We start from the raw sequence: 144,179 nt of genomic DNA on the forward strand, positions 1-144,179 counted from the left end.
AAGCTGGGCTGAGTGCTAAGATGTCATTACAGCTGGGCCTTTTGTTTGTTTTTTTCGCCTCCAAAATACAGCTTATATCTGGGTCAAAAGATTGTAACTTCTGAAGGTCTTCTAATGATTTATTGCATGCCCATGGTACAAAGTTTGGAAGCTGAGTTTGAAGTCCTGAACTTTCAGGCTTGTCTTCCATTTGTTTTGTTGACCTTATTGGTTGGGTATCGCACGTTTGCCCTTTGCAGGTTGCATTTACTCCCGTCAAACAATCATTTAAAAAGTCTTCATGAACCATGTCTTGTGCTTTTTTTGTGCACTTCTTACACGGACCACACTTTAGAGGCTCATTCATGTCTTCTAAATTGCAGTCGCAGTCTCTTGGGTTTCTACACCTTGATAAGGCATCGCAGTGACCTTGCTTGTGTCCTGGTCTGTATTCAACAGAAAAGTCATAATGTGACAAGATTTCAATCCATCTTGCAATTTTTCCTCTTGGTTCCTTAAGCTTGAAAAGCCATTTTAATGCTTGATGGTCACTTCTCACAACAAATCTTCGGCCTAACAAGTATTGTCGAAAATATTCAACAAAGTAACGGATTGCAAGAAGTTCCTTTTCAGTTACGCAATAGTTTTTTTCATTCTTGTTAAGTGCTCTGCTTGCATATGCGATAACACGTTCACGGCCATCTTGGTTTTGGTGAAGTACAGCTCCAATGCCAACGTCACTGGCGTCAACGTCCAAGCAGAATTCTCCAACCTGAAGTGGATATCCCATTATATTTGGACTGATCAGAATCTTCTTGAGATCTTCAAAAGACCTTTGGCAGTCATCATGCCACTTAAATGTCACATCTTTCTTCGTGAGCTCTACCATGGGTCTAACAAGTTTGGCAAAATCTTTAACAAATCTACGGTAATATGATCCCATAGCAACAAACTGTCTGACCTCTTTGACATTTGTGGGTACCGGCCACTGAACTATCTTTGCAACATTGATTGGGTTAGGCTTTATTCCTTGTTTCGATACCACATGCCCAAGAAACAAGACTTCTTCCTGTAAGATTTCACACTTTTCGGGCTTCAACTTCAATCCAGCAGCTTCTATTCTCTCTAAAACTTCATACACTCTGCTCATATGCTGGCTAAAATCGTTGCCAAAGACAATCACATCATCAATATAAATAAGACATGTTTCCCATTGTAAACCTTGAAGAGCAAGCTCCATTGTCCTCTGAAAGGTTGAACAAGCATTGTTGAGTCCAAACGGCATTCTCAACATTTCATAATGTCCATATTTACAGACAAATGCACTTTTTGGTATATCTTCTTCTTTGAGTGGGATCTGGAAATATCCACTAGTAAGGTCAAATGTGCTAAAATATTTAGCACCAGCTACAGCATCTAGGCAATCTTGCACTCGCGGCAGGGGAAATCCATCTGGTTTGACAAGGGCATTTACTCTTCTATAATCTATGCATGGTCGGACCTGTCCATTTTTCTTCATAACCAACAAAATAGGGCTTGCCCATGGTGACGTACTTTTTCTTATTACTCCCTTGTCCAGTAATTCTTCTATTGCCTTTTTTTCTGCTTCGGCATACGCCATTGGCACTCTTCTTGGAGCTTGTTTCACTGGTTGTGCATCACCTGTATTGATAAGGTGCTCTGTTAAGTTTGTCAAACCTATGTCAAGGTCATTTTTAGAAAAACTATCTTGAAATCTAATGAGCAGCTTTGCTATGACTTGTTTTTCTTCTTCATTGCAATTTTTAACAGACGTATCGTACAATTTTTGTAAGTGTTCTGGAATTTCTTTATTTTCTAAGGATATTTCTTCTTGCACGTTATTGATAATTTGCTCCGATTTGTGACTGAAAGTAACTCGGCGTACTGAGAAATGATTGTCCTCTTCCTCTGTGTGTTCTTGACCTTTAAGTTTACTTTTTATACTGTCAATTTGTTCGGCTTGGCCTAATACTGAGTCTTGATTAATATCCACACTATATGGGAATGGATTTAAAAGACGTATTTTGCTTGTCGGGTTTCTATTTATATCAACTAATACTGAGGCCATCTTCAATGGATATGTTTCACAAAAGTGTTGTGTAGGTTCTACAATAAAATCTGTTTTTTGAGACACATCATCTAATTCTTTACGCTCAATAAACACATCAATGACCGCTTCGCTGAGAGGTGGAATAATGAAATGGTCAGCTGCTGTTACTTTTCGAACATCGTTTTTCATTCCAATTTGAATACATGGTATATTTTTGCCTTTCAAAACTATGACTCCCTTTGACAAAAGTATATCTGCGGGACCGCCATCATCATTTTGCAGAATGTCTATTCCTAACAAAACATCATCCTCAATTTCAGCAACAATCAATTCTTTGTACATTGAAACTGGCCCTAATTCAATATTAAAAAATGCTTTTCCACATTCTTTTAAAGGAATTCCACTTGCACCTGTCAAACAAGCTGATTTGTTAAGCTGAGGTCTAATTTTAGGGTCCAATTTATTGTAAACTCTGTCTGAAATGATTGTTCTTGTTGCTCCGGTATCAGTTGTTAAAATAACTGGCACATTTTCAATATTTCCTTTGATATAGACACCACTACTAAATGCTCTTTTGCGCCGCACAATTTCTTCGGCTACACTTGCTGAGTCATCATGGCCATTTATGCTTGCCAGGACCTCCCCTCGGCCAATCGGCTTGGTCCTTTCATGTTTAAAGGCTGATTTTGATAGAAGTCTTTTCTTGCAACTTGCCCATTCTGATACCTGGCATTCTTCAATGGACAATCCCTAGCAAAATGATTTTCTTGGTTACAAGAATAACACTTAATTGTCTTGGGTTTTTGCTTAAAACCATGTTCAGTAGTTTGTTGTTGTTGTTGGGCTTGGGTTAACTGATTTAGTTTTTCAAGAACTTGTTGCAATACATCAGTTTCTTTGCTTTTTGCAGCCTCTCCTGAAATATCAGTCTTCATGTCACATGTTTTGGTATTTTCTGAATTAAATTGCTTTTGCTGGCTCTTGTTTGGGACTCTATAGGCATGTTGGCTAGTGTTGTCATTATCTGTTTCAATCACTTCATAATCTATTTCATTTTCTGATCCCGAAGTTCTACGCACAAATTTTCTCTTTCTGTCATCGTGAAATTGATGCCTAGTTCTGGTTTGTATGTAATTTACAACATGGTACACTGCTTCATCAATGTCCTCGGGTTCCTTAATAAACTCAATTTCTGACCGCACTTCTTCATCTCGTAGACCGTCCAGGAATCTTCACACTAAATCTTCTTGCCGTGTTCTGTAGTCTCTCCTTGTATGGGCTTTGTCATACAGACGTTTAAGTTCTGCAGCATACTCCTCAGCTGTTTCACCTACTTTCTGATCTCGTTTGCTAAATTTTACAGCAAAAGTTCTTGGAGTTTCTATGACCCTAAATCTGTTGTTAATTTCACTAACAAGTTCTCTATAGTTGGTTAAAACTTCATGATTCAGTTGAGTGAACACAAATTCACCAGCACTGCCTTGCAATTTTGGTAATAAATTGTCAAGTTTTTCTTCTTCATTCCAATGAAGTCTTTCAGCAATAATTTCAAACCTGTTAATCCATACTTTCCACTCATCTTTGCCAGTAAAAGAAGGGATTTTTATGCTTGAACTGCATTTATGAGGGTTTACACTTCTTGTTTGCCTGTCATAAGACCTGTTCTCCCTTGGGTGCTGGTAGCCAATGTCCCACATTTGTTCACCCTGACCTCTGTCATTACGGAAATGGTTATTGTTTGCTTCCTGTTCCTGGGGGGAAATTTGTACTTGTTTGTTGTTTTTATCACATAAATTTGCTAGAAGTGTTGTAACATTCTGTAAAGCATTTGACATCTGATTTTGCATTGACACCATATTTGTGACTGCATCTTTCATCCAGTCGGTTGTATTGCCATTTGACATTTCTACGTTGGAAACACTTTTGTTTAATCTAGGGGTACTGGACTTAGATGATGATGGTGCTGTTTTATTTTCTTGATATGGTTCTCCAGAATGCTGGTTAGCTGCTGTTCTGAAGAATACTTCATTCTCTTGTTCTGATTCAGAGTCTGACATTTTGCTTTCGAAGACTGGATTCAATCGCTGAATCTATGTAGAAATCAAAGATTCCACTTCGCTGCCACCATAAATTATGTCACGAGCCGAGCGGTAGCTGTGATTTTACTTCAGTTTCTTTAACTTTTCCAAACTTGAAGCTTTTGTTCAAGTTTAACATGGAACTAAAATGGACTCTGATAAACAGTAAACTAAGAATAACATTTTGCCTATTCAGTTGTTTTAAAATTGTCAAAAAAATATACAAACTCAAGATTTATAACCTTTCTAAATTTTATTCATTCATAACGAATAAATAAATAACAACTTTCAATATATTTATTTCTTAACAGACAGATTAATTTTCAGACATTTACATTATAATACAGCAATATACACGTACATGTGTCATGTTAAGTATTTGCACTTTCTATTTTATAATGTCTAAAAAGATGACAAATGCAATTTTTAAGTATTTATAAAATTCAGTCTGAATTTTAATAGCTAAGTCTTATTGAAAAATGTATTTTAAATGCTTATATAAGAAAAATAAAATAGGTCTCACACCTAGGAAAACAAAGTTCAGAGTCCTTGAATGAGAATTTTCAGTGCCTTTTATACTCTCCAAAAGCGCACACATAACGTTGTGCAATAATAACGTAAAAGCGCACATATGAATTGTGCACAAAAATCGCACAAACAACGCGCAGCAAAGCGCGCAAGAGCGCACAATAGAATTTGAGCGTTCTTGACACGGTAAATGTCACTGATATTAAAACGATATTTCTGACAATATTACTATGAAACAGAAGTCAAATACATATCAATTAAATAAATAAATCATATATAAAGACAACTATTACCTTTTTAAACAATTTTTAAGAAGGAATACCAGTATTTAACAAATGATATTGTATGACTAGTCTGTCAAAATACTGTAGTCACTGTAAACTACCCAGAGTGCACTTATGTCAGCATCAGGAAATCAACTTCCTGTTTATGCAAAAATGGCTGCCACATTAACAGACGCTAATAAAATGAGACTTTTAAAAAGGATATTACAAATAATAAAGAAGCGCAAAAGGTAGGCATCGGCTGTTATCAGCTCTAACTTCCACACAGCATCCAATAAAAGCATTAAATAACAGTGACATAGTCATTTAGATGCAAAACATAAACGGTAAAAATGAACTATGTACATGTACATAAACACATGTTTTCATAAACAATCTAGGGCATGACAATACGTTTCACAAAAATTATTGTTTTGTTCGATACAAACTGATGGAAAACTATCAATAAAGTCGAACAGATCACCATTAACCACTGGACACATCTTCAAGTAAGGGTTGATATGGTGACCGTTGTAATGTTCTGAAGCATCATCACTTATTTTTTCAAATTCCATTAGACTGGTTGAAGTTAGTTTCATATTTTTAATGCTAGAGTATGCACTGTCTTTGGTTAATTTATGGATTTTGCTCAAATCGGCAAAAAGTTGTTTTTTAATTAAATTTTTGTTACACTTCGAAATTGCACATTTTTATGTCCCCCACTATAGTAGTGGGGGACATATTGTTTTTGCCCTGTCTGTCTGTTGGTCTGTTTGGCCCTACTTTAACATTTTGCAATAACTTTTGCTATATTGAAGATAGCAACTTCATATTTTGCATGCATGTGTATCTCATGAAGCTGCACATTTTGAGTGGTGAAAGGTCAAGGTCATCCTTCAAGGTCAGAGGTCAAATATATGTGGCCAAAATCGCTCATTTTATGAATACTTTTGCAATATTGAAGATAGCAACTTGATATTTGGCATGCATGTGTATCTCATGGAGCTGCACATTTTGAGTGGTGAAAGGTCAAGGTCAAGGTCATCCTTCAAGGTCAGAGGTGAAATATATGTGGCCCAAATCGCTTATTTTATGAATACTTTTGCAATTTTGAAGATAGCAACTTGATATTTGGCATGCATGTGTATCTCATGGAGCTGCACATTTTGAGTGGTAAAAGGTCAAGGTCAAGGTCATCCTTCACAAGGGCAAGGTCATCCTCCAAGGTCAAACGTCATATAGGGGGACATTGTGTTTCACAAACGCATCTTGTTAGTGTTTGTCGTTATTGTGTTTATCTTTAATGTGTCTCACTAAGCTCTTTTTGTTATTATATTCCCTTTAACAAATATCACACACGAACATTTTTAAGCGTAATACACATAAATTACACTTCCATTTATTTGGTTCACAAGTAACCGTTAAAAAGCACGGTTTCAAATTAAACACGTATAAACAAAGTTCCTCTGTCGCACGTGGATCTCTCTCTCTCTAATGTTGACGTGGTGGAAACATCTCGGCTTCTAAAATTTGCCTATTATTAGTGGCATGAGTTTGTGCGACCCGGACGCGTTGCAACACAACAGAGCAGTCAGTCGGTTTTTACTCTGCTTGAAACGGAGCGTGTTTTTTTGGTGTCATTGGATTTGGCCAGGCTTTTGTAAGGGAGCATTTTATAGTAGAGGCCCGTTTCATCGCAGTTGTATATTTGCGACGTAACGTAACCCTCCTATTCTACTATTTTCTGATAAACAACTTCATCTTTGTTACCTCAATGTTTGCTGTTTTCAGGAAGTATCTTATGGACGAATAAATGACGAATCAGTGGTGCCATTCAGAAGCTGAACATCTTGCAAGAAGGCCAACTTGCTTGATCCATTGTCCACGTATTTTGTAACCATAGCAAGATGTTTTCTACTGCTGACGTCAGTATATTCATCCACCATCAATCAAAACACCTCGCTTTTTTGTACCCGATTGCGAACGTCTTCCTAGAGGGCATTGCAGGAACTGGCCAACTATCCTCAAACTGGTATACTGTGTATTTTTTGCCTTATTTAAAAATGACAGGTTAGTAGCACTGAGCTCCACGCACAGGTCCACTAGCGGTTTGAACAGCGTAGTATGCGGCAGATTGTGCTGTACCAGAAAGAACAACACTTTATGCATCAATAAGAGCCTTGCCTTCTTGGTGTCCATTCCCTGCTGATTGTGTCTATCTGAGAGGATTCATTAAGCTCAGCCAAAAGGCAAGACTGGTGCTGAGCTGATTCTTTGTGACGCTTAATGATGTCCAGTCGTATTGTCATGTACATCCGATCTTCGTCCACACACCATTAATGTTGCAGACAGACCACTTGTCACACAAGGCACAAAACATATTTTCATACTCATGTCAATTGTCCACATATTTTGTAACCATAGCAAGATGTTTTCTACTGCTGACGTCAGTATATTCGTCCACCATCAATCCAAACACCTCGCTTTTTTGTACCCGATTGCGAACGTCTTCCTAGAGGGTATCTGTCTGGCATGGCAGGAACTCACCTTCACAACAAAGCCACGGACAGCCTTCCTTCCACTTTTCTTTGAAGCAAGTAACATGGCCGGAATTCTTGTGCTTGCTAGCATCCGCTTTGTCATTCCTAGCGATGTCGCTAGACTCAGGCATGGTAACCCCCTCATATGCCTCATCCGTAGCTGAGTCCATTCTGTATGAAGGATGTTGGATAAGGCCCAAGTTCAAAAGCATTAAAAATTTAACGTTGCAATCTAGGGACATGATAATTTACATTCGGAACTGCCCATATCTAGCTATGCGGTTTGCTTTCTGAACTTTCGTAACACGCTATTCTACATGTCGCTAAATCACCATTAAAAAAGCAATGTTAATTTAAATATTTAAGGTGAAATGCATTTCACTTTCTGCACGGGCACTTTACTTAGGAATAGTTGTGTCATTCGACTGACGATAGAGAATTTCGACTTTGCATTTATGACCTGTGAGCTGTTTGACAACTGTTCGCCAATTGAAATTAAGCAATCAAGCGGACAAGAGGTGTTTTGATCTCCTGTGTCACCAGCCGGTGACACAGATTGAGATCACTTTGGCATTGATTGGTGTTAAGTAGTCCATCCGCTCGCCGAGTGACAACAGCTCGAACAATAAATGAAATATTCTCACAGCCTGATCAGATGGAGACACTTACTGCGATGTCGTCACCAAAGTCGGATCCACTGCCAAAAAAGGCACCGCGACGTCATTGTCAACGCCAAAACATTTTCTCCACCAGACAAACCCATATTACCACTAACATTACCACTAACACTGGAAGTTGTGTCATCCATGTCGGATCTGCTGTTCATCACAAAGATACAACTGGTATCCTTCAGTATAGTAACGCTGGTATAGCCGAAATTGTTATTTTGGAAATTAATAATTGGAATTGGGTCATTATCGTCGCCAAATTTAGAGTCTTGATTATCAATAAGTTTTTCACACAAATTATTGTTTTGTTCGATACAAACTGATGGGCAACTATCAATTAAGTCGTACAGATCATCATCACCACTGGACACATCTTCAAGACGGGTTTATATGGTGACCGTTGTAATGTTTTGAAGCATGCTTCATCATCACTTATTTTTTCAAATTCCATTAGACTCGTTGATATTAGTTTTATATTGTTAATGATAGCGTTTGCACTGTCTTTGGTTAATTTATGGATTTTGCTCAAATTGGCAATTTTTGTTACAGTTTGAAATTGCACATTTATAGTGTTTGCAGTTATTGTGTTTATCTTTAATGTGTCTCACTAAGCTCTTTTGTAATTATATTCCCTTTTACTAATATCACACACAAACATTTTCAAGCGTAATACACATAAATTACACTTATTTGGTTCAAAAGTTACTGTTAAAAAGCACGGCTTCATAATATTAAACATGTATAAACATAGTTTCACTGTTGCACATGGATCTCTCTCTCTAATCTTTCATCTCTCTCATCTCTCTATCTCGACACATATTATCGCTATTCGCGACAGCAGTAGTAATAGTAGCAGCAACAGTTACTGTAGTAGTAGCAGTAGCATATAAGTATCTGTGTCTTTATTCAGTAATAATAATACATTGAGAAGGAGGATTAGGATAGTACTAACAATAAAAAGATACTAATAATACTTATAATAAAAATAATTATTACTATATTAAAAATAATAATAATATTAAGAATATTAATACTATTAATACTAATATAGATAAAAAAACACTATGAGATCATGTGCATATTTTATAAATCAGATGTTTCTTGCACTTCTATTTTGACTAGTCTCTGATTGACTTGTGCTTGATCTTCCGAGTTGATTGAGAACGCGTTTACACTAATTGATATAGGTTTATTATATATTAATACCTCACTTTTATTCACAATGCTAAACTCCCATAGGCCATCGTGACATAGAAATACTGTCAGACCCAGCGGGAAAAAATTTACTGTCCAAAAAAAACTGTCGCTTGCTACCTTAGCAATCACGTGCCACCAACAGGAAAAAATTTACTGTCCAAAAAATACTGTCGTCGCTACCTTAGCAATCATGTGCAGAATGGTAAAAAAGTATACTGTCCCATTCGCGCATGCCCAGTACGCAGTTTGGCATTTCCGTTGTATTTGGATAATAAAACTATTGATTGCAGCTGAATCTGCTGTACAAGAGATAAATGCCATTATTTAAGCTTTGACAGGAGTCATTAAACATTCAATTTAGTATAAACGACACTTTTACCTAAATGGCAACTTTAATCCAATGCTAATCACAATAAAGTTACAACAATATATACTTCCAGTGTCTGTTCTTAAGGTGTTATGCATGACAAACACACAATCCGAAATACGTTTTGGATTCGTTACATGTTTTAAACAAATAATTTAATGTTTTAAAAATATCACGTCCTTATTGTTGTCCCAAAATGTTTCGTCACCAAAATGACGTCACTCGAGTACGTCATAAATTGCGTGATCAAGTGATGAAAATAAAATAAGGAAAGCTGGTTCGGTAATATATTTTTTTTAGAAATAATTGACGACTAAGAAAATTGATGGGATAAATTGATTATTAGGTCGGTGCCAAATAAAGCAAAGTTCATTTTGCTCGGCCTGAAAATCTGAACCTCTCAACATATTAATGGTTGTTCATTGCTGAAATTAAAGACAATTATTATCCCCCCTTCGAGGAGAGGGGGTATATTGTTTTGCACATGTTGGTCGGTCGGTCGGTCCGTCCGTTCCGGATGATAACTCAAAAACGCTTAGGCCTAGGATCATGAAACTTCATAGGTACATTGATCATGACTGGCAGATGACCCCTATTGATTTTCAGGTCACTGGGTCAAAGGTCAAGGTCACAGTGACTCAAAACAGTAAAATGGTTTCCAGATGATAATTCAAGAATGCTTAGGCCTAGGATCATGAAACTTCAGAGGTACTTTGATCATGACAGGTAGATGACCCCTATTGATTTTCAGGTCACTAGGTCAAAGGTCAAGGTCACAGTGACTCGAAATAGTAAAATGGTTTCCGTATGATAACTCAAGAATTCTTACGCCTAGGATCATGAAACTTGTTATACCTGATCATGACTGGAAGATGACCCCTATTGATTTTCAGGTCACTAGTTCAAAGGTCAAGGTCACAGTGACTCAAAACAGTAAAATGGTTTCTTGATGATAACTCAAGAATGCTTACGCCTAGGATCATGAAACTTCATGGGAACATTGATCATGACTGGCAGATGACCTCTATTGATTTTCAGTCACTAGGTCAAAGGTCAAGGTCACAGAGACTTCAAATAGAAAAATGGTTTCCAGATGATAACTCCAGAATGCTTACGCCTAGGATCATGAAACTTCATAGGTACATTGATCATGACTGGCAGATGACCACTATTAATTTTCAGGTCACTAGGTCGAAGGTCAAGGTCACAGTGACAAAAAACGTATTCACACAATGGCTACCACTACAACAGTTTACTGACATGGGGCATGTTTTACAAACATCCCTTGTTGATCATTAAAATTGTTCATGGTTCATATAAATTGTGCCTGTTTGAATAGTTTGTTTGGTATAATAAAATAAATATTACATGTCTGACAGGGTGACAGTAAATTTGTCAACTTTCTCCTCGGTTGACAATATTTCCTCAAGTTGACAAATTTACTGTCACCCTGTCAGACATGTAATATTTATAGACTATCCGGTGCTTTAGTTTATCTTTTATAACTGGTAAAATAATGTAGTTTTTTTGCTTGTTAATATTGCATTCCTTTATTGCATTATTGAACATATGATTGAAAAGAGCATGTTTAGTTTGTATATGAGTACCTTTAAACTAATACACTTTAAACTGGAATCTGTCCCCAGTGAGTGTTGTTTTCAAAACAATAAAGAAAGGAAACTGAAGATATTTGCTGGATAATGATGTGCCTACAACTATGCAAACATCTTAAAGAAAGTACTGACAATGCAAATGCTTCATGGACAACCCTTCAACATGTAATTGTTCACGGTTTTGCAAAAATGTCATAGATAAAAAAGAATGTATAAAGTGCAGTTGCTTCCTGTGTCTAAAAATTGAAAGTGAGCCTTTTTTCTGGAGAGACTACAATCTCTAAATACTGATTAACTGGAATGTTACAGTATAGTTTTCCCTCATAAATGATTCTAAGGTTTAATTATGTACATATACATGGTTCTGTGCCGTAGCGACACATATATAAATAAACTCGATGGATTGTTCTTTGCTCTTTATTCTGTTGTTAACATTAAGTTTCCAAGTCAATATAATTCTTTGAATTAGTTGTTCATGCAATATTTCAAAGTTCATGTAATTCTCCAAGTAACTAATAACGTTTCCGAGACATGACAAAATCCGTCCAAATCCATCCTGATAGGACCCACCCCTAAGGGGTCCCTGAAGATAAACCTCTAGCGTCTCTCCTATTTTTTAAATCCTTATTGTTCTTTATGTCAAAAGACGCATTGCTTATATACATGTATTGTTACATAAACATGTCAACTTGATGTGCCAAACCAATTTGTTGAAACGCATATACGGGCATATTTATTATCTGGTAATTGCACCGACACGAAAACAAACATCATTCAAACGGACTGAACCCATTTACACGCATGCTTTCTACTGTTAACAAACTAATGAGTCTCCAGCAACACTGACATAGCCACAGGGCTTGCATTACAGCGAACAAGAAATATACATCAAATACATCAATTATGCAACAGTTCTTTGTGGAAATATTTTCACTTATTAATTGTTTTCATATATATGTGACTAAAATTGAAATAATTATGTTTCATAAAGTATTTATACATGTACAGTAGACTCTGCCAATACCGGACTCTCCGAATACCGGAAATCTCCCGATTCGGAACGGTCAGGCCAGTCCCGTATTTTCCCCTTCTATTTCTTTGGTAAAAAATGTTAAATAAACCGAACTCTCTCAAAACCAGAAACCGAACGGAAATCTTGAATTTCTAAATTTTAACATAAAATACATTTAGTACAACGTACGGTCTGAAATTCTCAAGATCCCGGAGGGGTGTCATTTACAATACCTAGTCAGCGCAGCGCGTGTGGTGTCGCACATTTCGCTCGCGCAATTATCGATAATCGGATAAAACATACCATAAAGGTGTCAAGTCGTTATAACCGCGCTATTAAATTTCGATTAAATACTGTATACCAAACTGTGAATGTCTATTATAGACGTACGGTAACACCAAAACGTGATTGACGCGATCGTTTTATTAAGCTTATGATAAACAAATTTATTACAAAACTAATGCATGCCATTGCGGCAATCACTTGCTTGTGATCTTCACGAGTAGTTTAAAAGATCTTAAAGCCATGTTTTAAACGCTTAAATGGTTGTTTGTTTGTTTGTCAGATAAACTGTGAGAAATATGACCGTTAAATATCCATCCGTCTGTAAGCAATTTCATTAATTGCCTTTTCGTCATTTCTAATGCATCTTCAGTATTAATAATCTAAAATCTAAGTCATCTCAAATCTAAAATGTCGCAGCCTCCAGCTAAACACAGACGCGTTGAGCTTACGTTAGAAAAGAAGATTCTTGAGAGAGTGATCTAGGACTTTTTCATGAAATCGTGACATTCGTGCATGTGTAGGTTTTGACAAGACTTGCTTAGATTATGAATGTCTTGAAAATATATTTTCATTTTAAGTTATGTTTGTTTGTGTGCGCGTGTGTGTGTGTATGTTTTGTGAAATGTGTTATGTCTTGAATAAGATATCGTGTGTCCTACAACAATCGTATGTGTGTCGTAATTCGTCAAAATTGTCTATGACGTTTGGCGCTTCCTATTTGTAACAAATAAAACTTAATTAATTCAGAGCTATTGATAGCAAACACGACTTACTCGCCTATATGACAAATGTCACGTACGCATGTACATGTACGTACATGTATGAAGCACCACGCTCACTTTGGGATTAATCAAAACAAGTCGGTATGGGATGTTTTTCGCTTTTAATCTAATAAAAACACATTTTTTTAAGAATACTTAAAACATAAACATAACATGAGTACAGTTATCACAGTCATGGTACATGTAAATGAATATGGTTTGTTGTATTCTTATATGATTTTGTACACAAGGCATACAATGTATATTCCGGCTATATGCCTACTCTTGGTAAACCGGAACTCAATGAAAACCGGACAATCAGGCTGGTCCCCAGACCGTACGGTTTACAGAGAGTCTACTGTATTCCAAATATTATTCTCTCAACTGGTTGCAAGAAATGACAGATTACAAAATCTGTCTGCTTGTCTGTACTTTGTTTGCAATATACCAATGTACTGTTATAACTAAACAGGTAAAAATATCTATTATTTTATCTCATCATTATAAGCTTTGTACATAATCTTTTGTATGCCCCGTAGCATGTAAGTTGTAAACATTTAACACTGTGAACACAGTAGAAACTTCCTGAAACTTCGTCAGAACAATTAACACTGAATTTTGTTTATATGATACCTGAACTGAGTTCTATACTTGGTAATGTTGGGTGAAAGCTTTCCTGGCCTCAGAGCTGCTTCTTGGGTTCCTCAGTGATTAATCTTCAACCTCAGTGTTTCAGCTTAAACATACAAACAAAGAAGGTATGCTATATTACATAGATTTAAATATAAAATCAGTCACTGTTAAGAATTTGTAAAAAATTAAACATTAAGCCAGTTTTTCTGCTCGGCTACTTTTTCTGCATTGATTTCATCAAAGCCAAACGTGAAAACAAGAAATATCTTTAAAACAATATACAGCGTTGATATTGTAATGTTTGCGACCAGTGAAAGGAGATCGAATGAAGCGACCATATTTTAATGAAGGAAGTCAGTGATGATAAGATAATATATTTTCTGTATTAACAAATAATAATGAAGAACAAGAAGAGGTGAAATTGTATGTTTTATTGTCAATAAGTATTGTAATGACTAAGTTTTCATAATTTAACAAGTAATACATTAGTTTCAAAAGGAAAAGAAAACATATTCGCCACTGAAATACTATGAACCTAATGTTGGAATGAAATAACAGATAATGTGTTATAATGTGTAAAGATGTTAGTACAATGTAAACATAAAAGACTCAATATTGCAAGCATCATAGTGACAGGGTTCTCAATAACTTGTGAGCCAACAGGCCAAAATGTGAAACCAACAGGCCTTCTAGGGGGGTCTGGGGGCATGCTCTCCCTGAAAAATTTTAATTGAGCACTTGATTTCCTGCATTTTGGGAAATTTTATGGCAATTTAATGGTCAACCGGGCACTTAAATTTGAGAATTTTTTGTGCATTTTATGAATTTTAACTTTTTAAACTAACAAAAGATAAATGAAACAGGACTATTGCCAAGCAATATATGTCCCCTAACGGCTCCACCATTGTCAGAAATTTCCACCATTGTCAGAATTTGTTATTGTTGTTGTTTTTTTTCCATAGCAACCAGAATTTTTGACGTAGGAACAAAACGAAATGATGTGCATAATGTCCATATTGCCATGTATCCGGGTAATTCTACAAATAGCGTTTCTTTTCGTTCTAGTGCGTGTGAAAAAATAAATATGACAAATTTAATTGCTGTTTTGGTGCTTTATACTCCCACAACATTTATCTAGGCACATCTTGATTGGCCATGAAATATATTGACATTAATGACCTTTAACTTGCCATTCAAAAGACGGACTCGATGTACAATTTTCCACTCCGCAACGTTATAAAAAATGAACCCAATAAGTACTAATTTAACAATTTATTTCAAAACTTCACAAGGAATGTGTTACTTTTTTATGTTCAAAATGACAGATCATAAAAGGTGACAAATTAATAGCCCCAAACCGGACAAAACATGATTTTATACATCAGAAATTGAAAAAGTCACGTAAAAAATGTGAGATAAAGGACTTTTATTTCATTTTGGTTTGATGATTTGCAATGAGTTTCCCAATATAGTTATAATACATGTCTGGTAATACTATATGCAACAAGTTCTGATGCATTTACTTTTTACAAAACATCTATACACTGATATTTCACCATCGTTTCGGTATGGAATTGACGTTCTGGTATGGATTATTGTGTCACGGTATTGAATTTTCCTGCTTGCTCCATCAGAAACACTTGATAAATCATATCAAATTGTAATGTAACACATACTTGCGGATTAAGAACTTAATGTTAAACAATTCAACTGTAAAATGTAACCAAAAGCAACACATTTGCCTTAGTTCACTGGATTAAATGTTCATAGGATCCTTCACATTTTCCCAAATTTCTGTGTCAACCTGGTAGTGGCGCGTGATTTTCTTTGGTGGCGGAATCAGTGTTAGCACATTCGCCATTTCATAGACACACACATCATCCATTCTAGGCCAAAAAAATCTATTGTCGCCAATACTGTGCATCACACTTATTTCCAGACCTGCACCATCAGACTCAACGTTTGTGATCAACCCAGGGTACGGCACATTGTCGTACTGTACAATACAATATTGATGAAGAAGACTGTCATCAACTGAAAGCAGTAAATTTAACAAATACATGTACTAAATGTGGATTTAGCATAAAGATGTTGTGCAAATCAGTTTGCGTGATTATCGCGCTAAATCACCGTTATTTATATTTGGAACTGTAATTATAATTATAATCGTACGATATTGATTTAATCATAAGGCTTCATTTGCTCATTTAATGACACAAATTGCGTATTAAGGGCATATTAACATATAAAAAGTTTTCTTGAGGACAAAATGCCTCGATATATTTATATTAACATTATTCAAGTAAGGACTATAAGCAATACCTGTGATTTCGGAATGGACATTCACAGAGCTAACACTGCTTTCTGATTCTGACTGTACACTTACAGGCGGGGTAATCTGTTTCTCTATAAACAATTAAATGTATATCAAAAACAGTCATGTGAAGAATGGTGTTAAGCTATAGACCGGTCAGCTATAGTGGATATGTGTACTTCTAAGAAAGCTATCTTTTATAATCAAATGGTCTGCAATGTTTGAATATTCATCCACGGAAAAGAAATGAGTGAAAATATGTTCATACATGTATATAATTTAACAATGATTGCCAAACATGTTTATTTTTACAGAAAAATGTGAATATTCTTATGTTTAGACATAATTGAATTAGAATGAACTATTGCGTTCCATATCATTGATTAAACTTGTAAACTATTGATAAGTAGAACAAATGACCATCTTGTGTTGAATTATGTTTTTGACCTAAGATGGTAAACATTACCTCTTCTTGAACATGGATTCTGGATGTCGTCGTCTGTTGAAAGGTGTTTAACCATTGGGGAAAAACAGTTGCATGACATAGGTGCCTTGCAAAAACAACTGTGGTCCCGATAGCTGATCACGTATTTCGAATTAGAAAATACCTGAAAATGAATAATAATGAGGAAATATTATAACTAGTATCATAGAATAACCTAAGTTTGCTTTGGTGTTCTTATGTGTAAGAATATATCACGAAGGCAGAACGCGTATGTATTATTGGCCCAACTACATGTTTAATTTCATTTATTGTATTATAATTTTTGTTCACATTAGGCAATCACCTGTACAGTACACGTTTGTGATATTATTGTTTGAACAGTTACGTAATAAATGCACAGGTGCAGTGAAATAGTCTTATGGATTATATTTCTTTCAACGAAACTATTGAAAACCTGATCTTGCAATTAACAATAATATACCTAATGTATTTTCATTGTTCCTTTAACTGTCTGTAGATAATGGCTAGTAGACAACGAAAACTCCTTGTCGGGTATATAGAACATCTGCACGTTCATTCAACATATAACAGTGTACATAGCTGCTGCGCTCCCGTGATATCTGTTCCATGACTTACAAGTCGGTCTGCTTCACGCTTTACCACGGATCCCACGCCGTCTGGAGCTCCCTTTCCATGACCAGCTTCTGTGTAGCTCCAATTCACTGAGGCAAACCCAAACTCGAAAGGAATTGATGACATCATAAAAAAATTGTCCTTATTTTTGTACTGCGTTGTGGGGCCATCGCTCAAGAAGAATAGATTCCCGATATCTGGATATCTCTCTTTAATATCTCTTAGCACAGGTCTTAAGTGTGCCCAGATTCCAGTTGGACTGTGAGCCAAATTGTCTGATATGGAACAAATGGGTAACGTCTGAGATACCGTGTAAACTACTCCAGTATGTAGGGAAAGTTGTCTCTGAGATGCACCAAAATGTACCAACTGTACTTCAGACGCATACTTACACATAAGGTTTTCCGAAAAGTCAATATGTATGAGGACATCATGTTTTGTCATCTTTTCCTTCAATACACGGATAGCTTTATATTGGTGTTCAATGTTATAAACATGTTGACAACAATTTCGAAGCTCTTTATCAAACTCAGCACACAAGATGTTCAAGGAAAACGTGTCTTTTTTTTTTGACGGTCATTGATGTGAGCTTAGTTTCGCCGTTTGACAGTTTTATTTCTACGCGCTTTGTTTTCCATTCGTAGAAGTTGACCATTTTACTGCCATCAGATTCAGATTGTCTGAGATCTAGCTTTTTGTCTTTACAGTGAGTACATACACGGTACATGCAGTCTTTACTCGATGTCTCACACACAACTTTTTTCATTATTTCAGGAAGGTTTGCTGTTTGCAAGGTATGCTCTTCTTTAAGTCGTCTTGCTTTCATTTGCAAGTTTTCATGCCTGCGACATAAGCTGGTCTCCCTATCCCTTTCAGTAGGTGGTCGTATGTAAAATGGTCTTAGACGGCAAAGCAGAGCATATGACATGCTCCTTTTTTCTTCAACAAGAAATTTCATGTGTAGGTTTTTCATCGTATCGTTCAATAAATGTATTTGTTTCTTAGCTTTTTGGTGTGTTTTCGTAGACTTTTTCCCATCTTTAACCCTGCTATTGTCATCTCTGTTCATGAAATTGGCAACAGATAGTTTCATGTTGGCTACTAGAGAGTTTTTTTGTGTTTTCCTTGTGAATGAGAAATTTTGGTCAGCAAGCTTAATTCTTCTCTGTGTGGTTTCTAAACTGTCCTTGGCGTATTTCTGTTACCTATATTTTTTAAGAAGCTGATTGCTCAGTACTCCTTTAGTGATCAGCTGTTTGGTCTTTTCACTTTTGTTTAATTTGTATTTTTTCTTTATGCCCTCTAAAAGAACATTTTGAAACAGCAGCATCTTTTTAGCCTTTTCAGCACTGTTTGGTCCCTTAAATAAAAGTTTCACTTTTGTTCTAGGTGAGTTGGGGTCGATGTGTTTTTGGTTCGCCCTATACAACCTTTTTCTCAGTTTTTCATTGATTCTTTTCTGAATGTTTAGTTGCTCTTCCAAATTCTGCATCTTTCTGTATGTCCTTGACTTTTCTCGTTTAACTCTTTTTCTTCCAAGTTTCTTTTTCTCTGTCAGATGTGAGCTGCTTGAAGGTGATGGTGGCACGAGAGGCTGTTTTTTCTTCATTTCTCTCCAATACTTGCGACGTCGCCATCTCTCCCTTTCCGATACATCACCGATAAGTTTAACCTGTCCATCTTCCTTTTTCTTACCATACCTTTATCGTTCCAGTTCCAGGTATTCCTGGTACTTTGCTGGGTTTGTTTCATTTTCTCCCGATAGATCCTCGACCTCTCCGCCCCGGAAAGTGGCATCTTTCAAAACTGCCTCTTGAACTTCTCTATAAATGAGCTTTAACAAATCTTTGTGATTAAGAATTGTTTTAGTAAGGTTCTGAACGTCCTTTCTCCAGTCATCCACCTCCTCTGCTGTTGGAATATATGTTGATATGGCGTTGAGCAAGTTTTCTAGGCTTTCAATGTTTTCTTCAAGGATTTTTTGTTCCCTTGCAAGCTCGGTTGGTGTTCTTGGTGATGCTGCAATACAGGAACAATTACTATACAATGGTGTATATATTACACGTTATGCTAGATATAAAAACCCGATATAAAAGTCTCACCTGAAAATGTTTGAAATTGTGGTTATGAAATTGCAAAAAAATAAATTTATCTAACAACATAGAGAGTGATCGAATTTGGTATTCAGTCTAAGTAAAGGCCAATAATTTATAATTTGTCTTAAATTTATTATAAGCCATGTAAATCGTAACAGCATTTGGTCTGGTATGCATGTTAAAATTTATCCACGGACAGACAGAAAGACATATAAAATAAAAACAATGTATCCATATTACATTATTTGTTCAACAAGGGGTATAGCTATCTTTAATTATATGCCTTAAAATAAGTGGACTCTCCCATCCTTCGTAATTGGATCAATTTATTTCCAAACTTAGGGATGTCTAGTATATTTATTTCTATATTAGAATATTTCTTACAGAAATTCCTTTAAGCAAAAGCGCAGACCCTGATGAGACGCCGCATCATGCGGTGTCTCATCTGGGTCTACGCTGTTTGCCAAGGCCTTTTTTCTAGACGCTAGGCATAAATGGATTGAAGATCTTTTTTGTCGAACTAAAAAGGCGATTTTAGCAGACATGCTTATAACAGTAATGGCAGTAAATTGAGTTATGCAGTTATTTGGATCCACATTCCGTTTGATCAGTATATAAAACATCATTACATGTTATAATATTGACGATCATTTATATTAATTATTTCATTGTTAAGTCAAAATGGAATTGATATTTCCGCTCGGTGACGAAAATTTCCGTACCGCGACAGAAAATATCGTCACGGAATTGATCGTCAGGGTATTGAAAATCTACTCTTTGAGTTCATGTTGGCTATGACTACGAAAACATTCCTTTGGCGGTCATTTTCAAATTGAAAGAAAACCATATGAGACAAGTTTACACTTGAAAAGCATGTCGATATAGAAAACGGTTTGATTTCAGTGTGATATATGGAGTGGAAAAGTAGAAAAGGTACGGTTTAAATTTACCTGTTTTGTCGTTATCTTCAGCTGCTGACATCTCTAAGATGGCGGAAAAACCAATTTGCGGGAAGTTACATGACGTCATCATTCATTGCGTCATTAAAAATAATTAGTCTTCATACGCTTTAGTCATTTAATTGATAAAAACGAGTTATGTCACGGAGTGGAATGAAAATCTTTGGACAATTTCTAATTGATAAAAAATCATGGTTTTATTACAGATAAATGTTAAGTGTTATTGAAGTCTTTACTAGAATTAGGTTTGTGTTGAAAACTTAACTTTGAATGAGATTGGACAGTAAATTGCTGCTTTATATATCTTGAAACCATTTACATCGGGGTTTGGAACATTGAGTTTTTCTGGTACACTAGTATTAAAATCACTTAAATCATCTTTAAATACCTACATTTCAGTATAATTAGATGATGCAAAAATATTTTGGTGTTTGTTTAAATACCTATCAATATATTTTATTCATTTCTACTTATGCCTTTTTGTTTTACATTAAGTGAAAGTCATGGGACACAAAAATAACGCTAGTTGTAGAATAACCCATCCATGTTTCAAGTTTCATGAAAAAATATGAAGAACTTTTCAAGTTATTGCAGGATCCAGAAAAGCGTGACAGACAGACTGACTGACAGACGAAGTGCAAACCATAAGTCCCCTCCGGTGAAACCAGTAGGGGACAAAAAGCTTTTTATTACTTTTGTAAAATTTTAACTCATATCTCTGGACATTTACTAATCATCCCAATCACCATTGCTGCCACCAGATGCACAGCACAAGGTTCCAATTGAGACATTTTATTTTGATTTTGGATTGGGAACGGGGCCGAAATTCGACCCTACAGGAATGGGCGGAAAAGGCCTGATCGTCCGTCTACCATGCACATTTTGCGTGACACTTCTAGATTGAAATGTAACTGAATTAAAACAAACTTTCACAACAACAAAAAATTTGCATAAACACAAAAAACGCGAGCAAATAGGAACAAAATATCACCATGTGATGAAAAGAACTTCCGAATATTTGACTGCTTTTTGACAGATTCCAATTTGCGCCTTAATAGCAAAAAGGAGCAAAATTACTGAAAAGACACACAAATTTTGAAAAGTCAATTGCTGATTTTCCGAATCTGAGTGATTTTCAACCAGCCAAAATCTGATTTCAAACGGCCGATTTATTCGTTTGGGGCCTATCATGAATGAAGGTCATCTAAGGTCAAAAGTGACGTTAAACAGCTACGCCAAAAAAAGGCTTTCCATAAAGCCAAATTCTTTCTCATTTCTGGACGAAAACACATACATGCATAAGTTACTTATATTATTTGAGATCGTTAGCAATTTTCCAAGTCTGTGTGCGTTAAGTACGCTAGGAACCGTAACCCGTGACTGCCTGTGTGGATAACTGCAGAAAAAATTAAGCAGACGAAGATTGCTCTAACCACTGCACGTGCCTGTTTATAGTTCCCACTGGTACACCACATAGTGTGTATGTATTCAAAAGAATTTAACAGCTTGTAAGACAACGACAAAAAAAACACATCTCAACCTGTGCTTTAATAAGACACACTCTTTATTAATTTGAATGGGTTGTGGTCATTTCAAACTTGCGATATAAAAAACTATAACATAATTTTGAAAACTGAGTTGCGTCTAAGATTATACAACAGCGAACAAATTTAGTGCCTTCAGCGCTTTGATTTTAAAACCAGTCAAATAAGTTAAGAAAACAAAACAAAATTGTTTTATCTTTTAATTTACATGTACCAAATACACTTCAACACCGTTATTTCGAACACCGATAATCCGAAGTCACCGTTATTTCGAAGTATTTTTCGGGTCCCGATATTGGTTCTTCTTTGTTTAATATAAAATTTCATTGTTAATCCGAACTTCGTTAAACCGTAGAAATCGTTAATTCGAAGTGATTCAGTCGGTCCCAACACTATAATTCGCACCTTATTAACAATCTCTAATCTGAAGTCAAAACTGCAAAATACTGAGCGTAATTTCACACCTTTGTCGTGGCTCGTCAAAAGCCGATAATTACACCTTTGTCGTCTGCGCGAACGCCGGTGTTCAGAGAGACATCGCATATTAGTTAAAAAAATGTTAATTAATTTCCGAAAATGTATTAATATGTATGTATGTCTGATAAATTGTGCTATTCGTTATATTTTATATGTTCTGTAATAAGACAAAAATAAAAACAAGAAAAATAATCGTTTTATTCCTCCGTTTGTTACAAGTGGAAATCTATTGCTATCTGACTAGTAAACGCTTTTCAGTAAGCGTGTAACCAACCATGTGAATTCCACAACGATTCATTTTTTACAGAATCAAAGAAGTCTTCTGTCAAATGTTTATTTCGAATTATCGTTAATCCGAAGTTTTTTTAACGGTCCCGACGACTTCGAAATAACGGTGTTGAAGTGTATTATATCAAACATGCCAATGAAACCGTAAAAAAGTGTTTAATTTCTGTTGGCTAGCCAAGCAGTATCACAAAGCATAAGTTTTCTGAACAATTCTCATAATTTCCGTATTGTTTGTTTTACTATTTATACTCCCATTACTGGTAATGGGAGCAATATAGGAGTCACTTTGTCGGTCTGTCTGTCTGTCTGTCCCGAAATTTCATCCGTTCTTCACCAAACTTGGTCACAAGTTGTATCTAGATGATGTCTAGGTCAAGTTTGAATATGGGTCATGCCAGGTCAAAAACTAGGTCACGGGGTCACAATGTGTTGTAAACTTAAAGTTTTTCTGCACCATAACTATGTCATTTATCGTTAGATTTGAAAATGACTTGGTACATTTGTTCACCATCATGGGACGGTGTGTCGTATGAATAAAGTACGTTGATATCGTCAAGGTCACACTTGTGGTTCAAAGGTCAAATGCTTGTCCGGGCCATTATTTTGTAATTAATTGTGAGATTTTAAAACCTTTTGGCAAATTTGTTCATCATTAGTGGACGGTGTGTCGCGTGAAAGAATAACGTCCATATCTCCAAGGTCAAGGTCACGCTTTGAGTTCAACGATCATAAAATAGCTTGTCAGGGCCATAACTTTGTCATTCATTGTAAGATTTTAACATCATTTGGCACATATGTTCATCATAATTGAACGATATGTTCGTGAAAGAATTACGTTGATATCTCCAAGGTCAAGGTCACACTTAAAGTTCAAAGGTCAAAACTGGCCATAAATGAGCTTGTCCAGGCCATAACAATGTTGTTCATTGTGATATTTAAAAATCATTTGGCACATTTGTTCACCATCAATGGACTTTGTGTCGCGCGAAAGAATTACATCAATATCTCCAAGGTCAAGGTCACACTTTGAGTTCAAAGGTCAAAAATGGCCATAAATGAGCTTGTCCGGGCCATAACTATATTGTTTAATGTGAGATGTTTAAATCATTTGACTCTTTTGTTCACCATCATTGGACGGTGTGTCGCACGAAAGAATTAGGTAGATATCTCCAAGGTCATACTTTTAGTTCAAAGGTCAAAAATGGTAATAAATGATCTTGTCTGGACCATAACTATGTCATTCATTGTGAGATTTTAAAATGACTCTGTACATTAATTTTGTTCACAGTCATTGGAAGGCGTGTCATGGGAAAAAATTCAAGAGTTCAAAGGTCAAAATGGCTGTAAATAATAATGGCATAACAATTCTTAAAAATTGCCATATATTACATTCTCTTGTTTTTTTAAGACATCATGTAAAATAGTCTGCGTCAATGCGGCACGTGGGGGTATATGTCAAGTCTGTGACAAAGCTCTAGTTGTTGTTGTGAACGCTTTTTTATTGATGTCAGAGCTTGTTTCATTGATGTCAGAACTTATTTCATTGATGTTATAGCTTATTTTATTGATTTCATATCTTTTTTTATTGATATCACAGCTTATTTCATTGATGTCATAGCTTATTTCATAGATGTCATAGCTTATTTCATTGATGTTATAGCTTATTTAATTGATGCCATATCTTATTTCATTGATGTCATAGTTTATTGTCCCCTACCGGTGAAACTGGAGGGGACTTATGGTTTGGGCTCTGTGTGTCAGTTTGTCAGTCTGTCAGTCCGTCACACTTTTCTTGATCCTGGGATAACTTGAAAAGTTCTACATATTTTTTCATGAAACTTGCAACATGGACAGATGGCAATTTGGAGATTATGCACATCAATTCATTTTGTTTCTGAGTCAAAATTGTGGTTGCTATGGCAACAAATAAAAAAAAAATACTGACAATTGTGGAATTTCACCGGTAGGGGACCATATTGCTTTGCAATCTCTTGTTTTATTGATGTCATAGCTTATTTCATTGATGTTATAGCTTATTTAATTGATGCCATAGCTTATTTCATTGATGTCATAGCTTATTTTATTGATGTCATAGTTTATTTCATTGATGTTATAGCTTATTTCATTGATGTCAGAGCTTATTTCATTGATGTCATAGCTTATTTTATTGCTGTCATAGCTTATTTTATTGATGTCATAGCTTATTTCATTGATGTCATAGCTTATTTCATTGATGTCATAGCTTATTTCATTGATGTCATAGCTTATTTCATTGATGTCATAGCTTATTTCATTGATGTTATCACTTATTTCATTGATTTCATAGCTTATTTCATTGATGTCATGGCTTGGGTCATTATTGTCATTACTTGTTTGATGGTTTCTTTGTTGTCTGCTATGTGTACAACAAAATGTGTATATATTAAAAATCAACAAAGTCGTATTGATTGTTTGATTGTTTTAGTGATTATAAAGAAATTATATTCTTATTGACATGTAGGTCTGTCAACAACACAAATGAAGAAATATTACATGTGATATGACCAGCTAATTAATTATAGTTTTTGCACAAAACATAAGCAATAACAAAATGCTAAATCACAAACTAACTTATGTTAAATGATAATTTCACAAATAATGTCATATCAATGAATAGTCTGATAATACAATTTTAAAGATTTCAAGAAGGATCATTAATGATCCAAATTGTTATTGACCATTTTAAACCTCAGATGAGTTTTTACAAAAAAACACTCTTTCACAGTCCTAAGTCTAGCACATGTGTGCCTCCGTAGCTCAGTGGATAAGGCGCTTGCATTGAAATCCAGAGGTCCCGGGTTAGATCTCTGGTCGGGGCACATACATGCCAGTCATGCTGACTGACAAATAAAGGCTTAGCTCGACATCAAGACGATTTTCCCCTGATTTCAGGAACTTTTCCAAAATTCCATGACTTTTCCCTGACTGGAAAAAGTGAAAGTCTTTTATCAGGTTTTCCCTGATTTCCAGGTTGGCTTGGAACCTTGATAAAAAGTACCAACATGCCAAATATGTAAGATATGTATGGTTTTAATTAATTATGGACCTCTACCTTTTGATGAGGTTTGAGGTCACTGGGGTCAAGGTCCAGGTCACCGAGGCTAAAAATAGATTGTTCCTTCACAATTTTGTTACAGTTTCACAAAGCGCCTGCAATATTTTACCAATCTCTTACATATTTGGCATGTAGGTACCTTGCATGGACTTCTACCTTTTGATGAGGTTTGATTTCACTGGGTTCAAGGTCAAGGTCCCCAAGGCTAATAATAGATTTTCTCAAGGTCACACTTTGGTCACAGTTTGTTATAGCGCCTTCAATATATGATTGATCTCTTTTATATTTGGGATGTAGGTATCTTGCATGGACCTCTACCTTTTAATGATGTTTGAGGTCACTGGGGTCAAGGTCACTGAGGCTAATAATTTTCTCAAGGTAACACTTTTTTCCACACAATTAAACCATATATCAACAAAGCATCATTGGGGAGCATCCATCATTTTTACTGATATACTGATTTTTTTGTTGTGAGCTGGTAGGTATAAAACCAACACTGTAAAAATGCCATTTCAGACAAATGACTGTACTTAAAGTGGTTAGATATATATGATGCGAGTGAGTGCTTGAAGCTTTATTTAAAAATATGCAAAATAATTTGATTACATTAATCATAACCCATGATATTCGCACCGTCTCTAATTTGCAAGGATAAAGGTGAAGTTGTCGTCAGATCAGCCATGATTATAATTTAATAAAACGCATTGGAGTTTGGATTTGTGGCTTCAAAGTTTTAACATAAAGTTGATTTTTATTTGTGAGCAAAGCTCACAAATAATGCAGACGCAATTTTGCAAATCGGTATGGATCAGTACGGGCTTAGGTATGGCAGGAACCGTAACCCGTGACTGCCTGTGTGGATAACTCCAGTAAACTTAAGCAGACCATAATGCTAAAAGCGTCTGCTTTAATCACCGCATCTACCTGTTCTCACTGGTACAGTACATAGAGTGTATTTAACAACTTGTAGCAAGACAATGTTGGCCAGTCTAGTGTTTATCATTGAAATCTGTACATATTGGCTGCTTTCAGGGAAAACGGGGCTTAAAAGCTGGGTCTCACTTGCTTGATTTTGCAGTGGTAAAATATTAACCAACATTAACTAGTAGGCTGGGTTTATCTGCCAGTGATTTGCTGCTAACATTAGAGTGTTTATAAATAGAAACACTTGTTTTAGCATACAGCATTTGGTATACTGTTGAATCTGTATTTACATGTAAACTTGATTTGAGTCATTGCTAGCTACTGGCTGAGAGAAGTTACAGGGAAATTTGAAGTTCAAGCAGACAACAAAAAACTTTTTCTGTAAGTCATTAACTATATAACTTTCAACCACCAAATTACACATACATATTGTTTGTATACTAAAGTATACATGTTTGCCAAATTTCATTGGAAAATACTAAATACAAACTTAAATATTATGAAAATAATCCTTTTTGTTTTCTGGTGTTTACACACCAGTGTACAACAAAAAGTAGACATTTTGTGAGCCATTTTATACTGCTTCTCTGTTGTTTAATGCATGTCAAATAAGATTAGCCTGTGCACACTGATTAGCTGTATCAATGATTTGAAAAAAAAACAAAAAACATCTCGACCTGTGTTTTAAGACACACTCTTTATAAATTTGAATGGGTTGTGATCATTTCAAACTTGCAATATAAAAAGCTATAACATAATTTTGCAAAATGAGTTGCGTCTAAGATTATACAACAGCGAAAAATTTGCGAAGCTCACAAATAATGTAGACGCAATTTTGCACATCAGTATGATTAAGCTACGATAGGGCCAGTAACCCATGACTGCCTGTGTGGATAACTGCAGTCAAATTTAGCATACAACAAATGCGTTTGCTCTAACCACCTCATCTGTCTGTTCTCATTGGTACACTACATAGTGTGTATTTAACAGCTTGTAAGACAACGTTGGCCGAGTCTAGTGTTTTTCATTGAAATCTGTACTTATTGGCTGCTTTCAAGGAAAACGGGGCTTAATGCATGTCAAATAAGATAAGCCTGTGCACACTGATAAGCTGTATCAATGATTTGAAAAAAAGCACATCTCGACCTGTGTTTTAAGACGCACTCTTTATAAATTTTAATTGGTTGTGGTAATTTCAAACTTGCGATATAAAAAGCTATAGCATAATTTTGAAAACTGAGTTGCGTCTAAGATTATACAGCAGCGAACAAATTCAGTGCCTTCAGCGCTTTGATTTGTTTAGGATTTGGTTGGAGTTGACTCACAAATGATCGTGTAAACTCTAACCGCCCACAACAAGTTAAATAATGTACACACCTGGATTGAACATGCATGAATATTTTAGTGTCACAAGGTATGAATTGCAACAGGTGATTGCGTAATAGAAAAAAGTATATAATAAATCATAACATAATTAAATTATATATAAAATAACATAATTGTACAAAATTATGTAATTTAATATAATGTTATGTTATATTATTAAAAGATGAAAATGTCATGGGCAAGGAAAAAGCTAACATGAAAAGTTAAAGAACGATAACCATTTATATAACCATTTGCAATTATCTCAATTATAATCTCATGTATACAAAATGAAGAGTAAATTATGGTTTGTATGCAGAAGAAAATGACATGTTTATTGAAAAACATTTGTATAACCTTATAATGGGTACACACAATAATTCAAAGGTAACTGAGGATTCCCTCCCAAAACTATTAGAGTTATTGCCTCTAAAAAATATTAAGTGTTGTTACAGCTGGCTATGTAATCCCATCTAACTCTTAAGAAAGCAATCCTTGTGATTTCCCCGCCTGACATGGCAGCCATGAATCCCATCATTCAAGGCAGCTTGTCTGTCATACAAAACTCCCAGTCTTCAGCAACCAAGCAGCACAGATTGATATGAGAATTTCTCATTGTTATGGCAATATGAAAGCATTCAGGCGTTTTTAATTTGGAGGAAATATTGAGCGAAATTTGGTTGTGTCTATTGTAAATGCATTAATTATTTACTGTAGACTGTGTTAATGCTTTAACAGTTAACATCTTTAACATCTGCCTAATCATACACCATGAGTGACAGTTGAGCTTTGTGAAGTACAGAAGGGCGGACTTGTTTACAAGAGAAAACAATTTCCACAGTGCAGAAGTTGTAATAGTGGAAACTGTGGTAGCCTAACTAGTAAAGCTGTCACTCAATTCAGTGTGGCTGCACTTGAAGGATTACAATCTGGGAAGAGGATAGTGATTAGGGTATGTTGTCTTCTTTAATTATGCCATTTTTTTGGTGGTCTTTCTTGGGATTGTATCAGCATAGAAAAAACTGTTATGCGAACCTTAAATAGAGTATTTCAATAAAGGAATGCGTTAACTGATTTTCATGCACTATGCACACAGTTATTGTCAATTCAATGTGATTTAATTCCTCATTATGATCACTTGCACTTTAGGATTTGAATCAACATATTGTTTGGAAAATGTACATCTAGAAAAATGATAAAAATAATAAATTTTGCAGACTGCAAATTCGTTGTGACTTTGAATGTCTGTATTTGATATGATACTCTAAGGCTGAATGATGAACATTTCCAAATATTGAATTGTTAACCCATTAAAGCCTAGTGGACTCTCCCATCCTTCTAAATTGGATCAATTTATTTCCAAAATTGGGGATGTCTAGGATATTTATTTCTATATTTAGAATATTTCTTACAGAAATTCCTTTAAGCAAACAGCGCAGACCCAGATGAGGCGCCGGATTTTGCGGCGTCTCATCTGGGTCTACGCTGTTTGCCAAGGCCTTTTTTCTAGACACTAGGCATAAATGTTTGAAACATGATATGGTTTACATCATGTGAAAATGGGTCATATGCTGCCAGGGTAGCTTCATTACCGGCCTGCACATCTGCACAGTCTGGTCAGGAGCTGCGCAAATGAAACCACAAACACCTTGCATTTTTTATGTCTCCCACTATAGTAGTGGGGGACATCAATTGTTTTTGCCCTGTCTGTTGGTTGCTTGGTCTGTTGGTTGGTTTGCGCCAACTTTAACATTTGCAATAACTTTTGCAATATTGAAGATAGCAACTTGATAAGGTCAAGGTCATCCTTCAAGGTCAAAGCAACTTGATAAGGTCAAGGTCATCCTTCAAGGTCAAAGGTCAAATATATGGGTCAAAATCGCTCATTTAATGTACACTTATGCAATATTTCAATATTCAATATAGCAACTTGATATTTGGCATGCATGTGTATCTCATGGAGCTGCACATTTTGAGTGGTGAAAGGTCAAGGTCATCCTTCAAGGTCAAATATATGGGTCAAAATTGCTCATGTAATGTCACTTCTGCAATATTGAAGCTAGCAATTTTATATTTGACATGCATGTGTATCTCATTGAGCTGCACATTTTGAGTGGTGAAGGGTCAAGGTCATCCTTCAAGGTCAAACTTCATATACAGGGACATAGTGTTTCACAAACACATCTTGTTTTATAGCTAGCATAGACATAGCTCCTGTGGATTCTCTGTTTATACAGCCCTTTAAACAGCTTTGTTTTGGGGCTGTGTCTTTTAGACTATGTTTGAAGAGTGTCTGCCCCTCACACATTTGTTCATAAACAAATAGAGTGTTCGGAGCATGATTTCTTAAAAGAGGTCATGCACAATTTATTAGATTTGACAAGTAATGTGTAGTATGCCACATCCCTGGAGTTGAGCGTTAATGGTCTAAATGTAGATTGATAGATTCTGCAATAATGGAGACAAAGTAAGATTCATATCAGTGATCTTTGATTACACAATTAACATCAAAGTAAAGCTGAGTGAAAAGTAATGCAAAATATGTCACATAGAGGACGCAATAATTACAATAAATTGACTAATGTCTCCAATTTTTAATTTTTATTTTATTTTATTTTATGATGCATGTCTCATCTGGATCTGCGCTGTTTGCTTAAAGGAATTTCTGTAAAAAATATTCTAAATATAGAAATAAATATACTAGACATTCCTAATTTTGGAAATAAATTGATCCAATTTAGAAGGATGGGAGAGTCCACTAGGCATAAACATGTTAAATTAGCCTCCAATTAACAAGGCTGGCAAGAAGACATTCAATGTGCCAAGTCCTGGGAGCCAAGAATACCTTTGCAATATTGTGTGTACCCAGTTTAAGGTTATACAAATGTTTTTCAAGAAAACATGTCATTTTCTTCTGCATATGGCATTATCATCTTTATGTATAAATGCATACATGCCATATTTTTTCAGACCAATTCCGGGACATTGAGTTAAATTGTCCGGGACTTTTGCCGATTTTCCGGGACATGTATAAAATGTAGCGATATTTATAGACATATGCATTTTTGGTACTTTTTTTTGTTTCGCATCGTTAATTGCAAAAGTTCGAAAGCCGATTCGAAATACACTTGATCTATTAACGTCAAATTAAACATTACTACTTCCGATACAAGCCACGTGTTTTCAGTTTAAGCGTTCTAAATATAGATGGTGACGTCGTTGCGTTATTGTTATTAAGACCGGTGTGTAACGCGTAGTTGTTGATACGCCTTTATTCATCTATAACATTTATATAATAAAAAGGATGACGTTTGTATATGCTTATTTTTTTACTCAACTTCTTTGTCGGTTAAACGTGCGAACATAAACTGCTTTTAATTTTTTACTCAGCTATGTTGGACTTCAGATGTGTGAACAACTATCCTTTGCCCTTACGCAGCGGGAAATAATGACGTAGTAGATTAAAGTCAATTAACAACCACATTAAACAATGCCGCCTTTTCGGTTTGACCGCGAACGTGAGACAATCGATATGATAACAATACCCCTGTTAATTGATCGATTTTGACACGTAGCGTAGTCTGCCTATTCGGGTAGGCATTGTCATGGAGACGCTGCAGATATGCACAGATTCAAGGTGCAGTTAAGCCTAAGATAAGGTACATGTATACATGTATATGGATTTTGTAAATTCCGGGACATTTGACAGATTTCCGGGACAGCGGGACAAGTTCTTCATTTCCGGGACTGTCCCGGACAATCCGGGACGTATGGCATGTATGATAAATGCCATTATAAAATCGCAATGTTTAGTTCTGCCAGAAAACCATGTTGCTGGCCAAGAAAGTAAGTAAAAAAATCTTTCGTCACAGTCTCATGGGGCCCCTAAAAGTCGTGAGGTCCATATGCAGTTGCATACTCTGTCTAATGGTAATCCAGGACTGTATATGCTTTAACAAATCTGCATATCTTTGATTTGTTTCAGGTTAAATGCTGCAATTTGTGCTCCATCATAATCAGATTTTAGTAACTGAATCAAATAAAACACATAATTTATAGAGGTTCAGAAAGCCATGTGTGAATGTGAATAATTCTTATGCAATAGTATTGACATTTGAGCTTTTGTGATCACTTTTAATTGGTTGTTCATTGTAAGTAGAACATCATCAACATTTTCCTTGTTAATACTGCAGTAGCCTCATTTATCACCAAATCTTCATGATGAAACTTTATTAAGAACATCTCGTCTTAACTTTATCTCAGCAAAGTAGGAGGTTTAGTGGGGTCAAAATCTAGGTCACAAGGTCAAATAAAAGGGAAAAGCTTGTGATATTTTAGAGACCACACTGATTGCCAAATCTTCTTGAAACTTGGGCAGAACATTAGTTTCAAATTTTTACATTTTACATCTATATGAAACTTGGACAGAACATAATTTGTTCCAGATTGTTACATCTTAATGAAACTGGGACAGAAAATTTGCTCCAGATTGTCACATCTTCATGAAACTTGGGCAGAACATTCGATCCAGATTGTTACATCTTCATGAAACTTGGGCTGAACATTTGCTCCAGATTGTCACTTCTTCATGAAACTTGGACAGAACATTTGCTCCAGATTGTCACATCTTCATGAAACTTGGACAGAACATTTGATCCAGATTGTAACATCTTCATGAAACTTGGGCAGAACATTTGATCCAGATTGTTACATCTTCATGAAACTTGGACAGAAAATTTGTTTCAATGATATATTAGCAAAGCTTAAAACTGGGTCATGTGGGGTCGAAAACAAGCACACTAGGTGAAATGAAAGAAACAAATAACACTCTGGATGATGATGAACATGTATTGCCAAATCTTCATGAAACTGGTCAGAACAATGATACATTGGCTGAGTTTGAAACCTGATCATTTGGATATAAAACTAGCTTACAATTAAAGAAAAGCTGATGCACATTCTAAAGGCCACATGTTTTTCCCTCTATAATTAACACTCCAGAGGTGCGTTTTTATGTGCAATCTGCATGAAATGGGCTCTGAACATTTGTTCAAATTATTTCTCCTACAAGTGAGGCATTGGTTCCTTTCTATTGAAAAATATTGCAGTCATGAGGCAATGCAGCTTTTCTTATGTTGCTGTAATAAAAGCCTTCCAACACAATGAGTCACATTTTTTTTACCAGCCCATCAAAACTTTAAAAATAATCTGTTGTCCTGATTTCTGAGGGATTGCGTTTTTTTTTTAGCTCACCTGATTGCTCAGGTGAGCTTTTGTGACCGGTCTTTGTCTGTCGTATGTCCGTCCGTCCGTCCGTTAACATTTGCTCATAAACACTCTAGAGGCCACATTTCTTATCCCATCTTCATGAAACTGGTCAGAAGCTTTTCCCCAATGAAATCTCGTCCGAGTTCGAAACTGGGTTGTACTGGGTCAAAAACTAGGTCACTAGGTCAAAAGAAAGAAAAACCTTGTCAACACTGTAGAAGTCACATTTCATGCCCAATCTTCATGTAACTTTGTCAAAATGTTTGTCTTAATGATAACTAGGTTGAGTTCAAAAGTGGTTCCGATCCGTTGAAAAACATGGCCGCCAGTGGGCAGGGCAGTTTTCCTTATTTGGCTTTAGAGAAACCTTGTAAACACTCTAGAAGTCACAATTTTTGCCCAATCATCATGAAAGTTGGTCAAAACATTGGTTCAATTGATGTCTCGGACGAGTTGGAAAATGATAGGATCGGTAAAAAAAAACATGGCTGCCAGTGGGCGGGGAATTTTTCTCTATATGTATATAGTGGCAGTTTTCCCTATTTGGCTATAGAGAAACCTTGTTAACACTCTAGAAGTCACAATTTTTGCCCAATCATCATGAAAGTTGGTCGAAACATTGGTTTTATTGATATCTCGGATGAGTTTGAAAATGGTCGGGATCGGTGAAAAAACATGACCGCCAGTGGGCGGGGCATTTTTCTCTATATGTATATAGTGAAAACATGTGAACACAGTAGAAGTCACATTTTTGGCCCAATTTTCATGAAATTTGCTCAGAACATTTGTTTCCTTGATATGAGAGTTGAGTTCAAAAATGGTTCCGGTCAGATGAATAACATGGCTGCTGGTAGGGGGGCAGTTTTCTCATTATAACCCCCCCACCCAACCCCCCCCCCTTCCTTTCGAAGAAGAGGGGGTATATTGTTTCGCTCATGTTGGTCCGTCCGTCCACCAGATGGTTTCCGGATGATTACTCAAAGGTCAAGGTCACGGTGACCCAAAGCAGTAAAATGGTTTCCGGATGATAACTCAAGAACGCTTATGCCTAGGATCATGAAACTTCATAGATACATTGATCATAACTCGTAGATGACCCCTATTGATTTTCAGGTCACTAGGTCAAAGGTCAAGGTCACGATGACCCGAAATAGTTAAATGGTTTTCGATAATAACTGAAGAAGGCTTAGGCCTAGGATCATGAAACTTTATAGGTACATTGATCATGACTTGTAGATGACCCCTATTGATTTTCAGGTCACTAGGTCAAAGGTCAAGGTCACGGTGACCCCAAATAGTAAAATGGTTTCCAGATGATAACTCAAGAACGCTTATGCCTAGGATCAGGAAACTTCATAGGTACATTGATCATGACTCGAAGATGACCCCTATTGATTTTCAGGTCACTAGGTCAAAGGTCAAGGTCACGGTGACCTGAAATAGTAAATTGGTTTCTGGATGATAACTCAAGAAGGCTTATGCCTAGGATCATGAAACTTCATAGGTACAATGATCATGAATCGCAGATGACCCCTATTGATTTTCAGGTCACTAGGTCAAAGGTCAAGGTCACGGTGACCTGAAATAGTAAAATGGTTTCTGGATGATAACTCAAGAACGCTTATGCCTAGGTTCATGAAACTTCATAGGTATATTGATCATGACTGGCAGATGACCCCTTTTGATTATCAGGTCACTAGGTCAATGGTCAAGGTCACAGTGCCAAAAAACGTATTCACACAATGGCTGTCAAGGTCACGGTGACTCAACTTAGAAAAATGGTTTCCGGATGATAACTCAAGAATGCTTATGCCTAGGATCATGAAACTTCATAGGTACATTGATAATGTCTCACAGATGAAATAATGCTGAAACTTGACCAGGATGTTTGTCTGGACAATATCTAGGTCAAGTTTGACATTTGGTAAAGATTGAATGAACCGATTCCTCTCAGGTGAGCGAACTAGGGCCATCTTGGCCCTTTTGTTTCAAATACTTCACTACCATGACTACCTTGGGGTGGCAGCGGAGTGGCTTAGGGCCTTTGGACCTCTTGTTCTGTATTGGTTTCTTTTGCAGCAAGATGGAAAGGATGAATAATTGTTATTTATGTGCTTGTTTATTGTCATACAACCATTATATGTAAAGTGACAGCTTGTAACATGAACATTCATCAGACATACATGGCCTTCATTAGAGCTCGATTAATACACCATCTTTCTTTCGGAATTTTAATTGCCCTTTGCATGTGATGAAAACTTCTCTTTAGCTTTGTGTAAAATCTCTGATCTGTATGAGGCTTCCTGCTTAATAATTAATATCTCTTAAATTAATTTGATAATTGCCAAAATATGTAATGGATCTACTTCTGTAGAAACGTTTGACTTGCATTTTCTGTTACCATGGCATTCTTTCAAGTTACAAACACTTAAAGATATCTTGCACATTATAACCCACTAAATTTAAAGGTTTCATACACTTCGTGCTTTGCATAAGTGGTTTGTTTGTTGTACCGTGGGTAAAGATTAAAATGCAGACATGAAATTTAATATAATGCAAATGTGTTGTAATGAATGTTTTTTATGATAACAGTTGCTATCAAGGATATGAAGTACTTAATGTACCTGACTTAAATACTAACATGTAGAGGTTATCAAGTACTTGAATAAGTGATTATAAAGTCATAATGTAGGCGTTTTTTTACTTAACTTTTTAGACAGATCCACTAGCCGTATTTTTTGCAATTTCCAAAAAAAAGATGTAAACCTTTTTTTATGCCTTTTTTATGCCCCCTGGTAGGAGTTGCATATAGCAGTCAGACTGTACGCACATGCATTATCCCAGTTTTCTCAGAATGCGCCTTGATTGATGACAACCAGCGAAACACATTCAGGGTTGGGTGAATAACTAGTGTTTCTAGATTATTTTTTTGTAAGTCTGTTTGAAACAAAAATTCAATCTAGATGGAACGTGTTGTCCTAGACAAGCCTGTGCAAATTACACAGGCTAATCTAGGCTGATACTTAAAGCATTTACAGTAAGCACTGTTCTCTTATTGAGCAGCTTATATGTTCAGCAGATACCTGAGTTGCAGGTTGTTTTCTCTTAATCTGTCATTGTTGTCCAAATTAGTAAGTACAAACTGACTGTCAATAACTGAATGGATGAGAACTGAGAAATAGTGAACCAGAGAGCCATTCTTCAGTGCAATAATGTGGGTACAAATGAATGTACTTCATATTTATACAAAAGAATTTTATGTGATTTACTATGGCTGTTGGGGACATGAGTTCAATCATTGTGTGACCTGGTCAATAGTTAACAGCTTTGAATGCATCAGTTTAAATATAACCTGCCACATAATAACATGTAAATAGTTGTTATTCACTAGAGAGGAAGTGTTTCCTTAACAACAATATCAGCCCATGTTAAACCAATATAATACACACTGTGGTCAGTTTAATAGTGCAATGTTGTATGTGTTATTGACCTCAGATAATGTGTGTTATATATTCATATATATTACATTGAATTGATAATTCTTAGAAGTTTCATTTAGTATTCTTATCAGAGAATTAAGGCATAATAAAACAGCTGTGAAGTTTATATTGCTATAAAATTAAAATTAAACTGTGTCTTTGGCAAACTGGGCTTAATGCATGTGCATTCCAGATAAGCCTGTGGAGTCCGCACAGGCTAATCCAGGATGACACTTTCTGCCTAGATTTGATTAGAAGAGACTTCCTTTAAACAAAAAAATTCCGCTCAAGCAGAAAGTGTGGTCCCTGATAAGCCTGTGTTGACTGCATAGGCTTATCTGGGACAAGACTTTACAACCATTTCATAAAACCCAGTTTTCCAAGAGACTGGGTCATATAATTTCTTCAGGTGATGTTTTGCCATATTTCAAGGTGTAAGGGCCAGAACGTGATAAGTGCACTTTTCACACTTTTGAGAAAATCAAAAATAAGGTTTTGAGTAATAATATATTATGCCCCCCTTCAAAGAAGACGGGGTATATTGCTTTGCACATGTCGGTCGGTCTGTCGGTCCGTTCACCAGGTGGTTTCCGGATGATAACTCAAGAACGCTTAGGCCTAGGATCATGAAACTTGATAGGTAGATTGATCATGACTCGCAGATGACCCCTATTGATTTTCAGGTCACAAGGTCACGGTGACCCGAAATAGTAAAATGGTTTCCGGATGATAACTCAAGAACGCTTATGCCTAGGATCATGAAACTTGATAGGTACATTGAACATGACTCGCAGATGACCCCTATTGATTTTGAGGTCACTAGGTCAAAGGTCAAGGTCACGGTGACCCGAAATAGTAAAATGGTTTCCGGATGATAACTCAAGAACGCTTGGGCCTAGGATCATGAAACTTCATAGGTACATTGATCATGACTCACAGATGACCCCTATTGATTTTGAGGTCACTAGGTCAAAGGTCAAGGTCACAGTGACCCGAAATAGTAAAATGGTTTCCGGATGATAACTCAAGAACGCTTATGCCTAGGATCATGAAACTTGGTAGGTAGATTGATACTGTCTGGCAGATGACCCCTATTGATTTTCAGGTCACTAGGTCAAAGGTCAAGGTCATGGTGACCTGAAATAGTAAAATGGTTTCCGGATGATAACTCAAGAACGCTTATGCCTAGGATCATGAAACTTCATAGTTAGTTTGATCATGACTTGCAGATGACCCCTATTGATTTTCAGATCACTAGGTCAAAGGTCAAGGTCACGGTGACCCGAAATAGTAAAATGGTGTCCGGATGATAACTCAAGAACCCTTATGCCTAGGATCATGAAACTTCATAGGTACATTGATCATGACTGGAAGATGACCCCTATTGATTTTCAGGTCAAAGGTCAAGGTCACGGTGATCCGAAATAGTAAAATGGTTTCTGGATGATAACTTAAGAATGCTTATGCCTAGGATCATGAAACTTGAAAGGTAGATTGATCATGACTCGCAGATGACCCCTATTGATTTTGAGGTCACTCTGTCAAAGGTCATGGTCACGGTGACCCGAAATAGTAAAATGGTTTCCGGATGATAACTCAAGAAAGCTTATGCCTAGGATCATGAAACTTTATAGGTACATTGATCATGACTGGCAGATGACCCCTATTGATTTTCAGGTCACTAAGTCAAAGGTCAAGGTCACTGTGACCTGAAATAGTAAAATGGTTTACCGATGATAACTCAAGAAAGCTTATGGCTAGGATCATGAAACTTCAAAGGTACATTGATAATGACTGGCAGATGACCCCTTTTGATTTTCAGGTCACTAGGTCAAAGGTCAAGGTCACAGTGACAAGAAACATATTCACACAATGGCTGCCACTTCAACTGACAGCCCATATGCGGGGCATGCATGTTTTACAAACAACCCTTGTTTTGAGGTTATTTTTGTACAAAACAAAATAAGCACTACAATGAAGTAGCCTTTGTAGATTTTTTGTGTACATGGATTTCATGTACAGGACATCTTTATGTTATTAAAATGGAATTCAGTTTATTAATATTTTATTTACATAATCTAAACCATTAACAATCAATTTAATTCCATTATAAATGTCTAAACCCAGTGATGTTTAAGAAATTAGTAAATAACTAGACTATAATTGTTTGAATGATCTCAGATAAGCATTGCATTTAAAAACTATGTTTTCTTGTTTAATAAATCAGTGTGCAAATTACTAACTGATTAATGAACTGCCAAGGTTAAATGTTCTAGCTGACAGTTGATATACCTACTGCCACAACCTTGACTTGAATTGAAGATGGCTGTTGAATAATGAATTGCAAATGTAATCCATTCATACAATCTTTTCATCCGAAAAATGTGAATTTGTAAACACATTAAGGCTGAGATTTGGGTTGCTTTTTTATAAGTCTACATGACTTTTTTTGTTTAAGTTGGCAAGTATTTAAGTATATAAGCCAGTCTAAGGGAAAATGGGGTTTAATCACTGTGCGCACAGTGTGGTACCACATTAGCCTGTGCAGTCTGCACAGGCTAATCAGGGACCACAACTCAATTTGTATTAAATTATTTAAGGGTAAAGATAGTCTGTTCTGTATTTATGTCCTGTCAAGGCGGGAAGTACTGTCCCATATTAGCCTGTGGAGAGAGCAGAGGCTCATTTCGTATGACACTTAACGGAAATGCATTAAACCCGGTTTTGCAAGAGACAGGCTCAAATATAAGGCTTTGAAATAGTTTACTTTTTATGCCCCTGGATCAAATGATTGGGGGTATATTGTTTTTAGCCTGTCTGTCTGTCCCTCTGTCGTTGTATGTCTCTGTCTGTGTGTCTGTCACAAAACTTGAACCTTGGTCATAACTTTTGCAATATTGAAGATAGCAACTTGATATTTGGCATGCATGTGTATTTCATGGAGCTGCACATTTTTAGTGTTGAAAGGTCAAAGTCATCCTTCAAGGTCAAATATATGGCTTGAAAGCGGTGCAGTAGGGGGCATTGTGTTTCACAAACACAGCTCTTCTTTTTACTACTGTAAGGGGAACTGTTATTGAGGAAATGGTTTACTTCACTTTACAGCTTTTGAGGGAAATGGTTTACTCCACTTTACAGCTGTTGAGGGAAATGGTTTACTTCACTTTACAGCTGTTGAGGGAAATGGTTTACTTCACTTTACAGCTGTTGAGGGAAATGGTTAACTTCACTTTAAAGCTGTTGAGGGAAATAGTTTACTTAAATGTGCAGATGTTGAGCGAAATGGTACAGCTGTTGATGGGAAATGGTTTACTTTGCTGTATAGCTATTGAAAAAAATGGTTTACTTCACTGTACAGCTGTTGAAAAAATGGTTTACTTCACCATGCAGCTGTTGACAGAAATGGTTTGCTTCACTGTACAGCTATTGAAAGAAATGTTTTACTTGATTGTACAGCTCTTGATGGGAAATGGTTTAAGGCACTGTATAGCTGTTGATGGTGGCTTTTAGTATGGTTTGCTAAATATTAACTAGTACATGTTTACTTTTGCATCAATAGAGATTCAACAAATCTCTTTTAAAATTTGTTCAGTCACTTCTTTTATTAGTTTTCCTTATGTTTGAAGTTGTTATTTTACCATTTTTATTGTTCAATAGTTGACTCTACCTTTAATGGACATTTTGATACTGGTCTGAAAGCTTTTATTAGTATCATTTATTGGATAGTGTTTGAAGACAAACATGAGGCTAAAAGCTTTCTTGAGAGTAGTTTTCGTCTGATCGAATTTCATTTATGCAAGAGGGCAAGGTTTCAGCAGATGATTTCACATTACTGTGGACATACAATGCATGAATACAGATAGAAATCTAACTATTCAAGCATGGCCCCATACATTATAGAGAAAGAAACCATTTATGGTAATATTAAAGGTGTGTAGATAAGTGTACATTAAATGATCCTTTGTTTTTTAGCTAATTATCCCCTAGTCAATTTCTAGTTTTTTACAGTTTGACTGGGTCACTTTTAGCTCGACTATTATATATGAAATATATATAGTGGAGCTATCCTACTCACCCCGGCGTCGGTGTTTCCGTTTCCATTAGCGTTAGCGTGCAAATGTTAAAGTTTTCGTACTACCCCAATTATTTTCATTGTCCTTTGACATATTGCTTTCATATTTTGCATACTTGTTTACCAACATCACCCCAACCTATAAACAAGAGCAGACAACTCTATCAAGCATTTTGTCATAATTATGGCCCCTTTTCCACTTAGAATATAAAGCAAATGTTAAAGTTTTCGTACTACCCCATTTATTTTGATTGTCCCTTGACATATTGCTTTCATATTTTGCATACTTGTTTACCATCATCACCCCCAACCTATAAACAAGAGCAGACAACTCTTATCAAGCATTTTGTCATAAATATTGCCCCTTTTATACATAGAATATGCATATTATTGATTAATCTATGTTAAAGATTGCGTACTACCCCAAATATGTCCTATATCCTTTGACATATTGCTTTTATATGTTGCATACTTGTTTACCAACATGACCCCAACCTATTAACAAGAGCAGACCACTGTATCAAGCATTTTTACATAATTATAGCCCCTTTACACTAAGATAATTGAACATTTTGCTTAAATTGCCATAACTTCTTTATTTATGATCACATTTTATTATTACTTTTACAAAACTACACTTACCAGAATACCACAATGGATTCCACCCAAACAATACCCCACGCCCCTACCCAGAATCCTTCCCCCCCCCCCCCCCCCAAACTCCCCCCCCCCCAATTTTTTTTATATTTTTTTAGACATCATCTAATAAATTACCACACCCCACATTATACCTCCCTCTCCGGCCCCCCCCCTACCCCCCCCCCCCAAATTTTTTTGTTTCCTTTTTTTATTTTTGAAAGATCATCTAATTAATGACCACACCCCACATATTACCCCCTCTCAAACCCCCCCCCCCCCCCCACAAAAAAAAAAAAAATTTGTTTCCTTTTTTTAGCTCACCTGAGCGATAGCTCGAGGTGAGCTATTGTGATCACTCAGCGTCCGGCGTCCGTCCGTCCGTCTGTCCGTAAACAATTTGTAAACATCTTCTTCTACTAAACCATTGAGCCAATTTCAACTAAATTTCATATGGAGCATCCCTAGGTCATGGGACAAAAGAATTGTTAAAAAAATTTGATCACATAACCAAGATGGCCACCATGACCATATATGGTAAAAACCTTAAAAAATCTTCTTGTCAGAAACCGCTCATCAGATTTTCAAAAAATTTCACAGGGATGACCTTTGAAGGCTCCCCTGAAAAAGTTGTTCAAAGAAATTTGATTCGTCAAAAAACATGGCCGCAGGAGCTCGTTGAACTTTGCATGTTTATTCGATTTTGCCTATTTTGTGAAAACTTTCAAAAATCTTCCACATTTTTTGTCCGATCCTTTCCAAATTTGCACAGTGTCTTTATATCAATGAGGACACAAACCCTACAAAAAATGAGCATTATTGGTCCATGAAGTACAGAATTACCTCCCCTTGAATTGAGAAAATGGTGTTTATGCAATGAAGTCCAAATTTTTCATCCAATTCTTTCCAAACTTTAAGGATTTAGCATGGTTCAAACAAGAGAAACAACTACGGTTTATGCATGTTCTTTTTATTACAGCTTTGCCTCCCTTTAATTCATTTAAAATCTCATTTTACAGCAGAGATTCCAAATCTGACCTGTAAATGAGCCCCATATTTACTGCCAGTGCTAGGTTACCTTTTCCCATTTGATCATTCTTAAGTATTGGTCTTGTAATGCTGCTACTGCTTCTGCTACTGCTACTGCTACTCCTACTACTACTACTACTTCTACTACTACTACTACTACTACTACTACTACTACTTCTACTACTACTACTACTTCTACTACTACTACCACTTCTACTACTACTACTACTACTACTACTACTACTACTACTACTACTACTACTTCTACTACTACTACTAGTACTACTACTACTAGTACTACTACTACCACCACCACCACCACCACCACCACCACCACCACGTCTACTATTACTACTTCTACTACTACTGCCACTACTACTACTACTTTTACCACTACTACTACTACTACTACTACTACTACCACTACTACTACTACTACTACTACTACTACTACTTCTACTACTACCACTACTACTACTACTACTTCTACTACTACTACTACTACTTCTACTACTACTACTACAACTACTATTACTACTACTACTACTACTACTACTACTACTACTGCCACTACTACTACTACTACTACTACTACTACTACTACAACACCACCACCACCACCACCACCATTCACAGTGACAAAAAACGTATTCACACAATGGCTGCTACTACAACTTATAGCCCATATAGGGGGGCATGCATGTTTTACAAACAGCCCTTGTTTCTATGGGATTTTAACCACAACTGTTCATGTTTATCTCCGACACATATTTTTAGGTCACCTGTCATGAAGTGACACGGTGAGCTTATGTGATCGTGTGATGTCCGGCGTCCGTTGTGCGTGCCTGCGTTTGTCCGTGCGTCTGTCCGTCAACAATTTGTTTGTGTAGACAGTGAAGGTCACAGTTTGCATCCAATCTTAATGAAATTTGGTCAAAATGTTTATCTTGATGAAATCCGGTTTGGGATTGTATTTGGGTCATCTGGGGTCAAAAACAAGGTCACTAGGTCAAATAATAGAACAGCCTTCTGTAGACAATAGAGGTCACAGTTTTCATCCAATCTTTATGAAATTTGGTCAGAATGTTTATCTTGATGAAATCTGGGTTGGGATTTTATTTGGGTCATCTGGGGTCAAAAACTAGGTCACTAGGTCAAATAATAGAAAAACCTTGTGTAGACATTAGAGATCACAGTTTTCATCCAACTTTTATGAAATTTGGTCAGAATTCTTAATGAAATCTGGGTGGGATTGTATTTGGGTCATCTGGGGTAAAAATCTAGGTCAAATAAATAGAAAAACCTTGTGTTGACAATAGAGGTCACAGTTTTCATCCAATATTTATGAACTGTGGTCAGAATGTTTATCTTGATGAAATCTGGATTGGGATTGTATTTGGGTCATCAAGAGTCAGAAACTAGGTCACTAGGTCAAATCATAGAAAAACATTGTGTAGACAATAGAGGTCATAGTTTTCATCTGATCTTAATGAGTCAGGTGAGCGATTCAGGGCCATCATGGCCCTCTTGTTATTTTTGAAAGATCGTCCAATAAATTATTGAATATGAACAATTTCCCCATGATGGCTTACGTCATTATGTCAAGCACTCGAATAGTCGAGCGCGCTGTCCTCTGACAGCTCTTGTTCTGAATTTTGTTCAACCATTGGGATTTTGAAAGTGGGTAGCTGGATAGGTGAATATGTCAATCTTGATAGACAAGCTCTACAGCTGAAATGTGTGCACATAGGCATGTACTTTTTCTGAGGATACTATGCTTAGACATGATTTTGTTTATTAATGTAATATAAATTATGCAGCTGATGAATAACATAAAAAAATAGGCTTCACATCAAAGAAGGACACTTATTTTATATTACTTTATTGACATTTGAAAGACAAACTGATACAAAAAAAGTTGTTATTTCTGTGTATAATACAAAGACATCGATAATTCATATAAAAAGGTGGAGGTGGGAATGGTTGTCTTAAGTTGATAAGGATGGTGTTCAATGGATCCAGTGGTTAAAATGCCTGATCTTGTAGGGTGTTCAAAATGTGATGGCACGGGTCACTGCTGCTGGAAAATGATCAAGTAAGGCTCTTGATGCACAAATTGTTTAAAAAATCATCATGACAATTATTATCATTGAAAAAGAAAGCAAATAATACTCATGCTACTTTTTATGCCCCCCTTCGAAGAAGAGGGGGTATATTGCTTTGCTCATGTCGGTCGGTCGGTCCGTCCACCAGTTGGTTGTCAGACGATAACTCAAGAACGCTTGGGCCTAGGATCATGAAACTTCATAGGTACATTGATCATGACTCGCAGATGACCCCTATTGATTTTGAGGTCACTAGGTCAAAGGTCAAGGTCACGGTGACCAGAAATAGTAAAATGGTTTTTGAATGATAACTCAAGAACGCATACGCCTAGGATCATGAAACTTCATGGGTAGATTGATCATGACTTGCAGATGACCCCTATTGATTTTGAGGTCACTAGGTCAAAGGTCAAGGTCACGGTGACCCGAAATAATAAAATGATTTTCGGATGATAACGCAAGAACGCTTTTGCCTAGGATCATGACACTTCATAGGTACATTGATCGTGACCCCCAGATGACCCCTATTGATTTTCAGGTCACTATGTCAAAGGTCAAGGTCACAGTGACAAAAACTGTATTCACACAATGGCTGCCACTACAACGGACAGCCCATATGGGGGGCATGCATGTTTTACAAACAGCCCTTTTTAGTGATTATAATTAAATACCTGGACATTTTACAATACAAAACTTACTTAGATATACAAGAAATGCAATTTGTATATAAGTACATTATATCCATAATTTCTCTTTGAATTAATTGTCAATAATTAATTGTTGTAAAATGCAACTGAAATATTACACAAAATTAATGGACACACAGTTAACCTTGTTGTAAACCTTGCTATAGTATCCCTTTTCCCTTGAGATTGCATGTTTTTTATTTCTAAAAGTTTCTGGCCTACTTGCTGGATATTTTTATTCAGATTTCAATTTGATTAGATGCTTACAAAGGTCAGCCAAGGTGAAAAGCTGGGTTAAACTGCTACCCAGAAAAAGCAATCCTAAATCATAGTACAATGTGCAGTTCTAAAACTGTCCTTTATGATATGACTAAATACATCAGTTAACTAGAAATGGCGCGGCAGAGGCAGACGCGTATCCCCACGCCGCATGTTTGACACAGGGGCGCCCCAGGGTTGGTAATGGGGCCATGCATAGTTGAGATTGACCGTATTGTCATAAGAGATGTTCAGTATAAATTTGAAGTAATTCAATGTACAAATGAAGAAGTAAATGTAAAATAACCAAAAAATGAGTGAAAATCTATACCCTAACTTCTCCTCCTCATCCTGCTCTCCTAACAAATCTAATAATGAATCAACTTCACTGTAGTCAATTATGTACATGTCATCCTAATTGGAATGACTTATGAGATGACTGAACATGCTCTCTTATAGCCAATGTTCTTGCTTCTGTTTTGGAAAAGTTATGTTTTGAGGTTAAAAGGTTGACTAAATAGTAGCGTCTCAGAAATTTTCTATCGCAATCTTGTACACAACAATGAATATGTTGAATTTCCTGTCTGTCTTTGATGTGCCTGTTCAAAGTCCATCTTGCTTTAAATTGTTTCTCACATTTTTCCCACACACTTTGACAGATTTTCAGTAATGAGTCTAAAATTGTAATTGCACAAATTGAAAGTTTCAGCTCTTTTATAGATTCTTGGGGCAATATTCCATGAGTTTCTCATGCTTTTTATGCTTGACTGCAAATTTATATCATTTGGCAGGTTATTTACTTACCTTCCTTTAAAGATTATTACTTCCCTTGGATTTGTTTTTTTGACCTTTGACCTTGAAGGATGACCTTGACCTTAACCTTTAACCACTCAAAATGTGCAGCTCCATGAGATACACATGCATGCCAAATATCAAGTTGCTATCATCAATTTTGCAAAAGTTATGGCCAATGAAACATACCGGGGGGCATAAAAATAAGTGAAAACCTCTGACCTGGCCCGGCCCCAACCCCCATAACTTTTGACCCAGGGGTCAGATCAAAATTCCGTCACTGTCACCGTCGCACATATGCTCATAGCTACCATGTATGTAAGTTTTAAGGTTCTAGTGCTAATAGTGTAGGAGGAGCAGGTGGCCAGGACGGACGGACAGACGCACATCAATACAATATCCCCACTTTTTCTCCGAAAAACGTGGGGATAATAATATTGTGTATGTGAATTAGATAGGACTAGATATGGAAAGCTGGCCAAACCATGAAATACCAACATTTGAGGTTGGTTATTTTATTTAATTACCTGGTTTTTGCACCCTATTTGCACAATATGTTTGGGCATAATACCAAACATGCTGCATAAAAAAATATATGCAGAAATTGATTAGACTGAGGGAAAAGCTTGCAATTCAAATAAGTGTATTCTTTTTATGCCTCGGGTAGGGTGGCATATATCAGTTGAACTGTCCGTCAGTCAGTATGTGTGTATGTCAGTATGTGTGTATGTCAGTCTGTCTGTCCGTCCAAAAAAAAACTTTAACCTTGGCCATAACTTGTGCATGTGCATCTCACGGAACTGCACATTTTGAGTGGTAAAAGGTGAAGGTCAAGGTTATCCTTCAAGGTCAAATGTCAAATATATGGCATCTGTCCGTCCGAAAACTTTAACATTGGCCATAAATTTTTCAATATTGAAGATAGCAACTTGATATTTGGCATGCATGTGCATCTCACGGAGCTGCACATTTTGAGTGGTGAAAGGTGAAGGTCAAGGTCATCCTTCAAGGTCAAATGACTAAGATTGACCTTGTCTGTCCGTACGCCCAAAAACTTTAACATTGGCCATTACTTTTTATGCCCCCCTTCGAAGAAGAGGGGGTATATTGCTTTGCACATGTCGGTCTGTCTGTCGGTTGGTCCACCAGGTGGTTTCCGGATGATAACTCAAGAGGCTTGGGCCTAGGATCATGAAACTTCATAGGTAGATTGATCATGACTCGCAGATGACCCCTATTGGTTTTGAGGTCACTAGGTCAAAGGTCAAGGTCACGGTGACCCGGAATAGTAAAATGGTTTCCGGATGATAACTCAAGAACGCATACGCCTAGGATCATGAAACTTCATAGGTAGATTGATCATGACTCGCAGATGACCCCTATTGATTTTTAGGTCAAAGGTCAAGGTCACGGTGACCCGAAATAGTAAAATGGTTTCCGGATGATAACTCAAGAACGCATACGCCTAGGATCATGAAACTTCATCATTAGATAGATCATGACTCGCAGATGACCCCTATTGATTTTGAGGTCACTAGGTCAAAGGTCAAGGTCATGGTGACCCGAAATAGTAAAATGGTTTCCAGATGATAACTCAAGAACGCATACGCCTAGGATCATGAAACTTCATACGTAGATTGATCATGACTCGCAGATGACCCCTATTGATTTTGAGGTCACTAGGTCAAATGTCAAGGTCACGGTGACCCGAAATAGTGAAATGGTTTCCAGATGATAACTCAAGAACGCATACGCCTAGGATCATGAAACTCCATCATTAGATAGATCATGACTCACAGATGACCCCTATTGATTTTGAGGTCACTAGGTCAAAGGTCAAGGTCACGGTGACCCAAAATAGTAAAATGGTTTTTGGATGATAACTCAAGAACGCATACGCCTAGGATCATGAAACTTCATAGGTAGATTGATCATGACTCGCAGATGACCCCTACAGATTTTGAGGTCACTAGGTCAAAGGTCAAGGTCACGGTGACCCGAAATAGTAAAATGATTTTCGTATGATAACTCAAGAACGCATATTCCTAGGATCATGAAACTTGATATGTAGATTGATCATGACTCGCAGATGACCCCTATTGATTTTGTGGTCATTAGGTCAATGGTCAAGGTCACGGTGACCCGAAATAGTAAAATGGTTTTCAGATGATTACTCAAGAACCCATACGCCTAGGATCATGAAACTTCATGGGTAGATTGATTATGACTCGCAGGTGAGCCCTATTGATTTTGAGGTCACTAGGTCAAAGGTCAAGGTCACGGTGACCCGAAATAGTTTAATGGTTTCCGGATGATAACTCGAGAACACTTACGCCTAGGATCCTGAAACTTCATAGGTTCATTTATCGTGACTTGCAGATGACCCATATTGATTTTCAGGTCACTAGGTCAAAGGTCAAGGTCACGGTGACCCAAAAACAGTAAAATTGTTTCCGGATGATATCTCAAGAAGGCTTTTGCCTAGGATCATGACACTTCATAGGTAAATTGATCATGACTCGCAGATGACCCCTATTGATTTTCAGGTCACTAGTTCACTATTGAAGATAGCAACTTGATATTTAGCATGCATGTGTATCTCATGGAGCTGAACATTTTTAGTGGGAAAGGTGAAGGTCAAGGTCATCCTTCAAGGTCAAATGTCAAATATATGGCGTCTGTCCGTCCGAAAACTTTAACATTGGCCATAACTTTTTTGTTGTTGTCAAAGTTTGTGACACTACAACGACTGCTTATATAAAGTACAAAATACGACAGTCATAGCATGAGAACGGATGGACGAGTGGTATAAGCGATATACTTCCTCCAGGGGTCAGTGGTTCGAGCCCAGTTGAGAGTTACTTTGTTTTCTTTCTTTAATTTTATTCATGTTGTTTACTAGAGCTTTTTAGATCCAATCTTTACATTTATCAATATAAAACATTAAATGACAAACTTCAATACATGCCAAACTCTGTGAAAAGGCCCCTTTAACACGTTCTTTGTATTACATTTTTGGTATGATATTTTACAAGCTTTAATCCCATGGTGGGCTGGGAGCATTATGATCACTGAAATTTATGGTCATTGTTTCTTTTCCAATTAAAAGATTCTCCATAAAGAAGAATGTCTTGTATCTGTCCTGTAGGAATTTGGGTCCTTCTCAATAATGTTGTAGCTACTGAGAGCATTATTTGATTTTGTTGAAAATGCTATTATTTAACTCATGCTAATACTTTGTCTGTAATCCCTTGAGACAGCTTAAGAATCAATTACTAGTAACAAAATTTAAAAGTTGCATTGCAGCTTAATTACACTGGCAAAAGTACTGAACCCTTTACCACTTTGATACCTATTTTCAGGCATTTGTAGTCCCTCAGAAAGTAATATTTAATTTAAGACCTTTGTTACTAAATTCAAGTTTTAAAGGCTTCATTTCCAACCCTTAGATATTTATAAGCAGCAAACAGCATAAAACCTGAACAGACTGCGAGTAACTCACAGGCTGTTCAGGTTTTATGCTGTTTGCACATAGCCATTTTCACTTTGCTTCTGAGAGGGAAAGGGTTTATCTTGTCATTCACTGGCTTTAAAAATGATTTTGTGCTCACAACATTCAACTATATTCAAGAAACCCGAGTGTGATCAAAATTGCTGGAGTAGGAAAAAATTACTAAATCATATAATCAATAATCTACAAATTGTTGCATCTTTAAATAAAAAATAATACATGTAGTGATATTTAATTTTTTAAGTGCTGCATTTACCAACTAGTACCATGCTTACTTACATAACATATCTGCAGTTGTTGACAGTCTATTTTTTATTGAGTGATTCTTTATCGCAACGGCATAAGGATCTGCACAAGAAGCTCTAAAGTCCTATTTAATATCCTGTTATCAATGTTGAAACTGTATGGAAACATAAAACATAAAGAAAAGCAGCTAAATAACAAACTAAAAAGTCTCATGATTTAAAATTTTCATATGTCTTTACAAAAATATATCTATACATAATTGTTTTGCAGTATTTAGTTTCCATGTGCACTTTATAAGCAGAGTGGGTCCATTTTTGTTCAAATAAATAAAGAAGTTAAACAGCTATAGGGATGAAACTACACTGTAACTCCAATATAACGCGCTCCGTAATAACGCTAAATCCAATATAACGCGGACGGTGCTTGGATCCCATTTTTTCTCCAACCTTCCATTTGATTTCTGATTCAAATCCGTATAATGCAACTTCATGTATTTTCAGACAATTCAAAGATGGTGGCAATCACATGTTGATTGCTTTATTCAACCGTCCGTTGAACCGATTATAATCGCCCAGAGGTTTAACAACACCGACAGCTAATTGGTGTAAATCTGTTGTGTAATGTCAATAAAGGTGTGAAAAACTCGCGTGTCAGTGTTTATTACATGTATTTCTCATCAGAGCGGTTCAGTGCGATAATTTCCATAAGTTAAGTGCAAGCGGGATAGTTATACAATTTAAGTAATTCAAACCGATTGAAACATTCTTACTTTGATATGGTTGCAGTTTGACTATATTAAATAAGCGGCTGTGAAATATACTGCCTACTGTAAAAAACAACTTTTTTCTGTCATTTCATTATCATTCTAGTATAATGTCATTTAATCTTTCAGTTCGTGTATAAGAAATTAAATAATGCAGACGATTTATTTACATGCGATCGCAGTGTACCAGTAATTGTTAACAGAGTTTCACTTTCATTTTCGCGCGGTATCAGAAAGTCCCCGGGAAACACGTTTTTTGCATGCGTATGACGAAATAAAACAATTTTTTGTACATGAGTCGTTTTGCATTCAATCTAAATTTTAAGTCGCTCGTCCAATGAAAGCTCTGCCCAATAATGCACTGTACTCTTAACACTTCTGAAAATGGCATATATGCGTACGGTTGTGTTTACGAATTTCTTAAACATATATCGTCATTAATGTTCAAGATTATTATTTTTTAAGTGATGTTGCAATTTTATTGGATTATTGGATATATGTGCACATAAGAAAAGCGGTATGTATACTGTTATCGATACGATTCGGTTTATATGCATGTATTTGCGTCAACACAGCATGGCAATATACATGACCTATATTATAGGCTATTCTATACCTGTTTTTTTAAAAGCGCCCTGCAGTAAATGAGCTCAAGACCTATAACGCGGATCCGTTATAACGCTGTTCCGCGGCTTGGACCCCATTGACCGCGCTATATTGGAGTTACAGTGTATATATCCATAATTCTTAGCTTGTTAACTTGAGCATCTTGATACAGTTGTGCCAAGCATTTGATGAGAACCTTCCAAACATTTAGAGTGCGTTTCACTAAGCTGCGTACGCAAATAAATAACGTAAATATTTGGGTATGCAAATCTTGTTCTCAAAAACGCGTTTCACTAAACAGCGTTAATTAACGCAGTGCGTTAATTATGTCGTAAATTTACGCCAGATATGTACTTCGCGTAAATCAGAAAATTGACGTAACCTCCCGTTGTAAAGAGGCAGAGTAACCTGCGTATTAGGGAAAGCGTACCCTGCCGTCGTTTTAGCATTGTGTGTTGTTTATGTTGTACTGAGATTCTTAATTCTCATTTGAATTTATTTCAGCTAATATGTATATATCTGGTTTCGATTTTGTGAGGGCTATACTGTAGCCTGATGATCACAATGTGATATCGTAATTTTCACACAAATCTATTCCAGATATTTGGTAGTGTATTTAGTATATGAACCATACATTGCTATTCATCATGTTTAATTGTAAATTGAATCTACTCAAGCTTATATGTAGATGTCTGGTTTCAATTATGTGAGGGCTATACTGTAGCCTGATGATCACAGTGTGATATCGTAATTCTCACAAAAATCTATTCCAGACATATGATAGTGTTGTTCTGGGTTATAATTTGTGTGCGTTGTTCAGATTTTATTAACAGGTCCTATGCCCCTTCACGGAGTCATTTTAGCTGGACCTTTATGGGTTATAATTAAACAAGATACAGGTTATATTAGTCTTTCACTGTTTTGTCCCTAATTTCCTACATGTATATTTATCATGATTACCTATTTACCGGGGGTTGTAGTTAGTCGAGATGTGTGTAGAAAGTTTGAGTTTTATTTAGTATGTCATTAGAGAACGAGTGACACGGGCACGCGGTTTATTATCACGCTTTGCAAGGTACAGGTTTTGTCTATATACGTATTTTTGATATTTCGTTATGTTAAGGGAGGTAATTTATTTAAGTAAACGCGAGATTTTTTAGAATGCCTTTTTATATCGCTTATTTTAATGCTTAAATGTGGATATGCAGCTAGTTTTAAATTGAATTCCACCAGGAAAAAAAATTCGGAGATATAAATATTGAGATCTTATTGTAGGAAAATATGTACGAAATACATTCGTCACAATCGGCTCGGGGCGCTAATTTGTCTTTGCTGCATGTTATGAAATTCGTCTTCAATGTATAATTTTTTGTGCCTATTTTGTGTTATTGTAACATATTTTATCAATAATATTACAATTTAACACATGTAAAAAATCGTATAATCTCGCTTTACAGTAGATACTGTTGCAGACAATTACTTTCTTACGCGTCCGCGCGCACCTGACAGGCTAAACAACACTTACACGCTGCGTGAATTTTGCGCACATTTTAGTGAAACGGCGTACGCATTAATTTACGTTCGGCGTGAAACGCACTCTTAGACATTCATGTCCTCTGGACACGTTCAGGGTTGGGTGAATAACTTATGTTTCTAGATTATTTTTTGCGAGTCTGTTTAAAAAAAAAAAAAAAATCTATCTAGATGGAAAGTGTTGTCCTAGACAAGCCTGTGCAAATTGCACTGGCTAATCTAGGCTGATACTTAAAGCATTTACAATAAGCACTGTTCTCTTATTGAGCAGCTTATATGTTCAGCAGATACCTGAGTTGCAGGTTCTATTCTCTAAGTCTGTCACTGTTGTCCAAATTAGTAAGTACAAACTGACTGTCAATAACTGAATGGATGAGATCTGAGAAATAGTGAACCAGAGAGCCATTATTCAGTGCAATAATGTGGGTACAAAATGGATGTACTTGATATTTATACAAAAGAATTTTATGTGATGTACTAGGGCTGTTGGGGACATGAGTTCAATCATTGTGTGACCTGGTCAATAGTTAACAGCTTTGAATGCATCAGTTTAAATATAACCTGCCACATAATAACATGTAAATAGTTGTTATTCACTAGAGAGGAAGTGTTTCCTAAACAACAATATCAGCCCATTTTAAACCAATATAATACACACTGTGGTCAGTTTAATAGTGCAATTTTGTATGTGTTATTGACCTCAGATAATGTGTGTTATATATTCATATATATTACATTGAATTGATAATTCTTAGCAGTTTCATTTAGTATTCTTATCAAAGAATTAAGACATAATAAAACAGCTGTGAAGTTTATATTGCTATAAAATTAAAATTAAACTGTGTCTTTGGCAAACTGGGCTTAATGCATGTGCATTCCAGATAAGCCTGTGGAGTCCGCACAGGCTAATCCAGGATGACACTTTCTGCCTAGATTGGATTAGAAGAGACTTCCTTTAAACAAAAAATTCCACTCAAGGAGAAAGTGTGGTCCCTGATAAGCCTGTGTTGACTGCATAGGCTTATCTGGGACAAGACTTTACACCCATTCATAAAACCCAGTTTTCCAAGAGACTGGGTCATATAATTTCTTCAGGTGATGTTTTGCCAGATTTTGTCTCTATGCAAAACAAATAAGCTCAACTGACTGCACAGGCCAATCTGCGACAACAATTAATGCACATTGATAAAACCACTACAATTAAGTAGCCTTTGTAGATTATTTTTATGCCCTCCTTCCTTAGTGATCGCACTGTCAGTCCGTCCGTCTGTCTGTCTCACTTTGCGTTTAGGTTTCAAGAAATGCTCATAACTTCTATGTTCCTTCAGATATAACATTCATGTTTTATATGCATTTGTATACGGACAAGGCCTTTCCATACGCATACAAATTTTGATCCCCTTGACCTTGAACTTAGGGTCTGCGTTTAGGTTTCGAAAAATGCCTTTAGGTTTTGAAAAATGCTCATAATTTTTATCAAAGCGTTTATTGGGGGCATATGTCATCCTATGGTGACATCTCTTGTTTGTACATGGATTTCATGTACAGGACAGCTTTATATAATTAAAATGGAATTTCATTTATTAATATTATATTTACATAATCCAAACGCATTATAACGATCAATTTAATTCCATAATAAATGTCTAAACCCAGTGTTGTTAAAGAGATTAGTAAATAACTAGACTATAATTGTTTGAATTTTCTCAGATAAGCCTTGCATTTACAAACTATGTATTGTTGTTTAATAAATCATTGTGCAAATAACATACTGATTAATGAACTGCTAAGGCTAAATGTTCTAGCTGACAGTTGATATACCTACTGCAACAGTCCTTCACTTAATGATGGCTGGTGAATAATGAATTACAAATGTAATCCATTTATATCATCTTTTCATCAGAAAAATGTGAATTTGTAAACACATTTAGGCTGAGATTTTGGTGCTCTTTTAATAAGTCTACTTGTGTAAGTTGGCAAGTTGATGAGGTCAAAACTATTTAAGTTCATGGGAGGGATAAAATTCATTAAAACTTCGCTTTGTTTTTTTTTCATTCAATGTGGTACAATATGGTCAAACTATATATCATTTTAAAGCTAAAGATGGATAGAGTAACATAAACACATTTTTGACATTCAATATTTGTGTGCTATATTCACATTTTGATTTAAAACCAATACATTTTTAGTTTTTAGCCGGATTTTTTTCGAAAAAATCTCGGCTTATAGATTGATGTTGTCGGGCGGGCGGGGGGGCGGGCGGGCGGGCGGGCGGCGTGCTCGAAAATGTTAAAGTTCTTATTTCATGGTATAACTTTGGTATGCTTGGACCTAGAGTCTTCAAACTTGACATGAAGGTTGGCCAGGATTAACAGATGACCACTGGTCATTTCAAGGTCATTCATTTGAAGGTCAAGGTCACTGTGACCTTCAATATAAAAAATGTTAAAGTTGTTATAACTTTGGTATGCTTGGACCTAGAGTCTTGAAACTTGACATGAAGGTTGGCCATAACTAGTTAGTAACCACTGGTCATTTCAAGGTCATTCATTTGAAGGTCAAGGTCACTGTGACCTTGAATGTAAAAATGTTAAAGTTCTTATTTCATGGTATAACTTTGGTATGCTTGGACCTAGAGTCTTCAAACTTGACATGAAGGTTGGCCAGGATTAACAGATGACCACTGGTCATTTCAAGGTCATTCATTTGAAGGTGAAGGTCACTGTGACCTTCAATATAAAAATGTTAAAGTTGTTATAACTTTGGTATGCTTGGACCTAGAGTCTTGAAACTTGACATGAAGGTTGGCCAGAACTAGTAAGTAACCACTGGACATTTCAAGGTCATTCATTTGAAGGTCAAGGTCACTGTGACCTTGAATGTAAAAATGTTAAAGTTGTTATAACTTTGGTATGCTTGGACCTAGAGTCTTGAAACTTGACATGAAGGTTGGCCAGAACTAGTAAGTAACCACTGGACATTTCAAGGTCATTCATTTGAAGGTCAAGGTCACTGTGACCTTGAATGTAAAAATGTTAAAGTTCTTATTTCATGTTATAACTTTGGTATGCTTGTACCTAGAGTCTTCAAACTTGAAATAAAGATTGGCCAGTACTAGAAGATGACCACTGGTCATTTCAATGTCATTCATTTGAAGGTCAAGGTCACTGTGACCTTAAATGTTAAAATGTTAAAATTGTTATAACTTTGGTATGCTTGGACATAGAGTCTTCAAACTTGACATGAAGGTTTGCAAGCACACTTAGATGACCACTGGTCATTTCAAGGTCATTCATTCTAAGGTCAAGGTCACTGTGACCTTGAATGTAAAAATGTTAAAGTTCTTAAGTGTAGGTATGTGAAAGCAAAACAATAAATAGTATTATTTCATCTAAGTTTATTTTCTTACATTTGATAATGAAATTGATGGAAACTTCAAACAATATGTTACTAATTTGCTAATAAAAAAATTGAGATCAAACTTTCCTAATTGTCAATTCAAGTTGATATTTGTGACCTTAAATGTTATTGTTGTTCATGTATATGCATGCATTCAAAACATAACACAAGGTTTGCTCATGCCTTGAAAAGTACTTACATTTCATTTTGACCTTTGAACAATATTTCAGTAATTTAAGTATTGCATTGACAAAAACACGAAAGGTACTTTCCTGTCATTTAAATCAAAAATCCGGCTTCAATGCGGTCATCTCCGACCGCGGAACTCTTGTTTTTACTAATTTACAAAATCTCAATCTCAAGTTAGGAAGGATATGCACTACCTTAAGTTGAATAAATACAAAGCTATATACATATACAATGTCAAGTTAGCAAAATTTCACAGAAAATTATTGTCATAAAACAACAAATGAGTTTTTATTCAACTGCCTTTTTTGGATTAATTTCCTAAACAAAGTTCTAAAAATAACTAAAACGTAACTTCTTTTTAAAAATCCAGGTATGGTGGATAATAAGAGTCACAATTCTATTTCAAAGGCTTAACAATTTTGTTATTTACCTCTCAACCAAATTGCAAATTTGAAACCATCTCAAATTGAAATAGATTGCAGACGACATATAAAATTGTAAAGGATTATAAAGAAATTGGCAAACCGATTGATTTTATATTTGGATTCCTTCTACCCATTTTGAAAGCGTGGCCCTCGCTGTGCTCTGTAGAAAAACGTGCAAAACAAATCGGTCAAAACCACGTGCAGTGGTGAGAAAACCGGGTATGTGTATACACATACCTGAGAAAACACATACTTATTTTGACATTTGGTTCGCAACTCGTAAAACAACTATTAACATTAATCAGCAAGAGATCGCACTAAATAACAGAAATGACCACGTAAAGATATCATCACTTACCCTATTGCAAATATTTTTCAGCTGAAAATTGTCCCCCACACGTCTTTTTTAGTTTATTTGTATTGTTTTTCTGGAGCCGAAGTGCATCTCACTGAATATCCATCCAACTTCCGTTGTTTTCACTTTCGTTATTAAAAACTTTGTTTAAAGGAATTATTTCTACTTTTAGATTGTTAAAGCGATGTATTATTATATATTATCAATAGAATAGTATACCGTGATGAATTGAACGGAGTTACGTATCGATCTTTCTGTCAGTCTGTAAGCGTACTATTTTATGCGCAGTAATATAAGTACATGTGATTCGACAACAATTGTAAACATTGGTGAAATGCTTCTTACATAGTTATTTTTTTGAGTGTTTATGAGGTCTGATCGTGCAGTTTGCAAACATTAACGGAAAGATTACAATCCAATGCATTTGTCATCGTCAACCGTTTGGAATGTCAATTAGGCGATGAGTGAGTTTTTAGCATGTTTCTTTCTATTTTATTAATTTAAAAATGGCTGCCCCCATGGTGATGAAATGACATGTGTTCGAGTTTTGATATTTCTAGATATGTAAACTTTTTTTACTATTTAAGCGTAACTTGCCCTTGTCAATGTCGATATTATTCACTAGTGCTATACTTTTCCACCGAAATACGTTGAATAAACATGATTCAGATTTTTGAAAATAGTGTATATTTTAGTGTTAAAATCGCTTTGTATTTTGATTGATTTTGTGGATGGTATGATTTGTTGATGTACACAATTGGTAGCAGTTTGAAGGAAAAACATCCTTTAAAGCATATATGTATACATTTTCAATGTGGCACTCTTCCTTTAGTCAAATTTGAGTTCAATGCTTGGGGTTCCACATTTTTCAAAATGAAGCCTCTACATGAACCTTAACCATATAAGTAAGTCTCAGGTAAAATGGGGTTTCATCACTGTGCTCACTATGTGGTCCCACATTAGCCTGTGCAGTCCACACAGGCTTATCAGGGACCACACCTCCACTTGTATTCAATTATTTTAGTGTAAAGATCGTCTCTTCTGTATTAATGTCCTGTCAAGGTAGGAAGTATTGTCCCAGATTAGCCTGTGGAGAGAGCACAGGCTAATTTCGTATGACACTTAACGGAAATGCATTAAACCTGGTTTTGCAAGAGACAGGCTCAAATATAAGGCTTCGAAATAGTTTACTTTTTATTACTACTGTAAGGGGAACTGTTATTGAGGAAATGTTTTACTTCACTTTACAGCTGTTGAGGGAAATGGTTTACTTTACTCTACAGCTGTTGATTGAAATGATTTACTTCATTCTTGAGCTGTTGATGGGAAATGGTTAACTTCACTGTACAGCTGTTGAAAAAAATGGTTTCACTCTTCAGCTGTTTTAGGGAAATGGTTACTTTAACTGTGCAAATGTTGAGGGAAATGGTACATCTGTTGATGGAAAATGGTTTACTTCACTGTACAGCAGCTATTAAGAGAAATAGTTAACTTCACTTTACAGCTGTTGAGGGAAATTGTTTACTTCACTCTACAGCTGATGATTGAAATGGTTTACTTCATTCTTCAGCTGTTGATGGGAAATGGTTAACTTCACTGTACAGCTGTTGAAAAAATGATTTACTTCACTGTAGAGCTGTTGATGGGAAATGGTTTACTTCACTCTTCAGCTGTTGTGGGAAATGGTTTACTTCACTATACAGCTGTTGAGGGAAATGGTTTACTTCACTCTTCAGCTGTTTTAGGGAAATGATTACTTTAACTGTGCAAATGTTGAGGGAAATAGTACATCTGTTGATGGGAAATGGTTTACTTCACTGTACAGCAGCTATTAAGAGAAATGGTTAACTTACATCACTGTACAGCTGTTGATTGGAAATGGTTTACTTCACTGTTCAGCTGTTGATGGTGGCTTTTGAGTATGGTTTGCAAATAATATGAACTAGAACATGTTTACTTTGGCATGTTGTAATCAATATTCAACAAATCTCTTTTTAAAATGTGTTCAGTTACTTCTTTTGTTTTCCTTATGTTTGAAACTGTTATTTTACTGTTTAAATTGTTCAATAGTTGACTCTACCCTTAAAGGACATTTTGACACTGGTCTAAAAGCTTTTATTAGTATCATAGATTTGATAGTGTTTGAAGACAAACATGAGGCTAAAAGCTTTCTTGAGAGTAGTTTCTGTCTGATCGAATTTCAATAATGCAAGAGGGTAAGGTTTCGGCAGATGATGTCACATTACTGTGGACATACAATGCATGAATACAGATGGAAATCTAACTATTCACGCATGGCCCAATACATTATAGAGAAATGAACCATTTATTAAAAGGTGTGTAGATAAGTGTACTTAAATGATCCTTTGTTTTTTTAGCTTATTATCCCCTAGTCAATTTCTAGTTTTTCACAGTTTGACTGGGTCATTTTTTTTAATCATGTTAATCCATTGAGATTTTGAAGGTGGGAAGCTCACGCCCGGTATACGGATACTTTGATAACAGATGGCACTTCGATACCAGATAACAACAAAAGCCACACGCGAGAGTTTAGTTCTTCAGCTTTTTTGCATTTATGTTCTGTTCATTTGATTTTCAGACACGTAACATTGTTTGGTCGATTAATGGTACAGTACTTCGTATTGCGGAGCAAGAAAGTCGTGAAATTAATACAGTGGATTATAAAAAAGAGATAAAATTTCATCGATAATCGTCATGAATTCAATGATCAGTACGTATTTCAACAGAATAAAAATACTTGGAAATAAATCAAGAACGTGCCAACTAATTGAAATAAAAGATCAATGTGTCCATTAATGTTACAACATGTTAAATTTTAGTTGAATAACGTATTTGAGGACATCCAAATGTTTTAAGAGTCGGATGCCAAATTTTCATGGACACTTCTTTTACCAATCATCTCAAAGACAATGAAACTTCGATTCCAGATAACTCGACACTTTTTACCAGATATAACACACTCTATTTAGTGAATCAGAAATGCAGAATTCGCTGTGGAATACTGCCATAGTAAGCAGGCAAAAAATAAAAATGTATGTACTGACGTAAATTAAAAACGAATTACCAAAACATGTTCTTTGGAATTTGATAATACAAGGAAAAGGGAAGTGTAAAGCTCAATATAAAGGGAGTTTTCCAATCTCTTTTAAATTTTGTGGCTACGCATTAGTATCGTCTTCATGATGCGATTCTAATGAGCACCAATGACAAAGGATTTTATGAGGTGTATTGGCCGCTTTAAGACCCCTTGCTCCCCTTATCTAGAGTCCTGCTATAAGTTCAATTGAACACACTTGTGTTGATCCACATGATCCTTTGAAATTCTCTTAATCTCAATTTACCACTTAAAAACAAGATTATCTTTTATTCGATCGTCACTTGAAATATATTACTTCAGAAATAAGCATTTGAATCTTATTTAAAATTTGCACTTATAATATTAATTATATAAATTAATAGTAATACGATTTTTGAAAACGAACAACGCCCTTGGTTATATTTTACATGTGTATGTAATTGCGTTATGCATAGATTCCCAATGTGTCGGGCTTGACAATCCAAATTGATTCGTATTTCAAAATGTTTGGTAAGAATGGCCATAATATACATAAATGCATTTCAGGTAGAAGATAAAACTCGGTTATCAGAGTGCCCAATTTGTTGAAAGTCTCTGTTATCTGAAGTGCCCTATATCGGAAATCAAAGTATCCACAACCTCATTAATACCATATAATAAAACATGCTCTATCTTCGATTATATTTAATTGAATACTATCAAAATTTCATTATTTGAAGCACGGTGATTACTCTACATGCTGGAATATCAAACAATTTCTTGCAATATTTCTAAGTAGTTTTATTTTGTTGAAATGTTTACTGTTCATCCAGTTTATGTTGTTTTCCGACCTAATTTTCTATTTGGGTGGGAAAAATCTACCATTCTTCCGTGATGTTTTTCTTTGCAGTAGAAAAGGATACACCATTTGTAAACTCAACCATGCGCCTTGTCTAAAAAACTAATCTTTATGCTATAACTTTAAAAAAAACTGATGAACTTACCTCTCGCGTGTGGCTTTTGTTGTTTTCTGGTATCGAAGTGCCATCTGTTATCAAAGTATCCGCATACCCAGCGCGTAGCTGGATAGGTGAGTATGTCAGTCTTGACAGACAAGCTCTACATTAAAATGTGTGCACATAATTTTATCCTAGTGCTTCTTCTGAGGATACCATGCATAGAAATAATTTTGTTTATTAATGCAACATATGCATCTGATGAATAACAGAACAAAGGCAGAATTAACACCAATGATACATCTGTTTGTAAAAAAATTAGGCTTCTCATCTAAGAAGGACGCTGATTTTAAATTACTTTATTGACATTTTAGAGACAAACTGATACAATAAAAAATGAATTTTTTATCCTGTGTATAATACAAGAACATTGAGAATTCATATAAAACAAGTGAAGGTGGGAATGGCTGTCTGAAGTTGATAAGGATGGTGTTCAATTTATCCAGTGGTTAAAAAAGCCTGATCTTGTTGGTGGCTCAAATGTGATGGCACTAGTCACTACTGCTTGAAAATGATCAAGTAGGTCTCTAGACACACTAATTGTTTAAAATGTCATCCTGCCAATTATTATTATGGAAAAATAAAGCAAAAAATACTTATGTTACTTGTTAGTGATTATAATTAAATTTCTGGATGTTATACAATGCAAAACTCGCTTAGTTATACTAGAAATGCAATATGTGTATATGTACATTATATCCATAATATCTCTTTGAATTAATTGTCAATACTTCTTTGTTGTAAAATGCAACTGAAATATTACGCAAAGACAAAAAAATACTGGTAAAGTATTATGTACATTTCTGAAAATTTGCTCAGAACGGTTAATTTCTTTTTGATGTCAAGTGAGAGACCTTTTTGACAATGCGTTGGACATGTTGTTGACAGGCTCTACCTAGGAGTTCCATTAAATATGAGTAAAGATTGTCTGGAGGATGGTTCTGTTAATAGCTGCTGGTTGGATAGTCAATTTCAGAGACTTGTCCCTTGAGTCGACATTAACTTCAATTAAAGAATTGTCTAAGACAGTTATTGTCTTCCCAGTTACATATCCCCTCTAAGTAATCAACCCAGATTTCTCAAAAAAGATTGGCTGGTCACACGCTTTCCCCTATAAAAATCAATAAGGCTTCTTGAAAAGAGGAAATGCGTCTCTTAGCTGTAATTCAATACAATCAGGATACTTACTGACACTGAGTTTGGGGTGTTTGAGGCAAGCTATGGAGATGTCATGCGAAGTTCAGGCAAATAGACAGGGCCGATAAGTTGACAGTATGAGTAGTGTCTGTTGTATGAAACAACATTCAGTGTTTATTCACTTAATTAGATACGATGCATTTTCAGCACTTGACCCAGCCACAGTTGAAATGAATTACTTTTTTGTCAGTGACAGCAGTAACAATTATGAGGCAAATTATTTATTGTTTTATGGTTGAAATATAACAATAAAAAACATAACCAGTGCTTGCTGTAAAAGTGCTATTTTGTTATTTTGGATTAATTTGTCCAGGTAAATGACTACAATTTTTCATGCGGAATTTTATTGGCAGTTTTAGGCTGGTTTAATACACTTTATAACACGACAGCGAGTACTAAAGTTTTCTATACTATTCTGTTCCAAATGAACATATAATTATAAAAGGGTCTTATTTGCTAATGTTTTGTGTGTTTTTTTTGTGTCTGCAGCATTTTAAATGTAAGTCTGCTTTTAAAATAATTTCAAGTTGTCTCATTTTCCTCACAATAATTTAGCTGCATAATTCTTTTCTGAAGCTAAATTGTGTTTGAGTGAAAATGTGAAAATTTTCTTACTTTACTGAGAAAATATTTCTCAGCCTGATCCTAAAAAAATCATATTTAATGCTTTTGATTAGTACTATTTTGTGATTTCTGCATAGTAATTGAGTGACCGAATCATCTCTCCAGTGCCATGTTTGATTCCCTAGTTACAGTCACATTATGGACATTATGGAAAGATAAGCAAATTGAACTATGCTCCTAAAAATTTAAAACTATCACAAATGTATGATTGAAGTGTTCTTAACACCAGTAAAGCATTCACAGATAATAAGCATTTGTGAGCATAAACTGTACTAGCTTTTCATGTTTCATGATATATATTTTCACTTCTGCTGGTTGACGATTTACTTTGATGAATGGTGACAAGACAATTGTATTCCTTCATTTCTAATATGAAATAATTTAATGAAATGACAGTGAAAAACAAAGTGCATATCATATTAATTTAATAATTATTTGCATTGTGACAAATTGGTTATATACTCGTACATAATTGTCAGTGTCTGATGCACATGTATGTTCTATACATGTAGTGTAATATGTATTTGTATATTTCATTTTCATGAAATATGCCTCAAAGGTCATCAAGTAGATCATGCTTAACATTAGTTTTAACTCAAGGTCAAGGTCATAAAAATGAGGATATGAAAAAACAATTCAGGGTCTCTCCATGGAATCTGCAACCAGACGTTTGTCAGGGTTTACACCTGCTGATATGTGCCATGACTTCCATCTTTGCTGTTTCAGGAATTGAACCAGTCTAGCCCTTGTTGAGCTGTTACCGAGTCTACAAGATGGCTGACAGACCAATGTTGGAGGACACCAAGACTCAGATGCCGCAAACCAAATGTGGCAAGGTACATACCATAAAGAAAACTTTCTGTTACCAAAAGAACCATTTAAAAATAAACCATCACAAATTTACTAGGTTTGAAAATCCCATGTATCAAATTCTTCATCGAATTGCTTTCCCAAAGGAGCTAACAACAATTTGTACAAACATTCAAACACTGTAGTTTTTTTTTGCAACAATTGGTTTTGAAAACATATTTGTTATTCTTTAATCCAAATGTTTTTCTCAAATTAAGAACATGGCAAACACTTCAGCTGTTAAAGGAGCCTTTTCACAGATTTTGGCATATTTTGAAGTTTGTTATTAAATGCTTTATAATGATAAATGTAAACATTGGATCTTAAAAGCTCCAGTAAAAAATCTAGAATAAAATTAAAACAAGGGAAAAAAATGTAGCCGGTACCAGGGCTCGAACCAGTGACCCCCGGAGTCCTGGAGTTAGTCTGAAGTAAAAACGTGTTAGCCCTCTCGGCTATTCTGCCAAGTATACACAGAATAAGTATTTTATACCTTATATAAGCAATCTTCGTAGTTTCGTAAATTTAAACAACAACAACAGGACTCTCCAAATTATTCAATCGTTTCGCGATGCAAAGCTTTATAATTTTTAGGTTTTCAAATCGTCAAAAGATACATATAATGTCTATGGACTATGGTAAATGTTCAGTAATACTGTTTCCTCACAAATATCATAACTAAAACAAAAATTTGCGAATCCAGACAACTTTTTTCAATTTTGTCAATTTACCAAACCGTGAAAAGATCCCTTTAAAGCTTAGGACACACATGAAAATGTCTTCTTATACAACAAAAATATGCAGCACAATATCTAAAATTTATGGTAACTGGTCTTTTCTCAACGGGCTCAATTTAATTATGGCGCATTATATCACTGCTAATCATAACATTAATTTTTTTCCTTCTTATTTAACACTACTACAGGGGACTAAAGGTTTGCATTCTGTCTGTCTTTCTGTTTGTCAGAATGCAGGTGCACAATTTATGAACAGACAGCTTTATCCTTAACGCTCCTGTAAACTACTTAAAAGACTGGGTATAAACGTTATGCATTGAGTATTAGAAAACTACAAAACACAGCAATAAAGTATGAACTGTTATAAATTGACAGGTTGTAAAATTACATATGTAGCTCAATAATCATGTACTGCTTCTTTCTGACTCTGTTCTGTTTTACTACATTATTGATGCTGCCATGAAGACATCTAGTGCAGCAGATGTTGTGTGAGTGTACATCTTACTTGACATTTATGTGACAGATGAATTGTGGATGGAAAGTGAAAGTGGCAAGATCCATTGGCCTTTGGGTGGAAGGCAATTTTGCGGGATGAGGGAAATTAGTATATCATATACGAAGTGGGTCAAAAATAGGTATTAAAACAGCCCCAAGGGGGTTGGAAATAAATACAGAACTCAACCTCATGTAAGAAGTGGGTTGGAAATATATACACAACACAGCCTCTTGTAAGAAGTCTGTTGGAAATAAGTAAACAACACGACTACATGTATGAGGTTGGTTGGAATAAGTTAACATCATAGCCTCATGTAAGAAGTCTGTATATGTAAGAATACATTCACAACAGGGCCTCATTTAAGAAGTGGGTCAAAAACATGTGCACCACAGAGTCTCATAGAAGAAGTTGTCAGAAAAATGTGCACAACAGGGTCTCATTAAAGAAGTGGGTCAGAAATAAGTGCACAACAGGGTCTCCTTAAAGAAGTGGGTCAGAAATAAGTGCACAACATGGTCTCATTTAAGAAGTGGGTCAGAAACAAGTGCACAACATGGTCTCAGTTAAGAAGTGGACGAGAAAAAAGTGCACAACATGGTCTCATTCAAGAAGTGCACAACAAGGTTGCATTGAAGTAGTGGGTCATACAAAAGTGCACAACAGAGCCTCATTAAAGAAGTGGGTCAGACATAAGTGCACCACAGGGCCACATTTAAGAAGTGTGTAAAAAGTAAGTGCACAACAGGGTCTTATTTAAGAAGTGGGTCAGAAATACGTGCACAGTAGGGTCTCATTAAAGAAGTGGGTCAGAAATAAGTGCACAGCAGGGTCTCATTTAAGAAGGGGTCACAAGTAAGTGCACAGCAGGGTCTCATTAAAGAAGTGGGCAGAAATAAATGCACCACATGGCTGCATTTAAGAAGTGGGTAAGAAGTAAGTGCACAACAGGGTCTTTTTTAAGAAATGGGCCAGAAATATGTGCACCACAGGGCCTCATTGAAGAAGTGGGTCAGAAATAAGTGCAAAACAGGGTCTCATTTAAGAGGTGGGTCAGAAATAAGTGCACAACAGGGCTGCATTTAAAAATTGTGTCACAAATAAGTGCTTAGCAGGGTCTCATTAAAAAAGTAGGTCAGAAATAAGTGCACAACAGGGTCTCATTTAAGAAGTGGGTCAAAAATAACTGCACAACAGGGTCTCATTAAAGAAGTTGGTCAGAAATAAGTGCACAACAGGGTCTCATTGAAGTAGTTGGTCAGAAAAAAGTGCACAACAGGGTCTCATTAAAGAAGTGGGTCAGAAATAAGTGCACCACAGGGCCTCATTTAAGAAGTGGGTCAGAAATGAGTGCACCACAGGGCCTCATTGAAGAATTGGGTCAGAAACAAGTGCACATCATGGTCTCATTTAAGAAGTGGACCAGAAAAAAAATGCACAACGTGGTCTCCTTCAAGAATAGGGTCAGAAATAAGTGCACAACAGGGTCGCATTGAAGAAGTGGGTCAGACAAAAGTGCACCACAGGGCCACATTTAAGAAGTGTGTAAAAAGTAAGTGCACAACAGGGTTTTATTTAAGAAGTGGGTCAGAAATACTTGCACAGTAGGGTCTCATTAAAGAAGTGGGTCAGAAATAAGTGCACAGCAGGGTCTCATTTAAGAAGGGGGTCACAAGTAAGTGCACAGCAGGGTCTCATTAAAGAAGTGGGCAGAAATAAGTGCACCACAGGGCTGCATTTAAGAAGTGGGTAAGAAGTAAGTGCACAACAGGGTCTTATTTAAGAAATGGGTCAGAAATATGTGCACCACAGGGCCTCATTGAAGAAGTGGGTCAGAAATAAGTGCAAAACAGGGTCTCATTTAAGAGGTGGGTCAGAAATAAGTGCACAACAGTGCTGCATTTAAAAAGTGGGTCACAAGTAAGTGCACAGCAGGGTCTCGTTAAAAAAGTAGGTCAGAAATAAGTGCACAACAGGGTCTCATTTAAGAAGTGGGTCAAAAATAACTGCACAACAGGGTCTCATTAAAGAAGTTGGTCAGAAATAAATGCACAACAGGGTCTCATTGAAGTAGTTGGTCGGAAAAAAGTGCACAACAGGGTCTCATTAAAGAAGTGGGTCAGAAATAAGTGCACCACAGGGCCTCATTTAAGAAGTGGGTCAGAAATGAGTGCACCACAGGGCTTCATTGAATAAGTGGGTCAGAAACAAGTGCACAACATGGTCTCATTTAAGAAGTGGACCAGAAAAAAACTCATTCAAGAATAGGGTCAGAAAAAAGTGCATAACAGGGTAGCATTGAAGTAGTGGGTCATAAAAAAGTGCACAACAGGGTCTCATTAAAGAAGTGGGCCAGACATAAGTGCACCACAGGGCCACATTTAAGAAGTGTGTAAGAAGTAAGTGCACAACAGGGTTTTATTACAGAAGTGGGTCAGAAATACGTGCACATTAGGGTCTCATTAAAGAAGTGGGTCAGAAATAAGTGCACAGCAGGGTCTCATTTAAGAAGGGGGTCACAAGTAAGTGCACAGCAGGGTCTCATGAAAGAAGTGGGTCAGAAATAAGTGCACCACAGAGCTTCATTTAAGAAGTGGGTAAGAATTAAGTGAACAACAGGGTCTTATTTAAGAAATGGGTCTGAAGTATGTGCACCACAGGGCCTCATTGAAGAAGTGGGTCGGAAGTATGTGCAAAACAGGGTCTCATTTAAAAGGTGGGTCAGAAATAAGTGCACAACAGGGTCACATTTAAAAAGTGGGTCAGAAATAAGTGCACAGCAGGGTTTCATTTAAGAAGTGGGTCAGAAATAAGTGCACAGCAGGGTCTCATTGAATAAGTGGGTCAGAAATAAGTGCACTACAGGGTCTCATTGAAGTAGTAGGTTGGAAAAAAGTGCACAACAGGGTCTAATTAAAGAAGTGGGTCAGAAATGAGTGCACCACAGGGCCTCATTTAAGAAGTGGGTCAGAAATGAGTGCACCACAGGGCCTCATTGAAGCAGTGGGTCAGAAATAAGTGCATAACAGGGTCTCATTTAAGAGGTTGGCAGAAATAAGTGCACAACAGCGTCTCATTTAAGAAGTGGGTCAGAAATAAGTGCACAAAATGGTCTCATTGAAGTAGTGGGTCAGAAATAAGTGCACAACAGGGTCTCATTTAAGAAGTGGGTCAAAAATAAGTGCACAACAGGGTCTCATTAAAGAAGTTGGTCAGAAATAAGTGCACAACAGGGTCTCATTGAAGTCGTTGGTCAAAAAAAAGTGCACAACAGGGTCTCATTTAAGAAGTGGGTCAGAAATGAGTGCACCACATGGTCTCATTGAATATGTGGGTCAGAAATAAGTGCACAACAGTGTCTCATTGAAGTAGTGGATCAGAAATAAGTGCACAACAGGGTCTCATTTAAGATGTGGGTCAGAAATAAGTGCACAACGGCGTCTCATTAAAGAAGTGGGTCAGAAATAAGTGCACAACAGCGTCTCATTTAAGAAGTGGGTCAGAAATAAGTGCACAACAGAGTGGTATTGAAGTAGTGGGTCATAAAAAAGTGCACAACAGGGTCTCATTAAAAAAGTGGGTCAGAAATAAGTGCACCACAGGGCTGCATTTAAGAAGTATGTAAGAAGTAAGTGCACAGTAGGGTCTCATTAAAGAAGTGGGTCAGAAATAAGTGCACAAAAGGGTCTCTTTTAAGAAGGGGGTCACAAGTAAGATCACAGCAGGGTCTCATTAAAGAAGTGGGTCAGAAATAAGCACCACAGGGCCTCATTTAAGAAGTGGGTAAGAAATAAGTGCACCACAGGGTCTTATTTAAGAAGTGGGTCAGAAATATGTGCACCACAGGGCCTCATTAAAGAAGTGGGTCAGAAATAAGTGCACAACAGGGTCTCATTAAAGAAGTGGGTCAGAAATAAGTGCACCACAGGGCTGCATTTAAAGAAGCGGGTTAGAAGTAAGTGCACAGCAGGGTCTCATTTAAGAAGCTGGTCACAAGTTAGTTCACAGCAGGGTCTAATTTAAGAAGTGGGTCACAAGTAAGTTCAGAGCAGGGTCTCATTTAAGAAGAAGGTCAGAAGTAAGTTCTCAGCAGGGTCTCATTAAAGAAGTTGGTCAGATGTAAGTTCACAGCAGGGTTTCATTTAAGAAGAAGGTCAGAAGTAAGTTCTCAGCAGGGTCTCATTAAAGAAGTGGGTCAGAAGTAAGTTCTCAGCAGGGTCTCATTAAAGAAGTGGGTCACAAGTAAGTTCACAGCAGGGTCTCATTTAAGAAGAAGGTCAGAAGTAAGTTCTCAGCAGGGTCTCATTCAAGAAGTGGGTCACAAGTAAGTTCACAGCAGGGTCTCATTAAAGAAGTGCGTCACAAGAAATTTCACAGCAGGGTCTCATTAAAGAAGTGGGTCACAAGCAAGTGCCCAACAGGGTCTCATTAAAGAAGTTGGTCAGAAATAAGTTTACAGCAGGGTCTCATTTAAGAAGTGTGTGGGAAATAAGTACGCAACACAGCCTTTGTTACACGTCTTTTTAATTCTTGTACACATAAGTTTTAATAAATGGGTTTTAAAGCATTCTTTTTTGGACAAAGCATGTCTGAATAAGCTTCTAAATTATTTCAACATTTGAGTGTTCTGTTTTTATCGCCTTTATAGCAGTATGTAGCCAGTGGGCCTAAAAAAAGATATTTATTGTTTTTTGTTGTGCTTACTTTTGTTATACTTTATAGGCTGCAAACCATAATTTTCTTGATAAAATATCAAAAGCTTTTAGTTTTAATAAATTAAGCTTATTTTGTTTAGTGTAAATCCTGTCTTGGGGAACTGATAATGGAAATATACTTGAAAGCTAATAAAATTTGCTTTTAATGTTAGTTTTTGAATGCATCTGCCTAAACAGTGTTTGTATTTGAATGGAGGAATGTGGAAATGGTGGATGGTTGGCTTCCCGAGTAACAGCAAGGTGATAAGGTAATTATAGGGGCGTCTGTTTTCAATGCACTGTGATGGCATTTATGTCATGACAGTTAAAATGTTGAGTATATGGAGAAGACATCTTATCTCTTGTTACTGTTTTATTAACAATGAAATATTTAAGTGCAGAACGAATACCCAAAAGGCATTTTGCTTGCTTTTGTATCATTAAGTCAGTCATCAGCATGTTTGTGAAACAAATTGGTGTAGGATGTCAATTACAAGGCCTATATTGTGTTAGAAAAAAATCCACTCTACTGTATACAATCTACATTCAAAAAGAATGAAATGCTTATTTGACTACAGTCATACCATTGCAAAATTATTTATACTTGTTCAGGAATTACAATGTTTTTATGCCCCTGGATCGAATGATCGGGGGTATATTGTTTTTAGCTCACCTGTCACAAAGTGACATGGTGAGCTTTTGTGACCGTGTGATGTCCCGCGTCCGTTGTGCGTGCGTGTGTCTGTCAACAATTAATTTGTGTAGACAATAGAGGTCACAGTTTTCGTATTTGGGTCATCTGGGGTCAAAAACTAGGTCACTAGGTCAAATAATCTAAAAACCTTGTGTAGACAATAGAGGTCACAGTTTTCGTCCAATCTTTATGAAATTTGGTCAGAATGTTTATCTTGATGAAAGCTGGGTTGGGATTGTATTTGGGTCATCTGGGGTCAAAAACTAGGTCACTGGGTCAAATAATAGAAAAACCTTGTGTAGACAATAGAGGTCACAGTTTTCATCAGATCTTAATGAAATATGGTCAGAATGTTTGTCTTGTTAAAATCTGGGTAAGGATTGAATTTGGGTCATCTAAGGTCAAAAACTAGGTCACTAGGTCAAAATAAAAAAACACAACTTTGCTGGATTTCATTACTTTTATAGGGACATTGTAATGTACCCATTACTAAAACCTCAGTTATGGTAGTATATCAGTTATTGTGAGCTACGTCATGCAAATATAGGTCTTATTCTATATGCTTCCTGGGTATATTCAGACCAGCCTGCGCAACAGCGCAGTCTGGGCCCGAATTCACCAAGCAATTCTTAGACTTTAGTCTAAGAATAAAGAAAATTCTTTAAATTAGAATATTCAATAATTTCTTTAATTTTGAGTCAAACGTGGTATTAACCACCTCTATCTACATCATTATTCTCATAGAACATTCAAACACTGAATGCATTTTCTTGGTTCTAAGTCTATTCTTTATACTTAAGTCTAAGAATGGGTTGGTGAATACGGGCCCTGGTCTTGAGCTACCCTGTCCACTTATGAGATTGGAAAACCTGACAAGACTTTAAAGGGGACAGGTTGGCTCCTGACCTGACCAGAAGGCCAAGTCTTTGCAGGTCACAACTCATATTACGTTCCTTTGAAATTATTATTGTTCTCTGTCTAGCAAATGACACATTCATTATAAATGTAAGTGATCTGACACATTTAATTGAACATTAACACAACAAAAGGCAGTCACAAACTTTAGGCTCATTTTAAAATAACATTTTTGTTTGTTAACTACTCTTTATTGTTATTGGAGCTGTTTCCACTTTGATTGCAGCACAGTTGCATTGAAATTCAGCTTGCAACTGGTGTACTGTATTAATAAACAAGTGTCATGCAATGTGCAATAGTTGGTTGTAAAATTCGATTGAAACTGAGCAACTGCACTCATATTGTTGACAAGTTTTTAAAGTGTAAACAAAAAACAAATAAACAAAAACAAATATATATAAGGTTGTTTTTTTTGTTTTTTAAGGAAATAATCATCATGCATACAGTATACACAAGTTAAAAAAGAAATTGTATGTATACTTCCAACAACACTACAATCAAATTAGAAATAAATATCCGAGTAATTGAAATGTTTTCAACAATCAAATTAAAGGTGATGTTAAAGTTTGATTTCATGTAACATTTAATACTATCATTAATGAAAATGAATACAACTTAAGTTAACCATAATATTTAATAATACTACTAATAAAATTTAACATACAAGCTAAATTAGAAGTAGAACACATAATAACTTTTTTTATCATGTTTGTTTTAAGTAATTTAGAATAACTGCTTTTGTTCTTCTTTTTAGCTCACCTGAGCACAACGTGCTCATGATGAGCTTTTTTGATCGCTTTTTGTCCGTCGTGCGCCATCAACATTTGCCTTGTTAACTCTCTAGAGGCCACATTTATTGTCCAATCTTCATGAAATTTGGTCAGAAGATTGGTCTCTTGGATGAGTTTCAAAATGGTTACGTTTTCTTGAAAAACATGGCTGCCAAGGGGCTGGGCATTTTTCCTTATATGACTATATATAGCTATAGTAAAATCTTGTTAACACTCTAGAGGCCACATTTATGGTCTGATCTTCATGAAACTCGGTCAGAAGATTCATCCCAATAATATCTTGGACGAGTTCAAAAATAATGCTGGTTGGTTGAAAAACATGGCCACCTTGGGGGGGGGCATTTTTCCTTTATATGGCTATAGTAAAACTTTGTTAACACTCGAGAGGTCGCATTTATTTTCCGATCATCATGAAACTTTGTTTGAAGATTTGTCCCAATGATATCTTGCATGAGTTTGAAAATGGTTTTGGTTGCTTTAAAAACATGGCCACCAGGGGCAGGCATTTTTCCTTATATGGCTATATATGGCTTTAGTAAAACCTTGTTAACACTCTAGAGGCCACATTTATTGTCCAATCTTCATGAAATTTGTTCAGAAGATTGGTCTCAATGATATCTTGGATGAGTTCAAAAATAATTATGTTTGCTTGAAAAACCTGGCTTCCAAGGGGCGGGGCATTTTTCCTTATATGGCTATAGTAAAATCTTGTTAACACTCTAGAGGCCACATTTACTGTCCGATCTTCATGAAACTTGGTCAGAAGATTCATCGCGATAATATCTTGGAAGAGTTTAAAAATGATGCCGTATGGTTGAAAAACATGGCTGCCAAGGGGCAGGACATTTTTCCTTACATGGCTATAGTAAAACCTTGTTTACACTCTAGAGGCCACATTTATTTTCCGATCTTCATGAAACTTGGTAAGAAGATTTGTCCCAATGATATCTTGTTATCTCAGGTGAGCGACTTTGGGCCTTTCAGGCCCTCTTATTTTATATATAAAATGCATATTTAAGTACATGTACTAATTACTCCATATAAAATTAAGTTTGACTCTTTCAATCTGTTTAAAAGCTTAGATAAAAATTTGTTTACTTGTCCTTAACCGAATTAAACAGATCAAACATCTTGAGATTCCACTCTTACTTTTACCAGATCCCAGACATATGCATGACAGAACATTGGCAACATTTAACTGATTAATAATTATGTTCTTTCTCTGAGATTTTATACTGAATGATTTGAAGTGTGCCCACATGTGAGGATACACTGCTTTGTGATGGGTTCCAATCTGTTCAAGATTTTACCATTACTTTTACTTTAATATGAAACAAATATTTAAACTTTTATTTAAATTATAAACCTCTAAATATCAAGGTATTACATCTAAGACATGTTTGAAACTCTATTTTCAGGTATTGTCATGGTGTAGAGTGAACCTGCTGTTGCTATTGACAATAGTGGGCGTGGTACTGGGGGTGATCCTAGGCTTTCTGGTCCGCATGGCCAAACCCTCGCCCGAGGCCATTGAGCTGATCTCCTTCCCTGGAGAAATCCTCATGCGCGCCCTCAAGATGCTCATTCTCCCCCTCATCATCTCCAGTCTTATCATGGGTAAGTGTTTCCTGTTGATTAATGGGTAAGTATCTCCAGTCTTATAAAGTGTGTCTCCTGTCGATTAATGGGTGAGTGTCTCCAGTCTTATAAAGTGTGTCTCCTGTCGATTAATGGGTGAGTGTCTCCAGTCTTATAAAGTGTGTTTCCTGTCGATTAATGGGTGAGTGTCTCCAGTCTTATAAGTGTGTCTCCTGTCAATTAATGGATGAGTGTCTCCAATCTTATAAAGTGTGCCTCCTGTTGATTAATGGGTAAGTGTCTCCTGTCGATTAATTGGTAATTGTCTCCAGTCTTATAAAGTGTGTCTCCTGTCGATTAATGGGTATGTGTCTCCTGTCGATTAATGGGTAAGTGTCTCCAGTCTTATAAAGTGTGTCACCTGTCAATAAATGGGTGACTGTTTCCAGTCTTATAAAGTGTGTCTACTGTCAATTAATGGATGAGTGTCTCAAGTCTTATTAAGTGTGTCTTCTGTCGCTTAATGGGTAAGTTTCTCCAGTCTTATCAAGTGTGTCTCCTGTCGATTAATGGGTAAGTGTCTCCAGTCTTATAAAGTGTGTCTCCTGTCGATTAATGGTTGTCTCCTGTCGATTAATGGGTAAGTGTTTCCTGTCGATTAATGGGTAAGTGTTTCCTGTCGACTAATGCATAACTGTCTACAGTCGTATAAAGTGTGTCTCCTGTAGATACATGGGTGAGTGTCTCCCATCTTATAAAGTGTGTCTCCTGTCAATTGATGGGTAAGTTTCTCCAGTCTCCGGATAAATGTCTCCAGTGAGAGAGAGAGAGAGGAAAAGACTGAGACAGGGAGGGGAGAGAGAGAGACATTCCTTGTATAGATTTTGTTTAGTGGTATAAACTGTAACAGTTAAATGTTAAATATTAAATGACCTGCTCAGGTAGTAAACTCTGTTTATGTTTAGTTCGATTTAACTTTTGGCTGTTTGTCAATTGTCTTGTCTTGAGAGAGCATATTTTTATGACATTGTTCTTGAAAACAACATAAACTGATGTTAAGAAGAATTAAACTGTGTTCATTTTGTTACTTACACTCTTATTTGATTATTTTATCCTGGGAGGTATTTATGATTTTTATGATCACATTAACATGTGTGTATTTTTCCATTATGATGAATTAAAGTGTTAAATATAGTTATGAGCTTATATCATCTTTTGCTTGCATTTAAAAAATGTAACTAAAACAAGAATTGAACATCTTTTGGATGCTATCATTCATATTTCATTGCTACCTCCAGGTGTGTCATCACTAGATGCGAAGGAAAGTGGTCGAATGGGAGTACGTACGCTGGTGTACTACTTTGCTACCACGTTCGCTGCCATCATTTTAGGCATAATCCTTGTGGTTGCCATTCACCCGGGTAAGAAGGACCTCAAGGATGAGCTTGCAGTGAACGAGGCGGATAGTCGCATCACGGGTGTGGATGGATTCTTGGATCTCATCAGGTAGTCAGGAATACATTCCTCTGTAGTACCGAATGCAGTCCTCAGTAGTAGGAAATACAGTCCGCAGTTGTAGGGAAAACGGTCCTCTCTTGTAGGAAATACAGTCCCCAGCAGTAAGGAATACAGTCGTAGGTATTAGGGAAAACAGTCCTCGGTTGTAGGGAATACAGTGCTTAGTAGTAGAAAATACAGTCCTCAGCAGTAGGGAATACAGTCCATGGCAGAAGTTAATACAGTCCTCAGTAGTAGGGAATTCAGTCCCTAGCAGTAGGGAATACAGCACTCAGAAGTAGGGAATACAGTCCATGGCAGTAGGGAATACAGCACTCAAAAGTAGGTAATACAGTCCATGGCAGTAGGGAATACAGCACTCAGAAGTAGAGAATACAGTCCATGGCAGTAGGGAATACAGTCCTATGTAGTATGGAATACAGTCCTCAGTAGTAGGGAATACAGTCCCAAGCAGTAGGAAATACAGTCTTAGGTGGTAGAGAAAACAGTCCTCAGGAATGCCTTCCCTGGTAGTAGGGAATACAGTCCCTGGCAGTCGGTAATACAGTCCAGGGTAGTACAGTCCTTGGTTGTAGGGAAGACAGTCTTCAGTAGCAGGGAATACACTTTCCAGCAGTAGGGAATACAGACCTCAGTAGTAGGGAATACAGTCCACAGGTGGAGGAAATTATTCCTTAAGTAGTAGGGAATACAATCCCCAGCAGTAGTGAATACTATCCCCAGCAGTAGTAAATACAGTCCTGGGAAGTAGGGAATACAGTCCCTGGTAGTAAGAAATACAGTACCTGGCAGTAGGGAATACAGTCCAGGGTAGTATGGCTTACAGTCCTCAGTAATAGGGAATTAAGTCCTCAGTAGTAGGGAATATAGTCCTCAGTAGTAGGGAATACAGCCCGCAGCAGTAGGGAATACAGTCCCTTTTTAGAAGGGAATATAGTCCCTTGAAGAAGGGTATATAGTCCCTGGCAGTAGGGAATACAGTCCCTGGCAGTAGGGAATACAGTACCTGGTTGTAGGGAATACAGTCCTCAGTTTGATGGAAAGACATTAATTGACATCAAAATATAGCTCACTTAAAGGAAACTACTTGCCACTTACTTACTTGCCCATTCTAAGGCTTAAGATGCCTTATATGCATCAACCCATTATGAGACTTAAGATGCATATGATGTGAAGGTAATATGCGAAACCTGTAATTCACATAGCTTGATGAAAGTTTTTAAAAATGTTGATATTTCTGTGTTAGATGGTCATCAAATTGAACTATGAAGCATTACAACTGTACAGATAAAGGGCATTATAAACCGAATGTACATTTTAATTGACAGTCATTTTCAATTACCGATAGGGGACTCCTTTATTGTGTGCTGTTTTCTCAAAGCTTTGGATTTTTTTACAATATATTTAGAAACAAATAAAATTGCAATACAGACTTATCAGTCTGCCAGTTTTAGAAAGAGCCGCTAGAAAGTCTGGTCGCCATATATCATACTTAGTTCCTAACAAGGAGTGGTGTGTTTTATTGACATAATTACTCAGAAAAAAAGTTGTGTGATTCTGCTGTCATGCTTTCAATGAAAGTCTCCTAGAAAATACCAAGGGATCATAACCACACCATTAAATTTTAAGCAAACTAATTTCTGGAATGTCAATTGGAAATTATGGATTCAATTTGCCTCATGTTCCCAGCTGGATTTGCAAAATTGAGCACATGGTCTGTGTGAGACCCTTCCCCTTCCCCAATATGCAGCCTAATAGTCTGTGAGAACAACCCCGCTATTGTTGTAATTGCTCAATTATAGTGGTCCTAGCTTGCTGATGTTGCTCTTAGTAAAACTGTGTGGAGATATCTTGCCTTACACCAAAACTTTCACTGGATCTCAGATTTTCCATTCAAAGGCTGTAGGGCACCAGTATTCTAACTAGGTTTAGTAAAGCTGCTATTTGAGAAAAAGGCATAATTGCAAATTTGGCGTACATTTGTTATGGGATTATATTCGTATGTGTTAATAAAAAGTATGTCAAATGAAGCACCATCTAATATAAAGATGCTACATCATACACAAATAATTAATATTTTTTGTTGTATGATATAGCATCTTTATATTAAAGTAAGATATTAATTAATAATAATTAATATGTTAGATAAAACACCTCTTAACTTCTTTAAGGTGGAGAACTTTTATAATTCTATATGACACCTTAATACTTCTTTACGAAAGAGCACTTTTATGTTACTGCCAAGATAGAGCTCATACATACTTCTGTTAAGTATTGTTACTTTAAAACTTCTTTAAGTATAGCAATTTTATACTTCAGTACCAGTCCCAAGTTAAAAAGCAATCCCAGCCTTAGGAAGATAGCTATAACCAAACTCACCAGCAGGCCTGCTGATATAGAAAATATGACCTACATGGCAGATATAGAATATATGGCCTACGTGGCAGATATAGAATATATGGCCTATGTGGCACATATAGAATATATGGCCTACTGTGGCAGATATAGAATATATGGCCTACATGGCAGATATAGAATATATGGCCTACATGGCAGATATAGAATATATGGCCTATGTGGCAGATATAGAATACATGGCCTACGTGGCAGATATAGAATATATGGCCTACATGTCAGATATAGAATATATGGCCTACGTGGCAGATATAGAATATATGGCCTATGTGGCACATATAGAATATATGGCCTACGTGGCAGATATAGAACATATGGCCTATGTGGCAGATATAGAATATATGGCCTACGTGGCAGATATAGAATATATGGCCTACGTGGCAGATATAGAATATATGGCCTACGTGGCAATCCCAGCCTATGTTACTATCCTCAGCCTCACAGCAGAACTTTATAGCAATGCTGTCCTACAAATTCAGGCCTACATAGCTATTCAAGCGTACACAGCAATCCCAGAAAACATAACTATTCCCAATCTGATAAGCAGGCCAACAGAAGTTGTCAGACCTTGAATGATGGACTCATTTTATGATTACAACCTATCTGAAATGTGTACTACCTCTAAACAATTAAAAAACAATCATTTTTGTCATTAATTTCTTCACAATGTAAATTTATCAAAGAATGGCATCAAACTAAATAGATAGATGGTTTGTTTGAAATTATAGAGGAATACAAATGTCTAAAGTAAAATAGGCATCAAACTAAACAGATAGATGGTTTGTTTGAAATAATAGAGGAATACAAATGTCTAAAGTAAAATAAGAGGTTCAAGAAAATGTGTCTTGATTTTGACGTGCATTAATTGTACAATGTCTTGTTATTTCAGAAATTTCTTTCCTGATAATCTGGCTCAGGCTTGCTTTGCGCATGTGAAAACCACATATACCAACGTGACAGTGCGGAAGAAAAGAATTGAATTTATCACTATCTCTGACACTGTGGAAAATACGACTTTTCTTCCTTCAAACTCCACAACAATTTCACTCATTAATATAACAACGTCTCCTGAGGGTAAGAAGACAATAGTCGAGTATACAGAACAGGTGGTCCGGAAAGGACTGCAATCAGGAAACGGAATTAATGTGTTAGGTTTGTATACTACTACCATGTCTGTAGGAAGTCTATTATTTTTGTGGATGTATTGACTGTTGCTGTAGGCTAATACAGCAAGACAATAATTGCTAAGAAGACAGATTTTTTCTTCAACATATTAGCCTTGTCATGCAAAAATGAGTCTTATGCCATATGCGGCCAATGTACCTATGCATTTTTGAGTTTTCATTTGGGAGTATCAAATTCTATTTTGTCTAAAGCTTTTCTGTCAGTCTTAAGTGATAAATGTTTTGCACGTTACAAACACTGACAGCAAAACAGAATAAATGTAAGTGAGTATGAATTGGATTGTAGGTACACAAAAAAAAGTTATAAATAAAAAAATCATTGGTGCTTCTTTAGTTTTTACATGTTTATGCTTTTAACTGATAACTCACAATAATTTGATATGATAACTTTGGTTATTGAAGCCCAAATTGAAAAGAATGACAAAAAAAATCCAAAGATATGCAACCAGCATAAGAAAGTCCTCACAACTTGTACAAATGCAGACCAAACAACCAGTTAAATAGCATAAATAGCAAACACAATCCATGAATCTGAAATAGAGATTGTCAGGTCGTTATAAGGTTCAGTTGATCAACAGTCTAAAAATTGAACGAATTCAATAACAGACTGACAGACGAGGAACAGTATTAGGAATGTTATGATGATGACACAGATTTATAGGATCCATGATAGGGAGATGAGTTGTAATGTGAGATGCCAAAGTATAAATATAAGGTCATGTGCAGACATGGTGGACTGCAATGAGTTTGCAGTCGATGAAATTGTGATCAACCTTAAACTTAGGTAAGTCTGGGTTAATCTCTCAATTATCAGTAAGGAAAACAGATTTCACACTATTTCAAAATGTTTCAAAGCACATGAGGAATATGCAGAGACTGTCAAAGTCATGTTAGCTGACAATATTAATAAATTGTTTGTGGAAAGTATGCGCAAGGAAAAATGGTCAGAAATTACCAAAGATGAGGTTCATACAGATACAATCAATTGCAGTGGTTTAGTTGCTGTCAAATTAAACCAAATGATTTAGGGTGCGATATCACTGATGACAAAAACAAAAGCCAAAAATATGCAAAATATCGAGATGTAGGTGATGAAGTCAGTGGTAATACTCATCAAAGTGGTAAACAAACTGGCTTGCATGTAAAAAAAAATAACATACTGCAAAACTTGGCCCAATCTTTGATGAAAGCAATGACTCTGTTGCTCTACTTGGTCATGGTAATCGGTGAAAGCAATGACTCTGTTGCTCTACTTGGTCATGGTAATCGGTGAAAGCAATGACTCTGTTGCTCTACTTGGTCATGGTAATCGTTGAAAGCAATGACTCTGTTGCTCTACTTGGTCATGGTAATCAGTGAAAGCAATGACTCTGTTGCTCTAATTGGTCATGGTAATCGGCGAAAGTTCTTGCTTCATGTATCTCATTTATGACCTCTATCAATTCTATAACTGATGGAAATAAAATGAAACACCATTTTTCCAAAAAAAGTTTCATTTATTTTTTTTATTATCAAGGGAAATAAGTACATTTATCATCCATTTTAGTTTTTATCTTGGGGATCATTTCCCTTTTTTACTTTCAGTTCAATGAGAATTGTTAACCTAGTTTGAAACAAAAGATAAACAAATTGTTTATTTCGGTGTATCAAATTTTGTTTGTCTTAGACGCCGGAGAAAACCAATCAATTATTTACTCAGTTTTATTATTAACCTCTGAACTCATAATTGGTCATCATAGACACAAAGTGACTGGTCATTTGTATTGTGGATTTTTTTTTAAAGAATGGATAAAGCTATGAAACAAGATATATATAATAATATTTTACAGCAAAACATGATATTGACAATTTAATTTGGAGATCACAAATTTTGTCTTGGTGCTGTTTGTTAAGGTAGAGCACCCGTAATGATTTCCCGCGATTTCTTCAAAGATCAAAGAGCCTTTTTACCTGTTTACTTATGGATATCTAATTTAAACAAGTACTAATGTGAAGTTGTCGTGGCCAAGTGGTTAAGGCAATTAACTAGAAATCTTAAAGAATCTTCCTGCGCAGGTTCGAATCCTGCCGACAACACATCCTTTTTGCGACGCATTTTATTTCTTTTCTAACGTAATTTGATTAAGTAAAGCATATTATGTTTATTTTAAATATGCAAAAAAAATTTAATGCACATAAATCTTCAATTTTTAAAATTAAAACAACGTTATGGCTAAATTGGGTGATTTACTGCTGAAAATACGAATCATGCATGTTGCATTTTTATTTCAAAAAGTAAATGGTAAATCTGTCTATTTCTTAGTATTTTTGCTGTATATAGATAAGTGTATTTATAAAAACTAAGTTCAAAATATTACTTAAATGATACTATTTTGAATTTTATGACACTTTGTTTTTAACCAACCCAATTTCTACTTGGCTGAAACCACTTACATTTCATGGCGCTCTTCCATAGATAACAAGTTATAAAAAATAAATGTTTGTAAAAGAATACTTATTTCATCGTGTTTAAACTTTAAATACCTTTACTGCATCTGTACACACCAACTGCATGCCCATATTTTGAAACCTGGATGAATTATGGAACTTTCATATACCCCAGGGGTGCAAATAAACTGGACAAAAGCCAAGTGTGGGGATGGTTTTGAAAAAATCTGTAATTTTTTTTAAAGCATGGAAAGCCTACCTAAATATGTTCATGTAGTTCAGTGAAATGATGCTTATTAAGAAAATAATACATTAGATTATATTTGGAAAGGTGCCCATTACGGATGCACTACCTTAAGTGCTCTTATTCACGACAAGTTTGATTATTTTCTTTTTTTTTATAAAGAATTGTTGCTTATTAAATATCATGAATACATATTTTCATGTTTCTATAACAAGCAATTGGTGAAAATTTCATGATATGAAGGTGATCTCCATTTTTAGCTCATCTATTTTTTGAAAAAAAATTATGAGCTATTGTCATCACCTTGGCGTCGGCGTCGGCGTCCGGTTAAGTTTTGCGTTTAGGTCCACTTCTCTCAGAAAGTATCAATGCTATTGCATTCAAACTTGGTACACTTACTTACTATCATTAGGGGACTGGGCAGGCAAATTGAAAATTTTGGTTAAGTTTTGTGTTTAGGTCCATTTTATTCCTTAAGTATCAAAGCTATTGCTTTCATACTTGCAGCACTTACTAACTATCATAAGGGGACTGTGCAGGCAAAGTTATGTAACTCTGACTGGCATTTTGACAGAATTATGTGCCCTTTTTATACTTAGAAAATTGAAAATTTGGTTAAGTTTTGTGTTTTTGTCCACTGTACCCCTAAAGTATCATAGATATTGCTTTCATACTTGGAACACTTGCAAACTATCATAAGGGGACAGTAAAAGGACAAGTTGCATAACTCCGGTTGTCATTTTTACAGAATAATGGCCCTTTTTTGACTTAGTAACTTTAAATATATGGTTAAATTTTGTGTTTCAATCCACTTTACTTCTAAAGTATCAAGGCTATTGCTTTCAAACTTCAAATACTTTCATGCTATCATGAGGTTACTGTACCTGGCAAGTTGAATTTTACCTTGACTTTCAATAACCTTGACTCTCAAGGTCAAATTATTAAATTTTGCTAAAACTGCCATAACTTCTTTATTTATGATTAGATTTGATTGATACTTTGACAAAACAACTCTTACCTGACCTATCCACAATAGACTCCACTCATACCATCCCCACACCCTCCCCCCCCCCGGACTTTTTTTTTGGAAACGGTTAAAAAACACAAATATTTATTTTTATTATATTATTTTTGAAATACAGTCCAACCATCGCACCCAAGAATCCCCTCCCCCCCACCCCCCCAACCCCCCACCCCCGAATTTTTTATGCCCCCCTTCGAAGAAGAGGGGGTATATTGCTTTGCTCATGTCGGTCGTTCGTTCGGTCTGTCGGTCGGTCCGTCCACCAGGTGGTTGTCAGACGATAACTCAAGAACGCTTGGGCCTAGGATCATGAAACTTCATAGGTACATTGATCATGACTCGCAGATGACTCCTATTGATTTTGAGGTCACTAGGTCAAAGGTCAAGGTCACGGTGACCAGAAATAGTAAAATGGTTTTTGAATGATAACTCAAGAACGCATTAGGATCATGAAACTTCATGGGTAGATTGATCATGACTTACAGATGACCCCTATCGATTTTGAGGTCACTAGGTCAAAGGTCAAGGTCACGGTGACCCGAAATAGTAAAATGGTTTCCGGATGATAACTCAAGAACGCTTATGCCTAGGATCATGAAACTCGATAGGTAGATTGATCATGACTCGCAGATGACCCCTATTGATTTTGAGGTCACTAGGTCAAAGCTCAAGGTCACGGTGACCCGAAATAGTAAAATGGTTTTCGGATGATAACTCAAGAACGCATACGCCTAGGATCATGAAACTTCATAGGTAGATTGATCATGACTTGCAGATGACCCCTATTGATTTTGAGGTCACAAGGTCAAAGGTCAAGGTCACAGTGACCCGAAATAGTAAAATGATTTTCGGATGAGAACTCAAGAACGCTTTTGCGTAGGATCATGACACTTCATAGGTACATTGATAATGACCCGCAGATGACCCCTTTTGATTTTCAGGTCACTAGGTCAAAGGTAAAGGTCACAGTGACAAAAATCGTATTAACACAATGGCTGCCACTTTAACGGACAGCCCATATGGGGGGCATGCATGTTTTACAAACAGCCCTTGTTTTTTTTTTGCATTTTTTTTGCATTTTTTTTTCGCATTTTTTGTAAGATAATGTAATAAATGACCACACCCCCACACTATACACCCCTCTTTACTCCACCCCTCCCTCCTTTGTGATTGAAATTGAGAGTCCCTTCACCTTTAAAAAGAAAAAAGATGAGCGGTCTGCACCCGCAAGGCGGTGCTCTTGTTTAATATTTGTCTGAGCCATTAAAGCTGTTTTGTGTGTTTGATCATAATTTGTACATTCTATGATGTTATCTTTTTTGGAAATTTAACTTATGCTATTTTTTGGAATAAGTTACTTATAAGATTTTTATCTGACTGCTGCTAGTTTAAATGAGTGGATATTTTCTCTTGCAGGTCTCATATGTTTCTGTGTTGGTTTCTCGATCTACCTCAGCAAGATGGGGCCGCGCGGTCAGGTCATGATCCAGTTCTTCGACATCCTCAATGAAATTGTCATGAAGCTTATCATGCTAGTCATGTGGTATGTATTGGATTGCTGTAACATAAGTATGTGCCTCTTATGCCATATTCTGCACAATTTGGTTAGGACCTACACTTTCAGCTAATGAGACAACAAAACTTGGCCTATTTTTATGTAGCACAGCCTAGCGCCTGACCAGACTACGTGATATCAGGATGGTCTGGAGCTACGTTGGCCCCAATTGGTAAAAGACCTTTTTTATGCCCCCGGATCGAATGATTGGGGGTATATTGTTTTTGGCCTGTCTGTCTGTCTGTCTGTCTGTCCCAAAACTTTAACCTTGGTCATAACTTTTTCAATATTGAAGCAATTTGATATTTGGCATGCATGTGTATCTCATGGAGCTGCACATTTTGAGTGGTGAAAGGTCAAGATCATCCTTCAATGTCAAAGGTCAAATATATGGCTTCAAAGCGGTGCAGTTGGGGGCATTGTGTTTCACAAACACAGCTCTTGTTTGGAGCTACGTTGGCCCCAATTGGTAAAAGACCTTTTTTATGCCCCCGGATCGAATGATTGGGGGTATATTGTTTTTGGCCTGTCAGTCTGTCTGTCTGTCTGTCCCAAAACTTTAACCTTGGTCATAACTTTTTCAATATTGAAGCAATTTGATATTTGGCATGCGTGTGTATCTCATGGAGCTGCACATTTTGAGTGGTGAAAGGTCAAGATCATCCTTCAATGTCAAAGGTCAAATATATGGCTTCAAAGCGGTGCAGTTGGGGGCATTGTGTTTCACAAACACAGCTCTTGTTTGGTATTACGCTTAATGTTTATTTAGTGATGTCTGAATTAATGTTTATTTACTTATGTCTGAAGTAAATAAATGATTGTTACAAAATAATAAAAAAAATTGAAAACAAATTTATCATCATATTATGGGATGATCTTGAATGGACAGAAGTTTGTCTCTTTAAAAAGTAACTAAAATAGATTGTTTTCAACAAAAATGGAAACCCAATATTTGTACATGCCTCATTTATGGACCTTGATGTTAAACAGGTATAGCCCTTGTGTAAGTTTATGGTGATTTAATGTTGTCACAGTTATGTTATATTTTGATTGCTGAAATAAAAATATTGATATACATAAAACAGTAGATAATGAATATTAAAGAATGAAGCCTTTTGCAATTTTTACAATAAATGAGTTGCGTTATGGGAAAACTGGGCTTAATGCAAGTGCATATAAAGTCATCCTGAATTAGCCTGTGCAGTTGGCTTATCAGGGACATCATTTCATGCCTGAACTGGATTTTCGCTAAGAAGAGACTTCCTTTTAAAGAAAAATATCATAAAAGCTGAACGTGTCGTCCCTGATTAGCATGTGCGGACTGCACAGGCTTATCTAGGATAACACTTAATGCACATTCATTAAGCCCCATTATACCAGAGATAGGCTCATAAACACCCCTTGCCTGCAGGTACTCCCCGTTTGGTATCATGTTCCTGATCGCTGGTAAGATCATTGAGGTGGATGACATACGCGAGGTCGCAGCCCAGCTTGGTCTCTACATCGTCACGGTGATAGTCGGCCTGGTGATTCACGCTGGAATCGTGCTGCCCCTCATATACCTTGTCATTGTCAGGAAGAACCCCTTCAAACTGTTCCGTGCAGTGTTCCAAGCATGGATTACAGCCCTTGCTACAGCTTCCAGGTTTGAGTCAAAGAAAACTTACATTTTCTTAATTTGTACGCCCATGATGTTGAAATAAAATTCTGAAAACATTTGTAATTAAAATCTGGCTGATAAAATTAAACAAAAAAATCATAGAAAAAAAACCTAGAAACCCCCCACAGAAATTGATAAAATAATAGAATTCAAGCTAAGTGGTCCCTGTGTTAACAATATATACATTGTCGCAGAAATTATATCTGATAAATATGTCAGCAATCCAATACAAAAAATAAAATACTTGAAATGGAAGCAAAAAAATATATATCTAGGTTATATCCTGTAGTTTGTAGCTCTCTTTAGCACAGCTCTCATGGTGTGCTATTTGGTTACCGTGATGTCGGTTGTACTTCTGGTTGTTCGTGCATCAGTGCATTATTATGTCAGTGAATGTTTTATTCAAACAATATCTCTTCCTGAACCACTGGGAAGAATTGATTAAACTTTACAGGAATGTTCCTTGGGTGGCTCTCTAAGAAAATTGTTAAAACAGTTGTGGTTAACTGATCAACTAGGTAATTGGGCCCAACAAGGGGATTTAAAAATCGAAAACTTTTAAAATCTGCTCCTCTGAAAACCTGATTTAGTATTTGGTTTGTAACCTTGAATTGTGTTCCTCAAAGTTTGCTTAAGTCATCTTTCTGAGGTCCAATTGGACCCGCTCTCGGGCTAACTTGTTTTCTTTATATGTACAGTCCACTCTCGTTATCTCGACATCGGATATCTCGATATTCTCGATATGTCGAAGTAAGTTCAATGTCCCAACTTTTTTCCTTCTTTATCTATATAAATAAACATCGCATATCTCGATTTTCGTTATGTCGAATAATTCGATATCTCGATATAACATTTTGTCCAGAGTCCCGATTTTACATGTATTTACTGTGGTTTATCTCGAAGTGCGAATAACTGTTCCAGTGTCGGCAAAAGGTGAGAACAAATTTCTTTGATTCTTCACCGCCCCGCTTCGCCCGGCTGCTCACGATACTGTGCGGTAGGAAATTGATCCGTTAATTGCATCAATGATCACACGTGTGTAATGTCGTTAGCCCTTAACACTTGAGTAAGGCCTGTCACTTTAACTGTCACTTTAACATCAGTTCACTGCAATTAATACACAGCCTGTATGTAGATCTGGGGATGTTGAGTAATAAAGATAATAAAGACAAGACTCAAAATGGCTTTTCATTTTTATTTGATCCTGTACTAATAATCGATTGAACTTAGCATTTCAGACAACAAAGTGTGCATATACAGTTCAGTATTCCGGAACGTGATTTACGCATGTTCAGATGGAAAACCCTCGTCTTGTTTGGACGTCAATTGCATCATAACTTTAAAATATTAACATTACCTGATGTTTACTCGACAGTTTAAAAAAATTATAACCGCATGTGTTCATGCAATTATGTAAAACTTAAAACGTCATTTTAAGCATTTGAATAGCAAAATTAATCGTACCTCGTAAAAACACGTATATATCAGGTAGAGAGTATTATGCCACACGGTGACGGCTTTAATTAGACCACTTAGCAGGTATTTCGGTGTTAAAAACAAGGTAAATTTTCGTCTCATGTTTTCTTTGAAAACGCCTAATCGGATATCTCGAACTCTCGTTATCTCGATATTTTTTCTTGTTCCCGCCGACTTCGAGATAACGAGAGTGGACTGTATATTGTAAAAACAAAAAGATCAAAGGTTTGGTATTTGTTATTTTACATTATATATAGGTCCTTTATCAAGTTTGTTCGAATCGTGCCCCTGCAGTCAAAACTTGCCTCACCCAAGGGGTCATTAGTTTTACATAGACTTATAATGGGGAAACCATTAACAATCTTATCTGAAACTGAAAAGTCATAATTGGTATGTAGCATAATCTAGAGGTATTATAGAAAGTTTGTTCAAATCATGCCCTTAGGATCATATTTGGCACTCTAGTTTACTTAAATTTATTGGTAAAACGTGTTTAAATCTTATTGGATACTGCACAGCTTTCCTATTTGGTATGTAGCATCACCCTTAGGTCCTCTACAAATAATGTTGAGGGGCAAAATATTTTAAAGATCTGTTACTCTTATATCAAAAGCCAATAGCTTTCCTATTTGTTATGGAGCATCATCTGAATTTGATCTACAAAGTTTGCTCCAAATATGTCCCTGGGGTCAAAAGTGGCCTTACCCTGGGTTCAAAGTTTTATATTGATTTGCTTGGTGAAAACCTTTAAAAATCTTCTTGTTCTGTCTCTTAGTTCTGCCACTCTACCCGTGACATACAAGTGTAAGTCATGTCACATCACATTGTCCTCTCTCTCAGTTCTGCCACTCTACCTGTGACATTCAAGTTTAAGTCATGTCACATCACATTGTTCTCTCTCTCAGTTCTGCCACTCTACCTGTGACATTCAAGTGTAAGTCATGTCACATCACATTGTTTTCTCTCTCAGTTCCGCCACTCTACCTGTGACATTCAAGTGTCTGGAGGACAACATGAAGATTGACAAGCGCGTCACTCGCTTTGTGCTGCCAGTTGGAGCCACTATCAATATGGATGGTACAGCTCTGTATGAGGCGGTCGCACCAGTGTTCATAGCTCAGATGAATGGCAGAGAGCTGTCTTTTGGAGAACTGCTCACAGTCAGGTACAGACATTTTGCAATATTTGTGCCTCTTGTGTGTCATGTGGAACAGGTGTTTGTCAAAACAAGTTAGCTTGTGTTAAACTATGTATAGTTCTAGCAATGTTCAGTGTATGTGATAGTCTTACGTAGTGCATTAATTAGTCTGAATGAATTTGCCTGAAGGACACGCATGCCTAGCCTTAAGACCAAGGTCATGCAGATTAAATGTCATATTAGGGCGCAATACAGCAATTCCATACTGCAAATCTGTCATCCATCATGCAATTAAAAATCAATTACACATCTCCATAGCTCAAATGGAAAAAAAGCCATATTGCATGTAAAAAACATCTCAAATGAAAAGGTCAAACTTACCAAGTCAGTTGTCTGATGTGGGCACAGTAAAGCTTGCCTGAATTGATACTTTAACTCATTGAAAATAATTTGTCACAAATGTTTGCCATGTGGAGATTGCATAAAATGAAAGACCAGTAAGCCTGGTCCAAAGGTCAATGTAACACTTAGAGGTCAAAAGTTAATATTTTGCCATAACTGAAGTAGTATGAACTTCATTTTTATCATTCATCAAGCCATGTTAAACAAGTGTAAAGCATGTGGGGATGATATGCAAGCTCTCTAGCTCAAAGGTCAATGTCACACATAAAGGACACATTATATAGCAGGTCCAGATTATAGCTTCATTGTTTATTATGTCCTTTCTACTCTGAGTATTGTTTGTTGGACCCATTATGTCTCCCAGGCTCTCAGGTAAATTATGTGGAGAAGGCATGTCGCAGGTGTGTGTCATAATGCAATTTGTTTTAAGTTCAATGTCTAGAGAACTCTTGAACCTTTAGTTAGCTATATAGGTTATATGAAATTTGTTTTCTTTATGGACCATTAGTTTTTTTTCATAAAATGAAGGACCCTTTTGTTTTCATTATTTCAGTTTGCAGGTTATTATGCTTACTGAACTATTCTGATTCTTTAAATGTTCAAGTACAAATTTCTCGCCATGATCATTTATAATGAAGACATCTAAAATAACTATTTCATTATTGAGTTACACAATTGTTTACATTCTGTTCCATCATTCAGTAGTAAGAAGTCTATGTATGTTCTTGTTTAAAAAATCTTTATCACTTAACAACAGTGTAACCGCAACATGTGCGTCCATTGGAGCAGCAGCCATCCCTAGCGCTGGACTGGTTACCATGCTGATGGTGCTGACGTCTGTCAACTTGCCGGTGGAGGACGTCTCTATCATTCTTGCTGTAGACTGGTTCCTGTAAGTTCAGACCCTTTAAACTCTCTTTTGCTCAGTAGCAAAGTGAAAATGGCTATCTGCAAATAGCATGACACCAGAACAGCCTGCGAGTTATTCATAGTTTTTAGCTCACCTGATTGCTCAGGTTTTTGTCCGTCGTACGTCCGTCCGTCTGTCTGTTAACATTTGTTCGTAAACACTCTAGAGGCCACATTTATTGTCTGATCTTCATGAAACTTGGTCAGAAGCTTTGTCCCAATGAAATCTCGGTCGAGTTCGAAACTGGGTCGTGCCTGGTCAAAAACTAGGTCACTAGGTCAAAAAAAAGAAAAACTTGTAAACTCTGTAGAAATTACATTTCATGCACAATCTTCATGTAACTTTGTCAAAATGTTTGTCTTAATGATATGTTGGTTGAGTTCAAAAGTGGTTCCCGTCCGTTGAAAAACACGGCCTCCAGTGGGCGGGGCAGTTTTCCTTTTTTGGCTATAGAGAAACCTTGTAAACACTATGGAAGTCACAATTTTTGCCCAATCATCATGAAAGTTGGTCAAAACATTGGTTTTATTGATATGTCGGACGAGTTCGAAAATGGTCCAGATCGGTGAAAAAACATGGCTGCCAGTGGGCGGGGCATTTTTCTCTATATGTATACAGTGAAAACATGTGAACATTCTAGAAGTCACATTTTTTGCCCAATTTTCATGAAATTTGGTCAGAACATTTGTTTCCTTGATACGAGAGTTGAGTTGGAAAATGGTTCCGGTCAGTTGAATAACATTGCTGCCGCGGGGGGCAGTTTTCTTATATTTATATAGTAAAAAAATGCTTGTGAACACTCTAGAAGTCACATTTTTTGCCTAATCATCATGAAACTTGGTGAAAAGATTGGTTTTATATATATCTCAGATGAGTTTGCAAATGGTCCTGATGGGTCAATAAACATGGCTGCCAGGGGGGTGGGGCAGTGTTCCTTATGTGACTATATAGAGAGAAACCTTGTGATTGAACATTATGGAAGTCACATATCTTGCCTAATCATCGTGAAACTTAGTCAATACATTGGTTTTATTTATTTCTTGGACAAGTTGGAAAATGGCTCAGATCGGTGAAACACACTTTTTAACTTACCTGATTGCTCAGGTGAGGGTTTTGGATTGGTCTTTGTCGGCTGTCCGTCTGTCCACATTTGGTTTGTAAACACTCTAAGCATTCACGTTTCTCAAGCATTCTTTATCAAAGTTGCTGAAAGATCTCAGTCAAGTTTGATGAAAGGTCACCATTTCAAATCTTACAAAAACAAAAACACTCCCTACGCCAGAGTTTTGGTTCAATAATGATGAAACTTGACCAGGATGTTTGTCTGGTCAATATCTAGGTCAAGTTTGAATGAACCGACTCCTCTCAGGTGAGCGAACTAGGGCCATCTTGGCCCTCTTGTTTCAGGTTTCATGCTGATTGCTGATCATCAGTATCTTAGGATTGGATAAAAATCCTTTAAAGCTAAGTTCTTAAATTTAACTTGATTTTCTAATGGACTTAACAGGTGTCAAAATGCCTATCTGAATGGTTAAGGGTTAATCCCCCACTATGCAGCACAATGAGGTCCATTATAGCTTTAGAAGGCCCTTTGTCCATCTATCGGTCAGTCTTTCCCTGAACACTTTTGTGTCTTGTCCAGGTCTCTTATACCCTTTGTTAGATAATCATGAAATTTGAATAACATGAAATGGTCATTAAGGTGGTGTCCATTATTTTAAGCTCAAGGCCACAGTCATTCTTCAAGGTCAAACGTTTTAATCTATTGTCTAGTCCATATCTCTTATATTTTTTGAAAGATTTTCATGAAACTTGGTTTCAATGAATAATATGGATAATATGTGCTCAAAGCATAAGTCAGTCACACAGGCTAAATGTCACTCTTAAAAGTCAAGTGTTTGAGCGTCTATTTTGGTGTCTGCTCCATATTGTATATGGTTTGAAGGATTTAATGGAACTATGATAATCTATTAGGATCCTAAGACACTACGCAGAACCTTTCAGTCAGTAATGCCAGCTCAAGGTTGATTTGGAAGGTCAATCGTTCAAGCCTTTCTCATATTTACACTGTGTGCAGAATGTATATGACAGTCATGCCACTTCAAGGTCAGGATCACCACTTTTAGGTCAAACAGATCATAGCAGGGAATATGGCTGTAAGATAACTTTGAAAACAAATTTTATGCATTTTTATAATGTATTCATCTTGTTAAAAAATCAACATTGGAAGACTTGGCTTGCACAATTGATTTCACTTGAAGACATGTAGTTGCAATTTTTAATTGAATCTTGAATCGGTCTATTGATGAGCAAATATTTGTTATTTTGTGCATAATCCTGTTCTGTGAAATTAGTTATAGTGAGACTTAACAGATGTAATTCAAGATGTTTTTCTATCACAGTAATTATGTAGAAGCCTTTTGCAAAATAAAGAACTGACATAACAGATGTAATTCAAGATGTTTTCTATCACAGTAATTATGTAGAAGCCTTTTGCAAAATAAAGAACTGACATAACAGATGTAATTCAAGATGTTTTTCTATCACAGTAATTATGTAGAAGCCTTTTGCAAAATGAAGACTGTACTTAGGTATTTTCCTGCTGAATGTTATTCTGATTTCAAAGCTTAAGTTCAGCTGTTTGATTTTTGTTGCAGTGATCGCCTGAGAACCAGTTGCAACGTTTTGGGCGACAGTTATGGCGCAGGGGTCATCGCACATTTGTGTCGTGACGAACTTACACAATTTGACAGGCAACATATGGAGCTGGAGACCAGAGATAGCAAGATTAATGGCGGGGAAACCGTCGGCGACGGGGATGAGGGAAGCGATGATCGTAATGTGTAGTTTTGCCCTCTAACCGGATCCTGGCTCGGTGATGTTGGGCATACTGTGGGCGCCCGTCTGGTTGTGAATATTTGTTTTACCTAGTATGGTGTTTCAAGGAGATTTTTAACCTCAATATTCTTGATATGATTGTATTTTCTTTATGGGCAAACATACTGGGCATGTGCATATTTTTTTAACAAATGGTTGTATTGCAGTTTTTCTGAATTTTATAGAAGTAATTGTTTACTGAAGATGTTAAGCTTTGTTTCTTATGTAACTTCATTCTGTATACGTTTAAAGTATGACAGAGTTAACAATATGACAACAACAGCTTTGGATTTACACACAATACAGAATGTCCATTGAGGTTTTGATAATTAACTGAGTATTAATCTTTGAATCTCTGGGGGATTGACCATTTTTCTTGTGTAAGCATATGTCTTATTTTGTGAAATCTTCTTTTTGTTAATGTTAGATTTAATTATACTTTTAGATGTATCTCAGTATGTGGATTTTTTAAATGCATTTTTATTATTATTTTTTACTGATGACCAGTAAAAAGTTTTCTGGCTACTTTATACAGGGTAATTATACTATTTGGATTTAGAAATTAATGTATTTTTATAATATTTTATTTTATTGTTTACATATAATATTTTAACTCAAATGATGGAGTAATTCTACTGAAAAAAAAGATATGAAGTATGTATCTCACAGCATGAAATCAGTTTAAATGGCTGGAATAGCAGAATATTTGTTTATGTGTTATGTTTTGTAAATATCTGCAAAGTTCTTAATGACACTCTAAAAAACCTTGTCTATAATAAGACGCGCACAAAATAGATGTACATCATACATGTACAAAGTATTCATGCATGTTAAAAGAACATTTAAATAAAATCTTTGTTTTTATTAATATTGTTTAGGTGTATTTTATCTTGACTAGGTATATAAGTTGAGCATTACAAGACTGTGATGTTCAAGGGTGTCATATCACTCTTGTTGATTGTGTGACATCGTGGAAATAACATCACAAAATCAACTGGTGCGATGCAACCAACACCCAAAAACACACACATAACAGTTGAGAATATTCCCTATAAGTTGAATTGATACGTAGCTTTTCATGGTTTCCGTATCCATGTATCCATTTGACTATAGCAACTACCTATTTTAACAATCAAAGCGCATTTTGTTGTTGAATACTTTATAAATATTTAATGTTAAAATTTGTGGTCTTACAAAGTGCAGGGAAATATAATTCTAATTTAAAAAAAATATTGGTAATAGTAAACAAATTTTACAGCTGGACAGAATGAAATTGTATCTTGGTATATATTTTTCTCTAAATAAAGTATAAAAAACTTGTTGGTTACAATTTAGATAAAAGGATGTATTGTGTAAGCGTAAAGTGTGGTCTCAGAGGCAAACCAGTCTGGACACTTGCCACTTTTATGGTATTTTTCATTTAAAAAAAGTCTCCACCTAGCAAAAAATCCATTCTAGATGTAAAGTGTCGTCCATGATTTACCTGTGTGAACTTAACAGTCCAATCTGAAACGATACGTTATGCACAGGCATTAAGGCCTGTTTTCCCAGAGTGCAGCTAATTTATATTTTATGCACATATTTGTTCCCACAGTTGAGGTATTGACCACAAGCTCTCAGGATTGGTTTGTTATTGTTCAACAGAGAGTTGTAGCCACCCAGGTTCATGTCTACAAATTTGAATATTTGCAGTTGCATTATGAATTAGATAATCGTGTGAAGTTGTTCTACACATTTAATTTCTGCATTTATAGCTTGGCTATTCACCATATTATCCTAGCGACATTACTCACCCATTTGTCTGCTTTAGCATCTTCGTAATGCTCTGGTTGAGTTAAACTTGCATCATCTTCATATCAGTGTTTTTACGGCATGTATTAAATTCAAACTTTACACATGTGTTCAAGGTTATTGTTTGAAGTCACTGACTAAGTGTCATATCGGACCTGCAATTAAGCAGAATAATGCCTCTTGTTGTACCAAGAAAATTATTGTTAACCTTTTTGTGCAACCTCTCACATATTTATGCCCCCCTTCGAAGAAGAGGGGGTATATTGCTTTGCTTATGTCGGTCGGTCTGTCCACCAGGTGGTTTCCGGATGATAACTCAAGAACGCTTGGGCCTAGGATCATGAAACTTCATAGGTACATTGATCATGACTCGCAGATGACCCCTATTGATTTTGAGGTCACTAGGTCAAAGGTCAAGGTCATGGTGACCCGAAATAGTAAAATGGTTTTTGGATGATAACTCAAGAACGCATACGCGGCCAACAGGGCGAACTCTGAACAATATAACTGAAGCAACTGGTCTGTTATCCTAAATCTATAATTATCAGTCCAATGAAACATCATCCTTTGAGTAAAATAAAGTGGATCAGTAAAAATATTATCAGAATATGAGATTTTTTGTATATTTGTATAATAAATATTGTGTTAATGTTTAATTTTGTTGATTGATATTAATATAAGCAGGACAGGGGAGGTAATATACTATTATATCTTTCTTATATACAGGAGAAACAAATGCAATAAGTTTAAATTTCATGTTAAATAAATAGAGGTTATTTGTTCATGTCAGTGTGAGATCATTTGTTATTTTTTATGATCACATTATACCCCCCTCTCACTCCCCCCTACCCCCCCCCCCAATTTTTTTTAAACATCTAATAAATTACCACACCCCACATTATACCCCCCACCCCCTACCCCCCACTCCCCCAAAAAGTTATTTTTTTTTAAACATCTTATAAATTACAACACCCCACATTATACCCCCCTGTCACCCCCCCCCCCCCAATTTTTTTTTTTAAAACATCTTAAAATTACCACACACCACATTATACCCCCCTCTCACTCCCCCCACCCCCAAATAAAATTATTTTTTTTAAACATCTAATAACTTACCACACCTCACATTATACCCCCCTCTCACCCCCCCACCCTCCTACCCCCCCTCCACCCCCAACAAAAAAATATAATTTTTTTTAACATCTAATAAATTACCACACCCCACATTAGACCCCCCTCTTACCCACCCCCTACCCCCCCCTACCCCCCACCCCCCCAAAAAAAAATAATATTATTTTTAAACATCTTATAAATTACCACACCCCACATTATACCCCCCTCTCATCCCACCTCCTACCACCCACCCCCCCCACCCCCCCCCCCCAAATAATTTTTTTTTAAACATCTAATAAATTACCACACACCACATTATACCTCCCTCTCACTCCCCCCTACCCCCCCCCACCCCCCCCCTCAGTTTTTTTAAACATCTTATAAATTACCACACCCCACATTATACCCCCCCCCAACCCCCCCCCCCCCAAATTATTTTTTTTTTTAAACATCTAATTTATTACCACACCCCACATTATATCCCCCTCTTACTCCCTCCTTGATCATGACAGGCAGATGACCCCTATTGATTTTCAGGTCACTAGGTCAAAGGTCAAGGTCACAGTGACTCGAAATAGTACAATGGTTTCCGGATGATAACTTACATTAGGTCAAAGGTCAAGGTCACAGTGACAAAAAACGTATTCACACAATGGCTGCCACTACAACTGACAGCCCATATGGGGGGCATGCATGTTTTACAAAAAGCCCTTGTTTTATACATAGATACCACAGATATTGAAATATAACTGTGACTAGATTTTTAAAGGATTACACCCCCTTTTGTAGTTAAAAAAGTCAGGATAAGGTTTGATTACAAGATGGAATTAAGAGTAAAGTCTGCATGAAACAAGTACATATCAATGTAACCACTACAGATATTCAATTGATACTTCACTCATGTCTTTGGGATTATTGTGAAAGGTCAAAGATCAAGGCCCATAACTCTGGTCTGCAATTAAGACTTAAAAAATTCAGGTTAAAGTTTGCTTGCAACATCTCCACATGTCTATATCCATAGCAGATACTAAAATTAAACCAAGACCTTTACTGTGACCAGTCTTTCATCAGGATGCAATTCAGGATTACCAGTAATCTTGCATGCAACAAGTACATATCTTTGTAAATACTACTAGTATATCTAATTTAAATCTTAAGTTTGGATCGGCCAACCATGATGAAACAAAGGATATTGCAAGACTGCATGGAGACCCAGCATTTGGGGCCAATTGGGTCAAGGTCAACATTGCAAAAAATGATAAAAGGTTTCCCTCAAATAATAATAATTATAATGACAATATTTTGAGGAAATTGTTTGTGTAGATAGTTTGCATATCTATTGTGGGATCGCATTTGTACCAGTCAATTCAAGGTCACAGTTACCAGAAATAAAAAATCAACTTCTTTTCAATAACTTTCATTTGGATGGAGGTATTTTATTGTTATTCGTGTGACGGTAGTATTAATGCAGACTTAGCTGGGGATTGAATCTGGGGCCCATCAGGTGAAGGTCATTGTTACCAAATGTAGAAAAAAATCCTTCCACTAAATAACTTTTCTTTGCTTCGAGTTATTGTGCTTAAATTTGGCGTGGAGCTGGTATACATGCAGACTTAGTGTGGGATTGTAATTTGGGCCTTGCAGGTCCAAGCGATGGTCATTTTTTTTAATAGGAAAACAGTTTCTGCTAATAAAATAGAGTTTTGATGATGTGGTTTTAAATTTGTGTGCAATTAGCTTATAGACAGACCTTGCATAGGATTGCATACCATAATTACTCTAAGTTTGTGTGTCCCAGACACTACACTATCAAAGCGGAAGAAAAGTTGAGCAAAACTGTTTTGGTACAGCTCTTGTATGTATTATACAATTTTGTTAAACCACTTTATTAAACTGTAAATAGTACCGCACATTTTTTAATACAATCACATATTCTGTTTTTTTTGTACAGAGATGAATAATATTAACACTTAATTGCACACGTATGAATCAGCATAGTGAAAATCAATTCATTTATAATCATGTTAATAATTTTTAGAGACCTTGTTGTCCCCTTAAAGCTTATTCCAATAAATAATGTGATAGGGGAGAAGGAATGCAAGTTCAAAAATCTGCGCTGCACATTTTATTAAACTTACTTAATGATCGTACAACCAGGGAAGTTTAATTCATTTGCATTCCTCCCCTACATCCCGTTTTTTTTTCTGGAATATCGCTAATGTAAAAAGGTATAATGAGAGATTTCAATAATTTAAAAAATATATATAAACATTTGAGCCTTTGAGCCATGAAGGTTTTGTAGGTTTTAATGCTGGCAAGTTAACTTTATTCTGACAAAGTCTGTTAAAAAAGGATAAATGCAGCATTTGTCCACTTAACAATTTTGGTGTTGTTTTTTACTTAAAAAAAATAAAACAAATGTTACATTGAAAGTTTTGTAAAATATTTAGTAGTTGAGATTTTGATATGTTAATGTTTTACCAATTATAGTTGTGTTCAAAGTGTCAAACCCTTTAAATGTTATTCCCATTCCAGTGTGTGTGTTTTGTTTAAACAGTTTAGGACGAACTAGGTAGATGGGACTTCGTAGTTTACATTTGTAGTGATTGTTAAGAAGTGTACAACACCCATAGACTGTGCAAGAATTATACAATGAAAACACAGTGCAAACTGTGCATACTGTACAGTATTTGTAAAGTTGTGTATTATAGGCATATTTATAACCATGGTAATCACTTTTATTATTTTATGTAATCTGTTATTTACACATTCATTTGAGTAAATAAAGTTGGTATTCCTACTTACTATTACTTCTTCTTCCTGAAACCAAATTAGTGTGACCACAACTGATGTATCTGTAGATAAAATAAAGTTTGTTTAAATATTGCGTTATAAAGCGAAAGTAACACACACAAAACCTCAGGGTAATTTAATGCTAATTTATCTCTATTTACACAAATAAATATCTACTTTGATAGAAATGTTTATGCATCTCAATAGGGTAGTCTTGACCATATTGTCATGTCATTTCGCTCCAATGATTTCTTTGGATGTTATGCCCTTTGGTCAATAGCATGTTCTAATAAACTTCTAACTAAGCGATTCTCCATTATTTTAAGCTTTAATGTATATCCTCATAATAAGAATTGCTTAGTAACTAAGCAGAATCAAAAACAAACATTTTGATAATAACCACTTAATCAAAATCACCTGAATGAAAGCTATCATCCCAGTTTGTTAAAAGATAGAAAGACTCAGAATATTATAAATTGATTATTTCAGTAAATTTCATATTTAATTCATCTTAATATAACAAGGTCATGCTTGCTTTAATACGTGGGGCATATACCGGGATGACATATAGACTATTGCACAGATCTAATATGGCGTTGCTGATTTGGGATCTAATTGGGTTGCTTGATAGTGGCCCAAATGGGATTGCTATTTGTCATACATTTTAGATTGTCCCTTGACGGCCCATATTTGTCTTCTTGCGGAGACACAAATGTTTGTTCATATTGGCTTATTCTGTGTCATACAAAGGGGCAATTCTGTTGAGGACCTATGTCAGTTTTCTTATTGGGACCTAAACAAAGCTTTTGGTCGAAAAAAAATTATTGGCTTCAGTTGACTCATTTGGGCCTTAAAGAGGCCCTCCAACAGATTTTGCCTGTGTGAAGAGAAAATTCCACACCAATTAAATCGCTCATTACATAAAACGATTGCTTTGAACCTGAACAAGTTTATGCGTACACAAAAAGATCGGCTTCTAGCCTATCTAATAGATAAATTTGCATTTTTCAAAAAGAGATGGAGCAAATGACGAGGAGGTGGCGCTCAGATTAGGAAGTGGCGCCAAATCACATTTATAGCTATTTTAAAGTAAAATATTTTATGTTATGGTTTCTATAATGTTTATAGGACTTAAATTATTTTTTGTTTAGTTGACAACATCAGCACATTTTAAGTAGCGTGCGTGTTTAATTAGAAAAAGTAGTTTTCTAATAATGTCTTCATGAATTTAAACGTTCGTCTTTGTAAGATAAGAACAGTTTACATGTATTATACAAACTTATCTACTACGTCGGCAAGAAGCCAATATGTTTGTGCATGGAGCATGTTCTGTATGGTGTACGCAATCGTTTGATGCCGTTAGTGATTGAATTGGGTGGACATTTTCTCGTCGCACAAGAAAAACTAATCGAAATGCTTTTAAAAACTCCACAATGCCATCATTTATGAAGGTACTCACGTTTTTAATGGGTTGAGTTGTATTTTCTGTACATGTTTTGATGAATTAATCTTCGCTGAATCGCAATAGATTGCCCTTTTTTTTAAAAATGCGCACTATGTTGAAAAAAAAACATATAAACCTAACCACCCTGTAAAATTATCCATTAAATTTCAAAACATCCGGGCATGCGCGCCACCTCGAAAGTTGCATCGGCTCATGATCACATAACCCCAAACCGGAACTCCTGTTTGCAGGGTTGCAGTCAGTTTGATACTTAGCACACATTGTTCAGTGCATGCTGCATAGGATTTGTTAAATACATTGCAAATGGAATGTTTTGGTATCAATTTGAAAATATATTTGTTAGCAATAAGAAAAAAAGCCATTTTGTGCTCTACTTTTTTTGTTGATGGTTCCCGGCTTTGAAAGTAGGTCATTTGAGCCCAAAATGGTCGCCTGCACAGCTGTCAAAACCGATGTGCCTATTCTAAGGTGAATATTTTGAGTTACAGCGTATAGAATTTGATGACATCCATATTTTTAAAGATTATGCATTTAACTTTCCAATTATGTATGATGATATAGTGGGTCATTGCTTGATCATGGTAAAAATTGATATCGAACTTGAACTATTTTATATACAATATAGAAGGAAATTAATTGCGCATGCGTAACCTCATTTATTAATGCATCTCATCAAAAAATCGGTGGCGCGCGTGATTAACGGCCGTGATGCTGAGTGGGGCCAAACTCGGTGTGATATAGGGCTTATCCGGGTGTTTAAGCTAACATAAACATGATCTCGGGCCTAAATGTGATGGTTTCCTGGGGGCCTATATGGGCAAACTTGATAAATCCGAGTGGGTTTGTTTGATTGATTGGTATTACATGGCCCTGATATGGACAGACAAATATTATGGTGCCCATATGCTTTATTTACTCAGCCAATTTCAGGCCCGTTAAGGCTTTCTTTCTGGTCAGGACTTTTATGGATGCCGCCAACCTGGCTTTTGGGGATGCCGCCAACCTGGATTCCTAGCATTGACTTGCACTGGACCTACTCCAGTCCTTTGCGTAATTTATTTAATAAAACCTTGATAAACCCTGTAATACTTTTGTTTTAAATCCCTAGTACTTACTGTATACAGTACACTTCAACACCGTTATTTCGAAGTCGTCGGGACCGTTAAAAAAACTTCGGATTAACGATAATTCGAAATAAACATTTGACAGACGACTTCTGAAGATTCTGTAATAATAAAACGTTGTGGAACTCGCATGGTTCAGTTAAACGCTACTATTAATAGTTGTTTACTTAAAAAAAGTAAACTAGTCAGATTGCAATAGATTTCTACTTGTAACAAACGAAGGAATAAAACGATTCTTGTTCTTCTTTTTATGTTTTCTCTAAGTAAAGAACATGTTAAATATAATGAATATGCGCTAATTATCTGAACATATAAAATATAACGAATAGCACAAATTATCAGACCATATAAAATATAACGAATACCACAAATTGTCATACATGTAAATACAGATAAATACATTTTTTGGAAATGAATTAACGGATTAAAGAACCGTAACAAACGGTAAAAGAAAGTAACAAACGGGGGAATATAACGATTCTTTTTCTTGTTTCTATTTTTCTCTATTTACAGAACATATAAAATAAAACGAATTATCAGACATACATACATATGAATACATTTTCGGAAATGAATTAACCTTTTTTTTAATAATACGCAATGTCTCTCTGAACACCGGCGTTCGCGCAGACGACAAAGGTGTAATTATCGGCTTTTGACGCGCCACGACAAAGGTGTGAAATTACGCTCAGTATTTTGCAGTTTTGACTTCGGATTAAAGATTGATAATTAGGTGCGAATTATAGTGTTGGGGCCGACAGAATCACTTCGAATTAACGATTTCTTCGGTATAACCAAGTTCGGATTAACAATGAAATTTTACGTTAAACAAAGAAGAACCAAAATCGGGACCGGAAAAATACTTCGAAATAACGGTGACTTCGGATTATCGGTGTTCGAAATAACGGTGTTGAAGTGTATATAATAACGATGTTGGTTCCGTTACACCCGCCAAGGTTACCTGATTTCCGGATAATTACTTATTTAATTTAATACAAGGTCGGGTAAATAAAAAAAAACCTGCTTCTCTTGAGTGAGTACATGTATTTACTGAGTATAGGGCTTTTCAGCATTATTTGCACGTACGTGAAACAGGCAAAGAAGATTTTTAACACGTACAATTCGGCAGTCCGGTAAGTACAGGTTGTTACATGCGCTTCTCACCAAGGCGACCCGCGTTCAATTCTCGGTCCCGGAAGCATGTTAGTTTGTCTTGTGGTCACCATACCGGACAGGGAAATTGCAGCTATTATTCAAAACGTTGTCCCAACTTTCGTGAGTTTGTTAAGTTTATTAGATAGGGGTGCAGGCACACACTACGGGTATACTGCTATAAATATGAGGTCATATACATCGACGGTAGATTACGTCTAATTATTAGGACTAACACCGGGCCCCATGCCGGGCCCTCACATACTGCAACGGAAGGACGTCATAATATTCGAACTACCGTAATTACTCTATATTTTCGGACACCCCTTTTTTTAGCAAAATTAAATATTTTCGGACACACGAGTTTTCGTCCATAATTAATGTTTCTAAGTTTTCGGACAGTATATGTAACAGCGCTATTTACCAAAATTCGGTCCTGTTTTAGATATCTAATGACACTTCGTTTACGGGGTTTTACAACCATATTAACATCATAAAACATGGCAGGTGCATGCCTTGGGGCAACGGACCATTACATTTGCGTTATTGGGTAAATAACCTTGCAAAGGGGTATTAAACAATGGTTTCGCCCCAGGTTTTTTTTTTGGCCCGATTTTATATACCCGAAATTCGGCTATGTTCCCAATCCCAAAAAGTATACTTTTTCCCAAAATGTGGCTAAAATTCCCAATTTCCAAAACAAAATATTTTTTTTTTAAAAGAATTCTAATGCGTAGTTTGAATGATTATAAAGAGTTATATCAAATTTAGTATTTCCTTATTCAGTGGACTTTTCGTGTGGAAAAAAATCCCAATTCCAAAGCCATGGGCTATCTTCCCAAAAAGTGGAGAAAAAAACCTGGCGCCCGATAGCATAAGCGTTATGACAATTACCAGGGGTAGTGCCAATTAACAGTTCAATTATCTAACGCAATGGTACTACCCCTTCTAAGTAAAATAACTGTGACAGGTTCATACTAGCGAGTATCGGTACATCACATGCTCATCTTTGAACTTGGTCCAAGTACAACCTTGTAGCAACTTTCTGTCAAATAAATTAAGCATTTAAAATTATATAAAATGCAATGCAAACATATATTACTGTAATTTATACTATACGGCATGGTATTTTACAAGCGCGTGCTATTAACGGTAGTCGTTGATACAATTGACGCCATTTTCGGACACTTCAATTTTCGACTCTAAGTTTTCGGACACCTATATTTTGTGAATATTTTTCGTATCTAAGTGTTCGGACACGAAAAAAAATAATTTTAAGTGTCCGAAAACATAGAGTAATTATGGTACATGTAAACGTCCCAATACATGTACTAATCGGCGTTTGTTATGTGATTGATAACTCACAAGACAGACGCGCGACATGTAATGATTTATTTGATGTTTAATTATGTATTGCTTTATAAGGTTTCCATTTGAAAATCTTGCCGGTAGTCAACGAATCAATTCTACATTCTTCATCAGATAATTATTGAACTTGAAATGAAATATAGTTGTATTGGATATTTTGTTCACGTATATAAAACAAGTCACCGGTAAGTGCATTGGATACCTGATGGCTGATCACGGTATATTTACCGCACTGTACACTTCTCCACGTACATGTAAATGTTTACAAATCTATAAATAGGTAATGTACATGCTCATATCTACATGTTAACTACATTGCAGATTTATAGTTGTTTTGTATTTGAACGTTAATCTTTTAAAAAGAGACTTAAAGAAAGATTTCGGTGAGTATAAATATTGTCGAATGTGTGTATTTAGTTGGTGTCTTAATAAATGTCGTTGTAATTGAGGCGTGCATAATATTTAATTGTAGATTAGATTAAGTGTACAGCGTAGCAGTAAGTGCAGTTAGTGGGTTAAGAAGGTAAATAGTGTTCGTTCGTAGAATCAATCAATTTGATAGTGCCATAACATCATTACAGTGACAAGGTACGTACTAAACCGTGATTTATACTACCCACCAAAGCAAGAGCATCAAAGGCAGATTGTATTAAATGACGTAATTGAAATTTAACTTGTCCCTTACAGCGGCGTAGCCTGTGTACGATTGTCTAGGCGTGTGCCCACCCAGCACCCCAGGATATACTTTCGATGCAAACGAAAAAAAAGTACAAATTATGCAGTTTAGGCAGAGTTTATGATAAGGGAACGTTAAAATTAAACACATTTCGTATATGACATTTGTCTTGAGGTGATATTTTGGCAATATATTAAAGCACAGGTGGTTAGCGTGTTGCTATGATACTAATTAGTGAAAACATCATTATGAATGATAAATAATCATATTATAACGAAAAATTAACTTTTCTGAAAAAAAAATAATTTCACTTTCAAATATATATATATAACAAGGTAATATAATTAATGATCATTGTCAACTGGGTCACGCGAGTTGTGTACCGTGTTATTTCTTAAAAGTTGACCCAGCATTTGTAAAAATAGTGCAAGACATATACATTTCCAGAAAGGAAATTCATTTCTGCGTTGAATAAGACCAAGATCGTGAAAATCGCTGCACAATTGATGAAGATATGGCTGTTCAAAGCGATGCACCCCGTTTTGGGGTGATTTTGAGTTGCATACCTTGTTATATATATATTTGATAGTGATTTTTTTCATAAAATTTAATTTTTCGTTATAATATGATTATTTATCATTCAAAATGCTGTTTTCACTAATTAATATCATAGCCACACAATAACCACCAGGGATCTTTTCACGGTTTGGTAAATTGACAAAATTGAAAAAAGTTGTTTCAGATTCGTAAATTTGCGGTTTAGTTATGATATTTGTGAGGAAACAGTATTGCTGAACTTTTGCCATGGTCTACTATAGCCATTATATGCATCTTTTGACGATTAAAAAACCTAAAAAATATAAAGCGTTACAACGCGAAATGATTGAATAATTTGGAGAGTTCTGTTGTTGTCGTTTAAATTTGTGAAACTACGAAAATTGATTATATAAGGTGTAAAATACGCAGATTATGTATGCTTGGCAGGATAGCTCAGTTGGCAAATGCGTTTTTACTTCAGGATTCCGGCGGTCACTGGTTCGAGTCCTGCTTTTGGCTACTTTTTTTTTTCCTTTTTTAAATTTTATTCTTGATTTTTTACTGGAGCTTTTAAAATTTAATGTTTACATTTATCAATATAAAGCATTTAATGACAAACTTCAAAACATGCCAAAATCTGTGAAAAGGCCCCTTTAAGATTTTAATGCGTTCATCAAAATTTCTCAGTTTATATGAAAGCAATATATAAATGTTATGGTTTTAGTTTGCACAAAAATGTGTAAACCTTAAAGTACATACTGGTCGTGTACGTAATTCCGGCCTGTACGTAAAAAATCGGCCACCTGTGTTTAATCATTTTCATGATCTAAACACATGTTTTGATTATTTTTAGACCAATCAACTTGAAAACCAACCCTAATCTCAATATTTTGCAAATTAAAGAAGCGTATCACTGTAAACATTTGCATTATAAAGTCTCAAACATAACACAAGATATTTCTCTCATGGGAAAAGTGACGTCATTATCCATTGCAAAAATTATATTCATATAAGAAACAAATATATTTGATAAATTTATTATTATTTCTATCTGATAAACTTTAATTAAGGTATTTTTAATTAATTGTATAAAAACATACATTTAAAACAATAAAATCAGGACCTAAATATAAACTTTTAATATATGAATTACCTCCCTTAATTTGAATATTAATAGTTTACATGTTGTAAAATTAAATATAAGCGTTTACTAAAAATCGACACTAAAGTCAACTTTTTAAACAAAATGTTTTTACTTTCTTAGCTATGTTAGTAAAAATTGATTAAAACTATTGAAAATAAATATTTTTTATGAATTTGGAGTTCTCCATTAACCGTGCAGGCCTGTTAATATTTATTAAAATAGGTAGGGGGAGTAACTGGTATAATAATGTCGCATATTTTTTCGGCGTAAGCTGAATTAAGCCAGCTTTTCACCTCTCCTGACCTTTGTAAGTGTCCAATAAAATTCAAATAAAATTTCCCGCGGCTAGGTACGAATGAATACACTTCATTTATTCCATTGGCTGATTTGAGTATTCCACCAGAACATTGGAAACATATCCGCGTCTTTGTAACACTGTTTTACTGCATGAAACAATTTTATTTCTAATGAAAAGGCTTAATAGATAGAACAGTTTTACACTCAATTCTCGACATAAATACAGTTTGTGCGTACACCTTTTATTTTCAGAGAATTACCAGCGCAACGCGTTTATATTAAAAGGCTATGTTCTCATATTTAGTACTTACTTCCATATTCTTGTCAACATGTTAACATGTAAAAGTATAAAGAGCAGTGGAAGCGAGGCCTAACTTTAATACATTGCATTTCAACCCGGGTCAATTCGCGGCCAGTGTATGAATGCCAGAGTTTATATACAGGTCATCTCCGGAGTTCGCGGCCAGTAAAATAATAGTTATATAATAAATACGCTATCCGTGAACTAGGTGACCTGGAATTTTCTTTAGACCAGAAATATGTAGATTCTTAATGTGTTTTCAACAAAACAATGATAAATATTATTTTTGATTAATTTAACAATTATTTATTCCACCATATTGACCAATGTATTAAGCATGAGCGCGATGATTATCGATACTGTTAATAATCGAATCAAACCACTAAAACAGGTTTGTTCGAAGAACGCGCCTATAAATACGGATACTTCTCGTGTGGCCGGTTGACTCGTATGTTTTAATTTCACTTCCATTCTTCTTTTGGTTTTCTGTTTTGTATCTATAGGTTTATGACCAGCAATATGTAAAAATGTAAAATAAGCCGCGAAAACTCCGCGTAACATCCCGTACTGCGTGTGATGCAGCTAAGAACTGCACAGAAAAAAGACATTCGCTATCCTTGATCTCATTCATTGAACTATCAACGCCGTATATCTTTTTTAAAGATATTTCTTGTTAAGTTTCAAGTCAAAAATTGTGTTTGTGTAAACCTTTATTAATACTCTTAAAATGAGGACATTCGTCTAGAGATATTGCTTTGTAATTGTACCTGCAGATTAAACTGAAAAGTGGCCGATTTTTTAGGTACAATTGCCCTACGAAAATTGATAGTTTATATGTCATTAATTTCTGTTCATAAAAGTAACATACACTGATCTAATTATATTGAAATTTTCATGCTAGGTGAGTTTTGAACCCAGGATTATATATGTGAAGTTTAGTTTCAACCAGTTGGCTTAAACAAAAGATTTTGTTAAAACAGTTCCAAAAGTGGCTGGAATTACGTACACGACCAGTATCCATTGTAATTATTCAATTATTGACTGAAAGAAAATGAACAATTCACTGTAAAAGCGGAAGAGAAGTCGCGTTCGCAGTCTCGTTATATTTTTTCATATCGGTTTCACCAATATAATTTTTTATGAAGTATGTATCTAATTCCGAAGAGAATATATTTGGTATACATTAAGTTTGAGGGAAATACCTTCAAAATCCTTTTTTAACGCAAAGTAAAAGCATCTACGATTGATAAGGTTTGTATACAAACAACGTGCATGCTTTAGATTCTGGTGTGGCACCGTATGACGTCTTTAAGTTACGAATCAAAAGTGTTCATCTCGATCAATTATTCCATCATAATACATACCTTACTATATATAGTAACAAATTTGTACAGTTGTTCATGCCATTATCACCATTGCGGGGTCATTATAAATATTCGGCCCTAGGGCCGATTATTTATATTCGGCCCTCAGAATGTGTGCGCGTGACGTTCAACTGGAAAAAAATGGCGTCCACATCCAGTCTTAGCCATAAAAAAGTAAAACATCTAGGTTATTGTTCTACTCACCGAAGTTGTGTAATAACCATGTTTATTTTCGTAAAGTTTAATTTGCTTTCATGACGAGTTAAAATTTTGAACACATTTCTTCATCGCAATCCATCTCTTCCATTTTAAAGCACTGGATGTAAGCAAGCAATTCTTTGTGGATAGACATTCTTTGATCGACTGACAAAGGAACGACTTATTCATCAAAGAAATGTGGATAGACATTCTTTGATCGACTGACAAAGGAACGACTTATTCATCAAAGAAATTACCCTTTTAATTCAACATCGAATTAATTCGAACAGTTAAAAAACAATTCACTTACACTTTTCTTAAATTTAATCTATCAACTATTCAACAAAACATCGCTTTATTCGACATTTTAACGAAATCGAAAATGCAGTCTCACCAGTTTCAATCCAGTTTTATATCCCAACACTGTTATTCACATTCATAATATTATAATAATCCATCGTAAACACACACACACTAATCTTTCAATGCTTAAAAAATATTTAACTGTTAAATAAAAACACTCCAAGTCCGATTTGTTGTTGTCCTTAAATCCAAAGCGTCTAGCTAGTTTCGTAATTTAAAGTACGTCACATGAGATACGTCATAAATTTCGTAATCAATTCAAAGAAAATATAAGTACGGAAAGCTGGTTCTTCATAAATTTTAGTGAAGGACCAAAAAAGTATGATTTTATTACTCAAAACCTTGGCCCATCTATAATTTAGTATAAAAGTAAGATATATATTATAGACGTTAATACACGGCTGAGCCGGGCCGGGCAGTGATAATCGGCCCCAGGTCGCAAACGGCCCTCGGGCTAAAGCCCTCGGGCCGTTATGCTCCCTGCGGGCCGTTTATCACTGCCCGGCCCGGCTCAGCCGTGTATTATCCTCTAAATAAATTACAATGAAATTACGATTTTCGGAATATCGGGCCTGGAATATCGACCGTTCAAAATACCAGGTTTTCCAGAATCGGCCTTTCGGCCCTTCGGGAGATCAGGTAGGCACCGTTCGTGAAGGAAAATGAATATAAAGGAATAACATTTTTAGCTCATCTATTTTTTTTTTTAAAAAGAGCTATTGTCATCACCTTGGCGTCGGCGTTGGCGTCGGCGTTGGCGTCGGCGTCCGGTTAAGTTTTGCGTTTAGGCCCACTTTTCTCAGAAAGTATCAATGCTATTGCATTCAAACTTGGTACACTTACTTACTATCATGAGGGGACTGGGCAGGCAAAGTTAGATAACTCTGGCGTGCATTTTGACAGAATTATGTGCCCTTTTTATACTTAGAAAGTTGAAAATTTTGATTAAGTTTTGTGTTTAGGTCCATTTTATTCCTTAAGTATCAAAGCTATTGCTTTCATACTTGCAACACTTACTAACTATCATAAGGGGACTGTGCAGGCAAAGTTATGTAACTCTGGCTGGCATTTTGACAGAATTATGTGCCCTTTTTATACTTAGAAAATTGAAATATTTGGTTAAGTTTTGTGTTTAGGTCCACTTTATTCCTACAGTATCAAAGCTATTGCTTTCATACTTGCAACACTTATTAACTATAATAAGGGGACTGTGCAGGCAAAGTTATGTAACTCTGACTGGCATTTGGGCGGAATTATGGGCCCTTTATACTTAGAAAATTGAACATTTGGTTAAGTTTTGTGTTTTGGTCCACTTTACCCCTAAAGTATCATAGATATTGCTTTCATACTTGGACAACTACCATAAGGGGACAGTAAAAGGACAAGTTGCATAACTCTGGTTGTCATTTTTACGGAATTATGGCCCTTTTTTGACTTAGTAACTTTGAATATATGGTTAAATTTTGTGTTTCGATCCACTTTACTTCTAAAATATCAAGGCTATTGCTTTCAAACTTCAAATACTTTCATGCTATCATGAGGTTACTGTACCTGGCAAGTTGAATTTTACCTTGACCTTTGAATGACCTTGACTCTCAAGGTAAAATTATTAAATTTAGCTAAAATTGCCATAAATTCTTTATTTATGATTAGATTTGATTGATACTTTGACAAAACTACTCTTACCTGACATACCACAATAGACTCCACCCAAACCATCCCCCGTGCCCTCCCCCCTCCCCCCTTCTACCCCCCTAATTTTTTTTAAGATCATCTCACAAATGACCACCACACCCTCACACTATACCCCACCCATCCCCCCCCCCCAATTTTTTTTTAAACGGTTAAAAAAAAAACAAATATTTATTTTTATTATTTTATTTTTGAAATACCGTCCAACCATCGCACCCGAGAATTCCCCCCCCCCCCCAATTTTTTTTTTTGCATTTTTTCCGCATTTATGGAAGATAATGTAATAAATGTCCACACTCCCACACTATACACCCCTCTTCACTCCACCTCTCCCTCCTTTGTGATTTAAATTGAGAGTCCCTTCACCTTTAAAAAGAAAATAGATGAGCGGTCTGCACCCGCAAGGCGGTGCTCTTGTTTAATTTCTGATCGAAATACTGTAGATACTCTTGATATTTTTACTTAGTTTAAAAGGCATAGAATCTTCAACCGCTTGATCCGGTGACGTAAAACCCAGTGACACCTCATCAACATGGAGTTGTTCACGGCGGTGGAGGCGTTCACACAAGTGATGACATACGTCATGATCGTGGCTGGCGTGTAAGTTATTACGCCATTGAATTAACGATATTTTGGGTATATGAATTGCATTATTTCGTGCGTTTTCCCAACTATATCAACTGTTTCATATTTACTTACAACTTGATCATGATATAAGGATTCCTCTATCGGCATCAACTTGAAGCTCAGTATATACTTATGTTTTCCTTAAATTTTGAGCGAAATTCAGCGGGGCTTATAGCAAATATATGTTTAATATACATACGACCAACTCTTAATAATGTATGTTGCTTAAATTTTGACCTAAATTCAGCGGGGCTTATGGCAAATATATTTTTAATATACATGCGACCATCTTTTAATAATCTATGTAGCTTAAATATTTTTGCAGCATGATTCAGACTTTTACAATACTTTTAACGTCGATTGTCGGTATCGGTAATGCATCAAACTGAATGGCATTTAACAAACTGTATACGTATTTTTTTCTTCAATTAAAGAACTATTTCAGCTATTGTCTAGCTCACCTGAGCACAAAGTGCTAATGATGAGCTTTTGTGATCCCCCTTTTTTCCGATGTGCGTTGTTCGTCGTCCAAATTCCCCTTGTGAAAAATCTGATTGCCACATTTATTGCACACTTATCAGTATTGTTTTTTACCATTTTGGGAATGGGGCCGGCCGGGTCCCTTTGGATTGGGATAATTTGCGGCGTTTTGACTAAAATTGGGAAATTAGTGTTGATGCTGTCTTGCTATAAAATGCTTCAAAATTGAGTTTACAAGTGATCAGTATTATTTTTAGTTTTACTAAGGTTGAACTTATATGGATGGGGGTTGAACAAAATATTGAGATCTAAAAAATAATATTTTTTTGGAAACCTTTCATTGGGAATTTTTAGCTCCCACTTGGGAAAAAAATATGTATTTTTTTCGATTGGGAATGGGGGCGATTTCAGGATCCGATTTCGAATGAAAAAACAACAACACTGCTGATCGTGAAATTTTGTCAAAACATTTAGGAAATTATATATTGGCCGAGTTTAAGACTGGGTCATGTGTGGGTAAAAACCTTGGTCACTAGGTAAAATTAAAGCAAAAAGCTTGAGAACAATTATAACTAACATGTTTGCCCTATTGCCACGAAACTTGCTGAGAAAATATGTTTTTGTGGTTTTTTGGCTAAGTTCTAAAATGGTTCCGGAAACATCATAGTTCAGTTACTTCGAGTCTCTAGATCTTATATGAGCGATTTGGGGTCTTTGGTTCTCAGTTTAACGTTTTTAAATCAACGGTAAGTTAATTTGGAATCCATTATAAACGTGTGTTCACTTATTGTGGTCGTTGCCACGCGCGAGCTGTATCTTTGTACATATATCTATGACTGGTGTTTTAGCCCTCCGTGTTTGGAGATGATCAAGTCACGTGTCACGGAAGGAGTGCCGTACCCGTTCTTCCTGGCAGGACTCGTCAAGTAAGTCCTGGTCAATGTCACATCAACTAGAGTTGCATTAAAAAATTATGTTTGCAACGCTTTTATGGAATTTGTATTTTGTTGATATAAAAATCGAACAATAAATGGGCAAGTAAATTAGCAATGAACCGTTATTTATTTTGTTGGATGTTATTTGATGTTTGATTAGCAAACAGCAGTGGTTAAATTTTACGGAACAGTTAATTGTTCAGTGTTAGCTAACTTTTAATTCAAAAGCAGTAGCAAACTTATATACTCGTATTAAACACTAGATCATGTTCTGAAACGCATTATTGTTTCGTACACAGCTCGCTGTTGAGTATTGGATACGGAGTGATGGTGGACAACTCGACGTTGATACAGATTAACGCGGTAGCCGGCTTTTTCAACGTGTTTTACGTCGGTTCTTACGTCTTCATATCACCTAAAAAGGTAAAGATCGTCAGATCGTTAATTATTATCGCATTTTTTTTTCAAGGAAGGTCAATCGTGTAACTCGTGCAAGGAATGTATTTCATGGTCGAAGATTTTTCGGCGTAGCTACTTAACGTCACTTTTGACCTTAGATCTATGACCTTCATTCATGATAGGTCCCCAATGAATAAATCCGAATTGTGCATTGGCTAATAATACAAAAATCACCGTAAACATTGAATGCTGAAATATGAATATATTGTAAATTACAATAAAGTAAAAACTGTCATGATACAAAATATCCTCTAAACATTACATCGAAACGTTTCTCCTTAGTTTACGAAGCAGTATAGCATTAATCACATTCTCTACAAAAACATCACATGTCTCTACAATTACAAGAAGCTATTGTTTACATGCCGTAGCGGTCACACTAAACACTACATGAAATTCATATCACTATAATGCTTGCAATATTGAGTCTTTTATTTTTACATTCTGCTAACATCTTTACACATTATAACACAATATCTTGTATTTCATTCCAACAAAATGTTCATAGTATTTCAGTGGCAAATATGTTTTCTTTTCCTATTAAAACTAATTTATTACTCGTTTAATTATGAAAACCTAGTCACTACTATACGTATTGACAATAAAACATACAATTTCACCTCTTCTTGTTCTTCATTTCTGATTTGTTAATACAGTAAAATATATTATCTTATTATCACTCACTACCTTCATTAAAATACATAGTCGCTCCATTCCATCTCCTTTCACTGGTCGCAAACATAACAACATCAACGCTGTATATCTTTTCAAAGATATTTCTTGTTATATTATTATCTGACGTAGAAAGACATTACATCCATTTTGCAAGTACCGGTTATATGAAGGCACGAGAAGCTTTCGAAATGTGGTTTTATACTACTACTTTTACAACTATGTATCATTTTAACGCATCACTTTACACTATAAACACAGTTTTCTTGATTGGCATTGATTTTACTCTACCAACTAAGTCATACAAATGGTTTTCTTCATTTGCGCTGATATTACTCTACCAACTTAGTCGTAAACAAGGGCTGTTTGCAAAACATCCATGCCCCCCATATGGGCTGTCATTTGTAGTGGCAGCCATTATGTGAATACGTTTTTTGTCACTGTGACCTTGACCTTTGACCTAGTGACCTGAAAATCAATAGGGGTCATCTGCCAGTCATGATCAATGTACCTATGAAGTTTCATGATCCTAGGCCTAATTATTCTTGAGTTATCACCAGGAAACCATTTTACTGTTTTGCGTCACTGTGACCTTGTCCTTTGACCTAGTGACCTGAAAATTAATAGGGGTCATCTGCCAGTCATGATCAATGTACCTATCAAGTTTCATGATCCTAGGCGCAAGCATTCTTGAGTTATCATCCGGAAACCATTTTACTATTTCGAGTCACTGTGACCTTGACCTTTGACCTAGTGACCTGAAAATCAACAGGGGTTATCTGCCAGTCATGATCAATGTACCTATGAAATTTCATGATCCTAGGCGTAAGCATTCTTGAGTTATCATCCGATACCATTTTACTGTTTTGAGTCACTGTGACCTTGACCTTTGACCTAGTGACCTGAAAATCAATAGGGGTCATCTGCCAGTCATGATCAATGTACCTATGAAGTTTCATGATCCTAGGCCTTAGCGTTCTTGAGTTATCATCTGGTGGACGGATCTACGGACGGACCGACCGACCGACATGTGCAAAACAATATACCCCCTCTTCTTCGAATGGGGGCATAAACAGTCAAGCAGGTATTAACTTTGGCAATTACCTACATCAGAGCGCCCCTCTCCAGCAGCTGTTGTTGTCTGTGTTGCTGGTGCTGGCCGTGCAGGTGTATGCGAGCCGCCTGGTACCGGAAGTGCAGCGCCAGGACCACGTAGGATTCATACTGCTGGTCGTCTCCACTGTTATGCTGCTCACACCATGGCTACAAGTGGTAGGGACACTGACATCTTCAAGAAGTTCGTTAATATGTAATTCACCATACTACAAAGGGTCTGTCTTTTTTCACGATTTTCCGTACATATTTTGTTGTTGCAGTATGTTTGTAGTTAGGCGTTAAATTAGCAATTTGCATATTTTTCAAAAATGCTTGTGTAACAAAGCGCAACAAACAATGCTGAAGCTTATACTGAATAGCGTCTTCCGACTTACAGAAGTACTGCGTGTCCCAGCAGTCCGGTGCGAGTCTGTCCCTGGTGATGTTGGGTGCAGGCATCGTGTGCTGTACGGCATGGTTTGCATACGGATACCTCCTACACGACGTCTACATATACGTAAGTGACGTCAGACCAATTCATATACTGTGAAACCATTATTAATCGTCAGGCATTAATTTTCATAAATTTCGTCAGTCGACCGATCGGCGATTTTAAGATCCTAACGAACAATCATGCTCTATGTTTGAACAAAAACAAACACTAAGTTGAACAATATTTTAAAACTTTACCGTAGACATGAGGCATCAAATTCCAACATAATCCATGCACACATTCACTGCTGGTTCGTAATCAAGATTAATCCGGTTTTGACACAAAGGGATGTAGATTACACAAGGTACTTAACTGACACGTTACACTACTTTAAAACGCGTGTGCAGTACAGCTGTATCGAATGCGTTGACTTCGTTTATGTAGAATGGTAATGAATTAGCGCTAATTGTTTATAACTTTATTACCCATTAGGTGCATTGTGTTTTTCAGGGGTGTTGCATATTAGCCATCACGCAGCGAATGCCGATAAAAGACAATAAACCAAATGAAAAGATGACGATGTGTGATCAACATGCGTATTTATCACAAATTAATAAAGAATATTTTAATTGCTGTTTGTTGTTTGATTGTTTGCGTTTAACCACACTTATTACTATTTTATATGTATCAATTTATTTATTTTCAAATTATCGACATTATTGATTTATATACAGGTAGTTTACTTTTTATGAACAAACACACACATAGAGTTTATAATTTTAATGTTGATATCAGAATAAAAAAAGCTTTTTATTTGGGAAAAAAAAAACACTTAACAAACTGGAACCTCTTTCGTATAACACAAACAGTTTTAAAACGGTATTGACAGCATTTTAATAAAAATCATACCAACTAGAACACATACCCATACGATTGTTATCAGTATGGCAATTATAATAATAGAATAAGACTAATTGGTAAGTGGCTTCGCTGTTACAAACACTCGTTAACGGTTATTCGATCCCACTTGTCCGCTAATCATAACAATGAACGTGTGAATGGCATACATTAAGAGGGTCCATTACTGTCCCTAGATAACAAAAGACTAGTTAATTGGCATGTGACAAACAGGCCCCACCTCCTGCAGTGATTCTCAAGTGTGTTCCCGCATTCGTACCACGAATTTTCGCAACTGCGATTGATCGCGAAAACGTATTACACACAAATCGGATATTGACTGACGCATTTTTTTTAAATTCAAAATCAGAAATCGGCGAATTTAAGTGCTGACGAAATCGTCATTTTTATAAAAATGACGAAATTTTGTGCTGTCGAAAATTAATGGTTTCACAGTACATGACGTCAGATGTTTACATATACCTAAGTGACGACTTATACATAAACATAGGTGACGTCAGGCTTCTTCAAACATGTAAGTGATGTCAGGCTTCTCCATACATGTAAGTGATGTCAAACTTCTACATACATGTAAGTGACGTCAGACTTCTACATATACGTAAGTGATGTCAGACTTCTACATATATGTAAGTGACGTCAGACTTCTACATATATGTAAGTGACGTCAGACTTCTACATATACGTAAGTGATGTCAGACTTCTACATACATGTAAGTGACGTCAGACTTCTTCATATATGTAAGTGATGTCAGACTTCTACATACATGTAAGTGATGTCAAACTTCTACATATATGTAAGTGATGTCAGACTTCTACATACATGTAAGTGACGTCAGACTTCTACATACATGTAAGTGACGTCAGACTTCTACATACATGTAAGTGATGTCAGGCTTCTTCATATATGTAAGTGATATTAAACTTCTACATACATGTAAGTGACGTCAGACTTCTACATATACGTAAGTGATGTCAGACTTCTACATATATGTAAGTGACGTCAGACTTCTACATATATGTAAGTGACGTCAGACTTCTACATACATGTAAGTGACGTCAGACTTCTACATACATGTAAGTGATGTCAGACTTCTACATACATGTAAGTGACGTCAGACTTCTACATACATGTAAGTGATGTCAGACTTCTACATACATGTAAGTGATGTCAGACTTCTACATACATGTAAGTGACGTCAGACTTCTACATATATGTAAGTGATGTCAGACTTCTACATATATGTAAGTGACGTCAGACTTCTACATATACGTAAGTGATGTCAGACTTCTACATACATGTAAGTGACGTCAGACTTCTACATAAACGTAGGCGAAGTAAAACTACAACACATGTAGGTGACAAAACACTTCTTATATAAATATTTAATTTACCAGAGACTTCTTCATCTGCATAAGGGTGTGACTTCATAGTTTTACAAATACATAGTGAATTAAAACTTTCATATGTATGCAATTGACGTCTACATTTATGTGAATAAAGTCAAATTCTACATATATGTAAGTGAAGTCACACTTAGTCATACACGTAAGTGACGTCGGACTTCTACATAAATGTAAGTCAAGTCACATATACCTAAGTGTCGTAAGACTAATGTTTACATATGTGACAACAGACATCTACACATATGTAACTGGCTACTGACGTTAGACGTCTGAGTATATGTGAGTGTAGTAAGACTTTCAGACCATCAAAGCTTGCTAGATACACACTATGTTTAAGATACTAGCATGCTGATATTGCCAAAGTTATCGTGGAAAAAAGTATTTTACATTAATATAAATGATTAAATTCCCTTCCCTAGCCTAGAGAAGAATATTGACAAACTTGTGTTTGTCTGTTAGATTTTTCATTAATTGTAACGCTTAGTTTTATGCCAATTTTAATTAAGATTATCAGGCTTTATTAAACCATTTTAACTTCAAATTAATATTGAAGAAAATATGCTACATGACAAAAGTACAGTCACTCTTAGGTATGCGTAAATGTTTATATGAAAATTGGAAAACAAGTGCGTCGAGAACTTACATATTGCGTTGGGAAAGGTGGACTCTTTGGTTAGTGATGGGAGGAGCTCAAAACATACCACAGCTTTGCTCTGTAGGAGTTTAATACAAACTGTAAGTATGAACCCTGCTGTGAGTTTTTATCATTCCATCTGTTACTGTTTCAGAGTCCCAATCTACTAGGGTTGTCCTCCTATGTAGGCCAGATATGGGTGCTAGCGGTGTACGGACGGGCGAAACCAAGGGACAAACAAGAATAATATGATGCAATTGGTAGCCAAAGATTGTCCTTATACAGGAGGCCAGTGTTTTGGTTTATAGATATAGATGTTATACATGTTACAAATTTCTGAGATTCCGTGATTATCTGAAATAACTGACAATATAAGTATCCTTTTTTTCAGTATTCTATGTATTGCACTGCATTAGCTTGATCATTAGCACATTAAATATATTAACATTTAGGTTCATACAAACTTCATGATACCAGTTTTGGCTGTATAACTTGATTAAACTCTGCATTTACTGCTAGATATAGGACTATATTTAAGATATGACAGATGTATTTTGCATTGAACTAGTTTATATGAATATTCTAGTAATATTTAATTTAAATTCCCTATCATAGCATAGAGAAGAAAACTATGATACTTACGTTTGTCTATCTTAATTTGTTCATTGAGTGTAACCAACTTTTATTATGATGATGTGTCAACAACATCAACAGTGTTGTTTGCTTTGATGTCAATATTACAATAAGGTACTAGGCATGTGAAATAATGGTCCCAAAGGTACATATCTTGCTCAAAAGTTTTCCTTATTTCTGTATTTTTCACATAATGTCCGTCACATATCACTCATTATGTTACGAGTGGAATGTAGTGAGATATTTGTGGACACATATCTAGTCTTAAATTGTGATAAAATAATTGAAAATAACTTTTATATTTTAAATCATGATTCATTTTTTAACCATTGTGTTTTATGTTAAGATTGAACAATTATTATATTATGACAAATAATATGAACTGTAATCACTTTCATAGTGCCTTTGTTTAATGCAAGTAATTTGTTACTCATGAGAAATTGTTTTAGTTTTTATCAAAGCAAATGTGATTTAGTTTGTATTATATTTTATGCTAGTATTATCCAAATGAAAATATTCTTTTTATAAAACTAAAATAGAGATAAATATCATTATTGTTTGTTTATATTTCATCAACAATTATAAGTCATGCTCTAATTTGAGATGGTGCTCAATTATTAATAAATTTAAAGAAATTAAAATGCAGTACATGTGTTTTACATGATGCCCTTTTGCAGGTGATCAGTTCACCTGATCATTAGTTTCTGGATGTGTTTTGCTCACATGGTCACAAGGTACTTTAGGTAGTTTGATCAAGGTGCTGAATGTGGTTTGATCACTAGGTGCTGAATGTTGTTTGATCACACGGTGCTGAGGGTGGTTAGATCACACAGTGCTGAAGGTGGTTTGATCACAAGGTGTTGAAGGTGGTTTGATCACAAGGCGTTGAAGGTGGTTTGATCACAAGGTGTTGAAGGTGGTTTGATCACAATGTATTGAAGGTGGTTTGATAACAAGGTGATGAAGGTGGTAAGATCACAAGGTGCTGAAGGTGGTTTGATCACTAGGTGCTGAATGTTGTTTGATCACAAGGTACTGAGGGTGGTTAGATCACATGGTGCTGAAGATGGTTTGATCACAAGGTGCTGAAGGTGGTTTGATCACAAGGTGTTGAAGGTGGTTTGATCACAATGTATTGAAGGTGGTTTGATAACAAGGTGATGAAGGTGGTAAGATCACAAGGTGCTGAAGGTGGTAAGATCAAAAGATGCTGAAGGTGGTTAGATCACAAGGTGCAGAAGGTGGTTAGATCACAAGGTATTGAATGTGGTTTGATCACAAGGTGCTGAATGTGGTTAGATCACAAGTTGCTGAATGTGGTTTGATTACAAGGTGCTGAATGTGGTTTGATCACAAGTTGCTGAATGTGGTTAGATCACAAGGTGTTGAATGTGGTTTGGTCACAAGGTGCAGAAGGTGGTTACATCACAAGATGCTGAAGGTGGTTAGATCACAAGGTGCTGAATGTGGTTTGATTACAAGGTGCTGAATGTGGTTTGATTACAAGGTGCTGAAGGTGGTTTGATCACAAGGTGATGAATGTGGTTTGATCACAAGGTGATGAATGTGGTTAGATCACAAGGTACTGAGGGTGGTTAGATCACAAGGTGCTGAAGGTGGTTTGATCACAAGGTGTTGAAGGTGGTTTGATCACAAGGTGTTTTAGGTAGTTTGATCACAAGGTGTTGAAGGTGGTTTGATCACAATGTATTGAAGGTGGTTTGATAACAAGGTGATGAAGGTGGTAAGATCACAAGGTGCTGAAGGTGGTTTGATCACAAGGTGTTGATGGTGGTTAGATCAAAAGGTGCTGAAGGCGGTTAGATCACAAGGTACTGAGGATGGTTAGATCACAAGATGCTGAAAGTGGTTAGATCACAATGTGTTGAAGATGGTTTGATCACAAGATGCTGAAGGTGGTTAGATCACAAGGTGCTGAAGGTCGTTTGATCACAAGATGCTGAAGGTGGTTAGATCATAAGGTGCTGAAGGTGGTTTGATCACAAGGTGCTGAAGGGGGTTAGATCACAATGTGTTAAAGGTGGTTTGATCACAAGATGCTGAAGATGGTGAGATCACAATATGCTGAAGGTGGTTTGATCACAAGGTGTTGAAGGTGGTTTGATCACAAGATGCTGAAGGTGGTTAGATCACAAGGTGCTGAAGGTGGTTTGATCACAAGATGCTGAAGGTGGTTAGATCACAAGATGCTGAATGTGGTTAGATCACAAGGTGCTGAAGGTGGTTTGATCACAAGATGCTGAAGGTGGTTTGATCACAAGGTGCTGAAGGTGGTTTGATCACAAGATGCTGAAGGTGGTTTGATCACAAGGTGTTGAAGGTGGTTTGATCACAAGATGCTGAAGGTGGTTAGATCACAAGGTGCTGAAGGTGAGGTGGTTAGATCACAAGGGGCTAAAGGTGGTTAGATCACAAGATGCTGAAGGTGGTTTGATCACAAGGCGTTGAAGGTGGTTTGATCACAAACTGCTGAAGATGAGTTTTGTGATAACCTTTTGTACTTTATCCATGGTCAAAATTTTCCATTCTAACACTGAAATCATTTGTCATTTTGACATCTCAGCCTTATTTTAAACTAGGTCATATAGAGTCAAAAACTCAGTGGAGGTTAAGAAATAGCTTGTGAACACTCTGGGGGTCACATTAATTGCCCAATATTCATGAAACATGGTCAGAATGTTCTGGAAATGATGTTTTAGCAAAGTTTGAAAGTGGACTATATAGGTAAAATACATAGCCATAACCTTAGTTTCATGTCAATATTATTTGCATTTTTTATTTAAATATCTTATACTAATATAGTGGCCTGAGGTTCTAATGGCCATATGTTTATACAATATTCATCATAATTTTGAATATTTAAGAAATAGAAAACCTCACTGAGGGCCCTATGGCAGAATAGTGACCCGCCAGGCAGCCCCAAATAGTATATGGACCGAAGCTGAAGGCTGAGGTCCGTATACTATTTGGGGCTGCCTGGCTGGTCACTATTCTGCCATAGGGCCCTCAGTGAGGTTTTCTATTTCTTATATTATACCAAACATAATAAAAATTAATAACACAAGATAAATTCCATAAATATTTATCAGTTACTATTAAGTGCGCGAGTTGTCTCCCTGCGAAAGTTGGACACGGAAAAATTTGGTTCTTTATACAAAATTCATTTTTATTGTAAAGCATTTTACATATTGAGAAACATCTTGTATAAAGGCAACTGCTTATATCACAGAAAACATGTTGCAAAACATTGATCCCAAATATAGCATTTAATTTTTGTATTTTTTAAGATGATATTAATAATAAAAACACACACTCGTGACCTGCCAAAACGAATCCTTACAATTAAGAATATTTACGGCATTATTGTTGTGCGCGAGTTGTCTCCCTGCAAAAGTAGGACTCGGAAAAATTCGCTTCTATACACAACATTCATTTTTATTGTAAATAATTTCACATATTGAGATACATTTTATATAGAAATAAATGCTTTTATTACACACAACATGTTTCTTAACATTGATCATAAATTTAGCATTTAATTTCTGTATTTTTCAAAATGTGATTAATAATACAAGACACACGCTTGTGACCTGCCAAACGAATCGTTTACCCTAACTATATAAAGCAGAAATCTCTTCGTTGTAAAACTTGCACAAATGTTCCAAATAAACATTCTAGCGGTCAGTATTACATGGGCGCGCATCTTTACAGGGCACTATTCAAAATAGCGCCCGCTGACTATGCACGCGCATCTTTACAGGGCACTATTCAAATGACGGACCTGTGAAGTTTATATACGCAAAGAAGAAACAAATTTATGTGAGGTATAATATTAACAATTAAGATGTGTCCAATTCTTAAAAACAATCCAACAACTGTTGACCACTTCTACATACAGGTACCATATTAATAATTTAATGTTGATTCTAAATGAATAAAAACATCAACAGTTTTAATCAGTATTATTTATATATATGTATCTTAGTATAGACACATCAATAAGAAGTTTTACTGTACATGTTTTTTTGTTAATATGTTCAAAAGACTGACATGCAGTCAAAAAGTATTTTTGTCACTGTCACTATAAAATGCACTTTAAAATATCTTTAAAATGATCACAGTAGAATAGGGTCAAGCTCCCATGACCTTGGTAGACCTGTCCTTGACCCCTACATCGCATGGTCTATTGCACTGGCCCAAACCTTCCTTGAAGCCCCTTCTCTATTTCCTCCAATACTGTAACAGAGAACAAACAGTCATGCTATCAGTGATGATTTGATTATTACAACCATTGAGACGCCTTTGAAGACATCTACATCTACGTTTATCCTGTTTTATTTCACTATTAAGTAAGTAGCAAACAAGAAACCGTCGGAGACAGGTGATGCTCCCCAAAGGTTTTTTTTGTCACAATATTGCACTATATATTCAGATAAAAGGAAACGTCTTGAGGGCACAGTAGTTGGGGGCACAATAATTTTTTTATAAAAAATTTCAAATGGCCATAACTCAGTGAAAAATCATCCGACCAGAACCCGCTGATAATATGCACATCTCCTCTTGGTAGTGAAGCTTCCCATAAAGTTTCATTGAATTCCGGTCATTAGTTGCTGAGAAATAGCCCGGACAAAAATTGTGTACGGACGGATGGACACACACACGCACAGACAGACGAGGCGGCGACTATATGCTTCCCCCAAAATAAATTTTGGGGGAGCATAAAAATATTCTTCCCCTATGAAAAACATTCCTCTGGTAATTATGGCCATTTCGAATTCTTTATTGATTAACAGTGTGGCCAAAAGAAGGCATTTTTATATTACTTTTTTTTATTGACAAGTGACTTTAGTGATTAATACACCTTCAATGTACAAAATAAAACAACTTTTTGTTTGTTTAGCATGATTGTTTGCTGTTTTAACGATATTTCAGTCATTTTGTGACTCACACTTTTCCTGTGATATCAGGGTTACCACTACTAATTGAACATACTCATGCCAATAACAGACAACTGCCCTACTTGAATCAGAGGTATGGGGAGAATTGCTGCAGAAAGGATTTCATGACCGATCTCAACAAGTGTAATTGGCCCCACCATGGATTGAACCAAAAAATCCTTATAATTTTGGTCTAACACCATTCCAACTAAGCTAGCTGGCTTGTCTGCTTTTTGCTATTTTTCTTGACTGAAAACAGACTATTAGCAAAGTAAGCAGAGTAAAAGCGCATGCCCTCTGACCTGAGCAAACTTGTGGAACTGCTCCACAACTGCAGGCATGATGGCCGACACACTCTCATCTATAAGAGACTGTAGGAAGGACACAGCCTCCTCGTCCGTCAGGTGTAGCACAAACTTGTCCTGTACCTAAGGACACACAGAACTTGTTACCAATTTATTACAGAGCAGATAAACATGTATTCATGATTAAATTACTCATGTAACAATGAATTCCATGTCAATTCCAAGACATTGTTATGACACAGATAAGTTTTTCTATGACCCTGTGATGTCCATACATTCTTAACTCACTAGCACAAATACTTGTTTTTCATTCTTTGCAAGCAATAATAACAGGACAGGTTAAAGTAAATTGTTATATATATCTTTGATACCCTAGAACTGATTTCCAGCCTGCATGACATAAAAGACTTCATGGGCGTTTTAAAATACAATTAAATCCAAATTTAAGACTTCACTTTGTTGATTTTTATTACACTTTATAACAACCAAATGTGTTGAATTGATATCCCGCAGAGAATAAAAAATATCGTATCATGATATAGCCTTAAAAAGCTTCAAAAGTTACATCATACCATAACAACAAAGAGAAAAAACTCTTCTTTAAGAAAGAGTTGTGTTATGGTTCTTGTGCAAAGCACTTCTCCTCATGGATATTTAGACACCTATGTGGCAATCTTATATAATACCTGAGATATATGGCTTGAAAAGTAACATCATACAAAAACAACAAAGGGCAATAACTATTTTTTAAGAAAGTGTAGGACTATGTTTTATTTGCATGTCACTTCTCCTTTATGATATCAATACACCCATTTTGAGAGACTAATACAGTTTCTGAGATAAAGCCATGAAAAGTTTGTGAAAGATAGACAACGCCCAAACTATATCCCATGCCTTCTGCAGGGGAATAAAATAGTTGATGATTTATCAATGACTGAATCAAAACTATTTAGAATAAATTATTTTCCAGACAGCACATTTTCAAGATGTGTACACACCCTGTGTAGAAACATGATATACACAGTGAATTGTGAGCACATTTATTTTTAGTTGACCCCATTGTTATGGGCTCCGATTACAATACCGTATCTCCTTACTAGCAGCTAATGCTATACAGGTTAAAAAATTGTTTATGACCCAAAATTATTACAAGACTATTTGGGCGAAAATATTTTGAGTAAAAAAAGTTTAAGTATGTGCTGCTGAGTGTTGCAATATTTTAAGTATACAATCATACTAAATTAAAAACATTCCATAACGATTTTTCTAATATCTTATAACCAGTTATACAATTTTTCTGAAACTGTGTAGATATAGGTAACTTGAGATTTAGAGCAACAATTACATAACAACATATTATTTGAAATTCAATTTGTTGGCAATCAATTTTATTTCAAGCTAACAGATCTCATTCAAGCAGCATGGCTCCAGCCATTGCAAATAAAGTAACTGGCATGGTGCGAAGGATGTGATTGCACCATGCTACCTTTTTGACTGTCTTGTCCGGTTCCAGGGCAATGTCAGGAATGTTGGCATCCACCATCAGAGAGAACAGGTTCAGGATCAAGTTGGCAGACCTATCAAAACATCAACAAGATACATTTAACATTCATCAGTAATAAATCTTAAATGATCCCCATGTCGGACTTCTCATTACGCTAAATACACTGATACAAAGTACAATAAGGTAGTCCACATTTTGTACCATTAAATCTCTAATAAATTGAATCTTTGAAAGATCTAAAGTTTGTACCATAACAGTGGATCACTAGCTGAACATGCCTGTGTTTTTGTGTTGTTGTTTTTTCATGAAATTAAATTCTTTTTATCGATGGTACCTTAAGCTTTTTACATAAAGTTTGCTTGACTAAGGAGAATTTCGGTTTGCTTGCTTGAGGTTTACAGTGAAAAATAGCTTACAACTCTAGGGTTACATTGACTGTTACATCTATATTGGTCAAATTACTGAACATACAGATATAATTATATTGTTAAATAAAAGTAGCTTTTAATATTAAAATATGTTTGAAAACCTTTTTGATTGCCCAGTGCCAAACAGTGTTCACATTTTGATTCTGTTGTCTTGTCTTTAAAATAAAGCATTAATGTCCCAGTCTGCCTATATTGCCTAGGAACACAGTCAACTGGAACTGGGCTGTGTTTTAGAACACTTTCTGGCAAAATTGTAAGACCACTCATCACTAGGCCCATCAAACATTCATATGTAAAAACCACAGGTGGAAGTAACGTACCCTGGATAGTATTTTTTTGTTATTTATTTTTTAAGAGCCCAATATATTCAAATAAATACATAAAATCATGTTTAGTGAGAAAAAAATTGACAAAGAACCGTGAAAAAAAATCCCCACCCTCTGATATTGGAATCATAACAAGGTCATTAACTAGAATTTATCATAGACCTGTCTTCGCGGGCCGCAAAAATGTCAAAAGTAGCTTTAATCAAAAGCATCCATTGATCCTCCTATGGGCAATTGGACAACCTTTAAAAAAAAGTTCACTTTAAAAAAATCTGTCCAGCCGTTAACTCACAGTCGGTCGAAAACCGAGCAATATTTCGAGTCCGTTTGTCAAGCCGAATAAATCTTCTACAGACTTTCAAACAATATTTTTGAGTTTTTGCCCCTTAATCGATAGCTCGCGTCCTATTCCTTTAAAACAACGAGGCGTGTCAAATAATGCATGCACATGCAACCACTTACCCCTAAAAACTTATTCCAATACAATCAGAATGATAAGTTTTTTTCATTTATCTACATTTATTAAAACATCATTGTTGTTGTTGATTGGATATTTATGTGCCTGGCTCTGTCAGTGTTATTCACTGCTAAGCCGGGTTCAAGAGCGATGGCTACTTTCGTTTTCAAGTAAATCAAATTTAGAGTTATAACAGTTGTTGCAAAGAAAATATAACATTTTGGAATAAGTTTTTAGGGGTAAGTGGTTGCATATGCATGCATTATTTGACACGCTTCGTTGTTTCAAAGGAATAGGACGCGAGCTATCAATTAAGGGGCAAACACTCAAAAATATTGTTTGAAAGTCTGTAGAAGATTTATTCGGGTTGACAAACGGACTCGAAATATTGCTCGGTTTTCGACCGACTGTGAGTTAACGGCTGGACAGATATTTTTGAAGTTAACTTTTTTTGAAAGGTTGTCCAATGGCCCATAGGAGGATCAAGGGATGCTATGGATTAAAGCTATTTTTGACATTTTTGCGGCCCGCGAAAACAGGTCTATAATAAAGTCTAGTTAATGACCTTGTTATGATTCCAATATCAGAGGGTGGGGTTTTTTTTTCATGGCTCTTTGTCAATTTTTTTCTCATTAAACATGATGTTATATATTTATTTGAATATATTGGGCTCCTAAAAAATATATATATGAAAAATACTATCCTGGGTACGTTACTTCCACCTGTGGTAAAAACATGAAGAATATTTACAAACTTTCAAATACATGTACATGTATGATGAGAAAGAGAAATCATCTTAAAGTAAAAGGATCACAGCTGCAGTGTACATACCTCCTTTGAGCTAGGAAGGTCGTGAAGCACTCTACATACTTCCTGAGAGCTAGGGAGGTCGTGTAGCACTCTACATACTTCCTGAGAGCTAGGGAGGTCGTGTAGCACTCTACATACTTCCTGAGAGCTAGGGAGGTCGTGTAGCACTCTACATACTTCCTGAGAGCTAGGGAGGTCGTGTAGCACTCTACATACTTCCTGAGAGCTAGGGAGGTCGTGTAGCACTCTACATACTTCCTGAGAGCTAGGGAGGTCGTGTAGCACTCTACATACTTCCTGAGAGCTAGGAAGGCAGTGAAGCAGTCTACATACTTCCTGAGAGCTAGGAAGGTCGTGAAGCACTCTACATACTTCCTGAGAGCTTCAAAGGCAGTGCAGCAGTCTACATACCCCCTGAGAGCTAGGAAGGCAGTGTAGCAGTCTACATTACTCCTGATGACTAGGAAGACAGTGTAGCAGTCTACATACCTCCTGAGAGCTAGGAAGGTTGTGAAGCAGTCGACAATTCCTGAGAGCAAGGAAGGCAGTGAAGCAGTCTACATACCTCCTGAGAGCAAGGAAGGCAGTGTAGCAGTCTACATACCTCCTGAGAGCTAGGAAGGCAGCGTAGCAGTCTACATACCTCCTGAGAGCTATGAAGGTTGTGAAGCAGTCTACATAATTCCTGAGAGCAAGGAAGGCAGTAAAGCAGTCTACATACCTCCTGAGAGCTAAAAAGGCAGTGAAGCAGTCTACATACGTCCTGACAGCTATGAAGGCTGTGAAGCAGTCTACGTACCTCTTGAGAGCATTGAAGGCTGTGAAGCAATCTACATACCTCCTGAGAGCTAGGAAGGCTGTGAAGCAGTCTACATACCTCCTGAGACCTAGGCAGGCTGTGAAGCAGTCTACATACGTCCGGAAAGCCATGAAGGTTGTGAAGCAGTCTAAATACTTCCTGAGAGCTAGGAAGGTCGTAAAGCACTCTACATACCTCCTGAGAGCTAGGAAGGCAGTGAAGCAGTCTTCATACCTCCTGAGAGCTAGGAAGCTTGTGAAGTACTCTACATACCTCCTGAGAGCTAGAAAGCAGTGAAGCAGTCTACATACATCATGAGAGCCATGAAGGCTGTGAAGCAATCTACATACGTCCTGAGAGCAAAGAAGGCAGTGAAGCAGTCTACATACCTCCTGAGAGCAAGGAAGGCAGTGAAGCAGTCTACATACATCCTGAGAGCTAAAAAGGCAGTGAAGCAGTGTTCATACCTCCCGATAGCTAGGAAGGCTGTGAAGTAGTCTACATATCCCCTGAGAGCTAGGAAAGCAGCGAAGCAGTCTACTTACCCCCAGAGAGCTAGAGAGGCTGTGAAGTAGTCTACATACGTCCTGAGAGCTATGAAGGCTGTGAAGAAGTCTACATACCTCCTGAGAGCTTTGAAGGCTGTGAAGTAGTCTACATATACCCTTAAGGCTAGGGAGGCTGTGAAGCAGTATACATACCCCCTGAGAGCTAGGAAAGCAGTGAAGCAGTCTACTTACCCCCAGACAGCTAGGAAGGCTGGGAATCAGTGTACATACCTCCTGAGAGCTAGGAAAGCAGTGAAGCAGTCTTATTACCCCAAGAGAGCTAGGAAGGGTGTAAAACAGTCTACATACCCCCTGAGAGCTAGGAATGGTGTGAAGCAGTCTACATACCTCCTGAGAGCTAGAAAGGCAGTGAAGCATTATACATACCTCTCGAGAGCTAGGAAGGGTTTGAAGCAGTCTACATACCTCCTGAGAGCTAGAAAGGCAGTGAAGCAATCTACACACTTCCTGAAAGCCAGGTAGGCTGTGAAGCAGTCTACATACCTCCTGAGAGCTAGGAAGGCTGTGAAGCAATGCAGCTTGAAGTCCTTGTAGTGGTCTGAGGTCTGGCCCCCCATGGCTTCAACCATCTCCCTACTCAGCTTCATGGGTGGAGGCAGGGGCTTGGGGTCACGACCCAGGATGTACCCAAAGTCTATATGGAACAACTTTCCTGGGGAATACACACATGTTCAGTGTTATTGGCAAGGATTTTAACTAAAGCAAAATCCATGATTGTTTATGCCACAATCTGGCAATTTTCTCAATACATGTTGTTATTGGCTCCTGCAAATTATTATCCTTGAATTAGTTTAATACCAATAATACTAGGGGAAGCTAACTTCATACACATTCTTTTCTTGACTGGTATTTCACTAACATGCCTACAAAGAAATGTTTGCAGAAAATTTTACAAATACAGTCAAAACTGAGAAAAGCAGTCAGTCAAGGGGAAATAACCAAAGAGGCCGTTTTCCACAGGTGACCGTTGTTTTCCTATCAAATTTTTAGATGGTTGGTCAGTTGGTAGTATTGCTTCGTCGTTACCCCACCCAGTCGTTTGCATACAGAGTAAAAAAAAGGCTCATTGCTGATAACTCGGCATAACATAATAAACTTACATTGAATAATACAGAATAATATCTTATAAATTTATTTAATTTCGTAATGTTTTAACCTGACTGTTGTCTGCAGTTGACTGTTATTCTCAAGTTTTCAACTGGTATTCTCAAGTGACCCTTTGGTCAGTTTTAACTGTATGCAGAAACAAAAAACTCTTAGACTCCTGTAAATTTCACTTGAGAATATCCTGCTTGATGACACCATTAAATATGATTGTACAGTTCGGGTACCTGTGCTGGTGAGCAGAAGATTATCAAGATGGCGGTCGCCAACTCCCAGCAGGTAGGTTACAACGCAGTAACTGGCACAGCTCTTGATATAGTTCTCCATGACCTCAGGCTGTATACCATAGGGGGCGCCCTCACAGGGAGCCTGCTTGCGGAAGTAGTTCTGAATGGTCCCCTCATTCTCTAGGACTGCTGCTACTGGCAGGGACTCGATATACTGCACAAAGCCTGCAGTGAGCCATGCGTGAGGTGATGGTTATCAATACAGATATGGGTGAATACTCCGCAACAGATATTTCTAGACTCATTTAAATCTACTTCTTAAGCAAGTGCTTGACTACTTTGATCAGTAATTGTTGTTGATTAAATAGATCTGCTTTTTTATAGTTCCCAAATGTAAGTTCCCCGGTATAACGGAAAAAAATCTAAACATAAGATGGAAACAATATTATATAAACTGGCTACACAAATCAAACACATCATTTCTCTAATCTGAAGTGAATAAACATTGATATTTTGTTGAGACCAACAAATATCCTTACATCCTGTGCTAAAATGTGCTAGAATGTATTACTTGGGGATTTTCTGACAATCCACCTGTCAATTAGTACTTTCTTTAAAATGGTTTTGTTAATTTTTGTACAAACATTATGGTCATCAAGTAATTAAACCTTGCAAAAGTAATATAAAATGCCACTAGAAGATACAACCAGTGTAGACCAGCCTACTCACCATGTTTGGTACTTGTTGCAAGTGTTTTGTATGGAGTGAGCTTCAAATCCAGGTTCTCCTTTCGTAACAGCTGCAACAGACAGTACACTTGATCCTTTCTATTGCACCCAGCATGAACTGCGTCATGGAAAAATGGCTCTTATGCTGTAGGTGGCCAGCATAGCCCCAGACCAGCCAGCACATTTGCGCATTTTGGTCAGAAGCTACCCCGCCCACTAATAAGTCACCTAAAGTTTCGTGGTAGAAATTGGTTGTTTATCACAATCAATTTACCCATGCAAGCAAGTACATTGCATTACCATGGTTATTGGATATTGCCATGAGTAGGAATTATATGAATATGACTACCTGGACTTGGCAAGATAAGAACAAGGCATGTCACAGGATGAGACATATGCCATAGAAGCATGGAAGGTGCCACTGCTATTAAACATACCCCTTAAACATTGTTTGTTTAACAGATATAAAACGAAGGTATGCTTTCATTTACAAAAAAAAACAAGAGATGCGTTTGTCAGAAACACAATGCCCCTTCTTGCGCCGCTTTGAAGCCATACATTTGACCTTTGACCTTGAAGGATGACCTTGACCTTGACCTTTCACCGCTCAAAATGTGCAGCTCCATGAGATACACATGCATGCCAAATATCAAGTTGCTTTCTTCAATATAGCAAAAGTTATTGCAAAACTTTAACCTTGGTTAAAGGTTTGGGACACACACATTCAATGGCTGACACAATGACACAATGACAGACAGACATGCCAAAAAGCAATATACCCCCGATCTTTCAATCCTGGGGCATAAAAACTATTTGAATATGGCATGTCATCTTGAGGCAAGGAGTGTTATGTTATGCGAGGAAAGACATCTTATATCATGGCTGGGAAATGGAAAACCCTATGGAAAGATCGGATCTAGCAGTTCATTGCATAATCTGATTTTGTTTCTAAAGAGATGACAAATTTTAATGGTACTTTAACAGACATTTCTTATTTGTTACACACATGACTAATACTCCAATACAGCTATTTCAGTTATTTTCAAGGGCAAATAACTCAGGAATGTGTTGATTGCTGACCATTGTACATGTCTTGCACATCTACACTTAATTCCTTTCACACATTTAAGTCTTTTAACAATTTGATAAATGTCAGGAGTTTACTCCACAAATTTATATCATTTTCAAATGCCAAACCAACGGACAAACAGACAGACATAGTGACCCCAATATAACCCCTCCCAGCAGGGGTATAACAATCTCTCTGTTCCTCGATCCATGAACATGAATATCTGTAGTATGAGAACCTCCCCCCAACAACAATCCATCTGTTACTCCATCCATGAGCATGAACATCGGTAGCAAATTGTATAAATCTGGATAACTCTTAACCAGCGGATAACTTGTGGTTATCTTATCATAAAATTGAAGATAACCAAAAGTTATCCGCTGGATAAGAGTTATCCAGATTTATACAATTGGCCGCTGTAGTATGAGCCCCCCCCACCCCTCCCAGCAGAGGTACAACAATCCCTCTGTTACCCGATCCAAGAGCATGAACATCTGTAGTATGAGCCCCCCTCCCAGCAGGGGTATAACAATCCCTCTGTTACCCGATCCATGAGCATGAACATCTGTAGTATGAGCCCCCCCCCCCCCAACCCTCCCAGCAGAGGTACAACAATCCCTCTGTTACCCGATCCAAGAGCATGAACATCTGAAGTATGAGCCCCCCTCCCAGCAGGGGTATAACAATCTCTCTGTTACCCGATCCAAGAGCATGAACATCTGTATTATGAGCCCCCCTCCCAGCAGGGGTATAACAATCCCTCTGTTACACGATCCATGAGCATGAACATCTGTAGTATGAGCCCCCCCCCAACCCTCCCAGCAGAGGTACAACAATCCCTCTGTTACCCGATCCAAGAGCATGAACATCTGAAGTATGAGCCCCCCTCCCAGCAGGGGTACAACAATCCCTCTGTTACCCGATCCATGAGCATGAACATCTGCAGTATGAGCCCCCCTCCCAGCAGAGGTACAACAATCTCTCTGTTACCTGATCCAAGAGCATGAACATCTGTAGTATGAGCCCACCTCCCAGCAGGGGTATAACAATCTCTCTGTTACCCGATCCATGAGCATGAACATCTGTAGTATGAGCCCCCCTCCCAGCAGGGGTATAACAATCTCTCTGTTACCCGATCCATGAGCATGAACATCTGCAGTATGAGCCCCCCCCCCTCCCAGCAGGGGTATAACAATCTCTCTGTTACCACATCCATGAGCATGAACATTTGTATTATGAGCCCCCCCCCCCCCTCCCAGCAGGGGTATAACAATCTCTCTGTTACCCCATCCATGAGCATGAACATTTGTATTATGAGCCCCCCCCCTCCCAGCAGGGGTATAACAATCTCTCTGTTACCCCATCCATGAGCATGAACATCTGTATTATGAGCCCCCCTCCCAGCAGGGGTATAACAATCTCTCAGTTACCCGATCCATGAGCATGAACATCTGCAGTATGAGCCCCCCCCCACCCCTCCCAGCAGGGGTATAACAATCTCTCTGTTACCCAATCCAAGAGCATGAACATCTGTATTATGAGCCCCCCTCCCAGCAGGGGTATAACAATCTCTCTGTTACCCGATCCATGAGCATGAACATCTGCAGTATGAGCCCCCCCCCCCACCCCTCCCAGCAGGGGTATAACAATCTCTCTGTTACCCAATCCAAGAGCATGAACATCTGTATTATGAGCCCCCCTCCCAGCAGGGGTATAACAATCTCTCTGTTCCTCGATCCATGAACATGAACATCTGCAGTATGAGCCCCCCCACCCCTCCCAGCAGGGGTACAACAATCCCTCTGTTACCCGATCTAAGAGCATGAACATCTGTAGTATGAGCCCCCCCCCCCCCCCCAGCAGGGGTATAACAATCTCTATGTTACCCGATCCATGAGCATGAACATCTGCAGTATGAGCCCCCCCCACCCCTCCCAGCAGAGGAACAGCAATCCCTCTGTTACCCGATCCAAGAGCATGAACATCTGAAGTATGAGCCCCCCTCCCAGCAGGGGTATAACAATCTCTCTGTTACCCGATCCATGAGCATGAACATCTGTAGTATAAGCTGATCCTGGCGCAGATCATCTCCATGCTTGAAGATAGTCACATACTGTTTGGCGTCTGTCGTGTGGAATGTCAGGCGGCATGGCATTAGGTTGCTCTGCAGTACAAATATTTCGCATACATAATATTCCACTGTGCTTCTGACACAAACAAACTTTAATTCTGGAAAAAATCTGAGCTTAAGTTGTGTGCATAAAATGTCATCCCAGATTAGCCTGTGAAGTCCAAAAAGGATAATCAGGGACCAAACTTTCCGGTGAACTTTGATTTTATTTCAAAGATACTTCCTTTAAACAAAAAGCCCATACAAGAAAGCACATTAAGTGCAGTTTCCAATAATGACACTCAAATGTAGTGAAGGGATTCATAATTGGGAATATCCCATAAATTTTCTATGGCAGAAAAGATTCGACTCAGTATCTGAAAGTGTATATACAGATAAATATATACAAACTAATTTATTTTGATAAATGTTGAGGTCACCTGGGTTAAGGTCAAGGGCACAAGATCTTGTAAGGAAAAAACAATGTATAAGACCAACACATACAAGCAAATAATTAGAATTGACTTGTATACCAAACATTTATGGGTTATTAATATTATGTTTAATCATATTGACACTATGATGCAAGTGCGCCACACACCTTGAACAATGTGGCACTCTTGGGATCGATGCCTTTGACCTTGATATCTGGGTCAAGGGGCAGAGGGAGGGGATCGAAATTGGAGAAGTCGATCTTGCAAACATCCTGGTCCTGAAGTAGGGCTTGCAGCTTCTCAATCTGAAATGGCAGCCAATGGGCATAATTATCTCGTTGAAAAGGCATAGGACAGACATAACGACACAACTTTTTTTTGTAACCCTTGGGGTCAAATTTGACCCTGCCCCGGGGGTCACAAAATTGAAAATTTGCTTATATAAGGCCTTTTTTGTGAAAACTTTCAAAATCTTCTTGCCCATAACCATTGGGCCTAGGGCTATCAAATTTGGTATGTAGAGACATCTTACAGTCTCTACCAAGTTTGTTTCAAATTATGCCCCTGGGGTCAAGTTTGACCCTGCCCTGAGGGTCACAAAATTGAACATGTGCTTATATAAGGCCTTTTTTGTGAAAACTTAAAAAACTTCTTGTCCATAACTGTATGTCATACGGCTACCAAATTTGGTATGTAGTGACATGTATAGTTCTCTTCTTAGTTTGTTCAAATTATGCCCCTGGGGTCAAATTTGAAACTACCCCGGGGGTCACAAAATTTAATATATGCTTATGAAGGGCTTATATTGTGAAAACTTTAGAAATCTTCTTGTCCATAACCATTGGGTCTAGGGCTATCAAATTTGGTATGTAGTGACATCTTACAGTCCTCTACCAAGTTTGTTCAAATTATGCCCCTGGGGTCAAGTTTGATCCTGCCCCTAGGGTCACAAAATTGAACATATGCTTATATAAGTCCTATTTTGTGAAAATTTCAAAAATCTACTTGTTCATAACCATCCGGCCTAGGGCTATTAAATTTGGCATGTAGTGACATCTAATAGTTCTCTACTAAATTTGTTCAAATTTTATCCCTGGGGTCAAATTTGACCCTGTCTCGGGGGTCACAAAATTGAACATATGCTTATATAACGCCTATTTTGTGCAAACTTTAAAATAATTCTTGTTCATAACCATTAGGCCTAGGGCTACACAATTTGGTATGTAGTGACATTGTATAGTCCTCTACTTAGTTTGTTCAAATCATGCCCCAGGGGTCAAATTTTACCCTGCCCTGGGGGCCACAAAATCGATTATATGCTTATATAGTGCCTATTTTGTCAATTTGTTTAAAAATCTTCTTGTCCTTAACCATAAGTCACAGGGCTACCAAATTTGGTATGTAGTGACATCTAATAATTATCTACCAAGTTTGTTCAAATTATGCCCCTTCAGTCAAATTTTGGGGGGAAGGGGGGACACAAAACTGAAAAACTGAACATACGCTTAAATGGGGCCTATTTTGTGAAAACTTAAAAAAAACTTCTTGTCCATAACCAATGGGCATAGGGCTACCAAATTTGGTATGTAGTGACATCTTATAAACCTCTACCAAATTTGTTCAAATAATGCCTCTGGGGTCAACTTTGACCATGCCCCGGGGGGTCACAAAATAACGCTTATAAAGCGCCTATTTTGTGAAATCTTTAAAAATCTTCTTGTCGAAAACCATTCGGACTATGGCTACCAAATTTGGTATGCAGTAACATCTTATAGTCCTCTACTAAGTTTGTTCAAATTATGCCCTTTGGGTTAAATTTGACCTTGACCCTCGAGTCACAAAATTGAACATTATATACGCTTATATCTTGCTTATTTTGTGAAAACTTTAAAAATATTCTTGTCCTCAACTCTAGGACCTAGGGCACACATTTTGTATGTAGTGAGATATAGTAGTGCTCTACAAAGTTTGCTCAAATTATGCCCCTGGGGTTAAATTTGACCCAGTCCAGGGGGTCACAAAAGTGTACATGTGCTTAATAGGGCCTATATTTAAGTATATGCACATGCGGAGAATATTTGTTTCAGCCTTTTTTACAGTAGTGGTGCGATACAGGGCCATCATGTTTCAATTGTGAATGTGGGTTCTTACACAAGGAAAACATACAATTAATTTACAAAACAATATAGCTCGTATGAATATTCAGGAGCGCAATCGCGCACATTGCATTTTACAGGCTACCTTTCCCACTTCCTAAAGCGTCCGATCGTCACGGATGAATGATTTTATCGTTAGATTGCAGTCAAATGATCACATGTGCAATTGTAAATAATAATTTTTATTAATTACTGAGATATGTAAGATTAAAAGTGTTGCGTTAGAAAAATCACCAAGTGTAGTAAAAGGCGATATACATTTTATTCCAATTTAATTTCAATTTCATAATTCTAGGTAAGTTTCTACAAATGAAAAAAATAACATTAATTAAAGAAAAACAATATGGCTCGTATAAACATACAGAAGCGAAACGGCTCAATCGCGTGTTTCAAGCCAGTCAGTTATTAATACGTGTAAGTTTATGCGTTTTACTTTTCACATTGTTATTATTTTAAGTTGTACGAGTTTGCGAATTTGACTTTTGAAGTGACCTATTTAATTTGTTAAGTTTTATATTTTGTTGTTTTTCAATTTCAATTAAATTGTCAGGAATAATCAGATATGTGTTGAATTATTCTTGGTCCAAATTTCAACACAAGCCGTTCAAATTTAAGGGAGCTATATTGATCTGATTAAGTGATGCGTTAGAAAGGTCTCTAAGTGTATGTGAACAGTATGTAATGATCTCAGAGCATAATTATACATATGTTATAAAAAAATTAGAGCTTTGTCACAGACGTGACGAATACCCCCACATGCCGCATTGACACATAATGTTTTGCATGTCGTCTTCACAAAAAACAGCGGACACCATGCTCAATTTTTTAAATGCACTCAGTGACCCTTTGACCTAGTTTTTGACCCAGAAAGGCCCATGTTCTAAATTGGCCTAAAGAACATCTCCATAAAACTTCTGACCAAGTTTGGTGAAGATCGGATGTAAACTACTTGAATTAGAGAGTGGACATCATGCTGAATGTTAAAAAACGCACTAAGTGACCCCGTGACCTAGTTTTAGGCCCGGAATGGCCCATGTTCAAACTTGTCCTAGAGATCGTTTAGATAAAACTTGTGACCAAGTTTGGTGAGGATTGGATGAAAACTACTTGAATTAGAGAGCAGACAACATTGTGATGTTTAAAACGCCCTAAGTGACCCCGTGACCTTGTCTTTGACCCGGCATGACCCATATTCAAACTTGCTCTAGACATTATCAAGATACAACTTCTGACCAATTTTGGTGAAGATTGGATAAAAACTACTTGACTTAGAGAGCGGACAACATGGTGAGGTTTAAAACACACTAAGTGACCCCGTGACCTAGTTTTTGACCCAGCATGGCCCATGTTCGAACTTGATCTACACATCATCTAGTTACAACTTCTGACCAAGTGTGGTGAAGATCGGATTTAAACTATTTGAAATAGAGAGCGGACACCATGCTCAATGTGTAAAACGTACTAAGTGACCCCGTGACCTAGTTTTTGACCCTGCAAGGCCCATGTTCGAACTTGGCCTTAACACCCCAGGAAACCCGATACCTTGCGGGTCGTGTAATACCATAGGGGACAGTGCTGTGCATTTTGGCATGAACTTACATAGGGTAAGTAAATTGGAAACATTAAATTTTTCAAAGTCCAATTTGAAACAACTGTGTATTAACATTGATAACAAAGGTATTGGCCTACATGTAGAAAAAATCATGACAAATTTTCTTTAACAAATGAGCGAAATATGGCTCCCTGAAGTAGAAGATCGGGCAAAACGGGCAATGTTCAGTCATTTAGGGGAGAAAAAAACTGCTTTAATTTGCAAGCCACTTCCATTATTAAAGAATTTATACAAACTTTCACATGTTTGCCATAACCTCTCAGCATGGTTTTTTCCAGAAAACTATTTATTGTGGAGAAATTTGCGTTTTTAATGACCATGTTGGGAAATCATTGATACCATCTGGGGAAGACCAGGAAACCATATGTGGGCAGTGACTTTATCATTCTTTTTCGTAACAAAAACCCTAATTTTCAGCCATTTTAGTGCAATTTCTTTGCTTTGTAGAGGCCTATAGTGTAAGTAAGTAAGTGTTTGTGGGTACATATGCATACAAATGTACTTTTAATGCTTTTTAATACATTCAATGATATTATTTGGCTTTCATCCAACATCATTTCAGAAACGTGAATCCTTTGTCTTATATATAATGTGGTTATTCAATGTCCACTTTAGATATGTATCACAATGCTAGTGTTGCCCCCCCCCCCCCCCACCCCCTCAAACACACACAATATTTTACCGCCACAAAGTCTGTTTGGGGGGCTATATAGCTACTATATAGGAATCAGTTTGTCCCAACCGTCCCCATTCCACTATGTTACGTCCGTCCCGATTTTTTGTTTGTTTGTCCGCCCGATTTATTTTCATGAAATAAATGTTGAACAAATGAACATACAACATTCAAACTTCATATGTTGATGCAACCTTATTAGCTTTATATATACATCCCACCGTCTTTTAGGTCACTAGGTCATAGGTCACTTAAATCTCTTATAGAAAACTTCATCATAGACTGTATAATGGAAGTGCTTCCACCTACAGCCTTCAAAATTTATATATTGATGCACCTCAATGAGTTGTACAGGTCAAATCCAGTGTCAAATCACAAGGTCAAATGTCAATGTCACTTCAACCTCTAATAAAAAACCTTCATGTTGTCTTCAGAACAAAAATGCTTCCATCTGCAATCTTCAGACTTCCTATGTAGATACACCTGACCTAAAGGAGTTTCACATTATCACACTACATTATTTGGCCATTAGGTCAAAGGTCACTGTGTTCTCTGATAAAGAAACATTACATTGGCCCTTCCTGGGTTCTAAAAACCCTTATATGTAGATGCATCAATGAATTTTGCGCAACACATACCGTTAAGATCACAGGTTGAATGGAATATAAATTATTAAAAATGCATACTGTAATAAGTGAGTATAGGTAAAATGTCTTCAACATTCAAACATATTATATCAACATGAGAGCTATTGTTGCTCTAAAATCTATAATTGTCATTGCACAAAATCAAAGACTGCTTGTGATTGTAAATTTGTTACAGCAACTAGCTGTAATATGAGCTTTTATTAGTCCCATTTTGGTTGGCAACTTGCATTATTACATCTGCAAGTGGGATAGACAGGAAATGTTACTTAAATACGCTTAACAGTAAAATCACAGAAAACTTAAGGCAATCTAAACAAAATTAAGCGCAAGTTTAGCGACTTACTTCAAATGAGTTTTTCTCATTATGATACTTGCCGAATTAGCACCAAAAGTTTCAGAACACGCCACATAAATATTTTACATAAAAAACCCATATGCACTTATTAAGACATCATTTTTACATGTATGCACCTAACCAATTTATGTATGAGACAAATCAGTCAAGTCTTTCTTTATATTTTCCAAACGAGTGTTGGTAAAAAGAAATAAAACTCGAGAATGTTGAAAAGGCACTATTGATCATATATAAGGAATTAAAAGTACAATTGAATGCATATGGGCCAACAAACACTTACTGTAGGCCTATAAAAAGCAAAGAAATTGCAACAAAATGGCTGAAAAAGATTCATAAAGTCACTGCCCACATATGGTTTCCTGGTCTTCCCCAGATGGTATCAATGTTTTCCCAACATGGTCATTAAAAACGCAAATTTCTCCACGATTAATAGTTTTCTGGAGAAACCCTGCTGAGAGGTTATGGCAGACATGTGAAAGTTTGTATAAATCCTTTAATTATTGTAGTGGCTTGCAAATTAAAGCATTTTTTCTCCACTAAATGCCTGAACATGGCCCGTTTTGCCCGATCTACTAATTCAGGGAGCCACATTTCGCTCATTTTGTAAGAAAATTTGTCAGGATTTTTTCCTACATGTAGGCCAATACCTTTGTTATCAATGTTAATACACACTTGTTTCAAATTGGACTTTGAAAAATTAAATTTTTCCAATTTACTTACCCTATGTTAGTTCATGCCAAAATGCACAGCACTGTCCCCAATTGTATAACATGACCCGCAAGGTATTGGGTTTCCTAGGGTGCTTAAGATCATCTAGATACAACTTCTGACCAAGTTTGGTGAAGATCAGATGAAAACTACTTGAATTAGAGAGCGGACAACATTGTGATGTTTAAAACGCCCTAAGTGACCCCGTGACCTTGTTTTTGACCCGGCATGACCCATATTTAAACTTGAACTAGACATTATCAAGATACAACTTCTGACCAATTTTGGATGAAGATTGGATAAAAACTACTTGAATTAGAGAGCGGACAACATGGTGAGGTTTAAAACACACTAAGCGACCCCGTGACCTAGTTTTTGACCCGGCATGGCCCATGTTTGAACTTGACCTACACATAATCTAGCAACAACTTTTGACCCAGTGTGGTGAAGATCGGATTTCAACTACTTGAAATAGAGAGCGGACACCATGCTCAATGTGTAAAACGTTCTTAGTGACCCCGTGACCTAGTTTTTGACCCGGCAAGGCCCATGTTCGAACTTGGCCTAGACATCATCTAGACACAACTTCTGACCAAGTTTGGTGAAGATCAGATGAAAACTACTTGAAATAGAGAGCGGACAACATGCTGAATGTTTAAAACGCACTAAGTGACCCCGTGACCTAGTTTTTGACCCGACAAGGCCCATGTTCGAACTTGGCCTACACATCATGTAGATACAACTTCTGACCAAGTTTGGTGAAGATCGGATGAAAACTACTTGAAATGGAGAGCGGACACTTAATACGGACAGACAGACAGACAAGCTCACTCCTATATACCCCCCTAAACTTCGTTTGTGGGGGTATAATTATAATGCAGATATTTTCCATTACACATAATTATCAAATTATTCAGAAGTAAACAACTGAATTTTCCTTATGTTTGCAATGTACATCTATTAATGTTCATATAAACAAGTTGAAATAGCATAAATAGTATGCCACATAAACTTTATAGAATTCTTGTCAATTTATAATAGAAATTTATAATTTTTATAGAATGATAAGCTGCTATATACATGTATATTTAGTACTGTCATGATTGTAACCCAAACTTTTCTAGCAAGGAAATTTCATGGAAAAAACATTAATGTTTACACCAAAGACTTCACCTTTGTAATTCACATAACAAATGTTCACATAATATACATACCGGTTAACTATATTACTCATCAGTAAATTAAAAAAGAATTTTTTCAAGAATCAACTTTACAGGAATTATCAACATGAGTATCCAGCATAATATTTGCTAGCGGAGTGTTGAACTGGGCTTAAATTATATCATTAAATGAATTAATGAGATGTAGTCTCCTGTGGTTGATACATATTAAATACACATTAAATACCAAACTGTCTCAACTTAAAGATCAACATGAATTTTCCATATATAACACCTGGGTTCATTTATTATCGCCAAGCAGGCTGTTGTCAGCCTGACAGGGGAGTGTGCTTTATGACCATAGAACAGTTAACACTAATTAGTTCTGCTGATAAACCGATGGCTAAAATCTAGCCATACTGGGAGTAACTTGGTAAGGGTGAAGATATAATATGAGCAAATCTTCTGATCAAGTTTCATGATGATCAGACAATAAATGTGGCCTCTAGAGTGTTAACAAGGTTTTACTTCAGCCATATAAGGAAAAATGCCCCGCCCCCTGGTGACCATGTTTTTCAACCAACCGGAACCATCATTTTCAAACTCGTCCAAGATATAATTGGAACAATCAAATTACATGAAAATCTGACAATAAATGTGACCTCTTAAGTATTAAAAAATGTTAACGCAGCACGACGCACAAAGCACAACAGACAAAAGGCAATCACAAAAGCTCACCATGAGCATATTGTGCTCAGGTGAGCTAAAAATATATCAAGCTTGAAATGACAGAATACAATATAAAATGGTATTTTGAAGAAGAAAAACACTAGATCTATATAAAAGATTTTATCTTTTTTTTTAAACAAATACATGAAATAAGCATCTTAAGCTAGTTATTCTTTACATATTTTTTTTAATACAGCCTTGTTACCTTCTTCTTCCTGTTACCGCTCTCGCGTGTGATGATCTTGACCAGGTTTACCAGCTTCTCCATGAATATGTGCTGACGTATCAGCATCGAGCGCCGTTGTCTACACTCCAGACCTCCCTAGAATAGGTAAGATATTTGTCACAACATGCAATTTGAAACCTTAACATAAAATAATTAAATGTATTGTTTAACAGTAAAAAGTGTGTGCCAGAAAATTATATTTGCATATAAAAATGAAAAATGTCAAAGTCTAAAAAGTGTGATATTGCGCCATTTAACTGTACAGTAAACACAGCACCCTTTTTGACTCTTATAATACATCATTACATGTATACACTGCCCTTTTGTCTAGAACACTACCCACTGCCTCTTTAACAAGCCCACTGCACACTTCCCTTTGTGTCTAGAACACTACCCACTGCCTCTTAAACAACACCACTGCACACTGCCCTTTGTGTCTAGAACACTACCCACTGCCTCTTAAACAACCCCACTGCACACTACCCTTTGTGTCTAGAACACTACCCACTGCCTCTTTAACAACTCAACTGCACACTGCCCTTTGTGTCTAGAACACTACCCACTGCTTCTTAAACAACCCCATTGCACACTGCCCTTTGTGTATAGAACACTACCCACTGCCTCTTATTAAACAACCCCACTGCACACTGCCCTTTGTGTCTAGAACACTACCCACTGCTTCTTAAACAACCCCAATTCACACCGCCATTTGTGTCTAGAACACTACCAACTGCTTCTTAAACAACCCCACTGCACACTCCCCTTTGTGTATACATGTAGAACACTACCCACTGCTTCTTAAACAACCCCACTGCACACTGCCCTTTGTGTCAAGAACACTACCCACTGCTTCTTAAACAACCCCACTGCACACTGCCCTTTGTGTCTAGAACACTACCCACTGCCTCTTTAACAACCCTACTGCACACTTCCCTTTGTATCTAAAACACTACCCACTGCCTCTTTAACAACCCCACTGCACACTGCCCTTTGTGTCTAGAACACTACCCACTGCCTCTTAAACAACCCCACTGCACAATGCGCTTTGTGTCTAGAACACTACCCACTGCCTCTTTAACAACCTCACTGCACACTCCGTCCATCCCTAGGCACCTTGACAAGCTCACTGCTGAATCTTTTGAAGACGATGTAGTACATCTCCTTGGTCTTACCTTGACAAGCTCACTGCTGAATCTCTTGAAGAAGACATAGTACATCTCCTGGGTCTTACCTTGACAAGCTCACTGCTAAATCTCTTGAAGACAACATAGTACATCTCCTTGGTAGCGGTCTCCTTCTCATTCTCGTGGTCTTCACTCTCAACCATCAGGTACCAGTAGAAGTAGTTGGCCAGGCTGAGGTTGTGGCTGGCTCGTGAGATCAGGAATGTTGCAAGGTCCACCTCATTTTCAAGTCTTGTTTCGGTGGTTTCCTGCG

At 36.5% G+C, this 144,179-nt stretch overlaps 3 protein-coding genes and 1 long non-coding RNA gene across 10 annotated transcripts in view; 2 read left to right on the forward strand and 2 right to left on the reverse strand.

The window, feature by feature from the left end:
• Window positions 1–16,329: 16,329 nt before the first annotated feature.
• Window positions 16,330–17,922, reverse strand: LOC127877644 (uncharacterized). Its single transcript, XR_008048512.1, has 3 exons — window positions 17,236–17,922; window positions 16,776–16,917; window positions 16,330–16,401 (listed from the first exon to the last, which is right to left on the reverse strand). It is a non-coding gene; the product is annotated as an uncharacterized LOC127877644 (long non-coding RNA).
• A 10,200-nt stretch (window positions 17,923–28,122) lies between these two features.
• On the forward strand, window positions 28,123–94,980 carry LOC127877622 (excitatory amino acid transporter 2-like). 2 transcript variants are annotated; one of them, XM_052423689.1, is made up of 10 exons: window positions 28,123–28,183; window positions 64,126–64,235; window positions 73,991–74,189; window positions 75,449–75,656; window positions 78,973–79,235; window positions 84,379–84,505; window positions 85,929–86,162; window positions 88,624–88,818; window positions 89,951–90,085; window positions 92,761–94,980. In XM_052423689.1, the coding sequence occupies exons 2-10, from the start codon at window positions 64,173–64,175 to the stop codon at window positions 92,948–92,950; spliced, it is 1,614 nt and encodes a 537-aa protein (XP_052279649.1). In that variant the 5' UTR covers window positions 28,123–28,183; window positions 64,126–64,172; the 3' UTR covers window positions 92,951–94,980. The 2 variants fall into 2 exon arrangements, with proteins under 2 accessions (XP_052279649.1, XP_052279648.1); XM_052423688.1 differs by lacking the exon at window positions 28,123–28,183 and adding an exon at window positions 28,723–29,086.
• A 5,007-nt stretch (window positions 94,981–99,987) lies between these two features.
• On the forward strand, window positions 99,988–119,293 carry LOC127877633 (sugar transporter SWEET1-like). 6 transcript variants are annotated; one of them, XM_052423706.1, is made up of 7 exons: window positions 99,988–100,128; window positions 110,825–110,958; window positions 112,314–112,391; window positions 112,700–112,823; window positions 114,645–114,828; window positions 115,024–115,143; window positions 118,170–119,293. In XM_052423706.1, the coding sequence occupies exons 2-7, from the start codon at window positions 110,891–110,893 to the stop codon at window positions 118,265–118,267; spliced, it is 672 nt and encodes a 223-aa protein (XP_052279666.1). In that variant the 5' UTR covers window positions 99,988–100,128; window positions 110,825–110,890; the 3' UTR covers window positions 118,268–119,293. The 6 variants fall into 6 exon arrangements, with proteins under 6 accessions (XP_052279666.1, XP_052279671.1, XP_052279670.1 ...); XM_052423711.1 differs by having other exon boundaries at window positions 114,645–114,803; XM_052423710.1 differs by lacking the exon at window positions 99,988–100,128 and adding an exon at window positions 100,588–100,610.
• Window positions 119,294–122,083: 2,790 nt separating this feature from the next.
• The window catches only part of LOC127877639 (phosphatidylinositol 3-kinase catalytic subunit type 3-like), a 37,995-nt gene continuing 15,899 nt past the window's right edge, over window positions 122,084–144,179 (reverse strand). Inside the window, exons 10-19 of the mRNA XM_052423718.1 lie at window positions 143,974–144,179; window positions 142,722–142,838; window positions 134,644–134,781; window positions 133,968–134,096; window positions 130,865–130,934; window positions 130,136–130,360; window positions 129,288–129,456; window positions 125,398–125,488; window positions 123,909–124,034; window positions 122,084–122,905 (exon numbers count right to left, since the gene is read on the reverse strand). The exon at window positions 143,974–144,179 is cut by the window's right edge and continues 74 nt beyond it. Coding sequence (XP_052279678.1) covers window positions 122,891–122,905; window positions 123,909–124,034; window positions 125,398–125,488; window positions 129,288–129,456; window positions 130,136–130,360; window positions 130,865–130,934; window positions 133,968–134,096; window positions 134,644–134,781; window positions 142,722–142,838; window positions 143,974–144,179 — 1,286 coding nt within the window. The 3' untranslated portion in view covers window positions 122,084–122,890. The remainder of the gene's footprint in view (window positions 122,906–123,908; window positions 124,035–125,397; window positions 125,489–129,287; window positions 129,457–130,135; window positions 130,361–130,864; window positions 130,935–133,967; window positions 134,097–134,643; window positions 134,782–142,721; window positions 142,839–143,973) is intronic.

Source organism: Dreissena polymorpha, chromosome 4 (assembly GCF_020536995.1).
Source record: "Dreissena polymorpha isolate Duluth1 chromosome 4, UMN_Dpol_1.0, whole genome shotgun sequence".
In the NCBI taxonomy this organism is placed as follows: domain Eukaryota; kingdom Metazoa; phylum Mollusca; class Bivalvia; order Myida; family Dreissenidae; genus Dreissena; species Dreissena polymorpha.

Coding starts and splice junctions, on each gene's coding strand:
- LOC127877622 (XM_052423689.1), top strand. CDS start 64,173: ATGGCTGACAGACCAATGTTGGAGGACACCAAGACTCAGATGCCGCAA. Junction 64,236..73,990: donor CGCAAACCAAATGTGGCAAG/GTACATACCATA, acceptor CTCTATTTTCAG/GTATTGTCATGGTGTAGAGT. Junction 90,086..92,760: donor CTTGCTGTAGACTGGTTCCT/GTAAGTTCAGAC, acceptor TTTTTGTTGCAG/TGATCGCCTGAGAACCAGTT.
- LOC127877633 (XM_052423706.1), top strand. CDS start 110,891: ATGGAGTTGTTCACGGCGGTGGAGGCGTTCACACAAGTGATGACATAC. Junction 112,392..112,699: donor TTCCTGGCAGGACTCGTCAA/GTAAGTCCTGGT, acceptor TTTCGTACACAG/CTCGCTGTTGAGTATTGGAT. Junction 115,144..118,169: donor TACACGACGTCTACATATAC/GTAAGTGACGTC, acceptor TTACTGTTTCAG/AGTCCCAATCTACTAGGGTT.